Source organism: Desmodus rotundus, chromosome 2 (genome assembly GCF_022682495.2).
Source record: "Desmodus rotundus isolate HL8 chromosome 2, HLdesRot8A.1, whole genome shotgun sequence".
Taxonomy (NCBI): domain Eukaryota; kingdom Metazoa; phylum Chordata; class Mammalia; order Chiroptera; family Phyllostomidae; genus Desmodus; species Desmodus rotundus.
Window position 1 is genome coordinate 103,426,877 of NC_071388.1, and position 144,179 is coordinate 103,571,055.

Consider the following 144,179-nt stretch of genomic DNA (forward strand, 5'->3'; position numbering starts at 1 on the left):
TGTGGAAATGATTCCCTATCTTTAAATCAAACCTCAGAGAGGAGAGGTCACTGGGCAAGGGAAGGCAGGAGGGTTATCTTACTGACAGCCTTTGACATGCACCCTGCCAGCTCTCAGCCTGTGCATCTGTGATCAGCTGGCTGCAATCTGGGAACTGTTTGGTCACACCTAGGCAGGTGGCCGGCCCCTCCTCCTTGGGTAGAGGAAGCAGGAAGAGGTGGATGTGAGAGGCGGTGAGAAGGCCTGCTGGGCAGTGGTGGATGGAGTGCCAGCTAGGATGGGCTCTCTCTGGGGCCTGGCTCTGCCCCTTTTTTTCTGCTGCTGGGAGGCTGGGGTTGCTGGGAGCTTTGCAGGTAAGGGGGCAAGAGAGTCCCATGGGCTTCTCTCCTGGCAGGGCTCTGGGTGTGCGTTTCTATCCTGGCAGCTCTTTGTGAGTAAGGGTAGCTGTCTTGAGCTAATTAATTAACCATTAAGCTATATGTGAAGTATTACTTGTGTTATCTAACAGAAAAAGTTCATCACCTGGCACTAGCAGAGCTGAACACTAAACACCAAGAATTACAGTAGAGAAAGATTGGCTGTTTTACTATAAGTGGTGCTATCTAGTAGAATGGGAAGCTAATGCTCAAAAGTCTGAACTATATAATGTCATGCAGGTCACAGATTATATAGGGCAAATCATGAGATACTGTGGGTTAGGGGCTTCAGGGTCGTGCTGGGAGCTAATTTGTTGGAGGTGAGGTAAGGGTCATAAATCATTTCTCTAGATCTTGAGTACACCTCGATATCTGTTCTGGGTTCATGGGAAAGTAGCCAGGGGGTCTGTCCACCTTACAGCTCAGGAACTGAAACATAACTTAGGTCAAGATGTTATCTTTAGTCTGCCAGAGATCCAGACCTTGTGATCATCAATCAGGTCCAAGCTACTGACTTCTGTTGCTGATTGTGGTTGAAAGGCTAGGTCTTTGAGGGAAGAAAGAGAGAGAGAGAGAGAGAGAGATGATTTCTAGTGCTAGGATTTAAAGGTAAATTAATCAAAGTCATAAGGACCTTCAGTTTCACTATTACTGATAAAGAATATACCAATGGCAGTGTGTCCCCTTAAGCATGTATGACGCTTCAGTCCATACAAATGAGCGATGCCACTGTGAGGTCACTGAGGGCTTGCCTTTCTGCCTGTGGGAGTGTGAGCAAGTGGGGGGCAGGGAGGTGCCAGCTTGTGGTAAACATGACTAAAGCTAAAAAACATGGCTTGACAAGACTGTAACTCCTTCAAGTTTATCCTTTAAAATACAGTTTTTGTGTGAAATATCTGACTGTCACAGACTGTTTAGAGAGGGTGAATTTGAGAAGCAGGACTTTTATGAGAGAACTAACATTGATTTACAATAGGAACTGTGCCCAGCTTGTCACATGCATCATCATTTTTTTAATGGACTATTTTTTAGAGTAGTTTTGTTCACAACAAAATTGAGCACAAAATACAGAGACATACCCCACACTCATCATCCTGTGCCAGAATGGTACCCGTGTTATAATCAATAAACTTCCATTGACAAATAATTATCATGCTGTGTTGCAGGCGGTCAAGGCCTGGCAGGTCCACTCTAGATTTAGGGAGATGGAAGAAAATGCGCAGAGCCACGGGGATGCTTGACATGTCTTTATTCATGGGTGGGCGAGCCACACACGCTGCAAGCTGTGGGTCTCTCTAGTGAGAAGCCTCTGCCTGCTTAAGTACTAGAGACAAACAAAGCCAGCAAAAAGCCAAAAAATTATATAACATAGCATGATTCTGTGCAAGCGAGCCCACTTCATGTTATGGGAACCATTTATCGAACCCAGTCTCAAGGCTATGAGAACACTACTTAACTGGCCCATTCAAGGTTATGGGAAAACTGCTTCCCTTAGTTACCCAGACACCTCAGTGAGGAAGCCAGACTGCCTTCATTTACCCTATACATGCTTTATCTTTTTTCCAGCTTAAGCAATAAAAATTTATTGAGAATTTCTGGGATGGTTATCACCTCCCAGCCTCAAGGGAGGAGCCAACACTGTAGGAAATCACTGAGAAATCATATAGTGTTCCAACAACCCTGGTGAACACAGGGAGGAGGAAATGGGTCAGTCTCCATTCATCTGAGAAGGTCTGGAAGGACAGATGCAGAGGGTACCACACATGGTACTGGGGGAGGGGAGGGGTGTGCTGGACTGCAGGCTGGCTCCTCAAACACCAGGGAAGACACAGATCTGCTTCTTCTCTGGGGGTGGAGTTCTTGGTCCATCAGGCTCATTACCTTGATGAGGCTCTCACTTCCCCAGGTTTTTAAAAAAGATTTTATTTATTTATCTTTAAATATTTTATTTTATTTTATTTTTTAGAGAAAGGGGAAGGGAGGGAGAAAAAGAGGGAGAAAAATATTGATGCGAGAAACATCTATTGGTTGCCTATTGTACATGCCCCAAGCAGGGACCGAAACAGGGAATCAAACCGGCAACTTTTCACCAACAAACTGAGCCACACCAGTCAGGGCTAAGACTTTATTTTCCTAAGATCAATGTTAGGATAGCAAAATTGAGAAGAAGATACAGAGATATCCCATATTACTCCAGTACACTACCTTTTTAATCCTCACAATAGCCCTATGAGAAGGATATGATTCTTACCCTCTCCCTCCCATTAAAAGTGAGGAGACTGAAGTTTACCAGGATTAACTAATACGTGCAGAGCCAGGTTTTGACACCACACATGCCTAACCAGTGCACATACCAACTACCTCTTGCATGCACTCTGACCAAAAGGCTTGTGCTGCACATTTTACATTTAATTTAATTTAATCTTCACAACTTTATGAAAATGCAATCTGGGAGCCAGGAGACTTGGCCAGCATCACACGGGTGGTAAGCTGCAGGGCAAGCAGCAAAGAGAGAACTCAAACTCAGGGTCCAAAGTCCACACGCTTTACTGTCCACTAGTTTGATTTAAGTTACGAAGCAGGAAAGTTGGAGCATTCTAGAGCTATGGAGGTCAGGGTGGACTTTGAGAACACCCCTGTTTTGAGGTCTTCTGTTTGAGAAGGACCCTTTGTGCATAAGAGATGTGGGTAGGGGACTGTGAAAGCCCTGGAATGAAGAGGCTGTGGGTTTGGGAAGAAGGATGACACCACGTGGCTCCTGGAAAAGGACGAAAGGGTGTCAGGGGAGGTCAGTGGTCAGATCCCAAGAACCCAAACCACTGTTTGGGTTTCAGGCTGTGTGGGCTGACCCAGAAAGTCTCTGCTTCCTTCTATTGTGTGGGGACTGAGGAAGCTCAGAGAAATATTGTGATTTTGAAAGTACATTCTTGTAAAAGCATGGTGTGGGTGTATAGTTAGACTGCACTGAACAAGGCATGAGAGCAAATGCTGTGACCTACCTAATAGGCATGTGAGTACAGCTGGAAATTCTCATTGTATTAAAATAAGTTGTGTGCTCTCAAGTGACTCTTTGAGAGGACATGGTGGGGGGCAGATGCTTAATAACCCTTGGCGGGCTTCAGAATATCAGAATTTTCCCATTTTCCTTTTTCCTCTTGGTCCTCATCACCACAGCAAGGCAGGGACTGGGGCTGTCTTTCACAGGTTTGGGGAGGCCTAGTGGCTGCCCTCACTGGTAGGAGGCAGAGTCAGGATATGAACCTTTAAATCATTAGACTCCAAACCTAGTAAGCAACAGACCTGGGACTGGAACCCAGGGTGCTTTCACCATTCAGTGGGAGACACAGGAGGACAAGCTGAGGACCTGGGGCCCTGTCCTGACACCCTTGGTAATGACCACATAGTTCTGGACCTCCTTTAGATCCTTGGGTACTTTTTGCACAGATCTTAGTAAAGACTATCTCAAATTATCAGAATTCTAAAAAAGGGGGCTTATATTTTGATCATCTTCATTCCAAGAGTAGGATTACTAGTAAAACACAGGGTGTCCCCTTAAATTTGAATTTCAGATAATGAAGTTTTTTTTAGTATGTCTCAAATATTGCATGGGAAACAAATACACATACTAAAAAAAATTATTTGCCATTAAAATCATTCCTTGTTTATCTGAAATTTAAATTCAAATTTAACTGAACATCCTGTATTTTTATTTGCTAACTCTGGCAACTCTCCCAGGAGGCTCCTTGGTCCACTTACAGAGAGAGCCCATCCCCTTTGGCAGACAGAAGAGGCACCTTTGTCAGCCTATGAAAGAGCTTGTTGTAGCCTCTCTCAGGGCAATGAGTACCCACCAGCCCTCCACTTACACAACCTGAGAGGACTTGTCAAGTGAACAGACTTGTCAAGTGTACCCTGTGGAGAAATGCTAGGAGAATCTCTCTAAAAAGTGAACTTTTACCTCACCTGATTCCCTGTCACCTGTGAAAACTGCTGGGTACATAATTTCTGGAGTTCTGGGGTTCTGTCTCTGCCATCTCAGGCACATGTTTAGGAGAGGTTTGAGCAGGTACAGGAAACTCGCCCCTTTTCCCTTGCTACAGCCCGGAGGACTCTGCCTGCTCCCCTCCCCTTTGCAGCAGCCACCACCCATACTGCCTCTGGAGGTCCCTCTCTCCTAATCCCCCAGCTACCTCTAAACACAAAACCACAGATGTTTCTTATGGTGGGAGTGTTTTTATTTCAATGGGGAAACATTTACTGGATGAGAAGAATATTGATGGGAAAGTGATAAGCATTCTTTTAGAAAGTTCTGAGAATTGAAGTCCCTGCTCTGTAGTTCTTGGCTCATGTGGATTTCTGCCTGCTTTGCTCCCCCTTGAGGCTAGATCCTGGCCCCACACAGTCCCTCTGAAGCCTTCAGACCAATAATCAACTAGATTCTGGGGTTTGCTTACCTCATGTGGGCCATCAGAGGACGTCAGTTAGGGTGATCTCAGTTCCATGGCTGTAACATGGAACTGGTCTTCCCAATACTATCTCCTTCCTTGTAAATATAGATGACCTGTGGAGTGAAGGCAACTCTCCTTCCCACCCTCTTCCCAGCAGTGCCTAGGGCATAAACATAAGAACTTCTGTGAGGTCAGTCCACTGGAACTCATGGCTCACAAAGTTATCTTACCCAACACAGGTCCCAGCACCCATGAACCTCTAGTGACAATGAACCATACAGAACTGTCTGCTGTGACTCTGGGGGTCAACACAAGCTCAGAGGGAGCTTCCCAGACTACTGGCCTTGCTGAGCCCTCTGTGTCAAGCCACATCCCTTTAGAAACTCAAACCCTGGACACCCAGACCTTTGACAGGATCTTAATACCAGCCGGCACCATCTCAGAATCAGAGACCAAGGAAAACAAAACCATATTTTCTGCAACAGAGATGAAGGCCCTCACAAAAATAATGCCTTCCAAATTCATGGTTGTGATGACTGTTCCCGTGGAGACATCAGCCACAAGTGGCAGCTCCTCAGGAGCTGGAGCGACCACAGTGGAGACTGTTACAGGCAGTGATCTCTCAGTAGCTGTCTTTGATATCCTTTGCACTGATGACAGCTCTGAAGAGGCAAAGAGGATCACAACTGACACCTTGTCATTGTCTCACACATCAGGAGAAGCCAGGGCTCTGGCCTTGGAGAGCAACTCAGTTCCAGTTATCATCAGCTCACAAACCCTGGCACCTGATGTCACTGTTCCACCTAAAGCCTACACCATCACTGACATTGCGGTTACCAATTGCAGCACTATAGAACTAGAAACAACTGCCATCATTGCTGGGACCTCAGACATAGATCATAGCCCCACAGGAGAAAAGGGGACCCTGTCCACCCCTGAGATGTCAGCTTTGCCTGACTTCACTGAAGCAAAATCATACCTCACCAGGATCATGACCTCTTCTGAGACCTTGTCAACAGCCAGCACAACTGAATCAGTCACTCCTGATACCACAGTTGAGACCCCAAACACTGCCAATAGCACCACAGAAGGAGAATCAACAGCAGCCCAGGCCACCGCCTCCAGTGGAACTTTGACAACAGTAAGCATGAACCCCTTGGAAGAAACCTTACCCCTCTCTGTTGAGACAGCAAGCCACACTAAGGTCTCAGGAGCAGTTACAATCTCCACAGAGTCTGGGTCAACAGTGGGCAAAGCGACTTCCTCTGCTGGGTCCTCAGGTATGGTCTACAGCCTTTCAGAAGTAGCCACCACCCAGAAATCCACCCACTCAGAGACTTCTACCACACACAGCACAACCAGTGGGCCTATTCTCATCAGCAGGAGCCCTCTTCCTTCTGTCCTTCTGCCTACAATCAACAGCAGCCAAGAAACTGACATGACCTCAGCCAAGACCACAGACTCAGCAAAGACCTCAAAGACAGCCAGCATAGCTGGAGGGAAGCCCCCAACAGCCACACCTACCACTGCTCAGACAAGGTGGACCGCAGAAGATACTACAGGTAACAGCAGGTTACCTGTATCCAGGTGTGATCTTGGGGATTTGGGGTTTAGAGTCTCCAGGATATCTACATGCTTAAGGTGTTGGGAGGAAGGATCTGGAGGGCCAATTCTGAGCCCTGTCTCTGATGTCTCTCCTCTTCATGACCTTCTAGTGGTTCTTGCTAAAATCAGTAACAAGCAGAGTTAGGGTGGTGTGTGGTAGACCATGAGGCTGAATGTCTGGAGAAATTGTTTGAGATCTTGGCTTTGCCCTTAACCTGAGTGACCTAGGAAAGATTCCGCTCCCTCACTGAGCCTCAGTTTCTCCACCAGTAGCTGGAGGGGGTTGCAAAGGATGAACAATGAGGTCCTCCAGCTCTGCCCTTCTATGAAGTTGACTGTTGAGTAACTAGTGTGCAACAGGCGAGGCCCCAAAGTTTATTTAGAAGACATAACCCTCACGCTCTAGAAGCCTCTGGTTCAGCCAGAGCCACACAGAGGAGTAACACGTGGGCATCTGGCCCAAGCTGCTGCCCTCTGAGCAGCTTGGACCCCATGAAATGGGGCTCACTGGATGCAATTGCTGGGGTTGGCACCATAAATGGTGACAAAATAAACTAGGTGAAGGTTTGGGAGTTCAAAGCTACATCTCTAAGACAACAGATACTACTCAGAGAAGAAGTCTTGTGTCCAAGGCTGCTTGGTCAACTCAGCTCCTGGTCAGCCTGTGGCTTCCACCTCCACTTGCCATCACTCTGTCCTCATGCTTAATCCCTGCAATATCCTCCACTTGCCCTGCCTTTCTAGGAAAGTAAAATAAAAATATTAATTACAATCACCTTGCTGAATTTCTTTTGTATTCCAGGCAGAGGTGATATAAAAGTACTTCACAACCAATGAATGTTTTCTCTGATGCCAGGCAGTGTACTATGGTCTTTGCATGTTATCTCTTCCAATTAAATGCTCAAATCCACCATATGATGAGGAGCTAGGAAAAGAATGGAAAAGAATTAAGAAGTACACATTGGTAGTTACAAAATAATCACAGAGGTATAAAGTTCAGCATAGGGAATATAGTAAATAATGTACTGTGTATGGTGCCAGGTGGGGGCTTGAAATACTGGAGGATCACTTTGTAAATTATAAGATCATCTAACTACTACACTGTACACCTGAAACTAATACAAAATTATATTAAATGTCAAATTCATTTATTTTTAAATAAAATTTAAAAGTAAAATTTAAAATGATAATTAACAAACCCATCAGTTGAAGTGGGTATTACTATCCCATTATGACAGGCGTGGAAAACAGATTTAAAGAAAAAATAGAGCAGTAGGATTCCAAATGAGAGTCTCTTTGGTGCCCAAACTCATAGTCTCCTATTGTATTTTTATTTTAAAAACCTCAATTTACAGTACATTTTTATTTTAAAATGCTTTTTAAATTTTCGTCTTTTTATTTTTTCTTTTTCTTTTTTAAATTTAATCTTTACAGTATTATTTTTTCCATTAGTATTTAGTCCTCTTATAGCTCCCTCCCCCAAGCAATCACCACACTGTTGTCCATGTCCATGAGTCCTTTTGCCTTTTTGTTCAATCTTTCCACCCCCTAACCAACCCACACACACGAAAAGCTGTCATCTATTCTCCATCTATGAGTCTGTCTCTGTTTTGCTTGTTGGACCAGTTTGTTCATTAGATTCTATGAATGAGTGAATTCTTGTGGTATTTGTCTTTCTCTGACTGGCTTGTTTCACTTAGCATAATGTTCTCCAGGTCAATCCTTACCATTGCAAAGGATAAATTTTTCTTCCTTTTTATAGCCAAGTAGAATTACGTTTGTAAACGTCCCATAGTGGTTTTATCCATTCATCTACCAATGGACACATGGGCTGCCTCCATATCTTGGCATTGTAAATAACACTGCAATGAACATACAGGTGCTTATGTTCTTTTGAATTAGTGTTTTGGGTTCCTTCAAGTATATTCCCATAAGTGGGATCTCTGGGTCAAAAGGCAGACCCATTTTTAATTTTTTGAGGTATCTCCACACTGCTTTCCACAATGGCTGCTCCAGTCTGCATTCCTACCAACAGTGAAAAAGAGTTCCTCTTTCTCCACATCCTCACCAGCACTTGTTGTTTTTTGATTTATTAATTGTGGCCATTCTGACAGGTGTTGGATTGTATCTCACTGTGGTTTTAATTTGTATCTCTCTGATGAGTAGTGACATTGAGCATCTTTTCACGTCTATCGGCCATCTATCTGTATGTCCTCTTTGGAGAAGTGTCTATTCAGGTCCTGTGCCCATTTTTTTAATTAGGTTGTTTGGTTTTTTGGTGTTGAGTTTTGTAAGTACTTTATATATTTTGGGTATGAACCCCTTATCAAATGCATCAACGAATATGTTCTCCATTCTGTGAGTTGTCTTTTTATTTTGTTGATGTTTTCCTTTGTTGTGCAAAAGCTTTTTAGTTTGATGTAGTCCCATTTGTTTAGTTTTCTTTTGTTTCCCTTGCCTGGGGAGATATATCTGATAGAACATTTCTATGAGCAATATCCAAAATTTTACTGCCTATGCTTTCTTCTAGGATTTCTATGGTTTCAGGTCTACCATTTGGTCTTTGGTCCATTTTCAAATTTTCTTCTGTGTAGTGTAAGAAGGTGGTCTAGTTTCATTTTTCCACACCTATCTGTCTAATTTGTCCAACACCATTTATTGAATAAACTATCTTTAGCTCATTGTATGTGCTTGCTTCCTCTGTTGAATATTAATTAACTATAAAGTTGTGGGTTTATTTCTGGGTTATTCTGTTCCATTTATCTATGTGTCTGTTTTTATACCAGTACCAGTCCGTTTTGATTACTATGGCCTTGTAGTATATTTTGATGTTTGGTAGTGTAATTCCTCCAACTGTGTTCTTCTTTCTTAGGGTCACTGTTGCTATGCCTTTTGTGGTTCCATATAAATTTTTAAAAGATTTTATTTATTTTTAGAAGGGAAGGGAGGGAAAAAGAGAGGGAGAGAAACATCAATATGTGCTTGCCTCTTAGAACCCAGGCATGTGTCCTGACTGGGAATTGAATCAGTGACCCCTTGCTTTGCAGGCCCACAGTCAATCCACTGAGCCACACCAGCCAGGGCTAATTTTTTTTTTAATATTTGTTCTAGTTTTGTGAAATATGTCATTGGAATCTTGATAGGAATTGTGTTGAATCTATAGATTGTTTTGGGTAGTATAACATCTTAATGGTATTAATTATTCCTATCTGTGAACATGGTATATGTTTCCATTTCTATCTTCAATTTCTTTCTTCAGTGTCTTATAATTTCCCATGTACAGGTCTTTTACCTCCTTGGTTAGGTTTATTCCTAGGTATTTTATTATTTTTGAAGCAATTGCAAATGGGATTGTTTTCTTAATTTCCCTTTCTGTTAGTTCCTTATGACCATATGAAAATACAACTGATTTCTGGTTATTAAGTTTGTATCCTGCTACTTTGCTGAATTCATTTATCAGTTCTAGTAGTTTCTTGATAGAATCTTTGGGCTTCTCTATGTATAATATCATGTCATCTGCAAATAAGACAGTTTCACTTCTTCCTTTCCAGTTTGGATGCCTTTTATTTCTTCTCGTCTGATTGCTGTGGCTAGGATTTCCAGTATTATGTTGAGTGAGAGAGGTGAAAGCAGACATCCCTTTCTTGTTCCCAATCTTAAGGGAAATGCTTGTAGTTTTTGCCTGTTGAGTATGATGCTGGCAGTAGGTTTGTCATATATGGCTTTTATTATATTAAGTATGTTCCCTCTATTACCAGTGTGCTGAGAATTTTGGGTTTTTTTTATCATAAATGGATGCTGGATTTTATTAAATGCTTTTTCTGCATCTATTGATATGATCATGTGGATTTTATCCTTCGTTTTGTTTATGTGGCGAATCACATTTATTGATATGCGAGTGTTGTACCACATTTGCCATATTTTTATCTTCCTACTGTTCTCAACTTGCAGATGGAGATGAAGGCTTCCTCCTCCTGCGACTGAGTGTGGCCTCCCCAGAAGACCTCACTGACCCCAGAGTGGCAAAGAGACTGATGCACCAGGTGAGTAGACACTTTCTGAGTCAGGAGAGTAGAAGAGAGTGAGAGATTCATGGGAACTCCCAGGAAGATCTACAGGACACAGAAGAGCAACTGTTACACTTGGGAGGAGTCTAGTTTCTTACGAAGTATTAAAAGTTAAGCCTAACAATCCCTGCCTGACTTTACTTCTGCCTGTTTTCCCTAAGTTCTGAATTCCCCTTCTTTGCTATGTAAAAAAATTATTTTCCTAACCCCCAATTTCCTCAGGCTTTTAGAAAGTCAGGCCTTCTGGGAGAAGGTCAAACATATTAATGGGCAGATAGGCAGAACTTTTGGTTGCAAGAAGCAGAAAACCAACTCATCATAGTTTTTACAGAAAAGGCAAGGTATTGACTGAGATACTTAGAAGTGACTGTTTCAGCTTCAGTTATGGCTGGATCTGGCAGCTCAAACATGATCACCAGGGTTTTCTCTTTCTCTCTCTCTCTTAGCTCTGCTCTCTTTGTTGTTCAGAGCCTCTCTCCATATGTAAGAAAAGGTGGCTGTAACAACCCTAGATTCACAAGGCACTTTCTCTCCCAAGATCTGTATATCAAACTCAGAAAGTTCTGATCTCATTGATCTACAAGGACCACCATGACTGACAGCCCAACTTGAACCACATGGAAGGGGCAGGACAGTCCCCAAAAGAAATACGGATGCTAGGCAGAAAAAAAGCCCATTGATGTATGCTGTAGATTGGGACCAAGATTGGAATATATTTGTACAAAAAATTGGGAAAATTTTCCTAAAAGCCAGATCAATGAATAAAACTTGTAGTGGTGAAATTCTGGGGTTAGGTTTTTTAGGAATGGTTGAATTTTTGGAAGGTTAAAATGGGTCAGTTCAGTCTAGCTCTTGTGCCCACATCTTGCTACCAGGGGATGGGAATATTTGGGCCCTTGAAGTTCTTGTTAGGGAGAAGGAGACCCATCAGACTCCCATAATAAGTAGTTCCCTGAACATGGTATGGAGAGTTTGAAGCAGGACAGCCAAATAAATGCCCACTGTACGTGAAAATCAAAGTAGCAAGTGTAAATCCTAGGTGGAGGGGAAAGCCAGGGTTGTGTCATATCTGAGCACCCCCCACAAACTGGAAACTATTTCAGGGGTCAGAAAGAAACTAGGGAGATAGGAACAGGTCAGGAGTGGAGGTGCAGGAACCAGGCTATTGTGGTGTTAGGCATCAGTTCTTGGGAGCTGGCTGTTGGTGTAGGGCCCAGGAGTTAGATAAATGAGAAATTTTTGAGCCACATAGATCTGGGTGTAAACCCTAACTGTGTGATACCAGGTAAGTTACTCCACATTACTCTCCTCTCTTATGAAATAAGGCTAATAGTACCTGCTTTAAAAGTTCACTGGAAGGTTTAAATGACATAATGTGCACAACCCCTAGCCCATGTCCAGCCTGTGGGAGGCTCAAGAAATATTGCTGGCTTCCTCATTTGTTCTCTCCCACTGTCCCTTCCTATACTAGGTCTGTGGGGAGCTCATAGGCCAGATGGGCTGGGATGACTCACCTGCTCTTTTTGCCCTCCAGATCCACCATGAACTGCACACCCACATGCCTCCCACCCAAGTCTCCCTGCTGCGTGTCAGGAGGGACTGAAGAACATCAGCTGCAGCCAGGCATGGCTGTGTGCCAAGAGGGGGTGCTGTGCTGCTTATGGCCTGTGACCCAAAACAGAATGAAGCCCATTACTACGGGCTACCAAGATGTACCTGGAAGGTTCCCATGAAAGGTCAGCTGGCTTAACAATTAATCCCAGATGTGGCAGTGGGACCCTGACTCACATATGCCTGAGTTGTGTGGGGAGTGGGGCTTCCTCTCTTCCATATGTCCTTGGACTTACCTTGTGTATAGATTGTCTTTCAGTAAAGAGTGACTTTAGATCACCCATCTGTTATTGACTATGTGCTTCCATCTCACAATAAAATTACACTCAGTGTGAGCCAAATGTTCTATATGGAAATGTTATATATGGAAAGCCAGGGTTGTATCATATCAATTCATTTGACCTGTGTGTTTTTGACATTTTTATGATGCATCCTCACTGCCACCTTCCTCCTTCATGCTGCTCTGGTTCTTGGTTCAGATCTGGATTACAGCACTTACTGAGACTGGCTCTGGAGCCTGTTGAACTGTGAACTACTTCAGAGCAGGAACCATATTTGTTTATCTCAGCATTTCCTGAACCTAGCAGAGTGCCTGGCCTGTAGTAAGATCACAGAGAATGTTTGTTCAATTGACTTGAAGTGCAGTTTCTAGACTTAGGCAGAATTATTTATTTATTTTTAAAATTTTTATTGTTATTCAATTACAGTTGTGTGCCTTTTCTCCCCATCCCTCCACCCCACACCAGCCAAACCCCCCTCCCTCCCCCACCTCCACCCTCCCCCTTGATTTGGTCCATGTGTCCTTTATAGTAGTTCCTGTAATCCCCTCTCCTCACTGTCCCCTCCTCACTCCCCACTGTCCATTGTTAGATTGTTCTTAACTTCAATGTCTCTGGTTATATTTTGTTTCCGTTCTTTTTATTTTTTTATATTTATTATGTTCCAGTTAAAGGTGAGATCATATGGTATTTGTCCCTCACCGCCTGGCTGATTTCACTTAACATAATGCTCTCCAGTTCCATCCATGCTGTTGCAAAGGGTATAAGCTCCTTCTTTCTCTCTGCTGCGTAGAATTCCATTGTGTAAATGTACCATAGTTTCTTGATCCACTCGTTTGCTGATGGGCACTTAGGTTGCTTCCGGTACTTGGCTATTGTAAATTGTGCTGCTATGAACATTGGGGTGCACAGGTTCTTTTGGGTTGGTGTTTCAGGGTTCTTAGGGTATAATCCCAGCAGCGGAATTGCTGGGTCAAAGGGCAGTTCCATTTTTAGTTTTCTGAGGAAATTCCATACTGTTTTCCACAGTGGCCTCACCAGTCTGCATTCCCACCAACAGTGCACTAGGGTTCCCTTTTCTCCGCATCCTCTCCAACATTTGTTTGTGGATTTGTTTATGTTGGCCACTCTGACTGGTGTGAGATGGTACCTCATTGTGGTTTTAATTTGCATCTCCCTGATGGCTAGTGATGCTGAGCATCTTTTCATATGTCTCTGGGCCCTCTGTATGTCTTCCTTGGAGAAGAGTCTGTTCAAGTCCTTTGCCCATTTTTTAATTGGGTTGTTTGTCTTCCTGGAGTGGAGTCATGTGAGTTCTTTATATATTTTGGAGATCAAGCCCTTGTCTGAGGTATCATTGGCAAATATGTTTTCCCATACTGTTGGTTCTCTTTTTATTTTAATGCTGTTTTCTTTAGCCATGCAGACGATTTTTATTTTGATGAGGTCCCATCTGTTTATTCTTTCCTTTATGTCCCTTGCTTTAGGGGATGTGTCTGTGAGGATGTTGCTGCGTGGAATGTCTGAGATTTTCCTGCCAATGTTTTCCTCTAGGATTTTTATGGTGTTACAACTTATATTTAAGTCTTTTATCCATCTTGAGTTCATTTTGTGTATGGCGTAAGTTGGTGATCAAGTTTCATTTTTTTGCACATAGCTGTCCAGATCTCCCAACACCATCTGTTGAAGAGGCTGTATTTGCTCCATTTTATTCTCCTGCCTCCTTTGTCAAATATTAATTGATCGTAAAGGCTTGAGTTTATTTCTGGGCTCTCTGTTCTGTTCCATTGGTCTATGTGCGACTTAGGCAGATTTAAAAGAAAGTCTGTAATGTTCAATTATTCTTCTGCCTATATCTCATAAATCACATTATTATTATTATTTTTAAAATTAAATGTGGCTTTTTTCTATTGTAAAAATAGAACTTGCTTATGATTTAAAACTTTTTAAAAAATTCAAAAGGACCAAGGGAAAAAAAAGAAATGAAAAGAGGAAGGGAAAAGAAAGAAAAAAGTTTCTAAAATCTCGCCTCTTATATATAACTATTGTTAACATATATACTCAACATCTCCACTTGGTCCGATAACTCACATTCAACATTTCCAAAATCACAGTCCTCACCTTTTTCCCTAAACCTGCAGTGCCTGTATCTTCTTCATCTCAGTTAATGTCAATTGCATATTTCACATCCAATTCATCAGGAAATTTTGTTGACTTTACTGTTGTAAAAATATGCCCAGACTCTGACCCCTCCTTACATCTCCAATGCTCTCACCCTGGTCCAAGATGCCATCATCTCTTAACTAGATTACTAATATCCTCCTAACAGGTCTCCCTAATTCTACCTTTGCCTCCTACCGGTCTATTTCCAGTACATCAGCCAGGTCTGTCTTTTTATAATGTAAGGCAGACCATGCCATGCCTTTGCTATGAACCCTTTGATTTCATCCAGAGAAAAAGCTAAGCTCCTTCAAAGGCCTGCAAAGCTGTACACGATCTGCACCCCCTTGCCAGCCTCCTTAACCTGCAGATTGAACTCCAGCCACACTGACTTCCTTGCTGTTCCTTGAATGCATGAGGCCTTGGGAGCATGCTCCTGCCTTGGGACCTTTGCATGCATTGCTCAGTCTGCTTAGAATGCTTTACCTTCTGAAACCCACTCAGCTAACTGCTCCACCTCCTTGACCTCCTCAATGGGTCTACCTGATCACTGTCTTCTGCTTCAATTTTCTTTGTAACACTGGTCACAACATGACATAATACATATTTTATTTATTTGTCTTGTTATTATCTGACTTCCTCAACTAGAACGAAAGAGTTTGCTCACTGCTGTATCCCTAGTGTCTAGGACAGTGCCTGCTACATAAAAGGTGCTCAGTAAATATTTGTTAAATAAATGAAGGAAACAAGACAACTTGAATATTGCTCTGAATAAGGGGAGTATGTGTATTCAATTGACTCTCTTCCTCTTGCAGAATGGGGGAATAATGAGTTTTATAAAGTACGTTGGACAAAATGAATTAAAACATTCATCCCGGCATACTTGTTGAGCACCATTAATAGAAGAAACATTATGGTATGTGCCATGGAGGACTCAAAGATGTCTTAAGCCACAGGAATTAAAGTTAGTAGAGGAGGTTAGAGATGTATAGAAAGAACAATCTGAAAGAACTTATTTATACCATATACGGCAAAACCAAAATATCCTTAATATACGAAGAGTTCTTACAGCCCAGAAATAAACCCAAGTCTTTACAGTCAGTTAATATTTGACAAAGGAGGCAGGAGCATAAAATGGAGCAAAAATAGCCTCTTCAACAGATGGTGTTGGGAGATCTGGACAGCTATGTGCAAAAAAATGAAACTCGATCACCAACTTACACCATACACAAAATGAACTCAAGATGGATAAAAGACTTAAATATAAGTTGTAACACCATAAAAGTCCTAGAGGAAAACATAGGCAGGAAAATCTCAGACATTCCACGCAGCAACATCCTCACAGACACGTCCCCTAAAGCAAGGGACATAAAGGAAAGAATAAACAGATGGGACCTCATCAAAATAAAAATCGTCTGCATGGCTAAAGAAAACAGCATTAAAATAAAAAGAGAACCAACAGTATGGGAAAACATATTTGCCAATGATACCTCAGACAAGGGCTTGATCTCCAAAATATATAAAGAACTCACATGACTCCACTCCAGGAAGACAAACAACCCAATTAAAAAAATGGGCAAAGGACTTGAACAGACTCTTCTCCAAGGAAGACATACAGAGGGCCCAGAGACATATGAAAAGATGCTCAGCATCACTAGCCATCAGGGAGATGCAAATTAAAACCACAATGAGGTACCATCTCACACCAGTCAGAGTGGCCAACATAAACAAATCCACAAACAAATGTTGGAGAGGATGCGGAGAAAAGGGAACCCTAGTGCACTGTTGGTGGGAATGCAGACTGGTGAGGCCACTGTGGAAAACAGTATGGAATTTCCTCAGAAAACTAAAAATGGAACTGCCCTTTGACCCAGCAGTTCCGCTGCTGGGATTATACCCTATGAATCCTGAAACACCAATCCAAAAGAACCTGTGCACCCCAATGTTCATAGCAGCACAATTTACAATAGCCAAGTACCGGAAGCAACCTAAGTGCCCATCAGCAAACGAGTGGATCAAGAAACTATGGTACATTTACACAATGGAATTCTATGCAGCAGAGAGAAAGAAGGAGCTTATACCCTTTGCAACAGCATGGATGGAACTGGAGAGCATTATGTTAAGTGAAATCAGCCAGGCGGTGAGGGACAAATACCATATGATCTCACCTTTAACTGGAACATAATAAATATAAAAAAATAAAAAGAACGGAAACAAAATATAACCAGAGACATTGAAGTTAAGAACAATCTAACAATGGACAGTGGGGAGTGAGGAGGGGACAGTGAGGAGAGGGGATTACAGGAACTACTATAAAGGACACATGGACCAAATCAAGGGGGAGGGTGGAGGTGGGGGAGGGAGGGGGGTTTGGCTGGTGTGGGGTGGAGGGATGGGGAGAAAAGGCACACAACTGTAATTGAATAACAATAAAAATTTTTTAAAAATGAATGTGGTTTTATATGGAGACATGATTACATTTGGGGGCATTTGAGGTTAAAGCTACAGCTTTATACATATGCGAGGGGCTTCACCTGCTGGGAGAAGCCATTCTCTGTCTAAAGCAGATAGTTTGGAGTCTCTGCTCAGATCAAAGACCAAGTTTCTGTGGGAACTTCCTCTAATACCACTATTCACTCATCTACAAGAGTGAGCCTGAGCACCAGGTTTGTAAAGTGTGACCTCCTTTCCTACCTTAGGGCCACACTAGGTTGGACCAGAGATGGACAATTGACATAATTTGGACCAATCAGATTATCTCCTCAGGGATTTGGTGTTTAGGACCAAGAGGCCCAGTTTCTGCATTGAGTTGGAATTGAGGTCCAGGAGACACAGGAGTTGTGGACCAGTTGTTGGAGTTGTTATATGAGAGAGCTGTAAAGTTCTGTCTGAGAAGAGAGAAGGATAAGGTGGAAACTGATCTGGTTGCTGGGAAGCAGACAGAGTGGTGCTGAGGGACTATGGAGTAGAGAAGCGCAGAAGACTACCTGGAATCCAGGAAAGGACAAAGTATGGGAAGTATCACTATGGTCCTTAAGAGGGCCAGGCTTTGGCTTGTGTTAGGGTGAGGGGAAGAAAGTGATGTGGAGGGAGAAGCAAGGATCCAAGTCTGGGCTGGAGGAAGGTGGAGTACTGAGGGCTGAAGCAGGACTGGATATAACACATCTCTGCTCCTCCACCCCTGTGTCTGGCCCTTTGGCCAACAGAGGAAAACAACAAATGGAACCCAAGGCTCTGCAAACAGTAAGTCAGAGAGATTTTATTTAAATAGCCTTTACTTAGAAATAAACTGGAGAGATTTATGTGCAAATGCATTTTGGTTTTTAAGTTGGAGCCATCACCCCATTATTAACTCGTGTGTATGTGTGTGTGTGTGTGTGAGTGTCCTCCTTGTGAGAATTCATTGGTTTATGTAGTAGATCTTTACAGTCTCTTCCAGTTCACCTCTGTGTCTACTGATAAGCTGTACTCGTGTTTGTCATTATTCATTCCCATTATTCACTGTCCTTGAAGAATCCTTAATCATCTTCCGTCATCTTCCTTTTTCCAATCTGTCCAAAGGAAAGGTGCCTGGAAGTATGCGGGTGAGGCCGGGGAGGGTCTTGAGGTATCTTAGAGCACAGCTACCTGCCTTGGGACAATGTTTCAGCTTTCCGAGTCCAGAGGGTAGGAGTACCGGATCCCGGAGCGCCAGAAGTGCAGGACCACAAACACTATGACCCCAAGTAGCAAGAGGGCGCCCAGGGCCCCAAAGAGAATCCCGAAGAAGGCGCCCAGTTTCATGCTCAGGTGCTCACAGTGCTCGCCCCAGGGCATGTAGATGGAGAAGGGCACACAGCTGGGGACAGAGAGAAGGGACACGGTCAGTAGTGGGGAGGCTGGTGCTCAGCCTTGCCATCTTCTCCTGAGGCGGGGCCCGAGGTTTTCAATTCCTGAGGTTGGGCTCCCCTTTATGGAAAGAGGCCAGGTTAGCCCTGAGGTGGGGCTTAAGAGCGGCCACCATGCAAACAAAGCAGATGCGGTGCAAAGAGGGGTCAGCATCCGCCAAGCAGGGGGAGGCGAGGGGCTGACCACAGGTGAGCGTGCACAATCACAAACCACTCTACACCTGGGGAGTGCTGGGCCTTGCCCCCCCCACGCCCCTACGCCCTGGCTCTATCCCCCGCCTCCTTGAGAGGGCAAGCTGGTCTGCAGCTGCAGTGGAGTGAGGGTAGGCAGAGGGCACCGCTGTGACAAGATTGCCCAGGTGGCGCTGCCCTTCTCCTTACCAGGCCTACAGACTTAGCGCATTTTCCTCAGACTGTTGATGGACCAACAGGACCTAAGGCACCAGTCTGAGAGGGTCTCCCATGCCTGGTACTCTTAAGAAGGGGCACAAGATAAAGGGCTCCTTTTTTTTCCACAAGGAAACAGCAGGGTGTCCACCCAAGAAGGAAAATCAGGTGGAAGAGTTTGACTTTGGAACACATATCTTGCTACTTAACTTACTGGGTACCTTGGGCAGGGCCCTCATCTCTGAACTGCAGTTTTCTCATCTTTAAAATAGTCATAATACCTACCTAGTAGCCAATTTGAGTTTCAGAGGTAATATAGCACCTTTATTCTCCACACAGAGTAGGCGCTCACACCTTTTCTTTTCCATTGTCCCCTTTTCTCTTACATCCCTGTTCTCTCAGTTACAAAGGGAACCATCATAATTTTCAGGTACCATGACTTTTCTGGACCCCTTGCAGTGTCTTTGCCCAGCTTGGATTCCCCAGCACTGCCTTTTGCCTCATGTGCCACTCACCTGCAGTGGGGCCCATCTGGCAGGTGCTGGCACTGGCCTCCGTGCTCACAGTAGCCCTCACTGCAGGGGGACATGCAAGTGAAGCCACCCTGAGGGCTGTAGACCAGTTTGTAGCCCTTGTAGCCATTGCATTTTAAGTAACTCCGCAGCGTGCTCACGTTCACTGTTAGGTAGGACACAGACAAATACAGAAAGCAATTGATTAACACCAAATCTATACCTTGTCAACCAAGAATTCCAATTTAGCCATTTATCCTTAGAAATAATTGGAAGAGTGCACAAATACTTATGTTCATGGATGTCCAGAGCAGCATGGTTTAAATAGTAACAATGCTTAACAAGTTTTGTTAAATAAGGAATATTGTTCAACCACTAAGCACCGGTATGGGAAATGCATTGGTTAAGAGCATATGCTTTGAAGTCAGCCAGGCCTGAGTTGAAATTCAACCTCTACTAACTAGTTGTGTGATTTGGGGAAATTTCTTAATTCTTTCAATCTCAGTTTCCTTATCTTAAAAAAAAAAAGTTGATGGGGGGGAGAAGATGGTGGCAAGATAGGTGGGAGCAGAGTCCACTTCCCCTCAACACCAGTGAAACACCTAGCTGATCTGAGGAGCAGAGCGAACAGCCAACGGTATTCCAGCATATATGAAGATCGGAGACCAAAGATAGAGGACACTGAAAGATCTGACGGTAAGAAGAGTGCCTAAGGACAATAAGGTCCCTGGGACCTGCGTGGGGACCAGGGCGGCTGAAGCCCCTGCCCGGGCGCAGGGTCTGCTGCAGGATTCTTGGGAGAGAGCCAGGCTGAGCTGTGTGAGCAGCCAGGTACATGTTGGGACCAGGGGGGCTTGAATAGGAAGAATTTCTCAAAAAGAAAAAAAATAAGAGGCACCCAGCAGCTAATTAGAGAACTCTCCGCAGCAGCCTCGGCCTCTGGCGCCCCTCCCCCCTCAGCCCCTGGACGGTGAACGTGGGAAATGCAACCCTGGCGCTCACCTGAAGCCCAGTTGCCTGCATCCAGATTAGCGGAGTGGGGGCCCACACCTGAAACCTCGGGTGGGTGCGCACTGGGTGGAGAGGCTAGCTGCCCCACCCACAGGCCCAAAGGGGCGGACCCGAGGGACATGGGACTCAGTCCCAAAGCGGCTGCATTGGCCTGCTGTGCACGACTCAGGCGCGCGACTCAGGCCCAAAGGGGCTGGATGGGCCTGCTGTGCTGTGACTCACTCCCAAAGCAGCAGATTGGCTGATCAATGGCCAGGCTGCCTGCCAGGGACCACACCTACAACTCCTACCTAACCCCTGCGCACAGAGCCCTGCAGGGCCTACTGGTTCTCTAGGAGGAAGGCAGAACACCCAGCAGAGGGGAGCTGCAGGGCTAGGGGAGACTGCATTCCCCGGAAAGACTCCACCCAGTAGGGGGCTGAACTACCCCATAGCAGCATGGAGAGCCCCTAGCATCTAAGACAGCAAAGAGCAACAAGGTGGAGTGTGAGTTGCCCCTAATTGGTGCAACTCAAGGACAGCACAACTGGTGAACTAAAGGCCTAGTGGGGAGCAGAAGGACCCTGAGGAACTGAATTGGAGGCTGAACAACAGGGAAGAGTGTGGCTCAGGAAGGGAGAAAAGTGAAACCAATCCTTCCAACCACCCCCTCCCGTCCACAGACAGGAAGACCAGCAGAACTAACCTGACTGGTTTAAAGCCAGCAGAAGACTTTTTTTTTTCTTTCCTCCTTTCCCCCTGAATTCCTTCTTCCTTTCTGTCCTTCTGTCTTTTTTTATTCCTTCTTCCTTCCATCCTTTACCTTTTTTATTCCTTCTTCCTGCCTTCTTTTATTTATTCTTTTGTTTTAATTTTTGTTAAAATTCCTTCTTATCTTGCCTCTGATCTTTCTTTATTCCCTCTTCCTTCCTTCCTTTCCTTTTCTAATCCCTTTTTCTCTCCTTCCCTTCTTTTTTTTTCTCCCCCCCCCCCTTTTTCTCTTTTTCCCACAGGTGAGACAACAAAACCTGGAGTGCTGAAAAGATCAGAGTTAGACCATGTTACACCCATAAACGTCAGCTCAAGACCAGTGAGCACAGGAGATTAAGGAGACAGCACCACTGAATCCCATTGGCATTCTACCATAGAAGTTCATACCATAAACCCAGGGAGTCAGAAGAGATCAATTTAAGAAGCAGAGGCTATCAAGAAGAGTCTCACAAACAATGGGAAGACAAAGAAACAATCCCCAAACGAAAGGAAAGGAGGAAGCCTCAGAAAGAATGCTAACTGAAAAAGAGGCAAGTCAACTATCAGATACTGAGTTCAAAGCAATGGTTATCAGGAAGCTCATTGAGCTCTCTGAGCTCACAGAGAACTACCAGAAACTACAGGGAAACTACAATGAACTCACTGCAAACTATATCAACATGAAAAAGGAAATAGAAACTATCAACAAGGGCCAAGAGGAAATGAAGAATACAATTTCTGAATTGAAGAACACAGTAGAAGGAATGAAAAGCAGACTTGATGAAGCAGAGGATTGGATCAGCGAGCTGGAGGACAAAGTAGGTAAAAACACCCAGAAAGAGCAAGAAAAGGAAAAGAGGCTCAGAAAGAATGAAGAGGGATTAAGGGAAATGCAGGACAACATGAGACGTAACAATATCCGTATAATAGGAATACCAGAAGGAGAAGAAGAAGAGCAAGGGATAGAAAACCTGTTTGAAAAACTAATGATGGAAAATTTCCCTAATCTGATGAGAGAAAAAGTCACCCAAATTCAGGAAACACAGAGAATCCCAAGCAAGAGGAATCCAAAGAGGCCCACTGCAAGACACATCATAATTAAAATGGCAAAATTCCAAGACAAAGAGAGGATCTTAAAGGCAGCAAGGGAGAAACAGGAAGTAACATACAAGGGAGCCCCAATAAGGTTAGCAACTGACTTCTCAATGGAAATGCTCCAAGCCAGAAGAGAATGGCAAAAGATATTCCAAGTAATGAGAAACAGAGGCCTGCAATCAAGACTACTTTACCCAGCAAGGCTCTCAATCAAGATAGAAGGCCAAATAAAGAGTTTCCCAGACAAAAGAAGTCTAAAAGAATACACTTCCACCAAACCCGCTCTGCAAGAGATGCTAAAGGGACTGCTTTAAAAAGGAAGGAAAAGAGAAAGAGAGAGGAACACAGGCAGGAAAAAAAGACAATGAATAACTACCTATCGATAATAACCTTAAACGTAAACGGATTAAATGCTCCAATCAAAAGACATAGAATAGCTGAATGGATAAGAAAACATGACCCACACATATGCTGCCTACAAGAAACCCATCTCAGGACAAAAGACTTACACAGACTGAAAGTGAAGGGCTGGAAACAAATTTTCCAGGCAAATGGACAGGAAAAAAAAGCAGGGATAGCAATACTCATATCAGACAAAATAGACTTCCAAAGAAGGGCCATAAAGAGAGACCCAGAAGGTCACTTCATAATACTCAAAGGAAGAATCCACCAAGAAGACATAAGCATTGTAAATATATATGCACCCAACATAGGAGCACCCAAATACATAAAGAAATACTTGGAGGACTTCAAGAAAGATATTGACAGCAACACAATTATAGTAGGGGACTTTAACACCCACTGTCAAAGATGGACAGATATTCCAAACAAAATATCAACAAAGATATTGTTGCATTGAACAATGCCCTAGATGAAATGGAGTTAATCGATATATATAGAGCCTTTCATCCCAAAGAAGCAAAATACACATTCTTTTCAAGTGTATATGGAACTTTTTCAAAGATAGAGCACATGATAGGACATAAAGCAAGCCTCAACAAGTTCAAGAAAATTGAAATCATAGCAAGCATCTTCTCTGACCACAAGGGACTGAAACTAGAAACCAACCCCAAAGGAAAAAACCCCAAATACTCAAAATCATGGAGACTGAATAGCATGCTATTAAACAATGAATGGGTCAAGAACGAGATTAGGGAAGAAATCAAAAACTTTCTGGAAACAAATGAAAATAAACTCACAATAACTCAAAACCTATGGGACACAGCAAAGGCAGTCCTGAGAGGGAAGTTCATAGCAATACATGCCTACCTTAAAAAGATAGAAACATTTCAAACTCCTATAGACTCTACCAAAAAACTACTCGACCTAATAAATGAATTTGGCAAAACAGCTGGATACAAAGTCAATACTCAGAAATCAAAGGCATTGCTGTATACCAACAACGAAAGTGCAGAAACAGAAATCAGGAAAAAAATCCCATTTGATATAGCAACAAGAAAAATAAAGTACCTAGGAATAAACCTAGCCAAGGAGGTAAAACACCTGTACTCAGAAAACTACACAACACTGAAGAAAGAAATTAAGGAAGACACAAACAAATGGAAGCATGTACCATGCTCATGGATTGGAAGAATTAACATCATCCAAATGGCCATACTACCCAAAGCAATTTATAGATTCAATGCAATCCCTATTAGAGTACCCATGACATATTTCACAGATATAGAACAAACATTTCAGAAATTTATATGGAACAATAAATGACCCCGAATAGCTGCAGCAATTTTGAGAAAGGAGAAGAAAGCAGGAAGAATCACAATACCCGACATCAAACTGTATTACAAGGCCACTGTAATCAAACGGCCTTCTACTGGCATAAAAACAGGCACATAGACCAAAGGAACACAACAGAGAGCCCAGAAATACACCCAAGTCTCTACAGTCAATTAATATTTGACAAAGGAGGCAGGAGAATAAAATGGAGCAAAAATAGCCTCTTCAACAAATGGTGTTGGGAGATCAGGACAGCTATGTGCAAAAAAATGAAACTCGATCACCAACTTACACCATACACAAAAATAAATTCACGGTGGGTAAAAGACTTAAGTATAAGTCATAACACCATAAAAGTCCTAGAGGAAAACATAGGCAGGAAAATCTCAGACATTCCACGCAGCAACATCCTCACAGACACGTCCCCTAAAGCAAGGGACATAAAGGAAAGAATAAACAGATGGGACCTCATCAAAATAAAAATCGTCTGCATGGCTAAAGAAAACAGCATTAAAATAAAAAGAGAACCAACAGTATGGGAAAAGATATTTGCCAATGATACCTCAGACAAGGGCTTGATCTCCAAAATATATAAAGAACTCACATGACTCCACTCCAGGAAGACAAACAACCCAATTAAAAAATGGGCAAAGGACTTGAACAGACTCTTCTCCAAGGAAGACATACAGAGGGCCCAGAGACATATGAAAAGATGCTCAGCATCACTAGCCATCAGGGAGATGCAAATTAAAACCACAATGAGGTACCATCTCACACCAGTCAGAGTGGCCAACATAAACAAATCCACAAACAAATGTTGGAGAGGATGCGGAGAAAAGGGAACCCTAGTGCACTGTTGGTGGGAATGCAGACTGGTGAGGCCACTGTGGAAAACAGTATGGAATTTCCTCAGAAAACTAAAAATGGAACTGCCCTTTGACCCAGCAATTCCGCTGCTGGGATTATACCCTAAGAACCCTGAAACACCAATCCAAAAGAACCTGTGCACCCCAATGTTCATAGCAGCACAATTTACAATAGCCAAGTACCGGAAGCAACCTAAGTGCCCATCAGCAAACGAGTGGATCAAGAAACTATGGTACATTTACACAATGGAATTCTATGCAGCAGAGAGAAAGAAGGAGCTTATACCCTTTGCAACAGCATGGATGGAACTGGAGAGCATTATGTTAAGTGAAATCAGCCAGGTGGTGAGGGACAAATACCATATGATCTCACCTTTAACTGGAACATAATAAATATAAAAAAATAAAAAGAACGGAAACAAAATATAACCAGAGACATTGAAGTTAAGAACAATCTAACAATAGCCAGGGCGGGGGGGGGGGGGGAGAGTGGGAAGAGGGGATTACAGGAACTACTATAAAGGACACATAGACAAAACCAAGGGGGAGGGTGGAGGTGGGGGAGGGAGGTGGGTTCACCTGGTGTGGGGTGGAGGGATGGGGAGAAAAGGCACACAACTGTAATTGAATAACAATAAAAATTAAAAGAAAAAAAAAGATTCACTTAAAAAAAAAAAAAGGACACATGGACAAAATCAAGGGGGAGGGAAAGGGGTTTGGAAGGGGTGGGGTGGAGGGATGGGGAGTAAAGGCACACAACTGTAATTGAATAACAATAAAAAATTAAAATTAAAAAAAAGTTAAAAGCACCTACTTTGCTGTGAAAGTTTAAATCTGATAATATATGAGAGCATTCAGTATAGTGCCTGACACAGTAAGTACTAAATTAATGGTCACAATTAGTATAATGTTCTATTTAAAATATACCATACCACATTAAAATATAATATAAAATAATATTTTAAATGGGAATATGCACACAACATTCAATGTAATATGTTCATAATTGTTTAATAAGGTTATAAAATATTTGGTATAATTTGAACCCTTTACAAATCAAAAAAGATTTGATTTGTGTGAAGGTGCCTATGCATAAAAGAAAAACCAGAAGGATATGTGCAAAATGGATTTGTCTCTGGGGATTGGAAATACAGGTGATTTTTTTTCTCTTCTTTTTGTTAATTTTTATTTCCTAGAGTTTATAAAATAAACATATTGTACTTGTGTCATAAAAACTATTGGGTTTTGTTTGTTTTCTTGAACAAAAGGTGTAGTCTTTTCTGGGGTAGTTGTTCCCTTACCCCCAATGCTACTCCCCTACCACACATACTCATAGTAATTTGGAGGATTTCATATTGTTGCCCCCAGGAGGCATGAGGCTTAGCCTGCATTCTAAAAGAAGCTCTTGCTTGTCCTGACCTGAGCAACACAAGGGCTTCGCTGGATTTGGCATGGTCACTGCCCTGTTTTCTGTCTCAGTCCAAAATAGGTTGGGCTATTCTTTTCCTTCTCTGAAAAGGTTGTTAACTTATTTCATCCCTGTTCAGGGACAGTCAAGGGCTGTCAGAGCTGAAAGGGACCTCAGAAATCCCATCCCATTTTCTAGATGGTAGACCTGAGGCTGGGACTGGGGATGGCTTTTGCAAAGGATCACACACCCTTTCAGGGAGGGGATATGCCTGCCCTTGGGCTGGGTCTCCAGCCTTCAGCTTAATATCCTCCAGCTGGAGGGCAAAGGCAAAAGGATGTCTTTGTTTATGTATATAAAGTACAGTGGTATTATAACAAAATTACTAACAGCTCTGGCTGGTGTGGCTCAGTGGATTGAGCACTGGCCTGTAAACCAAAGGGTTGCTGGTTTGATTCCCAGTCAGGGCACATGTCTGGGTTCCTGGCCAGGTCCTCTGTAGGGGGTGCACGAGAGGCAACCACATGTTGATGTTTCTTTCTTCCTCCCTTTCCTCTCTCTAAAAATAAATAAATAAAATATTTTTTTAAATGCTAAAAAATCACTAATAATTTTATTAAAGGAAAGTAAAGCATTATGGCAGCGGTGGTTAGGAAGGCAGCAGTTGGGGTAATTGCTCCATAAAACTATGCACATGACTATTCATCAAGTAGTATTTTATGCTCTTGCTCTTAAATTAGAGAGCTAGTGGGTAAAATGTTTACAGTTTCTCAAAAACTACAAACAAATAAACTAAATTACCTAGCTTCTTGCAAGTAGAATACTTTTTTTTTAAACCATGGGTTTGTGTAGGCTGAATATCCGTGACAGGCTCCCTCTGTTTACCTCCTCCCTCAACTATCTCTGTGACTGTTCCCAAGTTAGTAACTCACAGGCCATCAAACTGTGCACATCTCTTCTGGAGATGGTGTTGAAGACTACATTGTTCCTGAGCCCCTCACTTCTCTTCCACCTCCTGTGTGGGGCCTGTAGTAAAAATGCCTCCACCACTGCGTCCAGCAGCCGGGTGTTCAGGAAGTCGATGACAGGACCCCGAGGGCGGTACTGGAACTTCGATATGACCCTCCATTGTTGAAGGGATTTTTCTGAGGTCAGTAATACCGGAGGACCACTGTGTGGGAAAGGCAGAGTGAGGAGCTAAGAGGTGAGGGGTAAGATGGAGGATTCAGGCACCCAACAGGAACTATCCCACTTACATTTTTTGCACTTCATTGTTCCTTACAAAGGCCCGCACATCCAGGTTCTCCAGCCTATAGGCCACCTAAGGCAGATGGTTGGGGATAATGGGGGTGGGGGTAAGGCTCAGTTCAGAGAGGAGACCTCTCACACTTTAATATATTTATTCATCCCTGGCTGTTTCCATCTTTGAGCCCCACGGCCCCATCTCATCCATTTCTGCACCCTAATGCCCCAGCCTAGCCTTGTCACTGGCATGGGTTCCTGCTAAATAAAGGTTTGTTGGTAAGTGAAGGCCTTTACAAACCTCCTCCCACCCCAGCCTCCTATTACAAGGGGATAACCTAAAATGAATGGCGTCCACCTTGCCTTTGACCCCTGACTCACCCACTCATTCTCTCCCCACATGTATACTGAACATAGATTATGTTTAGCCAGACCTAAGGGAGGGTCCATATTCAAAGACCCATAGTCTGGTGCAGTAAACAAATGTCCCCAGATTTTATCAGACTGTAGAGTGCTGAGTAGTAGTAGTAGTAGTAGTAATTATTATTCTAATTTGTGAAAACTTGTGTTTTGGGCACCATGCTTAATACTTTACATACATTATCATTTAAACCTTGACACAACCAATCAATACAGGTATGATTATTATTTCTATTTTTTATAGATGAGACATTAAATAATTTGTCTAATTATTATGCCTTGTCTAAAGGGTGGTAGAGCCTGGATTTGAAACCCAGGTATGTACGATTCCAGAGCCTTAGTAACTCAACCACTGTACTACTTTGCCTGTGACTGAGGAATGATCAGGGGATGGGATTCAGGAAGAAGGAGCCCCCAGTTCCCTTCCAGTTCCCTTGGGAAAGTCAGAGAAGGCTTCCTGGAGGTGAAAGTCCTTCTTTTGTTTCTTCCATATAACACCCAAATGCAGCTCTCAAGGGACTCTCAGTTGGAAAGGCTGGGGTGACTCGGCCACCCTAGATTCTGCTCATTTCAAGTTGGCCATTCCAACCCCTCAGAGGTCTCTGTCCTGAGACTTCCTGCCTTCCTCACCCCTGGCCTTTCCTGAGGCAGTAGACCTCTGGTAATTGAATCTAGATGGATGATGAAACTACAGGGTGCACAAGTGATGGCTAAGACCCTGCCCAGAACCTGCCAAGATCCTCCTCCCCACTCAGAGCCATCTGTGATACTGACCGAGGCATTGACCTGTTCTACAGATGCATTTTCTTCTTCACTGAGAAAGATCTGGATGGTTCTTAATGGAAACTCTGGAGATGGGAGAAGCAGATTCATGATCACCTCATAGTTTTACCCACATTTACCAAAAAGACCGTTGGGCCAGTCCAGGGAGACAGTCCTATTCTACAGTGATAAGTCACCAGAGGAATCAGGAGAAGTGGCTGAGTCTGCTGACCCTCACCTGAGAGCTCACTTGACTATGATCAGGGCTTCCCTGACTCTCTTCTCACTGAGCCATAAGGTCATCTTCAGTCTTTTCTCATAAGATCACTCAGGCCCATAGTTCATGCTGGAACAGCCCCCCACCTCCCCTGCTCCCATGGCCCACACAACATATCATCACCCAAATGAAATTTGGAGTTCTCTTCTGTGGGTTTGAGGAACTTTGCCCTGGTTACCCAGAGTAGCCCATCTTCTCCCACGTGAGAAGAGTGGCAGCAAGGATGGTGGGAGCATCTGGTGATACCTGATTTGAGGGTTGGAGTGAAATTGTTCCCAGCCAGGAAGCAGCGGGCATCTGTGAAGGCTGGGGGGCAGGTGCAGGTGGGCTGGCAGCCCAGAGTCTGGGAGATGTAGCAGTGGCCTTGGTTGTAGCAGTAATTCACAGGGCAGGACGTGTTCTGACAGAGTTCATAGTATTGCAGATCTACAGAGAGAGCAGAGGTCAGCATCACCATGCTGGACAGCAGTGGGGAGCCTCCCACCTCCCTGCCTCCCACCACTGACCATGGAAACCTGCTCCCAGGTCAGGCCTGGTTTCCTTCCCCCAAAGCCTGCACAATCTACATTCTGCGTGTGGGCCACTCTGAACCCCGAACTATCCTCTCTTTTCCAAGTTCTATACTGAAAACTTCTATACTGGAAACCCCTATTCCTTTACTAGGCAGGTATCTCCCACTTCTGCTGAGGGAAGAGGGTTGTTTATCAGACCCTGTAAATCAGGAAACAACTCAGAAGGCTTTCCCCACTTCTGTCTCCTTTTCTGCCTTTTTAAGGCTGTGGTTCTATACACTCTGGCCTCTGCTCAGATTTCACTTGGGTTCAATGGAGGCCTCCCTGTGATTTCCCTCATCATGACTCCAATGGCTCAGAGGTCAAGGAACAGATGGTTAGAGGAGGATTCAAAGGAAAAATGAGGCACCCCTTCTGTCAGATGCCTATGACAGTCCCTCCAAGTGTCCTGACTTGGGGGTTGGGTACAGAGACTCCTGGTCTTGCAACTCAAAAGACCCCAAGGAACCTGAGGGCCCAGCTTGCTTCTTGTACCTTGGCTCTGCCAGAAGTCTCCTCTGTTCTCTAGGCCACCTTCAATCTTTTGCCCTAAGTTGTCCCCATCGATGTCTCAGGGCTGCCCAGCCCTGCCTCTCCCAATCTCTTCTCCTCGGCCTCACACTCCCGCATGCCTACCATACCTCCTTACCACACTCACCTATATTGATCATTCTAAATACTTACTAGAAAAGGGAGAGAAATGGTTTGCTCATGGCTGTCCTAGACCCTCCAGTTGTCACCTCTCCTCAGAACCTTTTTCTGCCAGGGCCCTGTTCCCAGCTTACATGCACAGTGACGTCCATCCCCAGTTAGGTTTGAAGGACAAGCCTCGCAGCCCTGCCCAGGGATGCACTTCACATTCGGGAAGCACTGCTCATCACAGAGGTCCTTGGAGCGTTCACAGTAGTGACCAAAATTGTCGTTGTCACACTTGCAACTGGCCACCTGAAATGGGTTGCTGATCAGTGGGTAGCCAGGAGGCTGAACCATTAAGGGCATCTGGGTGTTTAAGTACTGACTCCTCCTGTCTGAAAACCCATGGATCCCAAGTCCTTATCTTATTTCTGCCAGCGTCTACTGAGCACCTTCTTGACCTGGCCCTGGGCTGGCACATCCCTGCCCAAAGGCACACCATCCTTTAGCCTACTCACCTCCCTGGGCCATTCTGTCCCCCAACCCCTCTGTCTGCCTGGCCCTACCCCAGGTTCTCAGCCTCTTCCCTCTCACACCATGTCTCCTTGTCTGAAATCCTTTCTAGCATAAGATGGGGGCTAAATACCTAAATAAATATTCTACTATCCCTTGAAAACTGGATCCCCTGTAAGATGTAGTTTCCTGCTCATTCTTCCCTTGTTGACTCCCAAAGCAGGAAGACAGAGCCTCACTGCTCAGCACAATGAGAACACATGTAACCACAACAACGGCACAGGGAAGGTATGGTTCTGGGAACCTCATCAAACTCCTTAGTCTCTCTTTTCTGACCCCTCTACTCAGATGACTCTGGAAATCTCCCTGAAAAGCAACTCTCCAACACTTTCCCTTTCCGAAACTGGATATTTTGGGATATCTAGAATAATATATTGACTTTAATCTCTTTTTTCCCCGCTTTCTTTTTTTTTTTTCCATTTTCCAGCTCCTTGGTTCTCCCCACCTCTCTTCTCAGCACCATGATGATGAAACCCCAGAGAGAAATGGCTATTTGGGACATGAAGCCACCTTATAAAAGATTCCCTGTGTCCGAGCAAGGCACAGAACTGCAGAGCACTGGCCTGGGTCTGAAGAGGAGCAGGTATGGAGCTTGTGATTGGTGTAGACTCATGCCCAAGGACCACACTTTCCTACCCCACACCTCAGTCCTTGTTCCAGAAACATGGAGCTGGGAACCACTAAGAATGCCTGAGGTAGAAGTTTCCTGCCAGCCTGGCAGAATGGGAGCTGGGAGATAGAAATTTCAGTCGTTCTATTTCTTACACAAATAAGCTTGTGGCCTGAGATTGGTATCTACTCTACTCACCTACCACAGCTCCACCCACCTCCCAACACAGACATACCACAGAGGGACTGATGACATCACTTCAGTTCCCACCTCTTTTCCCCTCAAAAGGGAAACCTCCTTCCCACCCTCCTCCCAGCACTCACCTCCAGGGATGATTTGCCCACCCATCTGGTCTGGTTGTATAAGCACTGTTTCTTTTTCTTGCAAGCACAGACCACAGTCTTTGGCTGGAGTACAGATGATAAGTTGTCCTTGACATTTCTTGCTAGAATCTCCAGAGTGAATGGTTTCAGCAAGCTTGGTGTCCATAGCAATGTTCCATTCTCTGCCCCAGGGAAGATGAGGTTGTTGAGAGAAGAGGAAGCCTCTTCTTCTCTGCCACCTGACCCACCTTGGCATCTAACACCCTGAGAGCTGATGCTAGGTTTCTGCCACCTCTCTCAGACCACCCCTCAAACCTCATCAGGAATTTCCTTGAGCAAGTCTGGTTTCCTGGGGTGATCCTGGACATGCTCCATGATGGACGTAACACCAGACCAACTAACTGATAGTAGGGTGAAACTCCATAAAGGGGAAGGCTATTGCTTCCTGAAGAAACTCCCAAAGGGCAACCTGCCTGCGTCTGCACAGGATGAGACATCCAGGGGCGGGGAGATGGAGGAGGAAGGTCAGGATCTTCCTGACACATCCCCAGGCTACACTGCAGGCCAAACTGGCTTCACCTTCACAGCAGCTCCATCCCTTGCCCTACTGTCTCGCCCATTTTTCTCACTTCCTGGGCCTTTGACTAGCCACCCTTTCAGACACCAGACTGCAGTAAAAACACTGCTACATATCAATAAGGACTCTTCTGATCAAACCTACCTTATATTTTTCAAGAAAATAGGAAAGTCCTCTTAAAACAGCAGGTTAAGAGGAGCTGATAGTAGGAAAAGACAAGAGCAACTTCCAGGCCATCTCTCTCCAGAAGAGTCCAGTGGAGGAGAAAATCTCCTGATGCTATTGTCTAGCCCCTGGGAGGATGCCACATGCAGTAAAATGGTACAGACAAAGCAGTCCTTTCTTATGACCAGAGAAAGAAAATGAGGCAGAGAGGTGCTCAGAATAAGGTAACTAAGGGCTTTGGTTTAGTGAAGAATGGTCACCAGCATAATTACTGCTGGCAGCAGAAGGCAAGCTGCATCCTGTAGGCTTTGACTCTGACCCAGATCATGGCTGCCAGCATGGGGGTCTCCACACTATTGCTGAGAAAGAGAGATGAAGACGTGCCTTGTCCCAGCACAGAAAAGCAGACAAAGAGAGACAAAGTTAGGTGAACATGGTTGACAAACATAAAAGTAGTGACAAACGGTCCAACTGATGGTATTTGTATTTCTTTAAATCTTGTTCCACATTATATCCTTTTAAAACGTAGATATGAAAATGTCTTAAATTAGTATTTGTTGGTTGTTATACTTTATTCTAATAATCTGGTGATTACACAAAAAGATGGTTAAAGGTGATTGCATATTATTAGACTGAGATGAAATCATCTTTGAGTCAGTTGTACATTCCCAGCATCAGTCTAGCTAGCTGGTCATCACTGTGGGGGTAGGTACCTATTTAAATTATAGGAGTCATTCCTAAGAAATGCTGATCCTGGATATTCAAATGAAAAACTGATATGAAGTTGCACAGGGTATAATAATGCAAAATTATCCAAAGTTTGACTCTGACTCATATCTTATGGCCCCAGTCAAGCATCCTTACCAAAAAGTTTGAAGTCATCAGTGTTGTTGTTTCTGAGAGTGAATATGACATCCTTAGAGCTGCTTTGGTAGTGAATCAGCGTGGTGCTTCCCATGTAGGCTTTCAACTCTTGGAAACCATCGATAGAGGGTGGGTACTGATCTGGAACACAAAGAGGGGGCTTGGGCCCTGAGGCAGGACAGTCTCTAGCCTTGAAGGCCTCCTTCCTCTTTCTCTAGTCTTCTTGCCAGTGTGAGGCATTCACAGGACTGTGATTCACCTCCAGAAGCAGGAATTATTCTGTATACCTGCTCTCAAACCTATGCAGAGAAGGTTGGGGTCCTACTGCCTACATGGCCAAATCTTTATTTTCCCTTTATCTTCTCTTCAAACAGGATTCATTTCAAGTTCTTTCCTGATTAGAATGTTATGCTGGACTTGGTATGAACTGAATCCGAAAACAGGGTTGTTTAGACCATCACAGACTTTTACCTTTGGAAGAGGGCTGAAAACCGTGAGGGTGATATCTAAATGGGCATTGCATTTGTCAGGAAATAGGAAGTTAAACCTTTTCAATGGTATCTATTTTTTGGAGCACTGCTATTTCCATTTCATTTTTTGTTTGTTAAGTCAGTCAGTCAGTCACTTAACAAGTATTTATTGAACACCTATTATATGGCTGGCATGTTCTAAATAGTGAGGTCACAGCAATGAACAAATAATAAAAAGATACCTATGAAAATTAGGAAATATGTTTGATAAGTATAAATGCTAAGGAAAAAAAATAAAACAAGAAAAGGAAGTAGGAAGTGTGGATGAATGTGAAATTTTAGAAAGGCTAGCCAAAAAGGGTAACATTTAAATATAGACTTGAAGAGGTAAAAGGCTAGCATGTGGCTGCTTGGGGAAGGGCATTCCAGGCAAAGTGAAGAGCATATGTGGAGTCTTGGAGTTGAGAGTTACCTTGGCGTGTTTGGAGGACACAAAGAAGCCAGTGGGGCTGGAGCAAAGGGAGCAAGGTGGGAGTACTAGGAGAAGATTTCAAGAGGTAAATGGGATAAGCTTTGAAGGTAGTTTTAATGACAGAGTGAGATGGGGAGTCATGGGAGGGTTTGAGCAGATAAATAACATGAGTCAAAAAAAAAAATCTACCAGCCAAGATGGAGGCGTAGGTAGATACACTTTGCCTCCTCGCACAACCAAAAGGAGGACAACAAGAAATTTAAAAACAAAAAACAACCAGAACTGCCAGAAAATTGAACTGTATGGAAGTCCAACAACCAAGAAGTTAAAGAAGAAACATTCATCCAGACTGGTAGGAGGGGCAGAGACAGGCAGCCAGGGCAGAGAGGACATGAGACAAGGTGGCAGCTGGAAGACTGGGAGGGTAAGGTGGAGGTTGGCAGATGGGCAGTCCCACATTTGTGTTTGGATAACCTAGAAGTAACAACTGGGAAGCGAGACAGACCATGCCACCCACGGTTCCAGCGCAGGAAAAGAAAGCCTCAAAACCTCTGGCTGTAAAAATCTGTGGGGATTGCAGCCATGGGACAAACTCCCAGCCTCACAAGAGAATTTGTTGGAGAGACCCACAGGGTCCTATAACATACACAAAATCACCCATCCGGGAATCAGCACCAGAAAGGCCCAATTTGCTTGGGGGTAGAGGAGGAAGTGACTGAAAGCCAGATAAGAGCCCAGCAAGCGGCATTGTTACCTCTTGGCCCCCTCCCCCACATACAGCACTATAACACAGTGAAGTGGGTTGTCCCAGGCTGGTGAATACCTAAGGCTCTGCCCCTTACAACATAACAGGTGTACTGAGCCCAAGAAACATGGCCCAAGTGAAAGAACAGATCAAAACTCCAGACAAACAACTAAGTGAAAAAGAGATAGCCAAACTATCAGATGCAGAGTTCAAAACACTGGTAATCGGGATGCTCACAGGTGGTTGAGTATGGTTGCAAAATAGAGGAAAAAGTGAAGGCTATGCAAAGTGAAATAAAGAAAAACATACAGGGAATTAACAGTGAAGGGAAGGAAACTGGGACTCAAATCAATGATTTGGAGCAGAATGAAGACATAAACATTCAACTGGAACAGAATGAAGAAACAAGAATTCAAAAAATGAGAAGTTTAGTAACCTATGGGGCAACTTTCCATTCCAACATCCAAATCATCGGAGTACCAGAAGGAGAAGAGGAAGAGCAAAAAATGGAGGAGAACTTCCCCAATCTGGCAAAGGAAACAGACTTCCTGGAAGTCCAGAAAGCTCAGAGAGTCCCCCAAAAAGTTGGACCCAAGGATGCACACACCAAGGCACATCCTAAGTCCATTAGCCAAGATGAAACAGAAGGAGAGAATCTTAAAAGCAGCAAGAGGAAAGGAGACAATTACCTATAAACGAGTGCCCATAAGACTATCCGCTGATTTCTTAAAAGAAACCTTGCAGGCAAGAAAGGGCTGGAAAGAAGTATTCCAAGTCATGCAAGACAAGGACTTACATCCATGATTATTCTATCCAGCAAAGCTATCATTTAGAATGGAAGGGCAGATAAAGTGCTTCCCAGATAAGGTCAAGTTAAAGGAGTTCATCATCACCAAGCCTTCATTATATGAAATGTAAAAGGGACTTAAGAAAAAGAAGAAGATCAAAACTATGAATAGTAAAATGACAACAAACTCACAACTATCAACAACTTAGCCTAAACAAAAACAAACTAAGCAAACAACTAGAACAGGAACAGAATCACAGAAATGGAGATCACATGGAAGGTTATCAGCAGGGAGGAGGAGGGAGGAGAATGGGGGAAAAGGTACAGGGAATAAGAAGCATAAATGTTAGGTATAAAATAGACAAGGGGAGGTTAAGAATAGTATAGCAAATGTAGTAGCCAAAGAACTTATATGTACGACCCATGGAAGTGATTAAGGTGGGGGAATGCTGGTGGGAGGGGACATGCAACATGGAGGGGAATAAAGGGGGGAAATGGGACAACTGTAATAGCATAATTAATTAAATATACTTTTTAAAATACCTTGTAAATTAAAAAATTTGTAGCTTAGGGCTCCTCATCTGCCCCCTAACTCTGAAAATGCCTCCTTGGGCCTCACGCCACTTACTGAGGGTGTTGTTCATTTCCTGGTATCTTCTCAAGAGCATCCTAGTATGCAGTCCAGTCCCCATGTTTCCTGTGGCCAGGGTGTCATAGATACATTGTGTATCTCCCTTACACTCGGAGGTCAAGGAATTGTTTTTCAACAGTTGGTAAAGGAAGGCCGGGGTGAAGTTGGAAGGCAGATGGTTGTCCCTCTTGCCAAGGAGGTTTGTTCCATTGATTTCCCCTGTAACACATGAGGTTTGATGGTGGCGGTACCAGGAATGGGGCTCCAGCTATATTTTTGCAGTGTCCCCTTACCCTCACTTTATGTGGCTTGGGGTGGGGGACAGGGGCATGGAAAGGCAGGTTGGCTTCCAGCTTCTGAGTCTGGAAATCCCTGCTCTAGTGACTGAGGGCCACCCATTTCCCTCATCCTCTTTCAGGTAGAGAAACATGGGTGGGAGGGAGTGGAGGGGACAAATCTGGGGTGGCACCAGAGTCCTCACTGTATCCTCTGCACTTTTCCACCCCTCCCTCATGAAGGACAAAGGTCCGGTTCCCACAGGCCGGAGGGAGACAACCTGGCCTTGTCCCATATACCCCAGCACTCTGAATGACAACTTCTCACAGGTCATTCCATAGTGAAAAAGTTCCTCTTCAGTGCTCCCTTGGGGAATAACAGTGCCACTGGGTGTCTTGAAGTCATCACCTGGATAGTCGTTCCAGACCCCTGTGGGACAGAGTAGGAGGTCAGCTCCTCTGGGACTATGGTTCTCGCCATTCCCTGGGGAGCATCCCACAGGTCACACTCAAGGTGTGAGGAGGAGCAGGGGGCCCAGGAAGCCTCTTTCTGTTGCATCCATTCTTAGTTCAGTCCTCCAGGAGGAGGGTAGAGGATGGACCATAACCTCAGTGCCCACTCCTCTCCTTCGGGGAGGGAGGAGGAGAGAAGGAGGAAGAGAATGGAGGCTATGGAGGGAAGGGTGGGAGGGTGTGAGGGGCAGCGAGAAGAAGGGTGGCTGCTGGCCCTACTTTCCTCAGAGCCCTTCCTGGATGTTCCCTCGGCTGTCCCCCAAGTGGAGCTCTAGGAGGACAGGAAGTGAGCCTCAAAGGTTGGTGAGGAGGTCCCAGTCCTTCCCTGCCATTCTGTGCCCACAGGACTCTGTTCCAAGGAGGCTGAGAAAAGGAAACAGCCTCCACAGCCAATGGGAGGGGGCCCACTTGGGACCTGGGGGTCTGAGCTCCTGCCGTGGCTGCTGCCCCAGAGGAAGGGTCCTGCCTGCTTCTTACCCAGGAGGCCCTCCGTATGGTTTCGGTACTCTTCTGGGAGGCTGCAGGAGGCATGGAGGATGTTGGAGAGAGCAATCACTGAGACAATCACTGTCCCATCTAAGCTGGCTGACACCAGGGAGCCATTGCGGTTCATTACAACTCCAGTGGTATTGAAGATTTCCTGGTCTGGAATGTTGGGAGACAGATGAGGAAGAAAACAGCACTGGGTCCCTGCAGGCCCAAAACTTGACAGTAATGAAGGCTGAGAGGAGACTGGAAGCAGCTCCAGGATATCCTGCAGGTGTTTTCTCCAGAGACCCCAAAACCAAACATACAGAACACCCCTCAGGGTTGTACCACCAATTCTACCTGGGCCTGAAGACAGGGGCTACCACAGACAAACTGTCACAGCACTGGAAGAAGGAGAGAAGTGACCTCCTCTGAATGTTTAATGCCCAACTACTGGTGAAGAAGCTGTTCAAGCACAGATGAGGCCACTACCCTCCTCTGCCCCAGTGCTGCTGCCTCCATACCCCATAACTCTGCTTCCAGGCATGGGGCATGCTCTGAACCCTCATGGCTGTCCCCAGCCTACCTTCTCCATCTTCAAAGGTCACAGTCTGATTATTGAGCCACACGTGGATTGTGTCATTGGGCTCAAGGAGCCACTGAATCTGGAAGGAAATCGGAGGAGGACTAAGCTTGACCTGCAGGTGGTCCCAGAGGCTGAGAAAGGAGGCTGCAAAGAACTTAGAACCTGAGCCCTGGACAAAGATGAAGGTGATAAAGAGTGTGACGATGAGGTTTTCCTACCCAGTGTCTATGGAGTGCTTAGCATGGGCCAGGCTCTGAGCTAGGCACATTTCTTAGATCATCTCATTAAAATCTCACAACATAGCAACAAAAGAAAAAAGCAAACAAAATATAGCCAGAGACATTGAAGTTAAGAACAATCTAACAATAGCCAGAGGGGAGTGGGGAGGGGACAGTGGAGAGAGGGGGTTACAGGAACTACTATAAAGGACACATGGACAAAATCAAGGGGGAGAGTGGAGGCGGGGAGGGAGGTGGGTTCAGCTGGGGTGGGGTGGAGGGATGGGGATAAAATGCAGACAACTGTAATTGAATAACAATAAAAAAATTTTTAAATCTCACAACAGCCCCGTGGGGTAGGTAATATTATTATCCCCATATTTCTATAAGAAAACTAAGGTACTTGGAGTTAAATTATCTCTTTAATCACATAGCTGGTGCAGGCTGGACCCTAATCTTGTGTCACCAGGGTTGACATTCAAACTATACACTGGTAGGAGGCATCCTCCCTACTTCCTGCCCCCTTCCCTTCTTCCTTCTCTTTCTCCTCCTGGGCCTTGATTTCCAGCTGAAGGTCCCTTAGGGCTCTCTAGGGGGTGGTGGACAGGGGCAGGGATGTGTGTCTAACACCGTCGGCCTCACTCACCGTGATGGGAGCCAGGCTGCTGGTGTTGTATTGAGCAGCAAAGGCAATGAAGTTGGTAGCCTGGGCCGAGTTGGTCTGGGCAGTGCGGCCCTGCAGCAGGAAGGAGGAGTTTCCATCCCTGGCCCGGACTAGCAAGAAGTCCCCCAGCCCATTGAAGGTATAATTGGCACCATCCAAGGTGGTGATGTGGGGGTCCCCAAACATCCAGGCTAGAAAAGGAGATACCACATTGGCATGGCAGACAAGGGAAAGGTCTGAGGTTCCCTACTGCCCCTAAGCAGGGCCTTTGCTCAGGAAGCCTAGGGAGGTTTTCAGCATGGCTTATAGAATCCTCCCTGGAAGCCCTCATGCACTTTTGTGACCCAACCCTACCTATGTCTGCTCATTAAATCCCACCCCCCCCCATTCTCACCCCTTCCCCGATACCATGTACAAAGTCCCTCTGTTTGCCATCCACCAAACACCAGAACCATCTTCACCTTCCCTTGTGGTCACAGCTCTGACCCAGAACTAGACCCAAGTCTAGTTCTGCCCTGGTTCAGGCCCCAAGAGGCTACCCTTCCCCAGACATTGGCTCCAGGGTGGGCCCCAGCAGCCTCACCGGGCCTTGGGGGCTGGTACCAAGCACAGCTGATGTGGGGCTGCCTTTGGTGGTACAGGGCACAGAAGGAAGAATGGTCAGTCCTGCGGCAGCACCAGTCCTGCAGCTCCAGTTCTTGCTCTGTGGAGAAGAGCAGCATGTTGAGAAGTGTGGGGGTGAGGTGGGGGTGGGATGGGATGGGACATGGAGGACCTGCAGAACCTAGATGGGAGGTTCATGGGGCAAGATGAGATGGGTGGCAAGGGGATGGTTTGGGAATCAGGAATACCTCTGTACGGACCCCACCCTGCTCAATGACCTTAGGCCATCGACCAGTGACTGTTTCCCTTGTAGGCTTGTTGTAGCCGAACCCCCAGGTGGGCCAGCACAGGGTCGGAGATAAAAGAGCTTTCTTTCTTGAAGGGTGGGGTGCTGAGTTCAATGTGCTGGGGTGAGAGGGCATGGCTGATGGTCTGGGACGGTGGAGGCTGCTTTGATTTCAGGGAGGAGGGAGAGGACACCTATTACCTGCACCACCACACCTGTGCCCTCTAGCTCCTTTGAAGAGTTGGTCTCTGAGGGAATGATTACCATGTCTTTCCCTAGACAGCCTGCTGATATGGGTCCAGAGGAACAGGGTCAGACTAGACCCCTCTCCTTCCCTAGAAAGATGCCTCCACTCTGAGCTGGGGCTATGGAGTCAAGCGGAGATAGGGCAGGAAGAACTCAATCATGAACCCCTAAGATATCAGCTGGAAGGGATGTTGGGAGCTGCCTACGGTTACAAGATCAGGAAATTGAGGGCCAGCGAGGGGAAGGAACTGGGAGGGAATGGGGACAAAAGGCATCATTCTGTGGGTCCCGTTGCTTGGTGTGAATATCAGGGCTGGTCTCTGACAGAGAAGAGCAGAGAGCTCCAAAGGAAGGGCTCAGATTTCTGTGGACACACATACCAAGCTGCCAAAGACTCTGCACTCTCCAACCTTGGAGAAGCTCTCCCCATGGCCCGTAGCTGCAACACACGCCCCCACGCCAGGAGGAGAAGCTGCACAGCTGCCTGCTGCCGAGGCTCCACCATCCTGCAACAAGTCCAGACATACTCAGGCCCAGGATGCCTGTGGTAAGGACAGGATTGGGGTGGGGGTGTGTTTCAGGGGAGGGACAGATTAGGTGTGACCAGAGGGATGGTGGGTAGGCTTGTAGGAGACAATGGAGATGCCCCAAGAGACTGGAAGGAGGTGTTACCTATGTGGATGGGCTGGAATCGCAAGTCCCACAGTCCCTGCTGCCAGGAGCAAGGGCAGGAAATGTGGTCCCAGCCCAAGCTGGGCAACTGAGGCTGTCTCTTCAACTGCTGCAGGCATCTGAGACGGTAGTTGGGTCTTTCTTTACTGTGTAGCTTATAGACTTGTAACCCCTTGAGGCCTGAGGAACAAAGGAAGAAGGGGTTATCCCAGGGTTTTGGATCATAGGTTCTGCTTTAGCTTTAGGGAAAATCAAAACTCAGAAATGTGCCCTCCATATGCCACTTTTCCCCTCTGGATAGCTCTTCCATGGAGGGGACCCAACTCAGATTGGCAGCAATTCCTCACCAAAGACTCCATTTGATGTGACCTCCAAAAGTCCTCAAAGCTTGGATCTTTGGGCAAAACCCAGAGACAAGGATTGGGCAAGGAGGCCTCATGTGTACCCAACTCAGAGCCAAATCCTGGCCTGAGCTTCAGTTCATCCCATTCTCTACTCTTTTGTCTGTCACTGTAAGCTCCAGCACCTTCCAATGCCTCCAAACCAGTTCCTCCACATGCACCCTATATGTCAGCGAATGGTGCCAGCAGCCACTAGCCATCTGCTCAGACACTTGGCTTTCACCCTTGACCTCCGGTTCCCCCAGCCCAGACATGTCAGTGGCCAAAGCAGTCAGGGAAGAGGCCAATGCTCAGAGGCCAGCTGGGTAGCCACAGAGAAGTTGGCGTGTGACACTGGGACTTGCTCCAACACCACAAGGCTGAGGAAGCATCCTCTGTGCCCAGAAACCATCCTTAGGAAGGGGAAGTAAGTGGGAGAAGAAACCCTGATAGGGAGTTTGAACTTAAATAGACCTTCAGTTAATTGTAAATTACATACTGCCCACCCCAGCTGCCATGAGTGAGAAGTGGGGCTCCAGAATCCAAAAAGATATGATAGGCCATGAGATCTTTACCCTGTTCTTACACAAAAGAAGTAATTGTCAAGATAACTACAATTTGTTAAGGTTTTGAAAAGAATAATCATTGTTTATGATTATCTGTTCGTGTATCTTCTTCACAACAACCTGGTATCAGGGAAAACATCAGATACTCTCCCCTAAAACACACACACACACACACACACACACACTGTCTCTCTATTGTAGTGCACCCCCTAGGTCACAAGCCAATGCATCTTGATAGAAGGGCCCTAATCCAACTGGACAGCATTCTCCACAAGATGGCACCCATGATTTGACTTAGCTTCTGTTTACCAAAAGTTCTTGCCACAGAACAAATAGAACTGGATTTATGCTTCACAATTTACATGGCTGATTTCTAATGCTAAAATGTTCTTTGTTCTTTCTCATTTTGCAAATGATACTTTCTTTCCCTTTGGGGCCCCCATGGGCTTCTTCCTGACACTAAAGTACTAGCCTTCTTATCAGACTGAGAGCTCTTTGAGAGCAAAATAGTCAGTCTTTTCCCTCTTGTTTCATATTCCTGGTTCTCACACAGTGTCCAGCACGTAGCAGGTGCTCAATTAAATAATGACTAAATGAATGTCAGACCTCTCTCTTTGTAGATTCCCTTAAGGGATCTCATGTGGATTCATATTCCATTTCTGGGACAGGACACTTGGAGTATTGTCCCAACTACCCATTCACATTCCTATACCCTGCCATATCCCTGTCCTCACTTCCAGAATCTGGACCCCCACTGAGAGACCTCCTGGGTTTGGCTCATCCCAGGAAGGAGACAAAGTCCCAACAGAGATACCAGCCGCTCCCTGGGCAGTGCCAAGTCCTTATTACATCTGTGGGAGGTTGGTTTCTGCTGGGGACACCCCTCAGAATGATGGACATGCCAGGGAGCTGCCCCTCTAGGTCTGTCATGGTCCACAAAGCAGAGGACAGTAGAGGATTTAAGTCCAGCTCATGTGTGATTAGGTGGCACTTTTTACCTGAGTTGGAATTCAGAAATTGGTCCGGACGATACTTCTCCCACGCTGGCCGGAATGTCAGTGGGCTGTTTTTATAATGCCCATCACCACTGCAGGCAAAGGAAAGAATTGTAGGTCTCTGTCACACACAGTTGGCAAGTTACTCATTCAGCCAGTCAGTCAGTCACTCACTCACTCAGTCCAACTAGTCATTAGTTATTGGCTGGTCAGGCAATTATTCAATGAGTTGGTCAGTCAGCCAGGCAGAATCACTGATTCCCACAGGTAAGCAGGAAAGGGGAAGATGGGGGTGGGGAGACTAATCCATTCCGCATCTGATTGATAACACTGGAAAATGATCATGAGGCAGGGGTGTGAAAACAGAGTTCAGGCCTCCTTCAGGTTTGTTTCCCTTCAACTGGGGATTGGTGGGGACACTATGTTGGGATGGTTAGGTTAAGAGCCAGTCTCTGAAGTTAGGCAGTCATGAGTTCAATTCTTGATTCCAGCCCTTAGTAGCTTGGTAACCATGGGCAAGTTGCTTAACCTCTTTGATTCTTAGTTTTCACATCTGTATAAAAGAGATTACAGTAGCATCTACCTCACAGTATTGCAAAGATAAAATGTAACACATGTAAATCCCTCAGAACTGAGGACCTGATGCAATAGGTGCACTACCCACCCCCAGGTTCAAATCTCTCTGCTCCAGGAAGGAGAAAACCCAGGCACAGAGGTGCATGTCTCAGAGCAGTGACTCCTGATCTTTACTCTTCTCTGACACAGATGAGTGACTCACACAGGCATGACACCTTGGGGGAGGGGTCAGGCACACTCAGAATGTTGTGAAATTCCTAGGTAGTTGGATAATTCCATTCCTTTCTCCTTCACAGCCCATTAAAAGTCAAGTAAAAGCCATGCAATTATAGGGGCAATGCCTAACACCCTCTAAGAGAAAATCATTTGCAGCAATTACCAGTAACAAATTACATGAGATGTTCAACTGATTATACACACCAGCACTGGAAAATACCATGGCTGAGAACTGTTGTGTCAGAGACTAAGCCACCTTCACACGTAGGAACAGGTGTCCTCCTCTCTAGCTCTCTCACTCTGCTCTACAACTTTCCCAGTGACCCTGCACAAGCTATTGATGGCCCTGGGGGAGGAGTCAATTCTCATCAGAGGCACCAGAAACCACGAAGGCAGATTTCGGCCTCAGACGTGGAGTTCAAATTCCTGCTTTGTCACTTCCCAGCTCTGTGACTTTGGGCAATTACTAATCTATTTGTACCTCAGTTTCCTTATCTGTAGAATAGGTAATAAATAGTATCTCTTCCATGGAGTTGTGATAATTAAATGAAATAATGCATATTAATTACTTAGTACAATAAATATTGGCTAATAGTATTATGATATTTGAGAAGTCAAGAGAGGTCAGCTAACATCAGCAGAAATCCGAGAAATCAAAGCTCTGGGAATTATTACATTGCATAGGTTCTGGGGAAGGAAAGACAATGGCAGTGAACAGAGATCTTTTCATGTCAAACAGCAAGAAATAGGATCTTTTAATGGGAAGTGGCACCAGGGTGAGTCAGAAGCATCAACAATGAGGAATCAGCCTGGTCCTGGGGTATGGGAATGTGTCTGCAGCAAAAACACCACTCTGCACCATTTCCTATTATTTGCTTAGTGCTGACAGTCCCTCCCTCCCCATCCTACCTGGAGAAGCCCATGAGGACCCAATTGTCTGGGTGCTGGGTCACATCCCACTGCATCCCACCACTTTGGTAGAGAAACAGGGTGAAGGATCTGCTTCCATCTGTGGAGAGGATGGCCTGGTAGGTGCTGGTCTGGGGGTTGGTTGGAGACAAACAAGGAGATGCCTGTGAGAGAGCTGGAGTCCTTACATCCCACACCCTTGTCTCCATAGACACATCACATTTTCCTGGCCTACCTAGAGGAAAGACACGGGTTTAACATGCTGACAAGTTTGGGAGAGTGTAGGACACCTTTCACCCTTGGTGTCAAAGCACCTAGCATGGTAGATTTGCCTTCTTTGTGACTTCTTTCCAGGGAGGGGCCATAAAAGGCTCTGGGTTAGAAATCAGTTGGAAGACAATTTGTATAAGACAGAATCAGGAACCTGAGAGATTAGCTAAGATACCAGAGAGCTGCGAGAGGCCTATGTAGCTTCCTCAGGGACATTTAAGGACATTGTGTAAGTGTCTCCTCAACCTGAATGGTGGGGAGAACCACAGCAGGCAAGACTGGAGGTTCTCTGAAGGCAAATGCCAAGCACTGTGCTTGTATGAAGTAGGTAATCAATGAACTTGTTGAACCAGTGAAGAGACAAGTGACTTTAGACCAGACACAAGGAAGAACTTCTGACTGTAAGAGCTGTGCATCCCCAGAGGGAAGACTAGGGAGATTATGTGGTGTGCCTGGGTGCTGGGTCCCCATTTCCGTTGGAGGCTTATGGTTGAGAGCCCAGCATTTGAAGTCAGAAAAACCTTGGTTCTGGGCCTGGCTTTGTTATTTGCTAGCTGGGTGGCCTTGAACAAGTTGCTTAACCTCTCTAACTATCATCTTTCTCATCTCTAAAATATGGATAATATTAGCAGATTGAGCCATATAAAATTGCCAATAGCCAGCCATTTTGACTTACAAAAATTCCATTTCCTAAATCTCAGCTTCCTAATACCTGGTGATCTGGGCTGCTGAGTTCATAAAAGTAAAGTGTTGGGGCAGCCTGGTGCATGGTAAGTGCTCAGCATCAAGGTGGGGGGTGGGCAGGAGTGCTATAATCAGCAGTCTGTCCTTGAGTCAGAGAGGGTTTTAGAAGACTGGCCCCTGTCTGACTTCCAGATGGTTCATAGGGAGCTGTCCATCGGTCCACTCACCCCATAGGTCCACTGGGCAGGATAGGCAGGGGCATTGACCCATGTGACTTTTAGGGTCCACTTGGCTTTGTAGTTCCAGATGTTTGTGAACTTTTCAATCCAAGATTCCACCTGCTGGACTACAAGTGGTTTGTAGTCATCATAGAGCGTCTCATATTCCTAGGAAAGGCAGGCAGATAAGGACAAGGAAATGAGGGTCACAGCTCAACATTCCCAAAGGACCCCACTTTCTACATGGTGATGCTGATCACTTTAGTCTACCCACATATGACATCCTTCCCTCCTCCAGACCTACATTTTCAGGTAGCTCCTTGGACCTTACGATCAATTCATATGGGGCAGCAGGGAAGCCTGGGGAGAGTCAAGGCCCAGGAACCCAAGTCTTATGGACCTGAACTCATGCATCTCTTAGCACAAACTGGCTCTGACAGTGTTAACCACCTGTGCCTATTTGAACCTCCCCAGGTCCAACTGAAGGCTCCTTGAGGACAGGCATGCATTTCTCTATCTTTGGACCTTCTCCAGTGCTTTGTCTAAGGCAGGGGCACAGCCTACATTCATCTGCAGGAGCTTTTGTTACCTGCTCCCACTGATTGGAATCATTAACCAGATCCAGGAGCTCATGCAGGGGCCCTGCTTGACTCAGGCTTGGTAGGTAAGATCCCTACAACCTTATTCTAAACTAAAACTCTTGATTGCCAACCCCTATCCCTGTCACCTGCAGACCTTCTCACAGTTGTGTCAGGGTATTCCTGAGTTTGTATAATAGTCCTAATCTGCTTCCTCCCCACCCTCATATTTTAGCATCAATCCCTGCCCAAACTGAGCCCAGCTCTGACAGCAGGAACTCGTGCATCACCTTCCACACAGCCCTTTGTCTCTCCTTGCTGGCTTCTGGGTGATCCTGAATGCCATACTTTGAAAGGCCCACCTGGTAAAATATGGTTCCCTGATGGCTGGAGAAATCAGCATCATCCCAGAATGGAGCCACAATGGCCAGCTGGTCCTTGTCTGTGAAGCCTCTAAGGGGAGGGTTGGGGTGGGAGAAAATCTGGTACTCTGATTCTGGGAAAATGATCTGGCCATTATCTGTGAACTGAGCACAAAAGTTCTTCCAGTTAGCATTCAGGGAGGGAGGCAGAGCAGCCTCAGGACAGCTCCTCAGAAGTACGACCCCCAAGGGCCTCTCTGGGTAGCACTTCAGATGTGCCAACAACCTCTGGAAAGTCATGTCATCCATATCCCTGACTGCTGGGAGAGCCCCTTTTCCTAATTCTCCCACAAATATGCTTCACCCTCAGGACATTCCTCCTCAAGTCCTTCCTAAGGTGCTAGGTTTTGTCTGACTTCAACAGCAGCCCCATCTATAGACCAGCCTGTCACAGAGCAGACTCCTCTAGATAAATCCCCTCGGTCCCATCCTGAAGGGGCTACATCAAATGGGGCCACATCATATGGAGCTAAATGGACTGAAACCCTCACTCCATCACTTTCTTAGAATTACAGACAATGTAAGAAGCATCAAACAGTTGTTTCCCAAATGGAGCTTTCTGTTCATAAAAAGGGCCCTGCAGAAATGGTAGAGAGCTTACTGGGCCCCAGGATCTCTTTACTATGGTAAAGACACTTTTGCTCATGTGGATAGGTGAGCCTTGCCTAGCTCCCTGTCTGCCTTGGCTGATGCTATGACATTAAAAACTGTGAATGCAAACTGAGCCAGAGGCAGAGATACAGTAGGGGCCTAACAAGTGTTGCTTTCATTCTCCCTTCCTTTCCATCAGGATCACGATCACAGTCACAGGGCCATTTTGGAGCTCTGGAGAGTGAACCAGAGCCTAGGGAACACAGATCTCAAGTTCTGCCCTTTGGGCTACAGCCAGGGACTCACGTAGAGGAAATCTCGGAGAGAGGAGCCAAAAGGGAAGCCAATCTGGGGCTTGAAGAGCGGCGAGGTGAAGTCTACTTTCCTCCTGACAAACTCCTGGTCTCTAACACGTGGCCCAAAGGGGAAGAGGGAAACGCCTGGACCAGAACAAAGAAGAGCAGGAAGTTCTCATAGGCTCCCACTTTATTTGGGCTGACAGGGATCCCCAGAGAGTTTCCCCAGCTGCTCCTCTACCCTGCCTTCTGTTCCCCTAACTAGGAGCCATCAAATTGTCCTCTCTCCACTTTTCCACTTGTGTTCAACCCATCTCCTCATTTTACCCTTTAAACTGGTATTGTCATTCTTCCCCAACTTGGAGAAAATCAAGTCCTGCTGTCAGAATAACAACAAATTATTCTGCATCTGTTATGGTACTCATAGTTGTTTTAAAGGGGGAAAGACAAAACTCCTCCAATGCAGTGAAGTTAAGTACTTGAAAGATCACTTCATAGAATGACACATTTCCTGAGATGGTATTTCTCTAGATAAACTTGAAGACACCTTAGAATTTATCCTGGGACTCCCTAGAGGTCCTTGGGCAGTTTGAGAAACACTGTCCTAAACATTTCTCAAATGGTCTCCTTACCATATTCACCTGCTGTTGCTTGGAATTCACGGTAATCTCTACACTGCTCTCCTGGCTTGCGAAACCATCCTCCACCCCAGCCACCTTAGCACCATTTGTAAATGCAGATCTAGCCACGTCCTCTCTGGTTCCCATTATCCACAAGACTCCCTTACATCACAGTCTCACTTCTCAACACTCTTTTCCTTACTTCCAGCAACTCCCCATCCTTTGGGGATCTTCTCCCCATGCTAAACTGAAACTGTTTTTCACAGCTATACCTTTATTCCAGCTGTTCAGGCCCTCCTGCTGGCTTGGAGCGTTTCCTCTCACCCAGCTCCTATTAATTTTTTCTAGGAAGACTCCTCTTCACCTTGAACTCACTCCAACATCCCTTAGGGGCTTTTCATTGTGTGTGCCTAATACTCTGGGCTTATTCCTCTAATTGCACCTACTAAGGCAGCAGATGTGTCTCTTGCTGGGCAGCACCTTGATCATTTCTCTATCTTCACCTCCTACTCCAGGGCCATGTACAAAACCAGCCCTCAGCACCCAACTTTGATGCTGTCTCATTGTTCCCTGTGAGGCCCTTCTGACGTGAAATAGCAGAATCTATGAGCAAGTAGGCTGAGACTGAGCATTCAGTTACATCATCCTATAAAGAAGACATGGGGAGAAGCTTGACTTCCCATGGCCCAGAAGGGGCAGTAGAGATATCCACAGAACTTACAAGGGCCCTCATTGGTAGCTCCAATCCCACTGCCACAACTACAAGCTCCACATCTAGCTCAATCCTCTCCATATCAGGGTGGAAAAGCCCCAGGTCTATGGCATCACTTACCTTTCTCGGGATTGATAGGGACTGGGGTAGCTGTTGAGCGTGTGCTTGTGGATGTGCTGGGAGTTGAGGTTATAAGGGTCTGGGAAGTTGTTGAGGGTAGTGATGTTGCTGTGCTTCTCTCACTGTCTGTCCTCAGTGAGGTTGTGATTGCTCCTGGCATGCAAGGAGAAAAGCATGGAGTGGGTCTTACAGTCACAGAGTAGCAGAGTCAAAAAGAGTCATAGACTTAAAGAGCTGGAAGAGACAACTAGAAACCCTTTTGTCTGTCTTCTGATCATACCCAAACCACTCCCTGCAGGTAAGCAGTTGTCTAGTGGGGCAGAGGGAATGGTGACCTTGTCACCCACCACACCCCCATTCACTTCATCCTCTTGTGGACCTCACCTCAGTCCTAACCTGGTATTGTTAACTCACCATCCTCTCTCAAGCACTCCTCTAGGCCAGATTGAACAAATGGGGCCAGACTGAGTAAGAGGCCAAGACACTGGGGTCCCCTCCTACCTGATGTCTCAGTCTTCACAGTGGAGCTTGAGGGTACTGTGGATGGTGAGAAAGTGTTGATACTAGACAGAAGTGTGGGATGACCTGCGTATATGGTGGTGGAGTTCCAGGTGACTGCAGGGCCAAGGGCTGCTTGAGAGAATAAAGAATTACTGGTTGAAGTATAGAAACTCGGTATGGTCTGGGCTTTGCTCACATTACCAGAAGAAGTAAAGTCAGAGAAGGCACAGCCTGTTAATGGCTGTAGTGTAGGCAATGTACTCTTAGAATACTTAGATGCTAAAAAAGTATCAGGGGTGGTCTTGATTAAAGGGTAAGTTGTACGTAGAAATGACAAAGTCAGTGTGTATCCAGCTATGCTGTTGTGATTACTTGTAGAACTCATATATGTTGGCCTTGTAGTAGAGTTGGTAGTGGAGGCTACCATCTGAACAGTTGCAGGATGCTCAGGGGTGGGTGTGCTTGACTTGCTCACTGAGGATGTTGGGACTTGCATGGTATTCATCAAGGAGTTACTGCCAGAATCTACAATGGGAATGACCACTGTGGTCATGTTGTCATGGATAAGTGAGCTTGAGGTTGTTGTCAGAACTTCTCCACTTGTGGACAAAGTAGTGAAAGGAGAACGAGAGGCTGCATCACTCAGGGTGGTAGAACTGACTGTCGTTTGCCCTTTAGTTGCCCCAGATGACAAAGTTAGCATTGCTGTTTGGGTCCTGTGGCTGCCTCTGACTGGGTTTGAGATTATTGTTGTGCTGGTCCTTGAAGGTGACAGAGTATGGGTAACAGTTTGTGGAGATGTGTGCACATTTGGTGTGAATGGAAATGTGACTGTTGAGAAGGTGTTAGTCACCTGGTGGATGGAACTGACAGTTTCAGATTCTCTAGTGGTTCCTGTACTTTGAGTCTGAGCTATCTTGGAAATAGCTGATGTTCCCTGAGGAGAGATGCTGGAAGAAGTTAGGGTTGTTGTCTTGTTGGTCTCCCTGTTGTTGAGACCTCAGAGATGATGGTTGAAATGGTGTTGGGGACAATAGTGGGCATGATTCCCATGGGTGGAGTAGTCTCATTACTTGTTGCAGTGGACAACAATTCAGTTGTGGACTGAGTTGTGTAGCTTTCCATGGAGGAAGTTGGAGAGAAACTCTTAATCTTATCTGAGATGGATGTCTCTGGGGAAGCACTTCCTGAAGTTGTTTGGCTACTTGCAGTGGAGGAGGAAGCTGTAGTAGCTATGCCCACCAAGGTGCTTTCCATTACCACAGAGGCCATTGTGCTGGTGAGCGGTTCCCTAGTTGTCACTGTGTCTTGAACCTGGCGGGTCTGGAAAATGGCTGATGTTGTGTCAGGTGAGGTGCTGGTAACAGGTAATGGTGATGGTCCTCCTGGGCCTGTCAGTGTCAACACTACAGAGGTGGACTGAGGAATGGTGCTTGTTATAGGAAATGATATGTCTCCTGAGGTTCTGAGGGTGGTGTCAGGGCTGGTTGGTGCTGCCCACAGTTCTGTGGTATTAGTAGTGACCTGAGTTGTGTGACTTTCCCTGAAGGGTGCTGGGGTGAATGTTGTCACTTCACCTGAATTGGATGTTTCCTGAGGAACATTTTCTGAGAATGAATATCCAGTTGGTTTGAATGAAGAAACTGCAAATGTGACCATCTTGATTCTGTTTGTCATGAGAGAGACTTAACTTGTGGTTTGTGATTCTTGTGTGGTCTGTGTGCCTTGAGTGTGATCTATCTGGGGAATAATTGATGATTCTTGAGGAGAGGTGGTGGTAGAGAGTGGTGTTAACTGCCTCGTCGGGCCTACTGTTACAGATTGGTGAGATATGTGTGCACTTGGTATGGATGAAGGAGATGCAGACTTGACTGTTTGGGTGGTTTGAGTCACACTGGAACTTGTGCTTGTGACATGAGTATCTCCAGTTGTCCCTGTGCCTTGTGACCAGTGAGTCTGGGAAAGTGCTATGGTTGTTTCCTGAGGAGATATGCTCAGATAGGGGTATGTGGTTAGCTCTCCCCATTAGCCTATTGTAGAGACTTTAGAAGTAACCCAGGAAATTGTGCTAGCTGTAGAAGTAGATATGTTTTCTGTCACCAATATAGTGGCAGCTATTGGTGTTGACAACAGTTCTTTCTGTGACTGAGTGACATAGCTATCAATGAAGCATGAAGAAGTGACAGTTGTTGTTTCACTGGGAGTGAATGTTTCACGAGAAATATCTGTAAAGTATGAGTTGCTTTTAGATGGCCATCCCATTGTCTTTGTGTCTTTGTTCTGGTGGGTGTGGAAAACCGTAGATAATTTTGGAGTTGAAGAACTGGTAGAGAGTGACACTGATGGTATATCTGACTCCCATGTTGTAGAAACTTTAGAAGTGAGTGGAAGAAAACCTCTAGAAACAGATAGTGATGTCTCCCTGGTGTTATCTACCATGGCATATTTTGAGGTTGGTGCTGTCAGCATTTCAGATGTTGACAGAGCTGTGTTGCTAACACTAAAGGAAGATGAGAGAGCTGTTTCACCAGAAGAGGAGGTTGCCAGAGAAATACTCCCAGACAGAATATGTTCACTTGGTAAAAAGAAAGGTATTGATGTTATCACTACTGTGATTTCACAGAATTCAGGTTCTACAGTGGTTTCCATGACCTCAGTCTGGTAGTTCTGAGAAGATGCAGGTGTGTCCTGAGTAGATGTACTGAAGGAGGAAGGTTTGGGTTGTCCCTCTAGTCCAGTTGTCACAGATACTGCTAAGGTGACTGTACTAATACTTTTACTTGCAGGTAGTGGTGTGTCCATTTTGTTTCTTACAATGGTATAAGTTGAAATTGCTGCTGTTGAAATATCTGATGATGTCAGAGATGAAATGCTGACACTAGAAACAAATAAAGTGCTTTTGTGATGAGTAGTGGATCTCTCCTGAGAAATGCATTCTGTAAAAGTGTGTTCACTTATGGAAGAAAAAGGAGTGCTAACTGCTGAGATCACTGGTTGGAGATTCCCTGTTGATCTCCATGCTCTGGATCTGATGGTCATGAAAAGATGCTGATGTGCACAGAGTAGAGGTGCTGAAAGAGGATGCTGTTGCTAGTTCATTTATATCAGATTTTGCTGAGACTGCTGAGGTGACCGGAGTGGAAGTTGTAGTTACAGACAGTGGCATGTCCTCTGTTTTCCCCATAATGGTGTGTGCTGAGGTTGGTGCTCCCACCATTAGACAAGTTGTCAGTGGTGTGTGGCTAACATGAGATTGGGATGAAGTAGTTGCCTCACCAGAATTGAATGACTCCTGAGTAACAACTAGAGTAACAATGTTTCCACTAGATGAGTAAGAAAGAGCTGAAGTGCTGATATCTCTGATGATAGTTTGTGATTCCTTGGTGGCCTCACTGCTGTCTTCTGGTGGTTCTGTAAAGATGCTCATGTGTCCTGAGTAGAAGTGCTGAAAGATGGTACTGTTGTGTTTCTATCTACTTCAGTTGTCTCTTAGACTGCTGATGTGACTGGACTAGATGTCGTAGTTAAGACAGTGATATATCCTCTCATTTCCCAAAAGACAAGTATGCTGAGCTTGGACTTTCATCATTTCGGAAGATATGAAATGTGTGTGGCTGGCACTGGAATGGGATGAAGTGATTGTCTCATCTGAATAGGATGTCTCCTGAGTAACATGTGAAGTAACAATTTTTCTACTTGGTGAGGACAAAGGAGCTAATATGCCCACTACTGTGACAATGCTGCTTTGTGCTACTTTGTAGCCACAGTGCTCTCAGTGTGATGGTTTTGTGAGATGCTGCTATGTGCTGAGTAGAAATGCTGGAAGAGGGTGCTGTTGGTCATTCATTTCCTTCATGTTCGCTGACTCTGCAGAGGTGACTGAAATACAAGTTGTAGATACAGACAGTGACATGTCTTCTGTTTTTCCAACAGTGGAGTATGCTTAGGTTGGGGCTGTCATTTATCATGTTCTAAGATTCATGGGGCTCTCATTACAATGGGAGGGAAATGTGATCTTACCTGAATAGGATGTCTCATCAGTAACATGTGAGGTAACATTGTTTCCAATTCCTGATGCTGAAGGAGCTGTTCTGCTCACTCCTGTGACCATGTTGATTTCTGCTTTCTTGGAGATCTTAGTGAGGTAGTTCTGTGAAGAAGCTGATGTATCCTGAGGAGAAGTACTGAAAGAGGATGCTGCTGTGTGTCCATCTCCTTCAGTTGTCTCTGAGACAGTTGAGATGACTAGAGTGGAAGTTGTAGTTACAGACAGTGACATATCCTCTATTTTCCCAACAGTAGAGTATGTTGAGGGTGGGGCTGTCATCATTCCTGATGTTGTCAGATATGTGTGGCCGATGCTAGAATGTGATGAAGTGGTTGCCTCTCCTGAATACGATGTCTCATGAGTACCACGTGAAGTAACAATGATTCCACTCAGTGAGGATGAAGGAGCTAATGTGCTCACTCCTGTGACGATGCTGGTTTGTGCTTCCTTGTTGGGCTCAGTGCTCTCAGTGAGGTGGTTCTGTGAAGAAGCTAATGTATCCTGGTTAGAGGTGCTGAAAGCAGATACTGTTGTGTTTCCATTTCCTTCAGATGTCTCTGAGGTTGCTGCGATGACTGGAGTGGAAGCTGTAGTTACAGACTGTGACATGGCCTCTGTTTCCCCAACAGCAGTGTACGTTGAGGGTGGGGCTGTCATCCTATCTGATGTTGTCAGATATGTGTGGCTGACACCAGAGTAGGGTGAAGTGGTGGACTCTCCTAACTGTGCTGTCTCCTGAGTACCACGTGAAGTAACAATGTTTCCACTCAGTGAAGATGAAGGAGCTGATGTGCTCAGTCCTGTGACAATGCTGGTTTGTGGTTCTTTGTTGGGTTTCATGCTCTCAGTAAGGCGGTTCTGTGAGGATGTTGCTGTGTGCTGAGCAGAAATGCTGGAAGAGGGTGCTGTTGCTGGTTTGGTTAATTCAGAGTTCACTGAGTGTGCTGATGTGACTGGAGTGAAAGTTGTAGCTACAGACAGTGACATGTCCTCTGTTTTTCCAAGAATGGAGAGTGTTGAGGTTGGGGCTGTCGTCAGTTCTGACAATGTCAGAACTGTGCCTCTGACAGTAGAATGGGATGAAGTGGTAGCTTCACCTGAATGGGATGTCTCCTGAGTAACATGTGAAGTAACAATGTTTCCTCTTGGTGAGGATGAAGGAGCTGATGTGCTCACTCCTGTGAAGATGCTGGTTTCTGTTTCCTTGTTGGGCTCAGTGCTCTCAGTGAGGTGGTTCCGTGAAGAAGCTGATGTATCCTGGTTAGAGGTGCTGAAAGCAGATACTGTTGTGTTTCCATTTCCTTCAGATGTCTCTGAGGTTGCTGCGATGACTGGAGTGGAAGCTGTAGTTACAGACTGTGACATGACCTCTGTTTCCCCAACAGCAGTGTACGTTGAGGGTGGGGTTGTCATCATTCCTGATGTTGTCAGATATGTGTGGCCAACGCTAGAATGGGATGAAGAGGTTGTCTCACCTGAATACGATGTCTCATGAGTGACAACTGTAGTAACAATGTTTCCACTCAGTGAGGATGAAGGAGCTGATGTGCTCACTCCTGTGACGATGCTGGTTTGTGCTTCCTTGGTGGGCTCAGTGCTCTCAATGTGGTTGTTCTGTGAAGATGCTGCTGTGTGCTGAGTAGAAATGCTGGAAGAGGGTGTTGTTCCTTGTTCATTTACCACAGTGTTCTCCGAGTCTGCTGAGGTGACTGGAGGAAAAGTTGTAGTTACAGACAGTGACATGTCCTCTCTTTCTCCAGCACTAGAGTATGTTGAGGGTGGGGCCGTCATCTTTTCTGATGTTGTCAGATGTGTGTCTCTGACAGTAGGATGGCGTAAAGTGGTGGTCTCACCTGAATGGGATGTCTCCTGAGTCACGCGTGCAGTAACAATGTTTCCTCTTGGTGAGGATGTAGGGGCTGTTGTTCTCACTCCTGTGACCATAGTGGTTTCTGGTTCCTTGGAAGTCTCAGTGCTCTCAGTGAGGTGGTTCTGTGAAGAAGCTGATGTATCCTGAGTAGAGGTACGGAAAGAAGATACTGTTGTGCTTTCATCTCCTTCAGTTGTCTCTGAGGTTGCTGAGGTGACTGGAGTGGAAGCTGTAGTTGATGTTGTCAGATATGTGTGGCCGATGCTAGAATGTGATGAAGTGGTTGCCTCTCCTGAATACGATGTCTCATGAGTACCACGTGAAGTAACAATGATTCCACTCAGTGAGGATGAAGGAGCTGATGTGCTCACTCCTGTGAAGATGCTGGTTTCTGGTTCCTTGTTGGGCTCAGTGCTCTCAGTGAGGTGGTTCCGTGAAGAAGCTGATGTATCCTGGTTAGAGGTGCTGAAAGCAGATACTGTTGTGTTTCCATTTCCTTCAGATGTCTCTGAGGTTGCTGCGATGACTGGAGTGGAAGCTGTAGTTACAGACTGTGACATGGCCTCTGTTTCCCCAACAGCAGTGTACGTTGAGGGTGGGGTTGTCATCATTCCTGATGTTGTCAGATATGTGTGGCCGACGCTAGAATGGGATGAAGAGGTTGTCTCACCTGAATACGATGTCTCATGAGTGACAACTGTAGTAACAATGTTTCCACTCAGTGAGGATGAAGGAGCTGATGTGCTCACTCCTGTGACGATGCTGGTTTGTGCTTCCTTGGTGGGCTCAGTGCTCTCAATGTGGTTGTTCTGTGAAGATGCTGCTGTGTGCTGAGTAGAAATGCTGGAAGAGGGTGTTGTTCCTTGTTCATTTACCACAGTGTTCTCCGAGTCTGCTGAGGTGACTGGAGGAAAAGTTGTAGTTACAGACAGTGACATGTCCTCTCTTTCTCCAGCACTAGAGTATGTTGAGGGTGGGGCCGTCATCTTTTCTGATGATGTCAGATGTGTGTCTCTGACAGTAGGATGGCGTGAAGTGGTGGTCTCACCTGAATGGGATGTCTCCTGAGTCACGTGTGCAGTAACAATGTTTCCTCTTGGTGAGGATGTAGGGGCTGTTGTTCTCACTCCTGTGACCATGGTGGTTTGTGCTTCCTTGGAAGTCTCAGTGCTCTCAGTGAGGTGGTTCTGTGAAGAAGCTGATGTATCCTGAGTAGAGGTACGGAAAGAAGATACTGTTGTGCTTTCATCTCCTTCAGCTGTCTCTGAGGTTGCTGAGGTGACTGGAGTGGAAGCTGTAGTTACAGACTGTGACATGGCCTCTGTTTCCCCAACAGCAGTGTACGTTGAGGGTGGGGTTGTCATCATTCCTGATGTTGTCAGATATGTGTGGCCGACGCTAGAATGGGATGAAGAGGTTGTCTCACCTGAATACGATGTCTCATGAGTGACAACTGTAGTAACAATGTTTCCACTCAGTGAGGATGAAGGAGCTGATGTGCTCACTCCTGTGACGATGCTGGTTTGTGCTTCCTTGGTGGGCTCAGTGCTCTCAATGTGGTTGTTCTGTGAAGATGCTGCTGTGTGCTGAGTAGAAATGCTGGAAGAGGGTGTTGTTCCTTGTTCATTTACCACAGTGTTCTCCGAGTCTGCTGAGGTGACTGGAGGAAAAGTTGTAGTTACAGACAGTGACATGTCCTCTCTTTCTCCAGCACTAGAGTATGTTGAGGGTGGGGCCGTCATCTTTTCTGATGATGTCAGATGTGTGTCTCTGACAGTAGGATGGCGTGAAGTGGTGGTCTCACCTGAATGGGATGTCTCCTGAGTCACGTGTGCAGTAACAATGTTTCCTCTTGGTGAGGATGTAGGGGCTGTTGTTCTCACTCCTGTGACCATGGTGGTTTGTGCTTCCTTGGAAGTCTCAGTGCTCTCAGTGAGGTGGTTCTGTGAAGAAGCTGATGTATCCTGAGTAGAGGTACGGAAAGAAGATACTGTTGTGCTTTCATCTCCTTCAGCTGTCTCTGAGGTTGCTGAGGTGACTGGAGTGGAAGCTGTAGTTACAGACTGTGACATGGCCTCTGTTTCCCCAACAGCAGTGTACGTTGAGGGTGGGGTTGTCATCATTCCTGATGTTGTCAGATATGTGTGGCCGACGCTAGAATGGGATGAAGAGGTTGTCTCACCTGAATACGATGTCTCATGAGTGACAACTGTAGTAACAATGTTTCCACTCAGTGAGGATGAAGGAGCTGATGTGCTCACTCCTGTGACGATGCTGGTTTGTGCTTCCTTGGTGGGCTCAGTGCTCTCAATGTGGTTGTTCTGTGAAGATGCTGCTGTGTGCTGAGTAGAAATGCTGGAAGAGGGTGTTGTTCCTTGTTCATTTACCACAGTGTTCTCCGAGTCTGCTGAGGTGACTGGAGGAAAAGTTGTAGTTACAGACAGTGACATGTCCTCTCTTTCTCCAGCACTAGAGTATGTTGAGGGTGGGGCCGTCATCTTTTCTGATGATGTCAGATGTGTGTCTCTGACAGTAGGATGGCGTGAAGTGGTGGTCTCACCTGAATGGGATGTCTCCTGAGTCACGTGTGCAGTAACAATGTTTCCTCTTGGTGAGGATGTAGGGGCTGTTGTTCTCACTCCTGTGACCATGGTGGTTTGTGCTTCCTTGGAAGTCTCAGTGCTCTCAGTGAGGTGGTTCTGTGAAGAAGCTGATGTATCCTGAGTAGAGGTACGGAAAGAAGATACTGTTGTGCTTTCATCTCCTTCAGCTGTCTCTGAGGTTGCTGAGGTGACTGGAGTGGAAGCTGTAGTTACAGACTGTGACATGGCCTCTGTTTCCCCAACAGCAGTGTACGTTGAGGGTGGGGCTGTCATCCTATCTGATGTTGTCAGATATGTGTGGCTGACACCAGAGTAGGGTGAAGTGGTGGACTCTCCTAACTGTGCTGTCTCCTGAGTACCACGTGAAGTAACAATGTTTCCACTCAGTGAAGATGAAGGAGCTGATGTGCTCAGTCCTGTGGCAATGCTGGTTTGTGGTTCTTTGTTGGGTTCCATGCTCTCAGTAAGGCGGTTCTGTGAGGATGCTGCTCTCTGCTGAGTAGAAATGCTGGAAGAAGGTGCAGTTTCTTGCTCACTTGCAGCAGCATTCCCTGAGTCTGCTGAGGTGACTGGAGTTGAAATTGTAGTAACAGAATGTGTCAGGTCATCTTGTTTTTTTGTGTTGTTGTCTGTTGAGGGTGTTACATTTAATGAATATGTTGTCCTGGGAGATGTGTGGCTGACACTAAAAGGAGATGTACCTTGAGGAAAAGTCCTTGTTGTAGTTTCAGGAAGTGATGTTGATTTGTCATTGCCTTTATTTTAAGAGATAAAGACACATGAGATGTTACTTTTTTGTATCTGGGTAGTTTATAAGTTGATTATTTTGCACACAACAATCCGTGTCTGTACAGGTCATTCTGTATTGTGGTGCTCCACATTGTTTGGCTGTAAGGATTTATCTATTTAACCATAGCTAATATTTCTACCAACACTGTTGGCACCTAGTCATAAGTAATTTTGCAGTGAATATGTTTGTGGTAACTTTTTGTCTCTATTACCAATTACTTTAGAGGGATAATAATGAAAACATTTTTAGTGTACCTCCTAGATTTTCCATATAAGCCATAATAGCCAAGAACATATGCTTCAGTCTCAGAATGGTGTTTACATTATAATGCACGTGAATTTCATGCGATCTAGAAAATTAAAAAATTGTGACTTCCGGCCAAGAAGGAGACTTAGGTAGACACACTGTTCCTCCTTGCACAACCAAAAGAAGAACAACAATTTAAAAACAAAAAACAATCAGAACTGACAGAAAACCAAACTGTATGGAAGTCAGACAACCAGGAGTTAAAGAAGAAACATCCTTCCAGACTGGTAGGAGGGATGGAGACAGGCAGCAGGGTGGAGAGGGCTCAAGGCAAGACAGCTGCTGGAGGACCAGGGCGGGCAAGGCAGTGGCTTGCAGACTAGGCAGTCCCACATTCATGTGCAGATAAACTAGGAGGAACAACTGGGGAGCGAGACAAACCACACAACCCAGAGTTCCAGTAAGGGAAAATAAAGCCTCAAACCTCTGATTCCAAACACCCATGGGGGTTGAGGCGGTGGGAGAAACTCCCAGCCTCACAGGAGAGTTCATTGGAGAGACCAACGGGGTCCTAGAATGTACACAAGCCCACTCACCTGGGATTCATCACCAGAAGGGCCCAATTTCATTGTGGGTAGCGGGGGAAGTGACTAAAAACCGGCAGAGAGTGGAACAAGCACCATTGTTCCCTCTCAAACCCCTCCCCCACATATAGCGTCACAGCGTAGCAATGAGTATTGCACCCTGGTGAATACCTAAGGGTCGGCCCATCCCTTACTACATAACAGGTGCGTCCAGAGGGGGAAAAAAATGGCCCAAATGAAAGAACACTTCAAAGTTCCAGAAAAAATACAACTAAGTGACAAAGCGATAGCCAACCTATCAGATGCACAGTTTAAAACACTGGTTATCAGGATGCTCCAGGAACTCACTGGGCACTTAAACAGCATAAAAAACACCCAGGCAGCAATGAAGGTTGCATTATGTGAAATAAAGAAAACTCTACAGGGAACCAACAGTGAAGGGAAGGAAACTGGGACTCAAATCAACGGTTTGGAGAAGAAGGAAGAAATAAACATTCAACCAAAACAGAATGAAAAAACAAGAATTCAAAACAATGGGGAGAGGCTTAGGAACCTCTGGGACAACTTTAAACATTCCAATATCCGAAACATAGGGGTCCCAGAAGGAGAAGAGAAAGAACAAGAAATTGGGAACTTAGTTGAAAAAACAATGAAAGAGAACTTCCCCAATTTGGCAAAGGAACTAGACTTTCAGGAAGTCCAGGAAGCTCCAGGGAGGAGGAACACACCAAGGCACATCATAATTACATTAGCCAAGATTAAAGATAAGGAAAGAATCTTAAAAGCCACAAAAGAAAAGGAGACAGTTACCTACAAAGGAGTTACCACTAGACTATCAGCTGATTTCTAAAAAAAAAAATCTTGCAGGCAAGAAGGGGCTGGAAAGAAGTATTTGAAGTCATGAAAAGCAAGGAACTACATCCAAGATTACTCTATCCAGCAAAGCTATCGTTTATAATAGAAGGGAAGATAAAGTTTTTCCCGGATAAAGTGAAGTTCAAGGAATTCATCATCACCAAGCCCTCATTATATGAAATGTTAAAGGGACTTATCTAAGAAAAAGAAGATCAAAACTATCAACAGTAAAATGACAACAAATTCACAACTATCAATAACTGAACCTAAAAAACAAAAACAAACACAAAGTAAGCAAACAACCAGAACAGAAACAGAATCACAAAAATGGAGATCACATGGAGGGTTATCAGTGCGGAAGAGGAGGGGGTAAAAGGTACAGAGAATAAGTAGCATAAATGGTAGGTAGAAAATAGACAGGGGAAGGGTAAGAATAGTGTAGGAAATGTAGAAGCCAAAGAACTTATATGTACAACCCATGGACATGAACTAAAGGGGGGGAATGTGGGTGGGAGGGGGTGTGCAGGGCAGAGGGGAATAAAGAGGGGGAGAATGGGACAACTGTAATAACATAATCAATGAAATATATAAAAAAAAAGAAAATTAAAAAATTTTGCATATCCTCTGCACACATTTATTTAATACTATAATGGGGACAAGTAGCCTTCTCTCTCTCTCTCTCTCAATCTCTCTCTCTTTCTCCCTCGCTCCTGTTTTCCATAGAGCTTTTTGTTCTTGTCTTTATTCCAGTTTCTATTTCTGCCAGCTTTTTTTTTTTCTGTTTGTCTTGTAATATCATTCCCCAAAATCTTCCAGTTTTTACTTCCAGTGATAATCTTGTGACCTTTTTTCCTTAATTTCTCTCTACTATTCCACTTGAAAGCCCTGAAACTTTCTAGCCTATTAGGACCTTCTCTGAACAGAAAGAGAGGGGGAAAGTTGTGAACCGTATATTTGAATGCCTGACATACCAAAATACATGCACTGTTAACAGTATATGTGAACAACTTGTACTATCATATGAACTTTGATTTCAATTTAAAGCATTTTGGGGTATACACAATAATACAAGATAATTTACAAGGACTCAGTTTAAAGAGAATCAGTTTTCTCTGGAATAATGTGAGGATTCTTTGAGGGGCATATACCTTGAAATAGAAATACCTTTCTATTTCATTTTACTTCCCTTGAGGACTTTTGCTGTGGCAGTCCCTCTACCTACAATCCAGAACTTTCCTTCCTTATATCATTTTTTCCTTTTATTGAGAGTAAATTCTGTTTACTTTTCAGAATCATGTAAGGGACTGATGTCAGGACAATCTGCTTTTTACAAACCTCAGCAAGCTTACAATTTCTCAGGGAACCACCACCTTGCAATTCCCAGCAAAGCCATGAATAGGTGAGGTGCAGAGCCCACAGAGCCAGGGGCCCAAGCTACTTCTAGAATCCCACAAAACTGTTTTTATGTTCATTTCTTTCACAATCGGAAGGAAAAAAAATAGTGTAATAATAATGAACATGTAATAATGAATCCAGCCTTGATTGCATTAGTCTTTAGTCCAACACAATCATAAAACATAATTTTAAAAGGTTGGTTTTTTTTTTACCATAGAAAGGGGCCTAGAAAAGCAAAAGTGCCTAGGTTCCATGGAAGTCATTGTGTGGCCCTCTTGCCAGATGGCCTAAACAAAAATTTAGACACATTAATAAAGATACAGATATACAAACATCAAATCATTACATTGTACATTTGCAACTAATGTAACATTATATGTCAATTATAACTCAATTTAAAAAAGGCTTAATAGTATACGCTGATGACAATCTAATTTTGTTTTATATTTCACATTAGTTTGTGTACCTTGCTTTGATTTTCCCCAAAACTGTATTTAGCTTCAAAAAAAGTTTACTTAAAACCACAGAGCCAATTTTTTGGCTCACCCCTTATGTGGATGCTAAAGTTTTCCCCATACAGTTATTGAAATATAACAATGAATCCGGCTTTAATAAATTTATAATATGTGGTTCTTTACTAAAAACTTTTTTCCACTTGTCAAGAGATGTTCTCTCAAGAATTATGAACATCAATCCCTGGCTGGTGTAGCTCAGTAAATCGAGTGCGGGTCTGTGAACAAAGGGGTCACCAGTTCGATTCCTGGTTGGGGTACATGCTGGGTTATGGGCCAGGACTCCAGTGGGGGCGCGTGATAGGCAACCACACACTAATGTTTCTCTCCCTCCCTTTCCCTTTCTCCAGATATAAATAAAATCTTTAAAAAAATTTTTTTAAAAAAAGAATTATGAACATCAAGGCTAAGACACCACTCCTTATTTTGAAGAGAGCTTTTTTTCTGAAAGGTTTCAAAATACTAAAATGGAAGAAGGAAATTTTTCATGATTAGTCAAATTCAAATATTCAGAGCATTAATAAGGTTAATATTTAGTAAAAAGTGCTTCTCTGGTGTTTGAGGGTTCTGTGCATACATTTAGGACTCAAAAGTAAATCTGTCAACTACATACTCTAATTTTTTTTATATCCTATAATGTGACCCTGGCCAGGTAGCTAGTTGGTTGGAGCATCATCCTGTACACCAAAAAATTGGGTTCAATCCCCAGTCTGGGGTATGTGTGGGAGGCAACTGATGGATGTTTCTCTCTCACATAGATGCCTGTCTGTCTGTCTCTCTGTCTTTCTCTCTCTCTCTCTCTCCCCCACTCTACTTTCTCTCTCTATAAAAATATCAGTGAAAACATATGTTTGGGAGAGGATTAAAAATAACAATGATAATAATAAAAAAATAAAAACCTGCTCTGGATACAAAGTTTAGACATGCCTGGAGGAAAGCTTAAAGGAAAAATTCTGCAATAAAGACTAAGAGGTGGAGAATTCAAAAAGATTTATGCACCCTTGTGTTGGTTGCAGCATTTTTTACAGTAGCCAATATATGGAAGCAACCTAAGTGTCCATTGATAGATGACTGGACAAAGAAATGGTATGTATATATAATGGACTATTACTCAGCCATAAAAAGAATGAAATCTTACTATTTGTGACAATATGGGTAGACCTAGAAAGTATTATGCTAAGTGAAATAAATCAGAGAAAGACAAATACCATATGATTTCAATTATATGTGGAATCTAAGAAACAAAATAAATGAACAAACAAACAGAAACAGACTCATAGATACAGACAACAAACTGATAGTCTCCAGGAGGGAGGGGGTTGGGAGGGTGGATCAAAAAGGTGAAGGAATTAAAAAGTACAAACTGACAGTTACAAAATAGTCACAGGGATGTAAAGTACAGAATAGGGAATATAGTCAATAATATTGTAATAAGTATGTATGGTGTCAGGTGGGTACTAGAATTATCTGGGGAATCACTTCCTAAGTTATATAAATAGCTAACCATTATGCTGTACCTGAACTTAATATAATATTGAATGTCAACTGTAATTGAAAAACAATTTTTTAAGTACTAGGCCTTGGCTATGTAGGTCAATTGGTTAGAGCAGGGGTCCCCAATTCCTGGGCCGCAGACCTGTACCAGTCCATGGCCTGCTAGGAATGGGGCCACACAGCATGAGGTGAGTAGCAAGCAATCGAGTTAAGCTTTGCTCACATTACCGCCTGTCTCCCCTGTCTCTGACCCTCTGCATTCTATGAAGGGAAAAATTGTTTTCCAAGAAACCAATCTCTGGTGCCAAAAAGTTGGGGTTATAGTGTCATCCTGATACAACAAGATTGTGAATTCAGTCCTAGGTCAGGACACATAAAAGAATCAACCAACGAATTCATAAGTGGGTGGAATAACAAATCAATATTTTCTCTCTCTCTCTCATTAAAAATCAATAAATTAACCAAAAAAGACTAAGGGGTAGAAGTGCAGGATTTTCAGAGAATGAGGCACCTGATCAGGGTTGCTTCAAATTAAAAAAAAAATAAATCCAGGAATATAACAACTCATGGCTGTCTTTCCTGTGAGGAAGAAGTCAAGGTTAGATTACAAAGGTGATCAGACCATTTAAAACTCGGTGGTGGGAGGAAGTGTTAAACTCTTTCAACCTGAATCAGAGCATTTTTTAAAAAGCAAATTAAGTTTCTACTCCCCCTTTTCTTTCTGTTTCTAACATTTGTCCCAATCTAACAGAAACCTAAGTAGGTGCACAAACTCTAACCCTGGTCACATTGTAACATGATGTTAATTTAATTGATCATCTTTTTCCAATTTATTTTCTAGGCAGAATACTTAAATACCAATGTGTTTTGTTTAAAATGTTTGAGTGCACTCAAACTAGCTACAGACAAAGCCTGAGCCACCTCTAATTTATTAAAAATAAGTGACTCACTTCCAAACTCAATTAATAGTTACTAACTACAGGTGACACTCTTCAGCTGGTGTGCACAAATGCATGGTTTGAGCTTCAGAGTATGTTAGGAGAAACTTGCTCCCTACTTAACCCAAAATGACTTTGTTTCAACTTTAAAAGGGAACTTCCTTTTACAAAAAAATTATTTTATTGTTGTTCAATTACAGTTGTCTGCATTTTCCCCCCACCACTGTCCCCCATGCCAGCCTCCCTTGCTTCCACCTTCCCCCTTGGTTTGTGTCCATGTGTCCTTTACAGTAGTTCCTGAAAGGAACTTCCTTTATTTGGAATAATGAGTAGCTTTGTTTAAGGGATAGCAAATTCTGGGTTGGCCCTCTACTCAATAAAGTTTCAAAACAGTTTCTCCAGATAAAGTTTAGAGTGGAAAACATTCACTATGCAATTATTATTAACCTTACTTCATTTTCTTCAGAATATAAATGGGAGCAATGATCTATCATCTGTCTTTCAGTTACCAGACAAAAGCTACTGACATGCCAAATATACTAAACTATTATACATTCTTGGCAAGTAGCATCTTTTCAGATCCTACATCATCTCTGTAAAAATCACTATCAGTAGCAAAAGTTTCTTGAGAGCACAGCCCAATTTTTTTGACTTTTGGTTGTTTATAAAAGTAATACAGCTCTATTTTCCAGCAATATGGAAGAAGAGATAAGCCTTTAACTACAAAACCTGCAAATGCCAGATAATGTACAACAAATGTTTTCTAAATGCAGAGCTGAGATCAGAAGGAAGAAAGAGAAACACACAGACCTGAAGGATTTGAAAACTAAAATAGTAAATTAGAGCTCTCAGGATTTGCAGATTTCTGAGATTTAGTGTTTAGGGTTTTAAGGACTACATGGGGAAAGAAGACACTGACCTTAAATCAGGACTCTATGAATTGAATATTTTCTGCATAAAGCTGGAACCCTCAGTGACAAGGTAAGCTAGAAACATCAGGAAGAAATAAGAAAAAGATAGATGAATGAAGGACCTAATTAAGAAAAGAACTGAAGTTAATAACATAAAAACAATTGAAAATAAAATTATTAAAGTCAAAAGTTGGTTCTTTGAAGATAAAATAGACAACCTCTGGCAAAGTTAATTAAGAAAAAGAGAGAAGAAAAGAAAGGAAGGGAGGGAGGGAGGAAGGAAGGAAGGAAGGAAGGAGATAAAGATTAGAGCAGAGATAAGTGAAATAGAGATGAGAAAATCAATGAAACCAAAAATTAGTTCTTTGAAAGACCAGTAAAGTTGACAAAATTTTAGCTAGATGGAATAAGAAAAGAGAGAAGACTAAAATCAAAAATGAAAATGGAGACATCCTACAAATTCTGCTGAATTATAAAGGATTATAAGAGAGGACTATGAATAATTATACATTAAAATATTGGGTAACCTAGCTGAAATAGTCAATGTTTATCTCAGAAACACAAAACCTATCAATACTAAATCAAGAATAAATAGAAGGACTTCTGGCTCTGGCTGGTGTAGCTCAGTGGATTGAGTGAGGACTTCTAGTTGATATGGCAGCATTGGTAAACACAGCTCACCTCCTTGCACAACAGCAATCATTCAGAGCTGTCAGAAATGGAGCTGAATGGAAGTCCTAACAACTATGGAATTAAAGAGGAAAACACATAGAGGGGTAGGAGGGGTGAAGATGAGAAACAGGCTGGTTCCACACCCACATGTTGTGGTTAAAAATCAGGAGGGTATCTCAGGAGTGAAGGGTCCCAGTCTCACATCAAACACCTCAGCCCAAGGATCCACTGCCAGGAAGATAAGCCTCCATAACTTCTGGCTGTAAAAACAAACAGGGAATGAGTCTGTGGAAGACAGAAACTTCTGCAGTCCCAAGCAGTTCCTCTTAAAGGGCCCATGCACAGACTTACTCGAACTCATTCCCTCTGAGACCCAGCCTGGAGGCAATAGACTGAAAGGCATTGGAGAAATATAAGGAGGAACTGAATTGTCTGGCATCAGGGCAAGAGCTCAAGGGTAGCTTTCTCTCAGACAGAAGTGCTGGCAGAGGCCATTGTTTCTGTTTTGAACCCTCCCCCCACAGCCAGAGCTGGCAGGCAGCACCATTTCTGAGACTCCAGCCACCCGTGGATCACTTTGTAGCTTTAGGTCGTGTGGCCCCAGAAAGAACACAGGTGGTGGCTGACCTTGAACATACCAACATCAATCAAGGCTCAACTATAACAGGTGACACAGTGGGAGCACCTTGAACACCCAGCTTGGGTGAGAGTTGAGGCTGTGACACTGGATTCTATAGGACCCCTACTACATTAGGCCACTCTAACAAGCTTGGGAGACATAGCTACTCTACCTAATATATACGAACAAACACAGGGAGGCTGCCAAAATGAGGAGACAAAGAAACATCACAAAAATGAAAGAAGAAAACAAAACTCCAGAAAGAACTAAACAAGAGGGAGACAAGCAATCTATCAGATGCAGAGTTCAAAAACACTGGCTATAAGGATGCTCAGTGAACTTAATGAGAACCTCAACAGCATAAAAAATATCCAGTCAGAAATGAAGGATACACTAATTGAAACAAAGAACAATTTACAGAGAATCAACAGGAGAGTGGATAAAACCAAGAATGAGTAAGGAACCAAAAAAAAACCCCCCAAAAAACCCACCAATAAGAACAGCAAAAGGAAAAAGAAATCCAGAAAAACGAGGATAGTGCAAAGAACTTCTGAGATAACTTCTGGCTGTAAAAACTAGTGCAGGTTGGGGTGGCAGAATAAACTGCCAGTCTCTCAAGAGAGTCCATTGAAAGGACCCACATGGCCCTGGAACGTACACAAATTCACCCACTCTCGGATTCAGCACCAGAGCAGCAGCTAGAAGGGCACCAGCCCCTTACAGGAAGTGGGGGAAGTGACTGGAAACAGGGTGAGAGCCAAGCAAGAGACTTTGTTCCCTCTCTGACTCCTCCCCCACATACAGTACCACAAAGCAGTGAAACAGGTTGACCTACCCTGGCAAATACCTGAGGCTCCACCCCTTACAACTTAACAGGTGCACCAAGATGGAGTCAAAGCAGCTCTGCCCAATACACAGAAGCAAATACAGGGAGGCTGCCAAACTGAGGAGACAAAGAAATATGGCCCAAATGAGAGAGCATACCAAAACTCCAGAAAAAGAACTAAGTGAAATGAAGATAGCCAACCTATCCTAAACAGAGTTCAAAATACTGGTGATAAAGATGCTTAGAGATCTCACTGAGTAGGGCAAATGCATAAGGGAATAAATGAAGGCTACACTAAGTGAAATAAAGAAAAATCCACAGGGAACCAACAGTGAAGGGGAGGAAACCAGGGTTCGAATCAATTATTTGGGACATAAGGAAGAAATAAACAGTCAACCAGAACAGAATGAAGAAACAAGAATTTTTTAAAAAGAGGAGAGAATAAGAAGATGTCTGGGACATCTCCAAACATGCCAACATCTGAATCATAAGGATGGCAGAAGGAGAAGAAGAAGAGAAAGAAGTTGCAAATCTATTTGAAAAAATAATGATAGAAAATTTCCCTAATTTGGGGAAGGAAATAGACATGCAAGTCCAGGAAGCAGAGAGTCCCAAACAAGTTGGACCCAAAGAGGGCAACACCAAGACACATCATAATTAAAATGCTAAAGGTTAAAAATAAAGAGAGAACTTTAAAATCAGCAGGAGAAAAGGAGAGAGTTATCTACAAAGGAGTTCCCATAAGACTGTCAGCTGATTTCTCAAAAGAAACATTGCAGGCAAGAAGGGGCTGGAAAGAAATGTTTGAAGTCATGAAAGACAAGGACCTACATCCAAGATTACTGTATCCAGCAAAGCTATCACTTATAATAGAAGGGCAGATAAAGTGCTTCGCAGATTAGGTCAAGTTAAAGGAGTTCATCATCACTAAGCCCTTATATGAAATGTTAAAGGGACTTATCTAATAAATTGAAGAAAATAAAAAACTATGAACAGTAAAGGGACAACAAATTCACAACTATCAACAACAGAACCTAAAAAAAAAAAAAAGGAAAAACAATGAAAGCAAAAACTAAGCAAACAACTAGAACAGGAACAGAATCAGAGAAATGGATACCACATGGAGGGTTTTCAGGGGGGAGGGGAAGGGGAGGAATGGGGGGGGAATGTACAGGCAATAAGAAGCATAATTGGAAGCCATAAAATAGACAGGGAGAGGTTAAGAATGGTATAGGAAACAGAGAATTCAAAGAACTTATATATACAAACCATGGACATGAACTAAGTGGGGGGAATGCTGGAGGGTTGGGGGTGCAGGGTGGAGGAGGAATAAACGGGGAAAAATTGGGAAAACTGTAATTGCATAATCAATAAAATATACTTTAAAAAAAAGAAAGAAAATCAGTTAGTTACCTACAAGGTAGCTCCCATATTACAGTCAGTATTTTTTTTTTTTGACTTCTCAAAAGAAATTTTGCAGGTCAGAAGGGATTGGCAAGAAATATTCAGAGTGATGAAAAGTTCACCTACGGGAGAACCAAGGTGGCAGCGTAGGTACACACACTGCGCCTCCTCGCACAACCAGAACTGACAGAAAATCAAACAAGGAAGTCTGACACCAAGTAGATAAAAAAGAAACATACATCCAGACCGGTAGGAGGGGCGGAGACGGGCACCGGGCGAAGAGGACTTGAGTGGCCGTGGCGGGACCGAGACTGGCGGAGTGTGGGACGAAAGTGGCAGGCAGTCTGACCACTAGCAGACCCTGCAGCCCCACATTTGCGCACAGATAAACTGAGAGGGCCGGACTCAGAGTGGCGGAGAACGGGCAGGCAGAGCGGCGGGTAGCACCCCTCGGCCCCACACTCGCACACAGATAAACCAGACAAACAGCAGGGAGCAAAGCAGACTACGCAACCCAGGGCTCCAGCGCAGGGAAATAAAGCCTCAAGCCTCTGATTGAAAACGCCCATGGGGGTTGGGGCAGCAGCAGGAGAGACTCCCAGCCTCACAGGAGAGGTAGTTGGAGAGACCCACAGGGGCCTAGGGCGTTCACAAGCCCACCCACTTGGGAACCAGCACCAGAGGGGCCCAGTTTGATTGTGGGTAGCAGAGTGAAAGATTGAGGTCCGGTGGAGAGTGGAACAGGCACCATTGCTCCCTCTCGGCCCCTCCCCCACGTACAGCGTCACAGCGCAGCCACCACCATTACCCCGCCCCCGGGTGAACACCTAAGGCTCCGCCCCTTTAAGTAACAGATGCGCCAAGACCAAAAAAAAAAAAAAAAAAAAAAAGGCCCAAATGAAAGAACAGATCAAAGCTCCAGAAAAAATACAACTAAGCGAGGAAGAGATAGCCAACCTATCAGAGGCACAGTTCAAAACACTGGTTATCAAGACGCTCACAGAATTGGTTGAATTTGTTCGAAAACAAGATGAAAAAATGAAGCCTATGCTAAGAGAAACAAAGGAAAATATACAGGGAACCAATAGTGATGGGAAGGAAACTGGGACTCAAATCAACGGTGTGGACTAGAAGGAAGAAAGAAACATCCAATCAGAAAAGAATGAAGAAACAAGAATTCGGAAAAATGAGGAGAGGCTTAGGAACCCCCAGGACATCTTGAAACATTCCAACATCCGAATTATAGGGGTGCCAGAAGGAGAAGAGGAAGAACAAAAAATTGAAAACTTATTTGAACAAATAATGAAGGAGAACTTCCCCAGTCTGGCGAAGGAAATAGACTTCCAGGAAGTCCAGGAAGCTCAGAGAGTCCCAAAGAAGCTGGACCCAAGGAGGAACACACCAAGGCACATCGTAATTACATTCCCCAAGATTACAGAGAAGGAGAGAATCTTACAAGCTTCAAGAGAAAAGGACACAGTTACCTACAAAGGAGTTCCCATAAGACTGTCAGCTGATTTCTCAAAAGAGACCTTACAGGCAAGACAGGCTGGCAAGAAGTATTCCAAGTCATGAAAGGCAAGGACCTACATCCAAGATTACTGTATCCAGCAAAGCTTTCATTTAGAACGGAAAGGCAGATAAAGTGCTTCTCAGATAAGGTCAAGTTAAAGGACTTCATCATCACCAAGCCCTTATTATATGAAATGTTAAAGGGAGTTACCTAAGAAAAAGAAGATAAAAAATATGAACAGTAAAAATGACAGCAAACTCACAGTTATTAACGACCACACCTAAAACAAAAACAAGAGCAAACTAAGCAAACAACTAGAACAGGAACAGAACCACAGAAATGGAGATCACAAGGAGGGTTATCAACAGGGGAGTGGGAGGGGGAGAGACGGGGGAAAGGTACAGAGAATAAGTAGCATAAATGGAAGGTAGAAAATAGGGGGAGGGTAAGAATAGTATAGGAAACGTAGAAGCCAAAGGACTTGTATGTATGACCCATGGACATGAACTATAGGGGGGGAATGTGGGAGGGAGGGAGTGGGCAGGATGGAGTGGAGTGAAGAGGGGTAAATGGGACAACTCTAATAGCATAATCAATAAATATATATTTAAAAACATATAGTTTTTTTAGTTACAGAATTTATAACTTTATATCCTGTTTTTATTTTTATTTTTCAAGCATTAATTATGTATATATATTTTAAGATTTTATTTATTTATTTTTAGAGAGGAGAAGGGAGGGAGAAAGAAAGGGAGAGAAACATCAAAGTGTGGTTGCCCATCATTCGCTCCCTACTGGGGACCTGGCCTGCAACCCAGGCATGTGCCCTGACTGGGAATTGAACCAGCGACACTTTAGTTTACAGGCTGGCAGTCAATCCACCAGCCAGGGCTTATATCCTGTTTTTAAACTTTACCTGGTATCATGAGCATTTCTTCATGTTTTTATTTTTTGTACACATAGCCTGAAGATAGACAAATATTTTTGTCTTGGATGGTAGTTTTTTTTATCTTCCCTCTTTTGGAAACATGGAGGAGGTAGCTCAGGGATATTGGGCAGTTAAGCCCAACAGCAAGATCTTAGGTGTTGCATATCAACATCCTTTGCTGACCTCTGGAGGACCCCTTTCCAACAAAGGCATTCCCTCAACCAGAATCCTTTCTTTGTTACTGTTCCCATTTCCCTATAAATAGCAGCAGCACAGGGGTAGGTCCCTCCAAGAGCACTTCCTGAATGTGTCCAGCTATACACACCTATCTGTGACTTAATGAGAGTTCAGAAATTAACAAGCATATTGCTTCTTTGGTTGTCATATTTTCCTTAAGAAAATTTACTTCATGTTTGTTCCATCATGGTGTTACTACGTGTATGTGATAGTGTGTGTGTCCATGCCCCTTATGGAACACTGGACATTGCCTTTATACATTAAATAATATTCCATCATAAGGATAGCCCATAATTAACCGTTTTCAGTGTGTTGCTATTATATGTAAAGTTTTGATGACTATCTTTGTGTATAATATTTGGTTTTGTTTTCATTATTTCAGTTAACTTCCTTAACATAAATTTCTCTAGGAGAAATTATTGGTTAATGCTGTTATAAAATGTTAATGTCATTAATGCATACTTTGCAGAAAAGTCATGTCAATTTAGTCTCATTAGTAATATATAAGAGGGTACCTGTTTCCTAATACCCTCTCCCTTTGAAAAAATCTTTGGTAATACCAATTTTAAATTTCATCAAACAGGGGTGTGCCTGTCTTTTGAATCTTTAGTTAAAGAACTCACTAGTCATGGGCTGAGTTGATTAGAGTCTCCTGTAGCAAATAGCAAGGTGAGCACCTTCATGTCGATGACAGTTTTATAGTGTAAGGAGGGGAGTAGGTGTGGTCTTACCGAGACTCTAAATCTCTTGGGCTTGTTGCTAGAAGGAAGAGATTAGCACTGGTTACATCAAAACTGCAGTGTTGTATTTGTCTTTCACCACCATTTAAAGAATAAATCTTAAGCCACTCCTTCAACGGATTATTCATCTATTTAGGAGAACAGTTTTCAGGTAACCCAATCTATTAAACTTGAGTAGGTTATTCTTAGGCTAGTAATCCTGGTGGGCTGGGGGCAGGGATAGGTTGCTACAGAAAAGTTCTTTTTGTCAAGAAAGTGATTCTTAAAAGTTAGGGTGCATCTGAATCTCTGGGAGAGCTTGTAAAAATGTATTCTGGAGCCCATGACCAGAGTCCAAGGCCCTATACATGAGGTGGAATCCAGGAATCTGCATTTTAACACACACCTAAGGTGATTCTGATACAGGTGGTTTATGAACTACATTTTAAGAAATACTACCCTACAACAACAACAACAAAAATTTAAAGAAAAGAAATATTATCCTTAAAATAAAATGACGGTATCTGCTCCTAACATTTATTGTACGCTAAAACCACCTTACTGAGGTTGTAAGGCACAGCAATGTGGTGATTAAGCTTTATTCTAAAGAACATTCCCAGACTTATTCTTGCTGCTCAAGCTTTGCTGGAATGAACTGACCTAGTCTTTTACCAGAATGCAAGCCAGGCTCCTCAGATCCTATCAGTGTGTTGGACATCCAAAGCCTGTTTTTCTCACCCTGGCCAAATATAATAACATTTGCAGAGCAGAGAGCTAGGGTTTTGACTATGAAGAATCTGTATCTGAGAGAAATAGGTTTTTCCTCTCCTCTCCTCTCCTTTCCTGATCTGTCCTCTCCTCTCCTCTCCCTCCTTTCTCGATGATACTTTATCTTCTACTTCACTGAAAAGACCAAAACCATTTTATTTGATCTCCTTAAATGTCCCAGAACCCTCTCCACTAGGAAATTTCTCTGCACACACACACACACACACACACACACACAGCCCTGTCTGCTCCCCTCCTCCCTCCTTGGATGGCTTAATCCATTGCATTTCTCTGACCAAGAGCCTCTTTCTGCATTGCTCCTTCTCTTTGGCTGACAATCACATTTACGTCTCTCTTGAGCTAAAGTAAAAGTCTTTCATGTGTCTTATTTTCTCCTTATCCCCCTCTTTTGTTTCACCCATGAGCATCACTTCTTTTTCATCATCTACTTCTCAAAACGTGCTCTCCACCTGAATCACCTCACTAAAAGCATTTTCCTCAAAAGTTATCAAAAAACTCCTTTCTAGTCACCAAAAACAACTTCTTCTCAGTTCCCATTAGTTTCTGTAAAATTTGGTGCCATCCATTTATTCATTCATTCAACAAATATTCATTGAACATCTACCTCAATGTTCCTTCTTGAACAGTGTCCCTTGGTATTTGCACAGACTTGTCCTCCTTGAAGCTGGACAATTCTTCTCCATGCAACATTCTCCCTGTTCCTTCTGTTCTTTTCTGTTACTGTTCTCTTGTCAGATCCCCAATGAAGTCAGTCTTCTAGGTGTCATCTCCAGCCCTTTTCCTCTCTTTCCACGCTTTTTTTCTGGCTAAATTTAACCTATTTTCACACCTTACAAATCTATAATACTACCCTGACTTCGCACCCATTTTTCACACTCACCTTTCCAGGGGTTTCCTGGCTGGTCTGTCAAATGCAACATGCCTAAATTGAACTTTTCCTTGCACTGTTTCTTCTATCCTCCTTCCTTATGTTAATTGTAACATCAGTCCCCCAGATATTGGGGCCAGAACCCCCTGAGTCACCTTTGATTCCTTCTTCTTCCTTGTCCCCAACATCATAGTTTGGCACCAACTATTATTCCTCCAAATTATGTCTCCCATCATGGTCTCTTGCTCACTTTGCTGTGTTACTCCCATTACTCTAACTATTGCCACAGCCTCTTAACTGCTCCTCCTGACACCTCCATTCCCCAACTTGACTCTTAGCTTTCATCACATCATTGCTGGATTGATCTTCAGCTATGGGGACCAGGAAAAAGAGCTTCTTATATCATTTTCTTAGCAGAGATTGCCTTTGAAAAGGCCTGTATTGCCTGCCCTGGAAGCAGCTGCTTGGATCCTGGGGGCAAGGATCTAGTTGTCTTATCAGAGCCACAGAGAATGATGATTGGAATTGTTCCTGTAGTCCTCTCACAACTGTGATAAGAAAACCAAGGTCCTGAAGCATGTGTCCTTGAAGGGAGGACATTTGGAACTGGCTAACCTTCCTTTGGTTGTGGCTGAGAAGTGTTCAAGGGTCATCAATAGCCCTGACTGGCATGGATCAGTTGTGAAGTGTCCTGCAAAGTGAACCCGCAAAGTGAACCCACAAAGTGAAAGGTCATCAGTTTGATTCTGGTTAGGGCACAACCCTGGATTGCGGGTTAGATGTTTTTCCTCCCTCTCTTTCTTCCTTCCTTCCCCTCTCTCTAAAAATAAATGAAATCTTTTTTTTTTTTAAGAGTCTTGTTAGTGGGTCTGTTTGCACTGTAGAATGATTTCTGTAATGAGGAACGCCCACTACCAGGGCATTTCCACCCCACAGGCAGTTTCTGCAGAAGATGTTGTCTTCACTTTGAGTCCTTGAGTATCAATTGACTGGGGATTTATGACTTGTACAGTTGTGTTGATACCATAGATTTGTATAGTTCTTTATAGTTTCTCTTAGTTAATAGTACCCCCACTTAATAGAAGAGGAAAACTGAGATTTGGAGAGGCTAAGTGACTTGTCCAACATTACATAACTTATAAGTGACAGGGCTGGGGCTCACAGGTAAGAGTAAAGACTTGGAAGGTATGATCTGTGGCTCAGCAGTGGGACTGTCATCAAGTGCACGGCCTCGCCACAGTTGAGCTCTTCTAAACCTTCCTCCGAAGAGCTGATGTAAGAAGTGGAGAAATGATGACTGACCCGCCCTGATTTCTTGGCCTGCCACATGTGCAATGATCTGACCCTGGGATGAGTCTGGCACATTTTCAGGGGCCAGTGATATGATTCCAGGATATTTCTGCCAGTTTTCCTATTGTCTCCTTATCGGTGATGATGTCAGAGTGAGTTGTGATGGCTCTTGACCCCGGGGGTGACAAGACTATTGTCAGAAGACATGAGTGTGGTATCACCTAAAATGGGTCACTTTAAAGAAGTTCTCTGTGGGACAGCGAGGGCACTGGAGCCGGCACTGAGGCGTGGTGTTCCTCACTCTGAGTCCTGGAGCCCTCATGGACTTCTCTGCTACCTCTGAAGGTGGTTTTCCCCCCTTGAACTGTGTCTGCTGGGAGATGTCTAGCACTTGTCCTAGTCCTCTCAGGGCTGCAGGGGTGACAAGGTGTCGATAGGCATTTCTCCTTTGTGGCCCACAAGGATGATGAGGTGATGGGTGTGCTGTTGAGGTAAAGGAGTGGTGGCACAAATGGTGATGATGGTGGGAAATAACATTCCCACAGAGTGATGAAGCCACTCCCTGAGGAGAAAACAAAGCCTGTGTCTTGCATGCCTGTGTTGTGGGCAGAGGCTTATTTTCAGTGCCTGGTCTGTTTGTCTTGAGTTATTCCTGGAACTGGAGATGAGAAACCCATTAGCCATTTCACCCACAAAGTTTCACTTTTCTGCTGTTATTTCCTGATTCGTGAGGCTATTCACCAGGCTGTTCCTAGGGCAGTATAGAGCCAAGGAAAGCCCAGAACTTCAAGGATAGCTTTGTAGAGAAAACTGACTCCCAGATGGGCAGCAGGTGCCCTGAAAGGTACGAGGAAGTTGGAGAAGGGAGGCAGAACCACCAGCCTGCTGCCCCATGTAGGGAGCCCAGGGCCACTCGTGTGTGTGTCTCAGCTTTAGAATCAGCACAACATCCCTCCCCCCATTGTGTCTGGTTGCAGCCTCATCCCCTCTCACAGAGGAGGAAGCAGACTGTGGAAACTGTTACACACAAATAGACATTTCCCAGGATCAAGGATGAAGATTCTGTGTCCAAATATTGAAATTTCCAAGAAGTTCCAAGGCTGCGGGTGATTTCAGGCTTCTGCTGCTTTGTGGTCAGGGTTTGAGAGCTGCAGGCACCCAGAGCTGCCCCTCAGGGCTGGTATGAGCTGGTGGATATGATGGTTGTTGAAGTTGCTGCTGTAGGGACTGGGACAGGTGACAGTGGTTTGTGTTCCTGCTATTATCTTAGTGGAGACAGAAACTGACCAGTGTTGGGATTGCAGGGCATTTTTCCTCCATTGTTCTTAGAAACCAAGGTGAGAAGAGAAGCTACCTCAAAATGCCCTATTCCCAGCACCTGGAACAGTGGCTGGCACACAGGAATTACTTCATAGACCTCTGTTGAATCAATGAAGTCACATGTCCCCATCTCTTTGGTTCCTTTAGCTGAGGTTGGAGCAAAGTTGAGGCTGTACCTGTTTTTCCTTTGCCTGTCACAGTGGTCCCAAGCCAGGAGGAGACCAGCCTGATGGTTATGGCCTGGGAGGTGTGACCAGGACGGTGGCAGAAGGCAGCCAAACTCCTGTGGGCAACCCTAGGCTAGGAGGGTGTGCCTCTCTTGGATGGAGCCAGGGAGAGGTGAGCTCCAAAACCAAGACGGTGGAGGCTAGAGACTGAACTTCTGAGGAGGGAAAGGTGTGGGGGAAGAGAAAAATGGGGCTGTGCTGGTGAGCATATGGTCAAAGAGGGGTTTTGACATTTGTTGGCTTGGTTCTGGAGCTTCTGGGGTTATTGCCAGGAGTGATCTTGGTGCTTGTCACACCAGATGCTGAGAGAAATTAAGTCAAATGACCCATGGCGATATCCAGAGTGAAGAAATGCCTGTTGATAGTCATTGTTTGAAGTGTGACTTTAGTGGTATAGCTGGAAAGGAGAGATAAGATTCTTGCCTTGGAGCCAACTGTAAAGGGTGGATTCTAAATTATTTTCCTCAGTGTTAACTGACTTAACAACAGTGTTATTGAGGTCAGCTCAAAGGAGCGGCTCCATTTACCAATAAAAAAAGGAGCGGGATACTTGAGAAAGCTGTAATGATGTCAGTGACTTTTCTGATATCCCAGTTGCCTCAGAACACAGGTCAGTTGGTCTTTGACTTGGGGGAGGAGGGAATGAAGCAGGAAAGCTGCATTGTAGTAACTATTGTGGTTTGGTGATTCCTGGCACACACGGTACTTTCTGATACCACCTAACAAGCAAGGTCCTTTCTGAGTCTGAGATAGACAAGTACCAGCAAAATCTGACAAGGCCATGGAGTGGTTAAGAGCATGGGTTCTAGAGTTAAACCAACCAACATTCACCATGCAACCAGGGCCATATACTTGACCTCTCTGAGGCTTGCGGTCCTTACCTATAAAAATGGGATGATAGTAGATAATGGTAATATCAATGGAGTAATGTATATAAAGTGCTTAGCTCAGTACCTAAGCTCAATAAATGGCACTCTATGCTGCTATTATCTTGGTCTCCATAAATTTCTGGGGTCCTGGCAGAGGCAGCTACCCTTGAGACTGTGTCCTTATTAAGGGAGAACTTCCATTTACTATTGTTTTTATACTTGTTCATTCCCTTCCCAGATCTCCACTGCTACCAGGAGGCCAAATCACAGCATCTTCTGCCTGAACCCCTGCAGCCATCTCCTACCTGGTCTTCCATTTCACTCTTGCCCTCTTCCAATCCGTTTTCCTCCACAGTGTCCAGAGCAATTATTCCAAGATTCTAATCCAATCATGCTACGCTTTTACCTAAAACCCATCACTCTCTGTCCACTTTAGTTCCTTAAATTCACAACCCATTCCGTAGCTATAAGGTCTTCATGATCTAGCACCTGCCTACCTCTTTCAAGTCCTCCAAAGGGTCAAACTCTTTCTTGACTCAGGGTGCTTTCCCCCTACCTAGCTCATGCTGCCCTACCCCACCCCTCCATCTGGCTTACTACTTAGCCTTCAGGACTCAGTTCATACGTATAGTACTTCCTCAGAGAGGCCTTCCTAGACTTACTAATCTAAACAAGGTCTCCTTATTTTACTGTCATTGTAATTTTTATTCAATACTTATAACATGACATTTGTAGGTGGGAATTTTTCTGTAAATATTTTATGTCTCTCTGGATGCTAGATCTTATATCCAAGAGGCTGGGCCTTGTCTGTTCCATTCCTCGCTGTGTACACACACAGTGCTGCCCTAGAACAATGTCAGGTACACGTTAGGCACTGTTTCAATAGTAGTTTAATTAACAGATGTATGAAAATGACAATAAACTCACAACTATCAATAACTGAACCTAAACAAAAACAAACCAAACAATTAGAACAGGAACAGAATCACAGAAATGGAGATCACATGGAGGGTTATCAGTGGGGAGGGGAAGGGGGAAGAATGAGGGAAAAAGTACAGGGAATAAAAAGCATACTGGGTAGGTACAAAATAGACAGGTGGAGGATAAGAATAGTATAGGAAAGGGGGAAGCCAAAGAACTTATATGTACAACCCGTGGATGTGAACTAAGGAGGGAAAATACTGGTGAGGGGGCAGGGTGGAGGGGGATAAAAGGAGAAAAAAAGAATGGGACAACTATAATAGTATAATCAATAAAATATACTTAAAAACCAAATGTATGGATGAGTGAATGCATGAATGAGTGAACAAATGAATATATCAGCAGGAGTTGTAAATTCTTCTGTTCTTCCTCCATTGATGGGCTGAGCTGATTTGAAGATTTGTTTGTACAGGGTTGTGAGCTGCAGTGCAAACCCTGTAAACAAGGATTCAGGACACTGGATTCTAGTCCCAGTTGCCCCTTTTATGAGCTGTGTGACCTTAAACAAGATTTGGAGGTCTGAACCATGACTTATTCATCTTTGTGTCCAGAATACGTGGCACAAGTAGAAGGTCAGCAAATGAATAACTCCAAACTCTTTCCTATTCTGAATTCCCCCAAACTTACCAACAGGACTTTTAGAACTCAAACGGCAACTCTGGTTGGGAGTATCTATATAGAGAGTAGATGTCCTATAGACCTTAAAAATGTCCATGTGGAGTAGTGAGCCACCCTCAGCACAAGCCAGTGCCCTCCATGTGAGCAAGACCATGGCTGTAGAGGTCACACACACACACAGATGCCCAGTTCGTGGGACCTGTTTAGAGTCTCAAGGAAAAAGTAGAGTATTTGAACCTCTATAAAGTGCCAATAAATTGAGTTTACTTCAAATCAACTCCTCAGCACCATGCTGGGGAATGGGGATACAATGATGACTAAGTGTCTGCTTGCCATGAATTCAGCTTAGTAGGAAGGAAGATGAACATTAGAGACAAAAGGTGGGAACTAGGAGGGGAGACGGCCTATAATGTCTTCAGCCCTGGTCTTTAGAGAAGTGGCTCTGAGAGCTACACTATATGCCTATCTGAAGCATAGCAGTTCCACAAAACCAGAGAACAGACACAGTAGCAAACCCAGTTCTTTGAGCACATAAAAGGCAAACTGCTTCTTGGCCTCTCCTGGCAATGAAGACATAAATCACTCACACATAAAACACAGCCAATACGCTTCCTCCGGAGCTGAGCCCAGAAACCAAGGGCGTGGAGGAGATTGCCAGGCAAGAAACCATGCAGTGGTGGTGTCAGCCAGAGCAGGGCCCCTGACTGATGGAACACGTGGTGTTCATTCAGTTCATAAAATGAGCCACCTTCTGAATAAACCAAGCTGGCCCCTGCAAACCCACAGGAAGGACAGGGTTCATTTTTAGAGATCCAAGGATCCTTGGATGAATGGAAATGCCTCTGAGCCGACACAGGTGCCCATTCCATTCCTGGCTTCATCACTCTCCATGCCCCAATCTCCCAGATCTAAAATGGATCAGTTCCTCTCTCAAACTAGGTTTCGTGACTCTTCCACTTTATACTTTGTTTTATCCTCTCTACAGCCTCTTCCATTTGACTCATCTTGCCCATGGAAACAGTTAATTAAAGGGAACTTTCTCAATACCCTGGGCTGGTAAGTGGTGACCCTGACATGGGGTCTTCTGATTTGAAGTTTCTGCTCTTTACTGTACATTTTGCTGAACGATAGGCCTAAATTTGCTCAGTTTTCTTGTCAGTGTCTCTTGTTCAGAAACTCTCTCCTTTTGGGTGTCCCCAAGCACAGTGAGGGTTTGGGGGTGGGGTGCAGATGGCCTGTGGAGGGTTTTGGTGGCCTTGGTGGCAAGTTGGGTGGGCCTCTCTCAGACCAACAGACAGATTGGGGGTTCTCTGGAAGAGGAAGAGCAGGAGACCCTTCCCTCTGGGGCCCCCTATGACCATGGATCTCCCCTGTCCTACACTTGTTACAGTCCCATATAACCTCCCCGTGGCCCCATAGCGTGATGGCTCCTTGGTTACTGGGCCACTGATAGTATTAGAGACTGAGGATTATTTTGAGCCAGTTTTATCAGTGTAGGGTATGGAATCATGGTTGCCAGGCTTTCCTCTGAGTCATTCTTGCTGAGAGCCACCAGTAGCCACCAAGTTCCTGTTGGCTCCCTGTCCAGCCCACCTATATTCACCCTATTTTTCTCCTTTCACATTCAAGAGTCAGGGCTTTTCCTTAAGGACACCCTTACCACTGTGGCACCTTTGTGGAGACCCTGGGGTTTCTCCTTTTTGCCTGGGCAAGGGTGTTGGCAAGTAAGTGTGGAAACAGAGCTTAGACCCAAATATAGACAGATCACCCACTAGTTCCCTCAGGGATCCAAGGCAATGGTACCAACCATTTTCCACCCTCCCAGAATCTCCTAGTAGAAGATGTGGGTGGCTAACTGGTCAGTCCGTGGGGACTACTTTTCCCTCCAATGTCCTCTTGGTGCTCAATCAGATGCTTGGGGTGCCACCTCCCACCTCACAGCTCCTCCTTTCCAGGCCCTTCTCCATTTTGTCCCCTTCAACAAAGCACAGGGCTCAGCACTGCAGGGCATAACTTCTCCAGGGTTATCACAGGGACTTTCTTCTGCTTTCATAGTCCTTCTACCCCTCACACCTTATTGCTCCCCGCCTCGCTTTCCTGTCCAATCCCACTCCAGTTTTTTCCCCTTTGGGCTCCTCTCCACAGACTTCCTGGCTTCTCCTGAGCTTGACGACTCTAACACAAGACCAAGTGTGGAGCTGGTACCAGTTCTTGTGTTGACTTTAAATCACAGAAAATCACCACCCCACTTCTTATGTAGGGAAACTGAGGCCTAGAGAGAGATACAATAGGACCTGGTCACAGGAACCAGATCAGTTAGTGGCAAAGTCAAGACTGGTCCCCAGGGCCCCTAACTCTAAGCCACCTTCTTCCCATTGCCCATAGTCATGACTCCCATGGACACGCCTTCTTCCACATCCATTTATTTTACCCCTAGGACAGGACTCTTAGTGGCTAGGCTCTGAAGGTTCCTTCTGGCTGCTGTTTTCTGTATGCTGAGTGGGGGAGAGGATTGGTGAGGAATGGGTGGGGACGTCTGCTTTTAAATATTTCAAAGAAGGCAGAATATTCCCCTTCACCAGCATCGTGTCTCTTACTATCTGTAAGAGAGCCTGTTCCTTCTGGCCTGCTCCCCAAAAAATGATTCCTTGGGTGAAAGCCTCTCCAGGCTTCTTGAGCAAAGGAAGGAGCTGTGATTATATCTTTGGTTTGATCTCCTGACCCCTCACAACCCCCTGAGCGCCAGATCCTCAGAAGACTGAGACATCCAGAAATACAGAATGAAACCTGGTCCTAGAGACAGAGGGGCAGCTCAGGAGGTGGTGAGGAGAGGCCTGTGGGGGACCCAGGGAGAACTTCTGCAACAGGCCTTGCTTCCACACTAGCTCCATACACAGAGGGGAAGTCAGGGTGTCGGGGAAGCCCAGGCCAACACCAGGGCTAAGAGCCCTGCCCTAAAGACATTAGCCCAAGAAGAAGTTAGAGTCAAGAAGCTGACTGCCCTCATCTCAGCGGCCCTCTAGTCCCCACCTTGTTTCTCCCAGGCAGGCTGGCTCTTCCTTTCAGTTCTGCCTGTCTCCTCTGATTTTTTTCCTTTCTGTGTGTCTATGTTGTTTTGATTCATCTGTTTCTCATTCATCTTTTCCTCTGTCTCTACATCTTTATATAATTTTTTTCTCCTGGTTCTGTTACTTAGCTTTCCTGTTTTTCTCTGTATCTGTTTCTCTCTTCAACCCTTTCTTCATCTTTCTATAGCTCTGCCTGTCTTTCTCTCTCCTCAAAAGAAGTGCTACCTCCCCCAGTGGGTTTCCCCAAACCAGGGTACTCCTGCCCCCGAGACATCTCTCTGCATAGATCAGTCTCTATCTGTTCTTTCTCTCTCTAGCATTCTTCCCCCCTCTCTCTCTCATCTTGTCCCCTCTCTGTCCATCCATTCACACCTCTGTCTCTCTTGCTCTCTCTCATTCCACCCCTTGTTTTTGACAGGCTCCCACTTCCCTGATGGTCTCCCTTCCCCTAGAATGCTGCTCCAAGGGCATCACTTACCTGGGACCATTGGCCAAAGGAGGCAGGAACATAAGCAGCTCAGGAACACTGAGGGGTCCCTGCTCCAGTGCACTCCCCTCATGGCTTCAGAAAAGCCCTTCAGGTTCACCTGGGACTGAGCACAGAGCAGTGGCGTGAGATGAAGAGATGAACCTGTCCCCACCAGCTGCTGGCCTGAAACAGGTATATTTCCCTGAGGGGCCAGAGTACCATGGGAAGAGGACAAAAGAAGGTGGGGCCCCATGCCAATCATCCTTGCCCTGTCTTTTCTTTCTTCAATCTCCACCCACTTCCCCCACCAGGAAAAAAACCTGTGTACTCATTGCTCTGCTCCTGGCCAGCCTGAGCCAAGTAGGAGGAGGGAGGGGAGGGGACATGGGGAAATAGAAACCAGGGAACTTTAAGAATGAGTGGCCCACCCTCTGGCCTGGGATCCTGGGCCCTCTCCTGCTCCCCTAAGGGCTGCCCCTGTCCTGCTGGAGCTTTGGACTGTTATAGTGGGAGGCAGCTAGGTTGTTCCAGAAGAAGGGCAGGGGAGAATGTGGAAGGACGGGGCTGTATGAATTGGAAAAGGAGTGAAATTTGAGGAGTCCCTAAGAAACATGGGGAGCAGGGGCATAAATGTGGGATGAAAGGTGGGAATCAGAAATACCCTGTATGTGACTTTGGGGAAGGAGTGTCAGGCTTAGGATATTTGTTCAGTGCCAGGCACGTGGTAGACCCTGGCCAGATGGTGGGTTTCTTGCGGGAGCACAGAGCCAGCCAGGGTCTGGAGAGCCATGGAAACCTGGGAAAATAGCTCGAAGGGTCTGGAATGGGTAGAACCTGGGTAGAAGTAATCATGACCGCAGGAGGAAATGAGGGTATAATGGAGATGTTGGGTCTCAGGTCACTTCATTTTGACTTTTTGGGATTCACAGGCACCAAAAACGAATAGGAACTCCTGGAAGGATATTGCCAAACAGAGTTCCAAGGTAAGAGAAGGCAGTTGGTGTAGCTCTGCAAAGGAAAACAATGGAGACCTTCCCCCACCATTTGGCACAGTGAGAATCCCTGATTCTGGCTCCTGAAGACTTGATTCTGAGTGTGGGGTCCATGGAGTGACTAGTCCCAGAGCAGGGAGCTCAGGCTCTCAGACACCATGCAGTCCATGATGAAGAGTTGACATTTCCACATTCCTTGGCAGTAGAAACTTGGCCCAAGGAGAAATACTGTATTTTGGGACCATAAGACGCACCTAGGTTTTAGAGGAGGAGAACAGGAAAAACAATTTTGAAGCACAAAATGTGGTCAAATATTTAATAACACAAATAACATAATATTTCACCAATGTAAATGTAAACAGAACTCAACAGCAGCATTAACAACCATTATTACTGACTTTAAGCTTTAAGTACAGAAACTCCTCTAATCAGCAGGGAACCCCAAGAACTCCTCGTCACTACTGTCCACATTTATGAAGCTCGCTTCCTCAGAATCACTAGTATCACTGCCTCCACTCTCCGTTCACAGAGGATGTCATCTTCAGAGCTGTCTAAGGCATTGCTGACACTGTTATGGGGAGATCTGCTGCTGGCGGGCCACAGGTTGTGCAACACTCTTGTGTGGGGACAGCAGTGTTGCACAACCTGTGTGGCTCTGCAGCTGTTGCCAAATTACAGCTCCCATCATCCCAACCTGTCCAAGCATGATGGGAGTTGTAGTTTTGCAGCAGCTGCAGGGCCACATTGACAGGTGACCCTGCAGTGGAATTTGCCTATGTTAATGTTAATGGGGGACACACCAGTCAGGCGATGGATGCATGTACGGGCGCCGCAGGCTTTCTTCTCCTAACGTGCCTGCACCGCCTGTACCCTCCTCCCTAGCACTATGGTATGCTGCAGCAGGGACTCCGCTCCTGCCTCCCTTGCTTCGGACAGCTGGGACACCCCCTCCTCCCAGTCCAGAGGCCGCAGCTTCACTTCACTCCTGCTGCAGCAGGCTTCCTGCAGTGGCGACCCTGCTCCTGCCTCCTGTGACCCCACTCCACCACCAGCCCCCACCCCCAGCGAGCCAGGTAAGCTGCATTTGGACTAGAAGACGCACCCTCATTTTCCTTCCAAATTTGGGGGGGAAAGGTGCATCTTATAGTCTGAAATATGGTAGATGCCCAACACTGTGGTGCCATCTTAGAGGACCATGAGGACCCCCACCCTGTTGGCTACTTGATTTCTGAAGTTCAAAGTCCAATTATAGCTGAAGCCCAAAGGCTGGACCTTCCAGTTATAATGCAGATACTACAGAGCAGGAGCATGGTGCCCCCATCAGTCCTACCACCTCTGCATGGAGAGTTGATATCATTCTTTCCTGGGAGCAAGAAACTCACAGAAGTATAGAGAGATTTGAGGCCTAGAGCACCCAGACAGGAAAGGAGGAGGATATCACTGAAGAGAATTTTCATAGACACCAAGGCCCAACTTGGTCTTCTTAATTATTTTTTTTATCAGTCCTTGTTCATGAATTCTCCCTATTAACTTGCTGTGCATTTTGTTTCCTGTGTGTTTTGTTTGGTGACACTCTCTAGACTTCAGTTTCACATCTACAGAAGACGGGTAAAAAGCACTCTAGATTAGACCAAAGTAAGAGTGGGACATCTTGTTGACCTAACACAGATAACCTCTCACTTTTCAATACAAGGAAGGCTAGAGGTGCAGAGCACTCTCCAGAGGCCATTGTGCTGGCCAAGACACCAACCCAGGATACCTGGCCTCTGTTATCCAAGGCAAGTCACAGCCTCTTTGAGCCTTGTTTTCCTTATTTATAAAATAGGGGTAATATGTCAAAGAAAAGCCAGAGCTGCACAGTAGTTGAAATGGTAAAAGCTACTCAGGACTATTTTTTATTCAGGACTATTGCAGTAGGAGAAAAGGGACTTAGGTATACAACTGGGCTCAATTCCCAACTATAGCATGGGCAAGTGGGAATTCATAGCAAAGGAGCAGGGAGGGGGGGTCAGTGAATAAAAAACTACTAAGAGAATACATCAGGGGAGAGGGGGATTCTGGATAAGCCAACCTAACAGGATTTTTTGCTGATGGCAGGCCAGAGTGATCAGGCATCACCTTGGGAATGGTGGAGCGTGAAGAACCTGATCAGACATTGTGGATGACCAGATATTGAGGAGGGAACACTCTTGCTAAACTGACAGCACGGTTCTTTCTAAAACTGGATTTTACAAAGAAGTACACAGATGGGCCTAGAAGAAAGTTCAGGAGCTTGACTAAAGTTTGACCAAACAGAGAATTTGTGCCAAATAATACCTGCCCAAAAGGTTGTGAGAAGAGAAAGAGTCCGTAAACGTTAAAGTGCTTCACAAATGTTAAGACACCTGTAGAGGGCACTTGGCTCCTCAGTTCACCGTTTCATTCTGACAGGTTGTAACAAGTGAGGAAAGATAGATAGAGAGCAGGATGACAGTGAAGGGGGTGGGGAGGGGTTAGGGAGTGGAAGGACTGAGCAAAACGGGAAAAGGACTCATGGACATGGACAACAGTGTGGTGATTGCAGGGTAGGAAGAGGGTGTAAGGGGACTAAGTGGTAATGGAAAAATACAATAAAAAATGAAACTAAAAACTACAAATATATGTAAAATTCTGGAAGAAAAAAAAAAAGAAACAAATGAGGGAAGCCAGGGAGGAGGAGGAAGAGTCTGGAAAAGAATGTCCAGACCTATCTATACCAAAGTCTTTCCTGTGTTCCCTTTGGGTTTTATGACATTGGCACATGCAAATCTAATTCATCTTCTCCTTGCCTACCTCCATTTCCCTTCTCAGTTTCCCTTGGAGTCCAACTTCATCTTAACTGGCAAATTTTCCAGATTTGAGATGCTTTTAGGCCTCTGTGATACACACCTCTCTTTTTATCTATTTTTCCTTCTTTCTCCCCTCCCAAGGCATCTGTTAGGGACAGAGAGAGGTGAGTAGGAGGGGAGGAAACAAGTAAATTCTCTGAGTTCTGTCTGGGGGAAGACCTCCTAGAAACACAGATGACTGGGTTTACCCAGGGGCAACGATCTGAAATCAAGTTTAAGTTGGCATTCCATGGTGGGGAGTGTGAGGGGGGGGCAAGATAACTCAGTCTGGACTTGAGGTATAAGTAAATTGCAGCAAGTATAAGATTGTGACTTTTTCACATGGAAGACACAGGTTTTGTTTGAACAAACATAGCTTAGGTTCTGGACAGCAAAGTCAAGATTTTAAAGGGAGCCCTGGCTGGCTTGGCTCAGTGGACTGAGCGCCAGCCTGCAAACCAAAAGGTCTCTTTATTTAGTTTTATTTATTAAGCATTGAATAAAAGGACTTGTAACTAGAGTATCAGGTCCTGTGTATGCCCCCATTACCCTGTGAGGTGCATATCATTCTCCCCATCTCACACGTGAGAAAACTGAGGTTCAGGGAGATGAACATTTACTCTCATCATCACTGAGTCATGGTCCAGGTTGGGTGATCAGGTAAAACTGGAAGATGGTAATTTCCTTGATCACGTTTGCCCAGGCTACAATGTAAGTCGGAAAGCTGGAATTCAAGACTAGGTATGTCTGGCTCCAAAGCAAAATAAGGAAATTAACATGTACTGAGTACTCACTCTGTCCTTAACTGTGTTGTTTTCTGAAGGCAGACTTGGAGATGCACCTTTAAAAAAGGATTCAGTTCCAGCTGTAAGAAGAGTGGTTAGTTGACAGCCTCTAGCTGTTAGCTCCTTCAGGGTGGCTTCAGCTGTCAAGCCAACATCAAGCTCTTCTTGGGGTGACCCTTGGGCCAATGACCAAGCAAGGCAATGGTGCAAGGTCCTGGCTATTTCCCCCTCACAGGATTTCTCTAACAGGCAGTCTTCACTCCAGAGCACCCCGTAATGCTGGCAGGGATCGTGTGACTCTGTCAGCTCTTTTGGCTCCCCTTGCCCACTCCTGCCTCCTTTCTTTTCCTATTATAAGTATTACTCCCCAATAAGCCTTTCATTTCACTCCATCTCAGTGTGGTCTTCCAGAAGTATCTACCTGAAAATCTCACTTAAAGGAGATTTTTAGGTAGGAAAAGAGGATGCCCATTTCACAGATACGGAAACTGACCCTCTGCGCTGGGATCCAAACCTAGATCTGCACACCTCCAAGTTCTCTTTCCACTGCACCATACTCTACTGTTTGGCAACAGGGTGTGTGGGCCTGGTGGGTCTGGCACCCTGCCACACACAGTCCCTGTCCATGATAAGTACGTGACCTGCTTGATAAGATTCTCATACTGCAAACAATGCAGACCAATGGAATTGACCCCAGGGCAGTAACTAGACCTGCATCAGGAGTGTGTTGTGTGTTGCTTTCAGTGCTACTGCAGAGGAGGGCGCTGAGGTGGTGAAGGGGAAACCTCATTCCTGAGGCCTTGGCTCCCAGGCCATGGTGAAAGCAGGAGCCCTGGCATTTAGGCCACATAAGAGCCCCCATCATTCTCCCAGGATTGGGTTTCTCAGCCTCTTTCTAAAAGTGCTGAGCATTTTCACACCAATTAGCTCATTTCCCTTCTCACTTTACCTCTGACACAGATGGGGATATAATGCCTACCCAAGCAATGCCTTCTGGGCACAAGATCCTCATGAAAAAGGGGCCATACTGAGTGCACAGGTGGGGGTAAAGAGGAAGCACTGACTTGTGACCCAGGAATCTAAATGTATCCATTCACTCAACTTTAAAGAGAGGAAAACTAAGGCCAGGAGCGTAGCAACAGTGCTAAGTCAAAAACCCAAAATCCAGGTGCCCAGATTTGCTGTGTTCTATGGCTAGGCTTCCCTCTTTAAATTCTAAAATTAAAAAAAAGAATCTTAACATAATTTTAGAGCTGCAAGAGGCATTTGCAATCATGTAGTCCACACTCCTCATTCTACCAAGGAAGGGAGAGAGAGTGTTTGAGTTCACTCAGGTGGTAAGTGGCAGGTGCGGGACTTGAACCCATGTCTCCAGTGCTTTTTCTGCTTTGCTGCTCTGCCTCCCATGTTTGTTAAGTTATCTTTGCATACTACTAGCACCCCATCAGAACCACTGACCCAGACTTCTGGTCAAGATGGAGGCATAGGTAGATACACTTTGCCTCCATGCACAACCAAAAGAAGGACAACAACAAATTTAAAAACAAAAACAACCAGAACTGCCAGAAAATCGAATTGTATGGAAGTCCAACAACCAAGAATTAAAGAAGAAACATTCATCCAGACCAGTAGGAGGAGCGGGGACGGGCAGCCAGGGTGGAGAGGACTCACGGCAAGGTGGCAGCTGGCGGACCAGGTAGTCCCACATTTATGTGCAGGTAAACAAGGAGGAACAACTGGAGAGCGAGAAAGACCACGCAACCCAGGGCTCCAGTGCAGGAAAAGAAAGCCTCAAAACCTCTGACTGAAAAATCTGTGGGGGTTGAGGAGGCAGGAGAAATTCCCAGCCTCACAGGAGAGTCCATGGAAGAGACCCACAGGGCCCTAGAACGTACACAAAACCACCTGCTCAGGAATCAACACCAGACAGGCCCAATTTGCTTACGGGTAGTGGCAGAAGTGACTGAAAGCCAGAAGAGAGCTGAGCAAACAGCATTGTTCTCTCTCAGACCCCTCCCCCACATACAGAGCCACAACACAACGACATGGGTTACCCTGCCCTGGCCAATACCTAAGGCTCCACCCCTTACTATGTAACAGGTTCTCGAAGACAAAAAAAATATGGCCCAAGTGAAAGAACAGATCAAAGCTCCAGAAAAAATACAACTAAGTGATGAAGAGATAGCCAACCTATCTGATGCAGAGTTCAAAACACTGGCAATCTGGATGCTCACAGAAGTGGTTGAGTATAGTCGCAAAATAGAGGAAAAGGTGAAAGCTGTGAAAAGTGAAGTAAAGGAAAATGTACAGGGAACCAACAGTAAAGGGAAGGAAACTGGGACTCAAATCAATGGTTTGGAGAAGAAGGAAGAAATAAACATTCAACCATAACAGAATGAAGAAACAAGAATTCAAAACAATGAGGAGAGGCTTAGGAACCTCTGGGACAACTTTAAACATTCCAACATCTGAATCATAAGGGTGCCAGAAGGAGAAAGAAAGAGCAAGAAATTGGAAACTTATTTGAAAAAATAATGAAGGAGAGCTTCCCCAATTTGTCAAAGGAAAGAGACTTCCAGGAAGTCCAGAAACCTCAGAGAGTCCCAAAGAATTTGGACCCAGGGAAGCACACACCAAGGCACATCATAATTACATTCCCCAAGATTAAGCAGAAGGAGAGAATCTTAAAAGCAACAACAGAAAAGGAGACAGTTACCTACAAAGGAGTTCCTGATTTCTCAAAAGAAACCTTACAGGCAAGAAGGGGCTAGAAAGTAGTATTTGAAGTCATAAAAGGCAAGGACCTACATCCAAGATTACTCTATCCAGCAAAGTTATCATTTAGAATGGAAGGGCAGATAAAGTGCTTCCCGGATAAAGTCAAGTTAAAGGAGTTCATGATCACCAAGGCCTCATTATATGAAATGTTAAAGGGACTTATCTAAGAAAAAGAAGATAAAAAATATGAACAGTAAAATGACAACAATCTCACAACTATCAACAACTGGACCTAAAAAAACAAAAAGAAAAATGAACTAAGCAAACAATTGGAACAGGAACAGATTCACAGAAACAGGGTCAAATGGAGGGTTGTCAGGAGGGAGGTGGAGCGGGGAAAATGGAGGAAAAGGTACAGGGAATAAGAAGCATAAAAAGTAGGTATAAAATAGGGGAGGTCAGGAATAGTATAGGCAATGGAGAAGCCAAAGAACTTATATGTACGACCCATGTACATGAACTAAGATGGGGGAATGCTGGTGGGAGGGGGGTACAGGGCGGAGGGGAATAAAAGGGAGAAAAAATGGGACAACTGTAATAGCATAATCAATAAAATATATTTTTTTAAAAAAGAACCACTGCCCCTAGTCTAAAACTCTGTGGGTCATGACAACCTTTACTGAGTATTGGGGACAGAACGATGATATACTATCCTCTTGGACATGGAGGCCACCCCAGCAGAGATCTCCAACGCAGGGTTCTGACAGAGAGCCCAGCCCATGCCTAACATAGTCTTTCAAAATAAAGTTTACTAGTTGTTGTTATTTTTCCCATTATAAAAGTAATAAATGCTTATTTTAGCAGGTATGGAAAATACTTATGAGTAGAGAGAAGAAAAAAACATCCTCAATGTTTCTTCACCCAAGAAAAACCCCTCATGATACACTGTAAGATTTCTAGTCTGTTCCCCATGAATAGCTTATACACATGGTTTTAATCTATCATATCAGAGATAAAATTTGAATTCCTACTTTATCACATAACTTTGAGCCTAAACATTTCCTCCTGTTATTACAAATATATTCACATATTTTTAAAGACTGCATAATATTCCACTGAGTAGACTGCCACTATAAATCATTTAAGTACATTAGACCCTTGACACTTGGGTTATTTATAGTTGTGCCTATTATAAGTAACTCAAAAATGAGAATCTTTGTGCCTGAAGCTCCTTGTGTATTTAGGCTTATTTCCTTAAGCTGGAATCAGGGCCTGGTGTTTTGTTAGGTTTTTCTGACCTTTGTTCTCCTACAGCAGGAAGTCAATGAGCATGAATTAGCTAAATCTACAGGATGTGGGTGTATTCTTGGACACTTGGGGTCCACTTAAAATCTCTAATGCTGACAGTCTAATGGTAGAGGTAAAACCAACATTAAAATGAGGTAATTACTCAGGTAAGCTGAAAATAATGGGTAGATTAAGGACTCTGAAGGTGGGTTGGGAAACAGGTGGAGCCCCTCAAGGAAGCCTTCCTGGGTAGGCTCCCAGCCATGATCCATGACCAACTGCCAGGCCTTCCACTTGAATGCCTCAGTCCTGATACATAGCCCAGGTGAATATCCTAGAGAAGTGATCCAGAAGGAATTTGAAAGAGATAAAGGGTTGAGGGGAGGCATTTAGCCAGAGGATTAGAGCAGAAGAGAATGTAAATGGTCCTGGAGCAAAGCTTAGCTGGCTCCCTAGGAGGAGGAACCAGCTGATTCTGGAGGGGAAGGCCAAGGGGAGCAGAGCCAGGCATTCCAGCAAGACCCAACACCCTGTGTATGGTGGCAGCACCAGAACTCAGATGGAGGGTCAGCCTGGTGCTTCAAGAGCCAATTTATTCCATGAACCTGTGTGGCTGGCACAGGAAATGCTGAGATGAGCAAGACACAGCCCCTACCCTCATAGGGTAACAATCTAGAGGGATCTAGACATGTGGAAAAGAGCATTTAATGACAGGCCCTCAACCTGTGGTTCTGCAGTCTGGGTGTGTGTTGGGCAATGGAGGAAGCTCATTGAGGGCAAGCCAAGAGGATCTCTGAATTAGTTTCCTAGGGCTGTTATAACAAAGTACCACCAACTCACTGGCTTAAAACAGTAGAAAATTTTCTCTCTGTCACAGTTCTAGGAGGCCAAAGCCCTAAATCTGGTGTTGTTAGGAACATGTGCCCTCTGAAGGCTCCAGGGAGGAATCCTTCCCTGCCCCTTCAACAGCTGTTGGTTGCAGGCATCCTTGGCTGGCAGCTGCATCACTCCAGCCTCTGCCTCTGTCATCACATGGTCACCTTCTCCCTGTGTGTCTGTGTCTGCTTTCTCTTCTTTTAAGGACACAGGTCACTGGAGTTGTACCCATGGCAATCCAGTAACTGATACATGTGCAAAACCTCTATTTTTAATACACATTCTGAAGTTTGGGTGACATAAATTTGGGGGGGATACAACTCAGTACAATGTCTCTGAAAAAAGTTTAAGAAAGGTAAGTTATGAATCATCACAGTAACAGTGACCTCGGCAGGGAGACCCAGCAGGTGAGCTCACTTCATCCTTGGGCTCCCACATACACTCAGCTGGAGCCCTGGAGAGAGGAGGTGCAGATGAGAGGAGGAGGCAAGAGGATGTTGATGAATAAGCCTGTGTCCCAAAAGGATGCAATCACTGCCAAGATGAAGTTTTCACTGAAATGAAAGTTCAGTTTCTGGGTCTTGTGGCTGCTTTAGCCATGAGGTCCCAGGTCCAGAAAAAACTGCCCAGGACTTGGCCCCAGGTCCAGGAGATGAGCCTGGGGAAGAATCACCACCTGTTGTCCTTCAGGAAGGAGGGTGTGAGAGGGCAGCTGTTGAGTCCTGGAAGACAGAGTGAGTGTTCCAGCGAAACAGCAAGGGCTTTGGAGTGACCATGGGCAAGCTACTTCCTAGCTGAACCTCAGTCTCCCCATCTGCGAAATGGAAATAATAATCATACTTCCTATTAGCTTAGCACACAGAAAGTTCTCAACAATGTTAGTTTACCCTCTCCCCCACCCCCTGGGTTAGATGGACATGGAAAGAGAGCCAAAGAATTATTTGGAATGAGAGTCTGGGTTTTCTGGGTGGAGGTGATCGCTCCTGGAAGTGAGGGGGTTAGAGTATGACTCCTGCTAAGTGAAGAGCTCTGGAAGGGAGATGAGGGGCCGGGGCAAGCTATTGGGCTCAGGAGGCTAGTATCCCCACCAGAGTCCTGTAAATAGGGGGATAGTCACTTGGCTAGATCAGGTATTAATCATATGCCGATAAGCTCATTTTATGCAATAATTATGCAGGTTGGTAAGTTCTTCAAGGACTATGGTTTAGAGGCTGGGGGATAGGAGGCTGTTTGAGAACATGAGGTTTGGAGAATCAAAAGCAATAGTATTGAATTAATCTACTAAAAAGCATAATATGAAGGGAAGGACGAGGTGGTACCAGAAGGACATTTTTTGATTTGAGGACTTTTTGTATTCTAACACTAGACGATCTTACAGAGTAGTGAAAGCCAGCAGGCCCTAGATGCAGCCTGGCTGTATACTGGGAGTCCAAACATAGATTTCAATATCTTATTACAATAATTACTATATTATACAATAATGAATATATTGTTATATGTAAAATAATAGCATAAATTACACATAATTATTTTATTAGCCTAATTTAAATGTGAGGTTGGTTGGTAAAAATGTTTGAAAAGGGTTCATGACTGTTACTGCCTGGGAGCCTCCGAACATCTAACTCCCTTTAATGCACCTGGGTGGCCAGACCCCTGCTGCTCTGAGACAATGAGGACACTGTCCTTGGTTAGTTTGCCCCTCTGCCAAGACACAGGCCCATGCGTGCAAGGGCCTGGCTTTTGGAGGACCCTGGCTATGGGAAGACCGATCCCACCCCACCCCCCCATGCCATCAGAGTAAAGACCACTATACTTTGCCTAAAGTCTTAAAAACGTGAAACCCAAATTCCTGTTCTTTGATTACTCTCCTTGCCTCCTCACCAGCCATGGGCAGAATGAGAGGCAAAATTAAAATTCACTTGTGTTTTTATCTGTATCTGTGAGTCTGTATTTCTGTATAAATGACTAATGCATTTTAAAAAAACAATGACTTCTACCCTTCTCAGAACCTAACTTATATATGACATTTCATCAGGTGAATACAGAGGGTGAGAAGGCAAGGGAGAAAATGGGGAGGCCAGAAGGGGGTGCCGAGCAAATCTACAGGTTCATTCCGGCATCCAGGCCAGTCCTTAAACTACTGAATGACAGGAAAATGCTGCTGTGGGCAGAGCCCTTGGGACACGGGAAGAGTCATTTTGACTGAGGTGAAAGCGGGAGTCCAGCCCCTGTGAGTGAAGCCCAGGTGTGAAGGTGGAGGGAGTGTTAACAACAATAAATGAGGCCATGAAACCAGAGCCCCTTCATCAGGGTGCTAGTGGTTTAATGCTGCCAACCTTCATGGTACCATGATAAATGTGATTAAATACTGGTAAGCTGACTCACCCAAATTCCCTTAAATGTGGGTGAGATCCTTTGGGTACCTGGCTGGCATGAAGAATGCCTGCCTGGAGTGGAAGAGCCTCAGAAAGGAGGGAAATTTCAGAGAAGAGCCCAATAGGTCTTCTTTGTAAGAAGTAACTGTACTGGCAGGTGGGAGGGGGTGGGGGGGGTGATGCGGACTCCTGCCCACAGGGTCCATGTGTTGTGACTGCGACCAACAAATTCACAAGGACTACAGAAGTCCTGTGGAGAAAAAGGTACGGCATGAATACTCTCTAAGTGAGAGAGAGGGCCTGACCCCTGCCTGGACAGGCTTTTGTTGCTTTTCTGGGTACATTACATACAGGATAGTCCTCATTTACTATGTACAGGTTTGCTGTAGGTGATTACCTTTTACAGATAACAAAGGAGAGGATGTTGCCAATTACATCAAAGAAGAAGGATATTTGCAAATGCAAAGGGAAAAGTGGTTGAGCTGGTTACCCTCCATACTTGGGAGGTTTAGCTCAGATTTTAGAAAGTTACTTTAAAGACATGCAGTAAGCATTTGCTGCCTCAATTCAGGGTGAGGGAGTTTTAGCAAAAGCAAGCCTCATAGCAGCCTAGGTACAATGCAGGCCTGATTTCCCACAGGAAAACCTATCTGTGGGTGTGGGTCCTGTGTGCCAACTCTCTCCCCCTGGATTTTCGGAGTCCGGGGCTGGGGGCTGGGCTACATTCCCCATACCACTCCAAACGGTTCCCTATGCGGCGGGAGGGGTGGCACTTTGAACAGAGGGTGGTTGTGTTTCGGGGCTTCCTGGGAGTGGATGTCCCATTTTCCTCCTGGAATGGAGGACTTGAGTTCATGGAGAGAAGTGAGAGAGAGAAGAAGGTGGGCAGGAACCAGTTATTTCAGGGGAAAGGAGCTTTCTGAGGGAACAGCCATGGCCAGTCACCCCCAACTCCCTCTTCCCTAGGTAGCACCTCAGATGTTAAACTCAGAGGTCAAGCAAATTGTCCAGGATTATGGAGCTAACAGTGGGCTTGAGCCAGAATTAGAATGCAGGTCTGTCTTTCACCACAGCTTTTTCACTTTTGTTACTTAAATTTCCCCAATGCTGAAAGAACCTTTAATTTTTTCACAGAGTGAAAGAGGGTTCACTAGTGGAGAGGTGAGGGCTTATGAAAGGACCAATCCGAGGTGAGGAATGGCTGTGCCTGGCCCAAGAAACAGGGCTTCAAAGGGTCCTTCCTCCACGGAATCTTCCTGAAGAGCCCCTCAGGAATGGGGGTGCAGGCACCAAGGGGAGGGAGCTCAGGCCACATGGACAGAGTGGGATGCCAGCCTTTGGGAAGACTGTGTCCAGGAAAGAATGCGTGGCCAGAGCCACCAGCATTGCTGCAGTTCTGAATTATACAGAAGGATAATCCAGGATGTAGAATATCCATAGTTGTCCCCACCACCCCCATAAGCCTTCTGTTAACTAACTACATGGTTGTAATGTATGAGCTGGTAATTGGCAAAGAAAATAAAAGATGGAAAAATGAGATAAGCCTCACTAACCTGAAGAAACTCTTGAGTATCTGCTTCTGGAGTGTGCATCATGGGAAGGGAAGAGTCAGGGCGGGGGTTGGTGGGCAGTGAGGAGGAGGGAAGAATAACATGCAAAATCCAAACATTATCATTTTTAGTTTTTGAATGTATTTGGCAATATTTCAAAAGAAGTTTAACACTATGTGTAAAAACAAAAAGCATGTAAACTTGAAAGGCAATCTTAAATTACTCAAGAAAAATATTTGCGACATAATTGAAAGATATAATACCCTTAATTATATAAAAAGCCCTTACAAACTAATAATAAAACTTTCAAATAAAATAGAAATGGGAGCAAAGGGCATGAATAAACAAAGCAATACCCTGAAGATGTTTTCAGTCCCACTAGTATTTAAAGAAATGCAAATCAAAACAAGGTACCATTTTTTTAAAAAATCACATATGTCAAGATTTGAAATAAATGGTAATACCCAGGACTGATGAGCATGCGGAGAAACACATATTTATAATTGTCCTTGGGATTAAAAATTGGTACATTTCTGGAAAGCAATTTGTTAATATATAATAAAAGTCTCAAGATTTTACCTCCATGCTTCGAAATTCACTTCTAGGAATTTATCCAAAAAAAATCACAGGCCAGGTGTACAAAGACATGTTTGTGGCGAAAACTGGAAACTACCTGATGGACAACTACTGGAAGTTGGTTAAGTTCTTATGATGCAATTGTACAATAGCATATAATGAGGTCATTTAAAATGATCTTGTGGAAGAATATATTGCAATCAGGAAAAAGTTAATAAAACACTGAAGTAAAATGTTTTATAAAATGATTTATGCAATGTGATCCCCAAAATTTTTAAGATTGCTTGTTGGTTCTTCCAAAAATAAATATTATTTCATTCTAAAAGGAAAAACATTTTGTGAGTTTTTTTAAATAACGATTCATCTTCCTAAATGAGTTTTTCTCTAGAGAAAAGGAGTTTGAGTTCCTTGAGAAGACAGCTATGGAAGCCCAGGCCTGATGGGGCTTCCAGGCCAACAGGTGCAATGTTTTCCCAAGGCTGGTGCTGAGTGCCTCACTTGGGGCCTCCCGACAATGGTGTGGGTCAGTTGTGTGTGTGCATGCCCAGGACTGCAACATGAAATGTATTTTTATGTAGGTTGTAGTTTTAAAAAGCAAAGTTTGAGACGTGCTGGTCTATAGCAGCCTCACCAAGCACTCCCTGGCCCTGGCTGAGCCCTTCTAATGACAGGGAACTCACTATATTTAGTGCTGGTTTTTGACAGTGCAAACTGCTAGACATATTTTTTTTATGTTTAACAAACTCCGACTTACCCTGCTGGTCACTCCAACTCCATCCTCCCTGGGCAGCACATCAGATGTTTGAAGGCAGCCCCCCGGGTAATCCCCAAGTCAAGACCCTCTTTCTACTCAGATCTGTAACCACCCTCCACTCTCAAGTTCCCAGACCCTTGCCTTCTACTGCTTCTTCTGAAGTCATCTTCTCTCACACACACACACACACCCAGGACTGAGGCCACCATGCCAGGTCATGTCACTCATTAATTCATCCATAGATTCATGCAATGATTATTGAGTGCCCACTCTGTGTCTGGCTCTGTGCTGGGTTCAGGGAAGACAATCAGGAATAAAAAAGACCTAACCACCTGCCTTGAGGAGACCCTGGTCTGGTAGGGTAGGGTAAGTGGATTCGAGTCATCTCTGCCATTACTAAGCTAAGTCGCCCATGAAGGCTGGTGGAATCATATCCACTCAGGCTTCGTGTATAGCCTGCAGCCATCCCTTGTGCTTGGGGAAAGAGAAGCCAACTTTGTGACCTGCACTTTGCTAGCCACATGCCCTCCAACTCCTCTGGGCCTTGACTAGCTCCTGGACAGCCCTGCCCCTCCAGCAGGCAGCCCCTGGCCACACAGATCTCTACCCTTCACCCCCCACCCCTGGAGGCTGGTAACCAGTGCCAGCACATGCACAGGTAAGAAAATGGAGCAAACTGCCCTGGCTGGTGTGGCTCAGTGGATTGAGCGCCGGCCTGTGAACCAGGGAGTCACAGGCTCAATTCCCAGTCAGGGCACAAGACTGGATTGCAGGCCAGGTCCCCTGTTGGGGGGCACACGAGAGGGAACCACACATTGATGATTCTCTCCCTCTATTTCTCCTTCCTTTCCCTTCTCTCTAAAAATACATAAATTAAATTTAAAAAATAAAAAGAAAATTGAGTTTCTCATTACAGAAAATGTATTTGCTACTAACAATAAACCTCTATGCTGGCTCTTTTATGATGGTTATCGCGTTTGACTTGCTGTTTTGTTTTGTTTTTTAAAGCCGCCATGAGTTAAGCATCCACTGGGTTTGGCATTTTGATATATTATCTCTAATCATTCACTGGAACGTTTTGAAGTAGGTGTTATCATCCTGTTTTACAGGTGAGAAAAATAAACACAGGGATTGTTTTATTGTATAAATAATGTTTATTGAATACCTATCTGTGCCAGGTATGGGGCTAGGACATCAGTGGGGAGCAAGACTGCCAGTCTCTGACCTCATCAGTCTGGTCAGGCAAGCAAATAATTACAGTTGTGATAAATGCTGTGAAGGAAAAGCAGGGAGTGTTCCAGAGAAAAACAGCAAGGCATTTACTTTGGTCGGGTGGAGGGGGAAGGCTGAAGGATGGCTAATCTGGGCCAAAGGAGGAACACTAGTTAGCCAGGTGGAGGTGGGATGAGACAGCTGTGAGTAGAGGACTGGCATGTGGTAAGGCCCTGAGGTGGACAGAAACTTTGCCTAGTCAAGGATCTGAAGAAAGCCAGAGGGACTGGGGCTGATGGGAGGGATGAGTAAAATGAGGCTAGAGAGCTGGGTAAGAGTTGGATCCTTCAGGTTTTCAACACCACCTATGGGCATCAGAATCTCTGGGGAAGCTGACATCAGTGTGGGCTCCAGAGTCCTCCCTCCACCAAGCCTCAGCCAGAGAACCTGCACTTTTACTTGTTTCCCCAAGTGATGCTGAGGCAGGTGGCTGGAGGAGGACATTTTCAGGAATACAGACATAGATCTTACCATTTCAAGGATCTGGGACTTTTCCTAAGAGGACGGAAAGCTATTGAGACCTAGACTGTGCAGCAGGTTGGCACACGTTTGAATCCAGCTCTGTCTGATTTCCAAACCACAGGGACACTGTCTCTTCTAAAAGGAAGGTGGTGCCAGATGGATGCAAAGATGACTGGAGGAAGGACCATGCAGACAAGGGAAGACAGGTGTCTGTGAAGACAGGTTTCAAGTGGCTCAGAGGTGGGTGGGGCCAGGCAGCCACAGAGCCACTGGCCTTCTCAGAGCCAAAGGACAGAGGTGCAAGTGGGACCTCACACACCTTCTCCCATCCCCTTGTGGGGCCTCACACATCTGTGCCACAGGGCTTTGCATCTGAATCCCATTTGGGCTTTACAATACCTCTGGGAAGAAGAAGAGTTACTGGTATTATTCTCCCTTTTTCCGGATGAATACACCAAGGCTCAGCTAAGTGAAGCCATTTACTCAATGGCTTGTGTTAAGTCAGAGAATAAAAAAAGTGGGAGGGAGCCAGGCTGGACTTGTCAATGGGCAGGCAGGGTGGTCCTTGCACCCACCAGAAGTTGTGAGACAGCAGCAACCCTTCTTTTCATGGACCTGTGGAAGCAGGAGGCAAGACAAAGTGACCTCTGGACTTTGATCCCCAGGGCTCTCTGGGAGGGCACTGCTTTGCTTTAGGGAGGTCATGGAGTTCCCAGAGCCTGAACACTCTCACCGCTGTGTGACCTTCGGCAGCTACTGTCCACTCTGCGCCTTGATTTCCTCCTCTGTGGAATGAGGTTGGACTAGTCGGTTGCTATAGTCCGGAAGTTGTTCCAGCTCTGACAGTGTTGTGCTCAGTTCCGTCTGGGTGGGTCCCCGGTTCCAGAGAGTGCTGGCACAATGAGTGTTTGGGGCCAGAACAACAGTGACCCACCCAGGTGCCAAGAGGAACAAGGAAGTAAGAAAATGTTTCAAATAAGATTCAATCTGGGTTGCTCTGAGAACTGGGTGGGGAATGGGGTGAGGGGAGGGGGTGCTGTCACAGCCCCTATGTACTGGGCAGAGAGGAGGTGGCTGTGAACTCTGACCCCAGACCTGGAGGAGGCAATGGAGTCAGCTGCCATGGTATCCTGGCAGAGGTGTGTCGGGGGATCACCTAGGGTGGGAGTCTCACCACTCTCCACAGACCCACAAGGAGCTCCCCCTCCTCTCACAACCAGAGTAGGTCAGCAGAGCTTTCTTGCCATCACCAAGAACCCCAGTCAGGCCCTCACCATCCGTGGGCCCTTTCTCCCCAGGTGTGAGAACTCCCCAGAAGGGGCCTCCCCCTGGGGTGGCCTCTGTGCTCTGTCGTCCTGCAGAATCCACCACGGTGGCACAGACCCTCAGCTGTCTCTCTGTCTCCCCGGCTAGGGCACATGTCTCCTTCTGGCTGGTTCCCCTGGTTCAGCCTAAAACTTCTCTGTAGCCAAGCCCACAACAGCCTGGTTCCTCTGCCTTCCTATTTCCCACACTTTCCTGTGCCCCCTGCCCTCAGGCACTGGGCCCTTACCACACAGGCCCATGTCTGACCTTGTACCTCCTTGACTCATGCCTCCTCTTCCTTGTACTTCCTGTTTTCTCACTTCTCTCCTTCCTCGCACGCTTCAGGCCTTTTGTCCATTGCTAAGATGGCTGACCCATGACGACCCCTTTGGCCCTCAGAAAATTTAACATTTATGAAAGATCCACAGCAGGGATAAGTGAAAAAGATGAAGGGATTAAGAAGTACTAATTGGTAATTACACAATAGTCACGGGGATGTAAAGTACAGCATAGGGAATATAGTCCATAATATTGTAATAACTATGCATGGTGTCAGGTGAGTACTGGAATTATAGGGGGGAACACTTTATAAAGTATATAACTGCCTAATTGCTATACTGTACATCTGAAACTAATATAAAATAATATCAGATGTCAACTATAATTAAGAAATAAAGATTTGTAAAATAAAAGTACAATTTCCTAAAGCCCATCATTCTAGAGTTGGAAGGTGCTCTGTGGGGAATAACAAGGAGCCTAATGGTCACTGTGGCTGGGCCTGTCCTTTCAGCCCAGCAGTCAAGAGACCAGTCTTGTCAATACCCCAGACTCTGAGGAAGTGACTCCTGTTAAGCAAACCCATGAGTTCAACTGATATATAAATCAGAATGCAGTTTGTTAACTGCAAATGTAAGATAGAATTCTCAAACTGGCTGAATGCATGATGCCTATTGATTTATTCTTCCCTGTTCCGGTCTACTACTCTTTAGTGGGGGCTGTCCCTTTGCAAAGATTAGATGATAGGGTGTCCCCTTCACAACTTCTAGGTATCTGAAGACTCAAATTAGGTAGTTTGGTGAGCCTGGAGTCAGAATCAGGGGAGAGGAGAGTGAAAGGCCACATTTCCCAAAGCAGAGCACTCTTGCATGAACGGGGAAAGGATTCTTAAAACCAATTAAACTTGGAGAAGGCTGCATACTTCACCTCCTCCTGAAAATTCACAACGTGTGTTGGCCTATTCAAGCCTCTGAAGTGAGCACAGCTTTAGCAGAAATTTTCCAAATTTATTTGACCTCAAAACCATTTCCCTCCTACTACCTAACACTCTTGGATGGCTAACACCAGGGATGGTTTCTGGGAAGTGGGCAGCTGTGTCCCTATACCCAGGGTCTCTGCCCACACACTTCAGCCTCCTAGCCTCTGCTGGCAAAAAAGCTTTTACTATTCACCTGAGGATATGTTTATTGATTTGAGAGAGGGACAGAAAGAGAAACATTAAGTAGTTGCCTCCCTTATGCACCCTGACCGAGGATTGAACCCACACGTGATATATGTGCCCTGACTGGGAATCAAACCAGCAACCTTTTGGTGTATAGGTTGAAAACCCATCCAACTGAGCCACCTGGCTAACACTGCTGGCAAATTCTTTATCAGAGTTATTTGCGTTGCACAGGCATTGACAGACTTTCTACACCCTCATGTCAGCTCTGGAAGCCTTTTTGTGTTTAATATGACTTTCATCAGCAGCAGAGGAGGAAAGTGCTGTTTAGAAGAACAGGATAAAGGAATTTGAGAAAAACAAATCTATAAACTGTGGGTGCACTACCTAATACAGGAGCAGATGTCCTCGAGGGATTCAGAAATGTAGGCGTGAACCTGGGCTGAGTTGGGCGATGAGATCTGGGGGAGACCAGAATTGCTCTGACTTACACAGCAAACAGAATCTGAGAGTCGGAGGTGACCTTGCAGGGGTAAGGAGAAGCCTTGGAAAAGGAGAGGAAGCCAGATTTAACAAATAAAAATATGGAATGTCCAGTAAAATTTGAGTTTCACATGAACAATAGATAATTTTTAATATGACATATCCCACACAATATTTGAGACATACCTATACTAAAGAGTATTTGTTGTTTATGTGAAATTCTAACTTAACTGAACTTTCTGTACTCTATCTGGCAACCCTGTGCAGCAGCAAGAGGGGAGGGCTGGGTGGCTGGAGTAAGGGGAGTGGGGGGAGAGGTAGGCCAAGCAGGAGACAGAAAGACTGCCTGCTGCTCTGTGACGGGCAGCTGTTGGTTGTGCAGTGGGGCCAATGACTTGGAGACTACAGTCAGAGCTGTGCTCAGATGGGTGCAAAAGTCCTGGGGGTGGGCCATGGTGGCAGGGATCAAGGAGGAAAGGCCATGTCTCACATTTGGGTTGACACAGGGACAGGGAAAAAAAGCAGAACAGCCTTGTGCAGGGTGGAGTTCAAGACACCAAGAGACAGGATAGTAAAGGGGGTTTTGGTGGGGAAGGGGTGGCACAGAGCATCGCCGTTCCCAGTCATCACCAGAGGATTCTCAGTGTTAGTGGGAACCCTCGACTTGATTAAGGAGGTAGAATGGGACCTAATCCAACCTTCTCCCAAGGAAAGAAAGTGTGACTCTAGTTGACATTTGAGTCACGTATATTTTTGTACGTAACACACATGTATGTGTCTGTGTGATCTTACCTCTTACATGTTAGTTACTAGACTAACTCTTGGAATCCTAGTGTTATCTTAGTGTTGCCTTTAAAATGGACCTCGGAGACGGATTATTTCCATATCTTCATCGTAGATGGAAGAAACTACGGCCCAGAGGAGTGAAATGGCTTGTCCAAAGTCACACAGCTGAGCCAGAATCAGAAGCCCCTGCAGTAACCACAGCTCTTTTTGTTCTAGGTCTCTCTCTGCAGTCAGAGAGTTAACATCTCTGTGTCTTGGTTTCCTCATCTTATAAAATGGAGACAGTCATAGTATCCCACAGGATTGTTGTGAGGGTTAACTAAATTAATAGGGATTAAAAGTGTCTACCACTGCTACAAGTTCAATGAAGCTTAACTGTTTTTATTGCCATCTGCTGACACCACTGTTATTCTAGTTCACTGAAAAGCTGATGCCACGACAAGGTCAGGCACAAAAAAAGATAGGAGGAAATGCCTCAGAAGGAAAAGAGGAGTATATTAATTATCGATTACTGTATAACAAATTACTCTAAAACTTAGTGGCTTAAAACAACAAACATTTATTATTTCACCCAGTTGCTGAGGATCAAGATCTGGAGAGGCTTAGCTAGGTGACCCTGACTCAGGGTCTCTTAGAGGGTTGCAATGAGCTGTCCCCAGGGACTGCAATTGGCTAAAGGCTCCCAAGCTCACCCATGTGGCTGCTGGCTGGAGGTTTCAGCTCTTCGCCATGTGGGCTAGAGCATGGCCCACACCCATACTGCCTTGGGGGGGAGAGAGAGAGAGAGAGGGAGAAACTACAGTATTTTTTATAACCCAATCTCAGAAGTGATAAACTATCACTTGTGCCATATTCTACTGGTCATGCAGACCAACCCTGGTAGAGGAGGCTACATAAGAACATAAATGCAAGAGATGGGGTCATTAAGAGCCATCTTGGAAACTGGCTACCACAAGGAAGGAGCCCGCAAGGGTGAGCAGAACCTTCAGACCTCGATGACCTCTGGGAGGGAAAGGGGGAAGGAAGGAGGACTGGATAGGAAGAGTCCCAGACTGCAGCCCAGTCTAAGGTTTCCAGCAGGCCAATAAGATGTCCTCAAGCCAGTGTCATGCATTGGAGGAGTCCTATATTTTGTTGGAATGTGCCTGCATTATACCCTTGCTATGCTCAGGCATTGGCTGGGAGCAGCCCAGGGGAAGCATGGCATCTGGGCAAAGGTGGTAGTGGATGCAGAGGGGCTGTAGGTAGGGTGTCAGTCAATTATGCTCCCTTCAGTGGGAGAGCTGAGCAGTGTATTTTGGCTGTCACAACACCAAAGTGTCTCTCCACTCTCCATTGTTCATAAATTTAATCAAAGAAGCTGTTCTTCAAAAGATAGCATATGTGGTCCAGGGTATTGTGGGCCCAGGGAGACGTGAGGCCAAGGGCCAAGTCAATCACAAACAAGTAATTATTTTCAGTTGAGAAATATTTTTTAAGTTTCAGCTCTACCAGAGCCTGGGAAGCCACCCTCTATCCTGGTATTCCCACCGTGAGCCGGCTTGACAGGGAGGTGCATATCCAGGAAGGCTTCCTGCAGGATGTGATGATTTAGCTGTCTTTCAAGACTATAGCAATTAACTAGGCAATGGGAGAAGCATATGCAAACACCCAGGAGTTTCCATTCTCCCCCACCTTTGGGTGGGAGAGATGTGGGCCTCCAGGTGGACCAGGCCAACACTGGGTGGATTCATCACTAGCCATCAGTTGGTTGGCTAAAGTTCTAGGCAAGTTTCTGAGCCTAACCCTGGCCCCCACCCTGGCCGCCTGCTCTGTTCCCATTGGGAGAGCAACAGAGAGACTCTGGCTAATCAATCAAATCATTAGGTGTGAGCAGGCATTGAAGAATAGTAGGACTGGAATAGGTGGAGAAGGAACCCAGGTGTGGAAGAAAAGGTGGCTGGCACAGGGAGGGCCAGACCACAACTCTTCCCTCCCCTCCAGGAGCTGCTGCGTGTTCACTTCCTTCCTGGAGGGAGTTAGTGGGGAGGTAGAGGTAGGAGGCACAACTGTGCTCACCATCAAAACAGTGTCCAAAATACTTGCAACTGGGAGGTGTCTTCTCAATTGCTCTCCCTCCCTCTCTCTCCCTCTGTCCCTTTCACTTTCTCCCTTCCTCTCTTCCTTTATTCCTTTTATTTAAAAAAATAAATGCAATATACAAATGTTATAGAAACCCTAGCATTAGAAGATGGAAAATCACGTATAGCCCATCTTCTTCATAAATAACCCTAATAATTTTTTGCTTCCAATTTCTCATCCACATATATACACACCATATTTTTCAGACTATAAGATGCACCAGACCATAAGACACACCTAGGTTTTAGAGGATGAGAATAGGAAAAAAATTTTTGAAGCACAAAATGTGGTCAAATATTTAATAACACAAATAACATAATATTTCACCAATGTAAATGTAAACAGAACTCAACAGCAGCATTAACAACCATTATTACTGACTTTAAGCTTTAAGTACAGAAACTCCTCTAATCAGCAGGGAACCCCAAGAACTCCTCGTCACCACTGTCCACATTTGTGAAGCTCAGCTCCTCAGAACCACTAGTATCACTGTCTTCACTCTGTTCATAGAGGATGTCATCTTCAGAGCTGTCTAAGGCATTGCTGACACTGTTATGGGGAAATCTGCTGCTGGCGGGCCACAGGTTGTGCAACACTCTTGTGTGGGGACAGCAGTGTTGCACAACCTGTGTGGCTCTGCAGCTGTTGCCAAATTACAGCTCCCAACCTGTCCAAGCATGATGGGAGTTGTAGTTTTGCAGCAGCTGCAGGGCCACATTGACAGGTGACCCTGCAGTGGAATTTACCTATGCTAATGTTAATGGGGGACACACCAGTCACGTGATGGAGGCACGTTCGGGTGCCGCAGGCTTTCTTCTCCTAACATGCCTGCACTGCCTGTACCCTCCTCCCCAGAACTATAGTATGCCGCAGCGGGGACTCCACTCTTACCTCCCTTGCTTCACACCACCTCCTCCCAGCCCGGAGCCTGCAGGTTTGCCCCACTCCTGCTGCAGGAGGCTTCCTGCAGTGGCGACTCTGCTCCTGCCTCCTGTGACCCCACTCCACCACCAGCCCCCACCCCCAGCGAGCCAGGTAAGCTACATTTGGACTAGAAGACGCACCCCCATTTTCCTCCCAAATTGGGGGGGGGTGCGTCTTAGAGTCCGAAAAGTATGGTATTTTTTAACATGACTGGAACAACACTGTAAATATAATTTTGCCATTAGTTGTTTTATTTTACTTTATTAAGTATCTTCAATATCACTATATGTCTATAATTTGAATGGAAAGTTTCATCAAGTAGTTATACCATAATTTAATTAACTATTCTCTTATTATTGAATATTTAGATATTTTGTTGGTTGGTTGGTTTAACTATTATAAATGATGCTATGATAAATATGCCAATAGCTTTTCCTTCCAGTTATCATTTACTTAAGATAGATTCCCAGAGGTGGTATTACTGAGTTAAAGTGTATAAATTCTTTATTGACTCTTACTACATACTACCAAATTGTTCTTCAAAAATGTATCTAGCAATATATTAGTACCTGTATTAGTCAGGTTCTCAAGAGAAACAGACGAGAGAGAAAAAGAGAGAGATTGATTTGAAGCAATTGGCTCACAATTGTGGAGGCTTGGTGAGTCCAAAATCTGACTGAGGAGGCTGGCAGGCTGGAGACTCAGAGAAGAGTTGCAGTTCAAGTTCAGAGGAAGTCTTCTAGAAAACCAGGAAGAGTCAGCATTCAGATTAAGTCAAAAGGCAGTCTGCTGGAGAATTCCCTCTTGCTCAAGGTCAGAATTTTGTTCTACTTATACCTTCAAGTGATTGGATGAGGCCTACCACATTATGAAGAGGAATCTAATTTATGTAAAGTCAGTGTAAGTCTTATCCAAAAAACACTTTCATAGAAACATCCAGAATAATGTTTGAACAAATATCTGAGCACTGTGGCCCAACCAAGTTAATGCATAAAATTAACCAGCACAGCACTACTTTATACAAATCTTTGCAAACACTAGGAAGTATTTGAAAAATCATTTTTATAGTTTCAGAGTTTAAAATTATACTATTATTGAGGCTTAAGATGGCGGCGAGATAGGTGGGAGTGGAGTCCACTTCCCCCTGCACAGGGGTGAAACACCTAGCCCATCTACTGAGGAACAAAGTGAACAGCCAACAGTACCCCAGCGTTTATGAAGATAGGAGACAAAAAAGTATAACGGACACTGAAAAAACAGATGGTAAGGAGATTGCTTCAGGACAAAAAGGTCCCTGGGACCAGCAAGGGGACCAGGGCGACTGCAGCCCCAGGCCCGCACCTGCTGGGCCTGCCGCAAGGCTTCTGGGAGAGAACTGGGTTAACATCCCCTGCCAAATAAGGCTTGAGCAGCATGGAGAGAGAACTGGTTGCTTGAAGTCACAGGGAGGGGAATAAGGACGAAGTGGTTAAACATAAGGAGACTGTGACCTCCAGCTGGGGAGAGTTGAAAGTTGGGCCATGTGTGGCCCTGACCAGGACAGTCCCCCATCTAGCTGGAGAAGTGGGCTGTGCGAGAGGACAGGCCCTTCCTTGAATGGAGCGGCAGGATTGAGCAGGAGGATTTTCTCAAAAAGAAAAAGACCCTGGGGGGCAGTTTGGGGAATTCTCCTGCAGCAGCAGCTCCAGTCTCCTCTCTACCAGGCCGCCCAGCTCTCCCGCAGGGGTGTGGGGGGCATCAGCCCACATCCAAAGCACAGGGAGAGTGCAACTCAGAGGGACCTGAGACCACAGGCACCAAGGAGAATGCAAATCAAGGAAGGCTCCGCATGCACCCATAGCCAGGAGGAGGGTGAGTGCCTAAACCTGTGGGCGCAGGCCACTGGAGAGCTGGGCTGGAGGCTGCCACAGTGCTGGTCTGGAAAGGAGAAGAGCTGGGCTAGGCCCCCTGAGTTGGCTGCAGCCAAAAAGACCAGCAAAACTGGCTTGGCCAGTTTGAAGCCAGCAGGCTTGTTTTTTTTTCTTTTTCAAAGTAATTCTTTATTATTATTTTGTAATTATTTTTTCTTCCTTTTAAAACCTTCTTCATCTCTTAATTGCTTTCCTGTTCTACTCCTTCTTTCTCTCCCTTCATACCTCTTCTTCCTTCCATTTTTTTTAAATCCCCACCAGTGAGACAATAAAACCTGGAACTGTGAAAAGACCAGAGTTGGACCCAAAGGGGGGGACATCCCAACAGCTGAGACAGTGAAACAAATTTCACTTTGCTACTCCAGAGAACTTGCAAGTTATTGTATATTTGTATTATTCATTTTTTCATTATTCTTACATCACTCATTTTATTGGCATTTTTGTATTTATCTTCTATATGTTTAGTCTTCTTTGCTTGACTGATTAATTTGCATTGTGTGACTGGTTTCCCCTTGTTCTCTCTTTCATAGTGTATTGTTAATTAACTGTCTTTCGCTTCACTTGTGTTCCATTAGCACACTACTCTAGGACCTATACTCCCTATTCTAGTTATCCAGATCACATAGATTCTGTCATATGATTGTTGCTCCATTACTATTGTGAATAATAGCTGTTCCATACATTTGTAAATACTACACAGAACCCCTCCCTAATCTCAGCCCAATTCACTGTTTCCTGAACTTTATTACTGGTGTGGTTAACTCTATTCTCTCACACATTACACATATTTTCTACCCTTTACTCTCACTTTACCTCATAATCTGACCTCCCACAAGCTCACACCTTTCTAGATCCAACTCACAAGCCTCCCTTCCCCCCCAAAACAAGAGTCTTATCTTCTTTCCACCCTTTCTAAAAAGTGGCTAGGTGGGTGAATTATCACTGTTAACACTATATATATCGAAAGGATCTCCTATCTCTTCTCTAAGGGCTGGTGCTTTAAATATGATATAATACACTCCAGCTGTCTTAAACCATTTCGCCTTCCCCCTACAACCTATCACAAAAAAGAGTAGGTAGAAGCTGTGAACACCAGGATACCTCCTGGAAGAGGAAACCCACCAACAACGGAACCACCAACAGCTAAGAACAGAAGAAGGTGAAGGAGGGAGTGGAAGTCACACTAACTCAACCCAGGACCTATCTGGAAATACAACTAAATAGTAAAGAAATTACTGAGAACAAACAACTGAACAAGAACAAGACAAAAGCCCCCAAACCTTGTACACACGGAAGAACCAGCTCCACCACAACCTGCCCACACCTGCACAACAGAAAACAAGAGGTGGGGGGACAGACTGACCCTCAGATAACCACCTGGCAGGAAGGACCCAGCAAAGAAAGACCCAAAACAACCAAAAACCAAAGACATACACAGAGCCAATATAAACCACAGCCCAAGATCAGTAAGATCCAGAGATCAAGGAGACTGTACCACTGAATCTCACAGGTATTCTACCACAGAAGTTTACACCATAAATACATGGGGTCAGAAAAATCAACTTTAGAAGCAGAGGCTAACAGGAAGAGTCTCACAAACAATGGGAAGACAAAGAAACAATCCCCAAATGAAAGGAAAAGAAGGAAGTCTCAGAAACAATGCTCAATGAAAAAGAGGCAAGTCAACTATCAGATGTTGAATTCAAAGAATTGGTTATGAGGAAGCTTAATGAGCTCACACAGAATTACCAAAAACTACAAGGAAACTACAATGAACTCACTGCAAACTATATCAACATGAAAAAGGAAATAAAACTATCAACAAGGGCCAAGAGGAAATGAAGAATACAATTTCTGAACTGAAGAACACAATAGAAGGAATCAAAAGCAGGCTCGATGAAGCAGAGGATCGGATCAGTGAGCTGGAGGACAAGGTAGAAAAAAACACCCAGAAAGAGCAAGAAAAGGGAAAGAAGCTCAGAAAGAATGAAGAAGGGTTAAGGGAAATGCAGGACAACATGAAACGTAATAATTCTGTATAATAGGGATACCAGAAGGAGAAGAGGAAGAGCAAAGGATAGAAAACCTGTTTGAAAAAGTAATGATGGAAAATTTCCCTAATTTAATGAGAGAAAAGGTCACACAATCCAGGAAAAACAGAAAGTCCCAATCAAGAGGAACCCAAACCCAAAGAGGCTCACTGCAAGACACATCATAATTAAAATGGCAAAATTCCAAGACAAAGAGAGAATCTTAAAGGCAGCAAGTGAGAAACAGGAAGTAACATACAAGGGAGCCCCAATAAGGTTAGCAGCTGACTTCTCAATGGAAATGCTCCAAGCCAGAGGAGAATGGCAAAAAATATTCCAAGTAATGAGAACCAGAGGCCTGCAATCAAGGCTACTTTATCCAGCAAGGCTATCAATCAAGATAGAAGGTCAAATAAAGAGTTTCCCAGACAAAAGAACTCTAAAAGAATATACCTCCACCAAACCAGCTCTGCAAGAGATGCTAAAGGGACTGCTTTAAGGAAAGGAAGGGAAAGAGAGACAGAGGAACACAGGTACAAAAAGAGGGCAATGAATAAGTACCTATCAATAATAACCTTAAATGTAAATGGATTAAATGCTCCAATCAAAAGACATAGAATAGCTGAATGGATAAGAAAACATGACCCACACATATGCTGCCTACAAGAGACCCATCTCAGGAAAAAGACTTACACAGACTGAAAGTGAAGGGCTGGAAACAAATTTTCCAAGCAAACGGACAGGAAAAAAAAGCCAGGGTAGCAATACTCATATCAGACAAAATAGACTTCCAAAGAAGGGCCATAAAGAGAGACCCAGAAGGTCACTTCATAATACTCAAAGGAAGAATCCACCAAGAAGACATAGACATTGTAAATATACATGCACCCAACGTAGGAGCACTCAAATACATAAAGAAAATCTTGGGGGACTTCAAGAAACATATTGACAGCAACACAATCATAGTATGGGGATTTTAACACTCCACTGTCAAAGATGGACAGATCTTCTGAACAAAATACCAACAAACTTATTGTGGCATTGAACAATGCCCTAGATGAAATGGACTTAAGTGATATATAGAGAGCCTTTCATCCCAAAGAAGCAAAATACACATTCTTTTCAAATGCACATGGAACTTTTTCAAAGATAGACAACATGATAGGACACAAAACAAGCCTCAACAAGTTCAAGAAAATTGAAATCATATCAAGCATTTTCTCTGAGCACCAGGGACTGAAACTAGAAGCCAACCTCAAGGAAAAAAACCCGAAACACTCAAAATCATGGAGATTGCATAGCATACTATTAAACAATGAATGGGTGAAGAATGAGATTAGGGAAGAAATCAAAAAGTTTCTGGAAACAAATGAAAATGCACTCACAACAATCCAAAACCTATGGGACACAGCAAAAGCAGTCCTGAGAGGGAAGTTCATAGCGATACAGGCCTACCTAAAAAGAATAGAAACATTTCAACCTAACCTAACCCTACACCTGCAAGAACTTGAGGAACAACCCAGAGCAAGTGGAAGGAAGGAAATAACCAAGATCAGAGCAGAATTAAATGACATAGAGATTAAAAGCACAATTTTAAGGATCAATGAATCCAGGAGCTGGTTCTTTGAAAAAATAAACAAAATTGACAAGCCCTTAAGCAGGCTCATCAAGAAAAAAAGAGAGAGGATCCAAATAAACACAATCAGAAATGAAAGAGGAGAGACTACAACTGATACCACTGAAATACAAAGGACTATAAGAAATTAATATGAAGAACTATATGCCAAAAAATGTGAAAATCTAGATGAAATGGACAAATTTCTAGAAAAACATAACCTCCCAAAACTCATTGAAGAAGAAGCAGGAAGCCTGAACAGACTAATAACACCTGATGAAAGTGAAATAATAATCAAAAAGCTTCCTACACACAAAAGCCCTGGACCAGATGGTTTCACAGGAGAATTCTACAGAGCATTTAAGGGAGAGCTAACCCCCATGCTCCACAGATTATTTCAAAAAGTTCAAGACGATGGAAGACTCCCAAACTTGTTTTATGAAGCCAACATCATCCTAATCCCAAAACCAGATAAAGACATACCAAAGAAAGAAAACTTCAGGCCAATATTGCTGATGAACATAGATGCTAAAATCCTCAAAAAATATTGGCAAACCATATCCAGCAATCCATTAAAAAGATCATACACCGTGATCAAGTGGGATTCATCCCAGGGATGCAAGGATGGTACAATATTCACAAATCAATAAACATAATACACCACGTAAACAAAAGCAAAGACAAAAACCACATGATCATATCAATAGATATGGAAAAAGCAGTTGATAAGGTACAGCACCCATTTATTATAAAAACACTCTGCAAAATGGGAATAGAGGGAGCATTCCTGAACATAATAAAGGCCATATATGAGAGACCTACAGCCAGCATCATAGTGAATGGACAAAAACTTAGAGCCTTCCTAAGATCAGGAACAAGACAAGGATGCCCTCTCTCACCACTCCTATTCAACATAGTATTGGAAGTCCTAGCCACAGCAATCAGACAAGAAAAGGAAATAAAAGGCACCCAAATTGGAAAGGAGGAAACAAAACTGTCATTGTTTGCAGATGACATGATAGCGTACATGGAAAATCCTATGGACTCCACCAAAAAACTATTTGACCTAATAAATTAATTTGGCAAAACAGCTGGATACAAAGTCAATACTCAGAAATCAAAGGCATTCCTGTATAGCAACAACGGAAGTGCAGAAACAGAAATCAGGGGAAAAAAATCCCGTTTGATACATCAACAAGAAAAATAAAGTACCTAGGAATAAACCTAACCAAGGAGGTAAAAGACCTGTACTCAGAAAACTACACAACACTGAAGAAAGAAATTAAGGAAGACACAAACAAATGGAAGCATGTACCATGCTCATGGATTGGAAGAATTAACATCATCCAAATGGCCATACTACCCAAAGCAATTTATAGATTCAATGCAATCCCTATAGAGTACCCATGACGTATTTCACAGATATAGAACAAACATTTCAGAAATTTATATGGAACAATAAACGACCCTGAATAGCTGCAGCAATTTTGAGAAAGAAGAACAAAGCAGGAGGGATCACAATACCTGATATCAAACTGTATTACAAGGCCACTGTAATCAAAACAGCCTGGAACTGGCATAATAACAGGCACATAGACCAATGGAACAGAGCAGAGAGCCCAGCAATACACCCAAGTCTCTACAGTCAATTAATATTTGACAAAGGAGTATGCGGAGAAAAGGGAACCCTAGTACATTGTTGGTGGGAATGCAGACTGGTGCGGCCACTGTGGAAAACAGTATGGAATTTCCTCAGAAAACTAAACATGGAACTGCCTTTTGACCCAGCAATTCCACTGCTGGGATTATACCCTAAGAATTCTGAATCACCAATCCAAAAGAACCTGTGCACCCCAATGTTCATAGCAGCACAGTTTACAATAAGTACTGGAAGGAACCTACGTGCTCATCAGCAAATAAGTGGATCCAAAAACGATGGTACATTTACACAATGGAATTCTATGCAGCAGAGAGAAAGAAGGAGCTTATACCCTTTGCAACAGCATGGATGGAACTGGAGAGCAATATGCTAAGTGAAATAAGCCAGGCAGTGAGGGGCAAATACCATATGATTTCACCTTTAACTGGAACCTAATCAACAGAAGAAAAAAGCAAACAAAATACAACCAGAGACATTGAAGTTAAGAGCAATCTAACAATAACCAGAGGAGAGTGGGGAGAGTGGTTTTCAGGAACTACTATAAAGGACACATGGACAAAACCCAGGGGGAGGGTGGAAGCAGGGGAGGGAGGTGGGTTTGCCTGGGGGTTGGGGGGAGGTAGAGAGGTGGGAAGAAAATGCAGACAACTGTAATTGAACAACAATAAAATAATTTAAAAATTGAAAAAATAAATAAATAAAATAAAAATTATACCATTATTTTAATTTGCATTTTTACCACTTCTGAGAATTAAACAGTTATTTCTTGTTATATACATATGTGTCCCCAGAGAATCCAACCAGTGAGTGACTGTGGGTGTTGACACTGGGAAAAGCCGGATTCCTATTCCTGAAGAACCTACTGTAATTTCATGCTCTGTGACAAAAAGTGTAAGTCTTTAGTGGGTTGGGTCTGCCTTGGTAGCTTTTTTTGTCATACAGTGTGTACACTAAGCGGACCTCATTTCCTAACATGAAAATACACAAATCTGCACCACAGACTAATAATTAACACAAAGAGTGATCTAACTTTTGTCCCCATGGGCACAGGCCTAAAGTAGCCAGCAGAGGCTCCCAAGGTAGAACGAAGAAGGACAGGGGCAGCTTGGGCTGAGATTCCATCTGTGTGGTTCTATATATTCACTGAGAACTTCACTGGAGGCCTCTTTTACTGAGTCAAATGCCACAAATACCTACTGGACTATTCCATTTGATGTCTCAGACACTCCAACTTCAGGTCTCCCCCAAAACTCATCATTGAATAATGAAACTGCTCTTTTATTTCAATGAAAATTTGTATTAAGATAAAATTCACATAACATAAAATTTATCATTTTAAAATGTATAATTCAGTGGTGTGACCATCACCATTTGTTCCAGAACAGTTTTATCACCCCCCAAACATCATCATACCCATTAAGTATTCCATATAAATGGAACCATGCAATATGTGGTCTTTTGTATCTGACATTTTTCATATAGCATAAATTTTCAAGTTCATTCATGTCATAGCATGTATCAGTACTTCATTCCTTTTTACGGTCAAATAGTATTCCTTGTATAGGTAGACTACTGTTTGTTTATCCTAAACCTGCTCTAGCATCTGTCTCTGTATCTACTGAGTAGCATCCTTCATCTAGTGTTCCAAACCAAGTCTTGGGATGTCTTTCTTGATGCTTTTCTACCATTCACCCTCAAAATCCACTCAGACAAGATAAAAGTCTTGTCAGTTCTAGTCTCCTCTAAATCTTTCCTCCCCATCCTTTTTCTATTCTCTAACATCATGGACCCTCCTCTAGTTCAGGACACATTCCTCTCTCACCCAGATGACTGCCCAACCCCTTCCTCCAGCCCTGTTCCTTCCATCCATTCTCTACTTTGTGGTGGCAGTGATCTACCTTATTTTCAATCTCTATCCTGCTTTCCCTCCAATGTCTGCCCAGTGCCCTCAGGATAAAGTCCAAATTTCTCATCATGGTTTATAAACCCCTCCAGGACATGTGCCCTGACTGGCTCTCAGCCTTGTCATGCATTCCACACTTAAGCCTACTGAACGCTCTGTCCTGGACCAGCCAGGCTGTCCCCATGACAAGTAGGGACTCATCCACCAAGACTTATGGGGACAGTTCATTTTTTATTTTCTTATGAATTATTGGGGGTGATATTGGTTCACAAAATCATACAGGTTTCAAGTGTAAACTCAAAAAAGCATTATCTTCCCACTGCATTGTGTGCCCATTTCACCCCATTTGCCCACTTCCTCCTACCTACCCCCCCTTCCCTCTGGCTGTCACCACACTATTGTCTGTGTCTGTGTGTCATATGTGTGATTTTTTTTTTGCTTAATCCCTTTACCTTCTTTCATTCATCACCCCCAACACCCTCCTCTTTGACAGCCGACAGTCTGTTCCACATATCAATGTCTCTGTTTCTATTTTATTCCTCAGTTTATTTTGTCCATTAGATTCCACGTATAAGTGAGATCATACAGTATTTGTTTTTCTCTGATCTGCTTATCTCACTTAGCATAACAATCTCCAGGTCCATCCATGCTGTAGCAAAAGGCAAGATTTCTTTTCTCTTTTTCTTTTTTATAGCTGAGTGGTATGCCATTGTGTAAATGTGCCACTTTTTTATCCACTCATCTACTCAGGGACACTTGGGCTGCTTCCAGATCTTAGCTATTGTAAATAATACTGCAATGAACATAGGGGTACATATACTCTTTTGAATTAACATTTCGTGTTTCTTCAAATAGATTTCCAGAAGTGGGATCACTGGGTCAAAAGGCAGTTCCATTTTTAATTTTTTAAGGAACTGCCATGCTGTTTTCCACAGTGGCTGCACCAGTCTGCATTCCCACCAACAGTGCACTAGGGTTCCCTTTCTCCACACCCTCACCAGCACTTGGTGTTTGTTGATGTATTGACAGCAGTCATTCTGACAGGCATGGCTTTAATTTGTATCTCTCTGATGATTAGTGACATTGAGAGTTTTTTCATGTTTATTGGCCATCTATATGTCCTCTTTGGAGAAGTGTCTATTCAGGTCCTTTGCCCAATTTTTAATTGGGTTGTCTTCTTGGTGTTCAGTAGTATAAGTTCTTTATATATTTTGAAAATTAACCCCTCATCAGATGTATCATTGGCAAATATGTTCTCCCATTCAGTGGGTTCCCTTTTCATTTTGTTAATGGTTTCTTTTGCTGTGCAAAAGTTTTTTGGTTTGTTATAATCCCATTTGTTTATTTTTTCCTGTTTCTCTTGCCTGAAGAGATACATTGGCAAAAATATTGCTACAAGAAGTGTCTGAAATTTTACTATCTATGTTGTCTTCCAGAGTTTTTATGATTTTGCACCCTACATCTAAGTCTTTAATCCGTTTCAAGTTTTTCTTCTGTATGGTGTAAGAAGATGGTCTAGTTTCATTTTTTACATACGTCTGTCCAATCTTCCCAACACCACTTATTGAATAGACTGTCTTTACCCCACTGTATATTCTTGCCTCCTTTGTCAAATATTGACAATAAAGACATTGGGCCCTTTTGCGCTCGTCCAGCTGAGGGCCTGTGGCCGCGGAGCTTTTTAATCTCCCCGCCAGCACGGAGATTCGCCACTCAGCCCCACAGAGAACAAGCTAACTGAAAGGATGTGGAAGGTGCCAGTTCTGCTGTTGGTTTTGGGAAGAACGCTGCTCTGGATTCCAGCAGATGGAGCCGTCACTGTCCCGCCAGAGGATGACACTACGACCCTAAGTATGGAAAGTGGCATGATGAACCCAGGTGTGGAAGATGACAGTGACTCCAGGTGCCAGTAAAGAGCCCTATGAGTCTGCTGGCTTGACAGCTCAGGTGCCCACAAACACAAAGAGCACAGACTTTCTCACAGAGGACCTGCCGACTCCAGGAAGCAGGGTCCCTGGCCAAGAAGGAAGCCAGAGCACCACAACCTTGCCTGTGGCCACTAGCCACTCTGTGGAAGACACACAGACAACAGTGGAGAAAGATGGCTTGGCGACAGGGACCCTGGTTGGAATCATAGCTGGGGGCTTACTAGTCATTGGATTCATTGGCGGACTCATCATTGTGGTTGTGCGAAAAATGTTGGGAAGGTACTTGCCCTAAAGAGCTGAAGAATTGTGCCCTTCTGCCAAAACATTTAAAAAAGAGTTTCCGACACCCCCTGTCCCCAAGCAGGTGGGAGAAGGTGACCCATGGAAATGCCTGGCGGCCCCACCCAAAATCCATGGTGACTCCTCCACTTGCAAAAGCAACTGAAGGAACGATAACTCCCAAGACTCGCTCCTTTACACATTTGTCTTTTGAGAAACTTTTTTAAAATACAAATTTTGGAAAAGGTGATTTTTTAACAAATGCGTAGAAAATGGAGCACAACTATGTAAACTGATTTGTAACTAAGAGAGACAACATAACTCCGCCAACGTTAGAAACTGTAATCATGTCTTTGTTCCGACCATTCTCTGTTATTGTTAAAATGCAAAGGAATCTGGAAATATTTACACCAATGGAGTCCTTGGGTCTAGTGCTGTGTCAGCAAGTGGCATAAGCCTTTTGCAATTTCCGGTTGAAATGTACACATTCCAATCTAGTTTGGTCTACTTTAAAAGCCTGATTTGGTGTGAATAATCAAGTAGAAAAGTCTACACTTGGGTAATATGTAAATTCTCACCACAAGGCCACAGGGCTGTCTGTAGGCATGCTTTACCCTCGCTTCCAGCGATGATTTGATGGCTCCAGAGTTTTGCTCCTACTTGACACACTGCTTCCCTTGGATGTTGGGGAGCCACGGGGGTGGCCTTCTCTCATCCCATGATGCAAGTCCTTCAGATTGGCTGCTTTGTTCTGGAAAGTGGAAACCTCAGCCCTGATGATGGCCCAGGAGGCTGCTAGAGGCTCCCGTCTTCCAGAAACCAAGAACCCTGGGTGGTCCCCAGACAGACAGAAACCCTCTGTGTGCCATGGGACATAGAACCTACCAGTTTTCTAGCATTTCCTTTCTGCCTTGAGGGGAAGCAAAAATAACCTTGTAAAATATTAATTTTGTAAAAAGCAGCTGGATTGAAAAACAGAAGATACTTGCAGTCTTCATGATAGCCCACGTGTTTCTTTGGGTTCGCAAGTGAAAAGATCCAAATTAAGGAGCCCAGGCTGCTGTTTGGTGTTAGAACCATCCAGCTCGGTACATTTCCTCCCAGAGGTCAGCTGAATGCTTCGCCCTAAACAAAAGGTCCTTATACCGAGCAGATGTTCTGTGAATGTGGTCACACAGTTATGACGTCCTGGAAACTTGTACAAGTTCGTAAAACAGGAAAAAGTACATTGTCAGTTGGAAAGCACAGCCCGTTCCCCCTCCCCTCCCTTTTTTTGCATTGACAGGTGGATGTTATTTTAAACACTGTTCCCTACTGTTGCCCAAGTCCAGCTGTCCCCCAGCCCACATTCCATATCTAAGCAGTACCTGAGTGAGAGAAGGGGGTGTAGACGAGCTTTAGGAGCTTACTGTCCCTCCATTTCGTCACTCAGATTCCCGAACAGGAGTTGGGGATCGTGTGTGTCCATATCATCTCTCCTTTCCTTTCTTCTCTCACCGTGAACAGTAACGGTCCACCCCAAGTCGTACACTGGACCCACTGCCTGCTGGGACAGGGCTGTGGGTTTCTTTGTCACATCTGTGTTGATGCTCAATGCAGTATGGACATGTCTGAAAACAAAACAGATGATTGCGTATCAAAAAAAAAAGACATTGGTTTATTTCTGTGTTCTTGATTCTGTTCCATCGATCTGTATGCCTGCTCTTGTGTCAATACCATGCTGTTGTGATACTTTGACCTTATAGTATAGTTTGATATCAGGCTGTGTGAAACCTCTAACTTTATTCTTCTTCCTCAAGATTGCTGTGGCTCTTCAGTGTCTTTTGTGGTTCCATATAGATTTTTGGAATATTTGTTCTAGATCTGTGAGATATGCCATTGGTATTTTAATAAGAATTGCATTATGTCTGTAGGTCACTTTGGGTAGTATGAACATTTTGATGATGTTAATTTTTCGTATTCATAAATACAGCATATGCTTCCACTTATTCGTATGTTCCTCAGTTTCTTTCTTTAGTATCTTATAATTTTCTGAGTCCAGGTTTTTTACCTCCTTGGTTAAACTTGTTCCTAGGTACCTTATTTTTTGTTCTAATAATAAATGAAATTATTTTTTAATTTCTCTTTCTGATAGTTCATTATTGGTATATAAAAATGCCACCACTTTCTGATTATTAATTTTGTATCCTACTACTTTGCCAAATTCATTTATTAGATCTAGTAATTTTTTGATGGAATCTTTAGGGTTTTCTACATACAATATGCCATCTATGAAGAATGACAGTTTTACTTCTTCCTTTCCAATTTGGATGTCTTTTATTTCTTCTTCTTATCTGGTTGCTGTGGCTAAGACTTCCAGTACTATGTTGAATAAGAGAGGTGAAAGCAGACATCCTTGTCTTATTCCTGAGTTTTTTTAAATATATTTATTGATTATGCTATTACAGTTGTCCCATTTCCCCCCTTCACTCCATTCCATCCTGCCCACCCCCTCCCTCCCACATTCCCCCCCCTATAGTTCATGTCCATGGGTCATACTTATAAGTTCTTTCGCTTCTACATTTCCTATACTATTCTTACCCTCCCCCTGTCTATTTTCCACCTATCATCTATGCTACTTATTCTCTGTACCTTTCCCCCCTTCTCCCCCTCCCACTCCCCTATTGACAACCCTCCATGTGATCTCCATCTCTATGGTTCTGTTCCTGTTCTAGTTGTTTGCTTAGTTTGCTTTTGTTTTGTTTTAGGTGTGGTTGTTACTAACTGTGAGCTTGCTGTCATTTTTACTGTTCATATTTTTGATCTTCTTTTTCTTAGATAAGTCCCTTTAACATTTCATATAATAAGGGCTTGGTGATGATGAAGTCCTTTAACTTGACCTTATCTGAGAAGCACTTTAGCTGCCCTTCCATTCTAAATGATAGCTTTGCTGGATACAATGATCTTGGTTGTAGGTCCTTGCCTTTCATGACTTGGAATACTTCTCTCCAGCCCCTTCTTGCCTGTAAGGTCTCTTTTGAGAAATCAGCTGACAGTCTTATGTCAACTCCTTTGTAGGTAACTGTGTCCTTTTATCTTGCTGCTTCTAAGATTCTCTTCTGTTTAATCTTAGGGAATGTAATTATGATGTGCCTTGGTGTGTTCCTCCTTGGGTCCAGCTTCTTTGGGACTCTGAGCTTCCTGGACTTCCTAGAAGTCTATTTCTTTTGCCAGATTAGGGAAGTTCTCCTTCATTATTTGTTCAAATAAGTTTTCAATTTTTTGTTCTTCCTCTTCTCCTTCTGGCACCCCTATAATTTGGATGTTGGAACATTTCAAGATGTCCTGAAGGTTCCTAAGCCTCTCCTCATTTTACCAAATTCTTGTTTCTTCATTCTTTTCTGGTTGGATGTTTCTTTCTTCCTTCTGGTCCACACCGTTGGTTTGAGTCCCATTTCCTTCCCATCACTATTGGTTCCCTGTACATTTTCCTTTGTTTCTCTTAGCATAGCCTTCATTTTTTCATCTAATTTGCAACCAAATTCAACCAATTCTGTGAGCATCCTGATTACCAGTGTTTTGAACTGTGCATCCGATAGGTTGGCTATCTCTTCGTTGCTTAGTTGTATTATTTCTGGAGCTTTGATCTGTTCTCTCATTTGGGCTTTTTTTTTTTTTTTTTTTTTTTTGCCTTGGTGCGCCTGTTACGTAAAGGGGTGGAGCCTTAGGTGTTCACCAGGGCAGGGTAACACTGGTGCAGGCACTGTGACACTGTATGTGGGGGAGGGGCCGAGAGGGAGCAATGGCGCCTGATCTACTCTCTGCTGGATTTCAGTCACTCCCTCTGCTACCCACAATCAAATTGGGCCCCTCTGGTGCTGATTCCCAAGTGGGTGGGCTTGTGCATGCTCTAGGCCCCTGTGGGGTCTCTCCAACGAACTCTCCTGTGAGGCTGGGAGTTTCTCCTGCTGCTGCCTCAACCCCCACAGGTGTTTTCAATCAGAGGTTTGAGGCTTTATTTCCCCACACTGGAGCCCTGGGTTGCGTGGTCTGTTTCGCTCCCCCGCAGTTCCTCCCAGTTCATCTATCCGCGAATGTGGGGCCACGGGGTCTGCTGTCTCACTGCCTGCCCTGCTCCACAATCCACCTCCTCACCTGGTCCGCCAGCTGCTGCCTTGCTGCGAGTCCTCTCCGCCCCTCGCTGCCCATCTCCACCCCCGCTACCGGTCTGGATGAATGTTTCTTCTTTATCTCCTTGGTTTTCGGACTTCCATGCAGTTTGATTTTCTGCCAGTTCTGGTTGGTTTTTGTTTTTAAATTGTTGTTGTCCTTCTTTTGGTTGTGCGAGGAGGCGCAGTGTGTCTACCTATGCTTCCATCATGGCCGGAAGCTCTTATTCCTGATCTTAAAGGACATGCTTTTAGTTTTTCCCATTGAGTGTGATGTTGCCTGTGGGTTTGTCATAAATTGCCTTTATTATGTTGAGGTGTGATCCCTCTATGCCAGCTTTGCTAAGAGTTTTTTATCATGAATGGGTGCTGGATTTTATCAAATGCTTTTTCTGCATCTATTAATGTGATCATGTGATTTTTATCCTTCATTTTGTTTGTGTCATGTATCACATGTATTGATTTGAGAATATTGTACCAACCTTGCATCTCCAGAATAAATCCCTCTTGATCATGATGTATGATATTTTTAATGTATTGCTGGATCTGGTTTACTAGTATTTTGTTGAGGATTTTAGCATCTGTGTTCATCAGGGATATTGGCCTCTAATTTTCTTTCTCTGTAGTGTTTTTATCTGGTTTTGGAATTAGCATAATGCTGGCCTTGTAAAAAGAGATGGGAAGTCTTCCCTTGTCTTGAATTTTTTGGAATAATTTGAGAAGGTTAGGTGTTAGTTCTTTTTTGAATGTTTGGTGAAATTCACCTGTGAAGTCATCTAGTCCAGGACTTTTGATTGCTGAGAGTTTTTTGATACTGCTTCAATTTCATTAGTTGTAATTGGTCTATTCAGGTTTTCTGATTCTTCCTGATTCAGTTGCGGAAGAGTGTATGTTTCTAGGAATTTATCCATTTCACCCAAGTTATCCAATTTGTTGGCACATAGTTGTTCATAGTATTTTCTTACAAGACTTTGTGTTTCTGTGGTGTCAGTGGCTACTTCTCCTTTTTCACTTTTTTTTTTATTTTTAGTTTTTATTTTCAGAGAGAGGGGAAGGGGGGGAAAAAGAGAGGGAGAGAAATATCAATCAATATGTTGCCTCTATCCCACCCCCAACCAGGAACCAGGCTTGTAATCCAGGCATGTGCCCTGACCTGGAATCAAGCCAGTGACCTTTTTGTTCACAGGATAATGCCCAGCTCACTGATCCACACCAGTCAGGGCTCCTCCTTCACTTCTGATTTCGTTTATTTGGGTCCTCTCTTTTTTTTTCTTGATGAGGCTGGTAAAACATTTGTCAATCTTGGTTATTTTTTTCAAAGAACCAATTCTTGGTTTCATTGACCTTTTGTACTGTCTTCTCAGTCCCTATGTCATTTATTTCCAATCTACTTTTTATTAATAATTTCCTTCCTTCTACTTACTCTGGGCTTTGTTTATTGTTCTTTTTTCTAGTTCTTTTAGGTGTAGGATTAGATTGTTTATTTGAGGTTTTTCTTGCTTCTTGAAGTAGGCCTGTACTGCTATGAATTTCCCTCTCAGGACTGCTTTCACTGTATCCCTTAGATTTTTTTGTTGTTGTGTGCTCATTTTCATCTGTCTCCTGGTAACTTTTGATTTCTTCCTTGATCTCATTGTTAACCCATTCATTGCTTAATAAGATGTTATTTAGCCTCCATGTGTTTGAATGTTTTTCAGTTTTTTATTCTAATTGATTTCTAGTTTCATACTAGTATGGTCAGAGAAGATGCTTGATATGATTTCAATCTTCTTGAATTTATTAAGACTTATTTTGTGTCCTAACATGTAGTCTATCTTAGAGAATGTTCCATGTGCACTTAATGTATATTCAGCCCTGACCAGTGTGACTTGATTGATTGGGCATCGTCCCACAAACCACAAGATCACTGGTTCGAGTCCCAGTCAGGGCACATACCTGGGTTGCAGGTTCAGTCCCCATTCTGGGCATGAACAAGAGGCAACCAATCAGTGTTTCCTACATTGATGTTTCTCTCCCTCTCTTTCTTCCTCCCTCCCCCTCTCTTTAAAAATAAATAAATAAGGGACTTCTGGCCAAGATGGAGGCATAGGTAGACACACATTGCCTCCTTGCACAACCATAAGAAGAATCAAAACTAATCTCAAAGCAAAATATAACCAGAACTGCCAGAAAAGCAAACTGTATGGAAGTCTGACAACCAAGGATTTAAAAAGAAATATTCATCCAGATGGGTAGGAGGGGTAGAGCCAAGGAGATGGAGAGGAGAGGATGCAGTGAGGTAGCAGCAGAGAAGCAGCAGCAGTGGCAGTCAGTGGAACAAGCAGTACCACATTCACCTGTAGTAGATAAGAACTGGGAGGGACACCTGGGGAGTGAGCTGTCCCAGGCCCAGGCAAGACCATACATCCCAGGGTTCTAGCAATATAAAGCCTCATAACTTCTGGCTGTAAAAACTAGTGCAGGTTGGGGTGGCAGAATAAACTGCCAGTCTCTCAAGAGAGTCCATTGAAAGGACCCACATGGCCCTGGAACGTACACAAATTCACCCACTCTCGGATTCAGCACCAGAGCAGCAGCTAGAAGGGCACCAGCCCCTTACAGGAAGTGGGGGAAGTGACTGGAAACAGGGTGAGAGCCAAGCAAGAGACTTTGTTCCCTCTCTGACTCCTCCCCCACATACAGTACCACAAAGCAGTGAAACAGGTTGACCTACCCTGGCAAATACCTGAGGCTCCACCCCTTACAACTTAACAGGTGCACCAAGATGGAGTCAAAGCAGCTCTGCCCAATACACAGAAGCAAATACAGGGAGGCTGCCAAACTGAGGAGACAAAGAAATATGGCCCAAATGAGAGAGCATACCAAAACTCCAGAAAAAGAACTAAGTGAAATGAAGATAGCCAACCTATCCTAAACAGAGTTCAAAATACTGGTGATAAAGATGCTTAGAGATCTCACTGAGTAGGGCAAATGCATAAGGGAATAAATGAAGGCTACACTAAGTGAAATAAAGAAAAATCCACAGGGAACCAACAGTGAAGGGGAGGAAACCAGGGTTCGAATCAATTATTTGGGACATAAGGAAGAAATAAACAGTCAACCAGAACAGAATGAAGAAACAAGAATTTTTTAAAAAGAGGAGAGAATAAGAAGATGTCTGGGACATCTCCAAACATGCCAACATCTGAATCATAAGGATGGCAGAAGGAGAAGAAGAAGAGAAAGAAGTTGCAAATCTATTTGAAAAAATAATGATAGAAAATTTCCCTAATTTGGGGAAGGAAATAGACATGCAAGTCCAGGAAGCAGAGAGTCCCAAACAAGTTGGACCCAAAGAGGGCAACACCAAGACACATCATAATTAAAATGCTAAAGGTTAAAAATAAAGAGAGAACTTTAAAATCAGCAGGAGAAAAGGAGAGAGTTATCTACAAAGGAGTTCCCATAAGACTGTCAGCTGATTTCTCAAAAGAAACATTGCAGGCAAGAAGGGGCTGGAAAGAAATGTTTGAAGTCATGAAAGACAAGGACCTACATCCAAGATTACTGTATCCAGCAAAGCTATCACTTATAATAGAAGGGCAGATAAAATGCTTCGCAGATTAGGTCAAGTTAAAGGAGTTCATCATCACTAAGCCCTTATCATATGAAATGTTAAAGGGATTTTTTTTAAGAAAAAGAAAAAGATCAAAACTATGAACAGTAAAACGACAACAAATTCACAACTATCAATAACTGAACCTAAAAAACAAAAACAAATACAAACTAAGCAAACAACCAGAACAGGAACAGAATCACAGAAATGGAGATCACATGGAGAGTTACAGCAGGGAGGAGGAAGGGGGAGAATGGGAGAGAATGGGGGGAAAGGTACAGGAATTAAGAAGCATAATTGGTAGGTACAAAATAGACAAGGTGATGTTAAGAATAGTACGGGAAATGGAGGCTCCACACAGCTTATATGTACAACCCATGGACATGGACTAAAGGGGGTGGATTGCTGGAGGGAAGGGGGATACTGGGCAGAGGGGGCAAAGGGGAAAAAGATTGGGACAACTGTAAAAGCATAATGAATAAAATATACTTTAAAAAAAGAATCAACCAATGGTCTTGGCTTGTGTGGCTCAGGGGGGTAAAATAGATATATATTTTTTAAACATAAAATATATACATATTTTAAAACATATATATGTTTTTAAAAAGAAGAATGAATATTCTGCTGCTTTGGGATGAAATGTTCTATAAATATCAATTAAATCCATCCAATCCTGTGTGTCATTTAAGGTCACTGTTTCCTTGTTGATTTTTTTTTTTTTTTGTCTAGAAAATTTATCTCTTGATATCAGTGGGGTGTTAAAATACCCTACTATGACTGTATTGCTGTCAGTCTCTCCCTTAGTGTCCACCAAATTTTCTTCATATATTTAGGTACTCCTGTATTGGGTGCATATATGTTTACAAGGGTTATATCCTCTTGTTGGATTGATCACTTTACAGACATTTTTTGTCTCTTGTTATACCGTTTGTTTTGAAGTCTATTTTGTCTGATATTATTACTATCCCATGGGTTGGTTTTATTCCACTTGTATGGGATATTTTTTTCCATCCCTTCACTTTCAGTTTGTAGTATATTTTGTTCTGAGGTTGGTCTTCTGTAGACAGAATATGGGTCATGTTTTCTATCCATTCAGCTACCCTATGTCTTTTGATTGGAGCAGTTAATCTGTTTACATTTAAAGTCATTATTGAGACTTCCAGCCAAGATGGAGTTGTAGGTAGATACATTTTGCCTCCTTGCACAATGAAAAGAAGGACAACAACAAATTTAAAAACAAGAAACAACCAGAACTGACAGAAAATCAAACTGTATGTAAGTCTCACAACTAAGGAGTTAAAGAAGAAACATTCAACAAGACTGGTTGGAGGGGCAGAGATGGGCAGCAGGGGTGGAGAGGACACATAACAAGGTGACAGCTGGCAGAGTGGGCTGTCCCATATTTGCATGTGGATAAACCAGGAAGAACAACTGGGGAGCAAGAAAGACCATGCAACCCAGGGTTTTAGTGCGGGGAAATAAAGCCTCAAAACCTCTGACTGAAAAAAGCTGTGGGGGTTGAAGAGGCAGGAGAAACTCCCAGCCTCACAGGAGAGTTCGTTGGAGAGACCCACAGGGTCCTAGAATATACACAAGCCCACCCACCTGGGATTCATCACCAGAAGGGCCCACTTTGCTTGTGGGTAGCAGCAGAAGTGACTAAAAGCTGGCAGAAAGCTGAACAAGTGGCATTGTTCCCTCTCAGACCTCTCCCCCACAGATAGCACTGCAACACAACGACATGGGTTGCCCCACCCTGGCAAATACCTAAGGCTCTGCCCCTTGCTACATAACAGGCATGCTGAGACAGGAAAAAAAAAGGGGGGGCCAAATGAAAGAACATATCAAAGCTCCAGAAAAAATACAACTAAACGATGAAGAGATAGACAACCTATCAGATGCACAGTTCAAAACAGTGGTAATCGGGATGCTCACAGAATTGGTTGAGTATGGGAGCAAAATAGAGGGAAAAATGAGGCTATGAAAAGTGAAATAAAAGAAAATGTACAGGCAACCAACAGTGATGGGAAGGAAATGGGGACTCAAATCAGTGGTTTGGAGAAGAAGGAAGAAATAAGCATTCAACCAGAACATAATGAAGAAAAAAGAATTCAAAACAATGAGGAGAGGCTTAGGAATCTCTGGGATAACTTTAAACATTCCAACATCCGAATTATAAGGGTGCCAGAAGGAGAAAAGAAAGAATAAGAAATGGAAAACTTACTTGAAAACATAATAAAGGAGAATTTCCCCAATCTATCAAAGGAAATAGACTTCCAGGAAGCCCAGGAAGCTCAAAGAATCCCAAACAAGTTGGACCCAAGGAAACACATACCAAAGCACATCATAATTAAATTACCCAAGATTAAAGAGAAGGAAAGAATCTTAAAAGCTGCAAGAGAAAAGGCGACAGTTACCTACAAAGGAGTTCCCAGTAGACTATTAGCTGACTTCTCAAAAGAAACCTTGCAGGCAAGAAGGGCCTAGAAAGAAGTATTCCAAGTCATGAAAGGCAAGGACCTACATCCAAGATTACTGTATCCAGCAAGCTATCATTTAGAATGGAAAGGCAGATAAAGTGCTTCCCAGATAAAGTCAAGTTAAAGGAGTTCATCATCACCAAGCCCTTATTATGTGAAATGTTAAAGGGAATTATCTAAGAAAAAGAAGATGATCAAAAATATCAGTAAAATGGCAACAAACTCACAATCATCAACAACCGAACCTAAAAACAAAAGCAAACTAAGCAAACCACTAGAACAGGAACAGAATCACAGAAATGAGATCACATGGGAGGTTATCAGCAGGGAAGGGGAGGGGAGAGAGGGGTAAAGTACAGGGAATAAGAAGCATAAATGTTAGGTATAAAATAAACAAGGGAGGTTGGAAATAGTATAGGAAATGTAGAAGCCAAAGAACTTATAAAGATGACCCATGGACATGAACTAAAGTCGGGGAATGCAAGTGGGAGGGGGTGTGCAGGGCAGAGGGAAATAAAGTGGGGAAGTGGGACAACTGTAATAGCATAATCAATAAAATATATTTTTAAAATATAATAAAAAAGAAAGTCATTATTGATAGGTTCTTATTTATTGCCATTTTGTTCTTTATACCTATGTCCTTCTCTCTTTCTTCTTCTTCCCCTTTTCCTCCTTCTTCTTCTGGCAGGCCCTTTAATATATCTTGCAACATTGGTTTCGTGGTAACAAATTCCTTTAATTTTTTTTGTCTGAGAAGCTCTTTATTGTCCTTCAATTTTAAATGATAGTGTTGCTGGATAGAGGAATCTTGGTTGTCATTTCTTTGTTTTCATCACTTCGAAATTTCATGCCATCCCTTCCAGCCTGAAGTGGTTCTGTTGAGAAATTAGCTGACAGTCTTGTGGGAGCTTCCTTGTAAGTAAGTAAATGTCTCTCTCACTGTTTTTAAGATTCTCTGTCTTTAACCTTTGCTATTTTAATTATGATGTGCCTTGTTGTGGGCTTTTTTGGGTTCATCTTCATTAAGACTGTCTATGCTTCCTGGACTTAACTGTCTTTTTCCTTCACCAGGTTAAAGATTTCAGTCATTATTTCTTCAAACATGTGGTCAATCCCTTGCTCTCTCTCTTCTTCTATACCCCTGAGATGAGGGGTATATGCATATGTTGTTAAGCATACATTGTTATGCTTAAAGCTGTCCCAGAGGTCCCTTGTACTTTTCTCATTTTTAAAAATTCTCTTTTCTTTTTGATGCTCTGTTTGGGTGCATACTGTTTTCTAGTCCCCTAAGTAACTGATTTGATCCTCTGCTGTATGTAACCTGCTGTTGATTCCTTCTGGTGTATTCTTCATTTCAGATATTGTATTCTTAATTTCTAACCATTTATTTTTATGATTTCTATGTCCTTTTTAATGCTTCCTATCTCTTTAAGTTCTCACTGAGATCATCCATTCTTTCCCTATGGTCCTTGAGCATCCTTATAACCATTGTTTTAAACTCTACATCTGGTATCTCGGTTGCTTCCATTTCATTTAATTCTTTTTCTGGGGATTTCTCTTGTTCTTTCATTTGAGGCATATTTCTTTGTCTCCCCATTTTTATTTCTGTGTGTTAAGTAGATATGTTTATGACTCCCAAACTTGTTATGATGGTTTAATGATGCAGGTGTTTTGTTGGGCTCAGTGGCATAATCTTCTGGATCACCTGAGTTCAGGGTTCCAGGAATGTTTCTTGTGGGTTATGTTCATCCTCCTGTTGTAGTTGAGTCTTGAGTGCTATTGGCCCTTTCATAGGTGGACTTAACCCTTCAGGCTGGATGACTATGAGCATAAACCTTTATCATCATGTAAGAGTCACTCTTTAGGGGCTGTCCCCTAAGGTAGAGTTGTTCCTAGAGGGACTGGTGCCTGCTGGAATGCTCCTTAGGGTGTGCTGCATGTGTGGCTAGTTGGGTCTAGCTCTGGTATGGTCTGAAGCCCATCACTGGTTGTGTTGGTTCTGGGTCCACTTGGGTAGGGTTCAGGTACAAGTCAATGCCAGACATTGTGTGTAACTGGCCTTGGGCTACCTGTGTGGAGCTACCACACTATTCAATGTTTGTGTCTGTGTCTACTGGGCCTGGGTGTACATGGGCCAACCTGTGTACAAGAGTTGGCTTCCTCCAGCCTAGAGCTGGGGACAGATCTATAAAAGGTCCACCTCTACCCATCAACTACTCTGCCTCCCCCTGAGGTTGCCTGGTCTTCCTTCAGAGTCTTTTGGTAAAGACTGTAGAGTGAGCCCAGGCTGACTGCAATGCACAGTCCCTTCCACAGGTCACAACCTTGGTAGGGGCAGAGTGACCACAGTCAGGAGGACAGGGCTTGAGGTTCCTCTTCTTGAGAGGTGTGTGGTCAGGCACTTACTGAGGGCAAAGTGGCTACTACTCCAGAGCCAACCCACTCAGTCGCCAACTCCAGCTCCCCCAGGAGGAGCACACAGGTTAAGGTTGGGTGTAGTCATCCATCCCCTCTGCAGGAGCAAGCGCAGCAGGGCAGAGCCACTGAGGCTCAGGAGGACTAATCAAAATAGTCTTCTGGGGGTAGTGCTGGCTGAGCCCAGAGGAGGGGGCCAAGCACTTCGTCCCAGTCCCAGACAATAGTATCTGTGGGAGACACACTCCAAGTATCCCAGGTCTAGGCAGTACACTCTTCCCTCTGTGGGCCTGAGCTCAGCAAGGCGGGGGCAGGGGTGGGGGGTGGCGCACGGGCACTGGGACTTGAGGGGGAAGATCCAAACAGTCTTGTTGGGGATGTTATTAAGCCTACAGGATGGGAAGTAGGTACTTCTTCCCCTTCCCAGGATACCTCAGGCTAAGATCACAGAGGAGACAGGAGTGGCCCCCCACAATGTTGTCACATAACCCAGCCTCCACACATTTGATTCCCAGACAAAAGCCTACCCAGGTGACACACCCAAAAGTGAAACACCCAAGTCTCAGCTCTGCACAGCACTCCGATCTTCCTGCACGACTGAACTCAGCAGAGCAGAGCCACAGAGTGGCAGGTCTGGTCAACTGATTCAACAGGAAAGGGGTACCAGGTGAGCACTCGAGGTGGGGAAGAATGGCCCCCTTTCTAAAGCTATACAGTTCAATCACTGTCTGAGTCTCTGCCAAGAGCTTCTCCAGAAAAAGAACACCCCAAAAGTCCCTGCTAGGTGCAGCCAACTGACCTCTGCAAAGGACCCAAGCACAGCAAAGTCTAATAGTTGGAGGACCGAGCAGGGCACTCCCTAGGATGGTGCGGTAACAATAGGAGTGCTCGACCCTGGGAAGGTGGCCTCTGGTTCTCTAGCAGTCTCTCTTCTCTCCTGGAAAGACTGAATCTCCACTGATTTTCACCACCAGATGCTATGCAGGCTCCTCTTCTGTCTCTGTTGCTCTGGGTTGGGAATCCCTGTGTGGAGTATTGCAGCTGAGATATCCCTCCGGCTTCTCAGCTGCTACCACACCTGAGTTCAGGGGCTGTCCCTTTCTGTGTCTTTGCCCTTCTTAGCAGTCTCTATGTGGCTTCTTCTGTAAATTTTTGGTTATAATATTTCAGTTCAGCTAGCCATCAGTTGGTTATTCAAGTTCATTGCTCTATAATTTAGCTGCAAATCTAGTTTGGCACCAGGAGCAGGTGAATGTAGCTTCCACCTACTCTACAGCCACCTTGGAATCCCCTGACATTCTTCTCCATCTCTTGCCCACCTTCCAAAGTGGACTAGACCCCACACAAGCCTCCCATGGCAGAACACTAAGGCACACTCTCATACAAACCTCTCTCTCAGGTGGTCACGGGGCTGACCCCTTCTTGATCAAATCTCCACTCAATGTCACAGTGTCATCTCCAGAGAGCCCTTCCTTGATAATGCAAGGCCACTGCCCACCCCAGTCACTCTATCATATTTCATTTGCAGCACTTATAAGTACCTAAAATCTTACTAATTTGTTCGCTTGTTTATTATCCATTTCCTTGCACTAAAATATAAACTTCTTGAGAGCAGGAATCTTGCCTGTCTTATTTACCTCAGAACCTCCACATCAGAACAGGCCTGGCACACAGAAAGGACTCAGTAACTATACATTCAATGACTAATATGTGTTTAATGTGAAAATAGTATTTTTTTAATCACATAATGATTTTTTAAGTCACAAATCTGAAGACTCCTTGTTGAAGTTAAAACCCCCTTATCAATGCAATGTCCACCTCTCCTTGACTTCATCCTCCTTTAGAAAAGGTCATTCCCTGATGTGCATGGCCCCGGGCCTTCCTGGTTCTCTTCTCTGGCTCTCTGACTGGTCCTTTGTCTACTTGTTTCCTCTTTCCTCTTCCTCTTTCTTCCCCTCCCAATTGTGAACTCACTCTAACACCTGAGTCTTAGTTCTTTCCTTCAGCATACAATGCATCCCCTTGACAGCTTCTGGGCCACTGTGTGGACAGCTCACCTGTCACACATCTGACCCTACGTCTTCCCACCACCGGCAACCCACAAACTCCCACTTGGAATTCCCTTTGTGCCTTTCCACTGTGTGATGGAAGACTCCCAGCTCCCAGCAATGAACTCTTTATATTTACTGGACATCTCACTTGGGATTAGCTGCACTGCAAGTGCTCAGGGACCACAGGTGGCTAGTGACTGCCATCCTGGACCTTGCAGGCACCCCCCTTGAATGTGATGTGAATAGCAAGCATATGTCAAGAAATGACTGCACAGCAGATCCTGCGTCCTCAGTCATCTTTCCCCCTTGAATGCTCCATGGGACACTGGTGACTGACCATGGGCCACAGGATTGCTGGAGGTCCCTCCCCAGAGTGCACACTCTAGACCTCTCCCTTGGCCCTACTTAGACATCTCCAAAGAACTGCCATTCTACATTTTTGCCCAGAAGCTGTGTCTCTCCTAAGAAGCAAAATAGCTCTTCTAGGTGAATTTGTTCAAAATCAAACAATAAATCAGTCAATCAACAAATGTTCATTGAGTATACACTATGTGCCAGTTGCTTGCCAGGCTGTGGAGACATGATCCAAGCCTTGTTCCTGCTCTCATGGAGCTCCCAGTCTGTTGGGAAATCTCTCCCCATCCCTCCTCATCCACTCCCTCCACCTGCCCCTCTTCTTTCCCTTGACCCCCCTCCTTCCTCTCTCCTGGCACCCATGGACAATGACGAGTGGCTGCCAGGCTTTCCAACCATATCCTTTTGGGCTTGATTTCCACAGTAGAGTTCAGCATGGCCTCTGCTCTTCCAGGGGAGATTTTTGTGCATTAGTCCCTTGGCTCAGAGAGAAAGGGATGGCAGAGATAAAGAGGCCACCAGGGAGAGAACCAAGATGGCGGTGTAGGTGGACACACTGCGCCTCCTCGCACAACCAGAACTGACAGAAAATCGAACAGCAAGGAAGTCCGACTCCAAGGAAATAAAAAATAAACATTCATCCAGACCGGTAGGAGGGGCAGAGACGGGCAGCTGGGGCGGGACCAAGACTGGCGGAGTGTGGGACGAAAGTGGCAGGCAGTCTGACCACTAGCAGACCCTGTGGCCCCACATTCGCGCACAGATAAACTGAGAGGGCCGGACTCAGAGTGATGGAGAACGGGGCAGGCAGAGCGGTGGGTAGCACCCCACGGCCCCACATTCGTGCACAGATAAACCAGACAAACGGCGGGGAGCAAAGCAGACCACGCAACCCAGGGCTCCAGTGCGGGGAAATAAAGCCTCAAACCTCTGATTGAAAACACCTGTGGGGGTTGAGGCAGCAGCAGGAGAAACTCCCAGCCTCACAGGAGAGGTCGTTGGAGAGACCCACAGGGGCCTAGGGCGTGCACAAGCCCACCCACTTGGGAACCAGCACCAGAGGGGCCCAGTTTGATTGTGGGTAGCAGAGTGAAAGATTGAGGTCCGGTGGAGAGTGGAACAGGCGCCATTGCTCCCTCTCGGGCCCCCCCCCCCACGTACAGCATCACAGCGCAGCGACCACCGTTACCCCGCCCTGGGGAACACCTAAGGCTCCGCCCCTTTAAGTAACAGATGCGTCAAGACCAAAAAAAAAAAAAAAGGCCCAAATGAAAGAACAGATCAAAGCTCCAGAAAAAATACAACTAAGAGAGGAAGAGACAGCCAATCTATCGGATGCACAGTTCAAAACACTGGCTATCAAGATGCTCACAGAATTGGTTGAATTTGTTTGAAAACAAGATGAAAAAATGGAGGCTATGCTAAGAGAAACAAAGGAAAATGTACAGGGAACCAATAGTGATGGGAAGGAAATGGGACTCAAATCAACGGTGTGGACCAGAAGGAAGAAAGAAACATCCAACCAGAAAAGAATGAAGAAACAAGAATTTGGTAAAATGAGGAGAGGCTTAGGAACCTCCAGGACATCTTGAAACGTTCCAACATCCGAATTATAGGGGTGTCAGAAGGAGAAGAGGAAAAACAAAAAATTGAAAACTTATTTGAACAAATAATGAAGGAGAACTTCCCCAGTCTGGCGAAGGAAATAGACTTCCAGGAAGTCCAGGAAGCTCAGAGAGTCCCAAAGAAGCTGGACCCAAGGAGGAACACACCAAGGCACATCATAATTACATTCCCTAAGATTAAACAGAAGAGAATCTTAGAAGCAGCAAGATAAAAGGACACAGTTACCTACAAAGGAGTTCCCATAAGACTGTCAGCTGATTTCTCAAAAGAGACCTTACAGGCAAGAAGGGGCTGGAGAGAAGTATTCCAAGTCATGAAAGGCAAGGACCTACATCCAAGATTACTGTATCCAGCAAAGCTATCATTTAGAATGAAAGGGCAGATAAAGTGCTTCTCAGATAAGGTCAAGTTAAAGGACTTCATCATCACCAAGGCATTATTATATGAAATGTTAAAGGGACTTATCTAAGAAAAAGAAGATCAAAAATATGAACAGTAAAAATGACAGCAAGCTCACAGTTAGTAACAACCACACCTAAAACAAAAACAAAAGCAAACTAGGCAAACAACTAGAACAGGAACAGAACCATAGAGATGGAGATCACATGGAGGGTTGTCAATAGGGGAGTGGGAGGGGGAGAAGGGGGGAAAGGTACAGAGAATAAGTAGCATAGATGATAGGTGGAAAATAGACAGGGGGAGTGTAAGAATAATGTAGGAAATGTAGAAGCCAAAGAACTTATAAGTATGACCCATGGACATGAACTATAGGGGGGGAATGTGGGAGGGAGGGGGTAGGCAGGATGGAGTGGAGTGAGGGGGGCGGGAAATGGGACAACTGTAATAGCATAATCAATAAATATATTTTTTTTAAAAAAAGAGGCCACCAGGGCGACAGGGAAGAAGTTCTGGCCTGCATAGAAGGACACAGCTTGGGGTTTCACAGATTCTGGGCTGCTCTGAAATGACCAAGGCCAAGCCTGCCTGAGAGAATGGAAAGCACAGACTGTGACGAGTCCATCTGAAGCTGTTACTGGGTGTAGGGTTCCAGCAGTGACTGGCCCAAGCTGCCCACATGCCCAGAGGAGAGAAGCACTGGTTGCCCTGGATGTCCAGTCCTGCACTGGCTCTTCCCTCTCCTTCAAGTGTGACAACACATCGACATACTTCCTCCTTGGCCCCAGTCCTACTCCCTGGGACCATGCAACAGCCTCCTCCCTAATCACCCCAACTCCAGGAGCCCCTCTGTCGTGCCCCACTCTTGCTGAACAGTATGACACTTTGCCTTGGCCTCTGGGATTGCCTGCAAACATACCTTCCCAGGTGTTTCTCCTACTAATCTGTGAACAATGTAAGAGACCACCACATTCACCCCACCTCACACTCTTTCTGGGATGGGTTCTTTAGGAAAATGGAGGGGGAAAATAGAGGTGATCTTAGCAAAATAGTGCACCAAAGTTGTGAAGCCATCACTGTTGACAAAAGAAAGGTTTCCTGGTTTGGTGGATGTGCCTTTCTGAGGCTCCACATGGAGGGCCATCTTTCTTCAACCTCTTCCCCTGCTAAAGTTTCCTCATCAGCTCCAGGAGTTGTAAGAGTTGACAGAGCCAAGACCCTGGGCTGACAGATGGGTCTACAAAGCCCAATGTGTGGGGGGTGGCGAGGGTTGGGGTCAGTGCAGAAAATCCCCTGTGCTCCCAGCTCCCAAACTATGATTGTGCCCACTCCTGAGAGACACAGGTTCCAGGACTCCTGACGGTTTTGCCAAACCTTCTGTAGACTATTCAGGGGTCTTAGGACTCTCCACTCAACCTTCCCTCCTTCTCTCCCTGACTCAGGTTCAGACTTGTATGGTAGTGAAAGCTCTCCCAGGGTCTCTGGATCCCTCCCATTTTCTCTCACACAGTCACTTCCCCAAATAAAACCCTGGACGTTGTTCCCAAATTGGTGACTGCTTCTTGGAGGATTTGGACTAACAGAATTGGGCTCTGCAAATCTCCACACACCCTCAGCCGCAACCAATCCCAACTCACTGAACAAGTTGAGCAGAATTCTGCCAGGGGGGCCATAGGAGTGTAGGGAGAGTGCCCCTGAGCTCTCCTACCACCAGGTCCAGGGAGGCAGGGGAGACATGTGGGGAATGTGCTCCCCTGTCCTCCCATCTCCACCCCTACCTCCATGTCTTTGTCGGCTCCCGCTTACACCTGCCAAACTTAGCTGCCCTTCTAACCCTCACTCAAGGCCAAATTAATTCAAGGTGAAGCAACATGGCATCTGAACTAGATATCTTTGCTCCATGTGGGGCCCAGGTCGGGGGGAGGCGTGGGAGAGGCCTGCAGAGACTGACTGGTGCCTCCTGGATCTGGATCTGCTGGTCTCTCTGGGGGTCTGTTTGTGATATATGGGGGTGAACACCTACTTGGGATGCTACCAGAGGAAGAGGGCCATCTGCCCACTAAGCTCTGAGGTTACAGGCCATTAAGATGGGCGTTCCCAGGGAAGCCCGGTGACTCTCAACCTCAAGTTTCTACAGTTGCCCTCTGTCCACAAAGAAGATGGGCCCTCAAACTGTATTCTTTTCTGTGTAAACAAACCTGGCCACACCCTGGTGACCAGGAAACTTTTAATAAGCTACAAACACCTGCAAAGAAACCCACAGGGGTAATCATGGGCTTTGGTGACAGGCAGAATCGGGTTCAAATCTTTCTTGCTCCCCTAATTACTAGCTATGTGAACTTGGACACATTATTTAACTTCTCTGAACTCGATTTTTTCAGCTAAGGAGAGGGAATCACAACCCAGAACTCCTAAGCTTGTTGGAGGATTAGATAAATAACTTGCAAAATTCCACACTCGGCGTTTTCTCTAGGGGACAGTGGTTTTCAACAAGGATAGTAATGACCCCTAGTGGAAAGTTTGGGAAATCCTGGGGTTATTTTTGGTGGTCACTGGGGTGAAAGGCAGGGACCAGAGATCTACAGTGCAAGGGGCAACAAGGTACAATGAGGACAAGTCCTCTACTCTACATGGCAAAGTAGGGGTTTTGTTTTTTCACAATTTTAAGACACATTGAGTTTTCCAGGAACACAACTACTGGGTAGACTGAGGGAATTTCTTGATGTTGTGTTGCGCGCTCTTACCAAGAGTTGTTTACTGATTTGGAAAATCTTACCACTGACATTACTGCCACTTAGTGGCCGGGAGATAACTGTGCGTCAATCCACATTCGCAGCGTCACATCTGACCCTTGTGGTATCTCTCAGTGAGGCACTTCTAAAGCTGTCTTTGCACACACATCCTCTGGGGTCCTTACTGAGGTAGAGATTCGAATCCCAGCAGGTCTGAGGTGTGACCTGAGATATGCCTTTCTCACCAGCCTCCAGGAGAGCTAGGTGCTGCCAGGTCCTAGTGCAGTCACACCTGAGCAGTGACACGTGGAGAACGTGTTTTGTTATAAACTACACTTCTTCTAGCCATCCCTTCACATGGATAGATCGAGTTCCCCTGGAAACAGACTCCCCTGGGAGGGAGATTTCTGTGCAGGTGGGGAACTAGGGTGTGCTCTTGAAAGCACAGTGAGGGCTGGGAAATGCAGCATGGGGCAGAGGAGGAAGTTGGGCTGCAATTATGGTCATTTTCTGCCCGTCCTTTCATTCATTCATTCATTCAATTCTTACTGAGTGCCTGAACCCACACTGGGCCTCTTTTCCTCTGCGGCTGCCCCTCCACCATGTCACCCTGCACCCAGGCCCTCGCTGACTCATTTCTGGAAGAGATGTGCAGAGACTGGAGCCCAGCTGCGGAGAAGAGAGGTGGGTCCTGAATGGGGAGACCCCGGTGGCCTTCCACGGCAACTTTGTCCTCCTCTGGTTGTGCTGGCCCCTTCCTGGGGCATTTTCACCTCTGCCCAGAGTCTGGGTCCTCAAGGCTCAGCCCGGCCCCAGGGCCCCAAAGAAAGCCAGGCAAGGGCCCAGGTAAGGGAACAGAGTGGTCATTTTCTGTGCAAATGGATACGCACACACTTTTCTGTGTTTTTCTGACTTTCCATCCAGGCTCTTCCACCGACCACTTAAGGAGTCAGAATCCATTAACCCAAAATAACTTTCTGATACACTAAAAACCACAGTTATTGCAAAGGTCTATTTCTAAAATGTTTGATTTCTTCTGAGTATAAAATACCCACACACACATACGTGATTTAGAAAATTGAAAATCTCATAAAGATAAAAGAAATGAAGATTACCCACACTTTCACCACCCGCGGTCAGGCACTGCTAACTTCAGGGTACATGACATCTGGGCTCCCTGAAGACCCAGCTGAAGTGCTGTCAGCAGCCATTACCCTCATGGCCGTGCTTTTATTAAGACCTTAGCATGTGTTCAAGGAAGACACGTTCCAGCATGTTGCTGTCCACCAGTTAGGGCTCCACCGCAGTTGTGAGTTGCCTCTTCCAGCACCTTCTTCTGCATCCCTAGCCTCTAGCTTCTCCCAGCTTCAAAAGGAGAATCTGCCATTTGAGCCAAGTGCTTTACATTCTTTACCTCATCAAATCCTTACAACCACCTTGAAATATGTGTTTTATCATGCTAATTTTATGGATAAGGAAACTCAGACTCAAACAGTCTACATAGTTTCTAGAAGTGGCAAGAAGAGAACACAGTTCTCTGGGTTTCACAGCTCATGCCCTTTCCACAGCGGTGTGCAGCCTGCCAGAGCCCTTAGGGATTTTCCAGACTGGAGAAGAAGAGGGTGAGGGGAAGATTCAGGAAATGTCTACCGGTCCATGTGGAGGTTTAATTGGGCTAGTGCCTGTCCTGTCTGGAGAACAAGGCTGAGCATATGGCCAGCCATGTGGCTAAGCATTCCCCAGTGGTGGGGTGACTCTATTATATTGTAAGGCAAGGGTGTCAAACTCATTTTCACCAGGGAGCCACATCAGCCTCACGGTTGCCTTCAAAGGGCCAAATGTAATTTTAGGACTGTATAAATGTAACTACTGCTTCACTAGGGGCAAGGAGCTCGGTGCTGCTGCTGGGTAGAAACAAGGTGGAGGGCCAGATTCGGCCCACGGGCCTTGTGTTTGCCACCTGCGTTGTACAGTATGTACTAGGACACTTCCCCCCCCCAATATTTTATTTATTTCTAGGGAGGGAGAAAGAGAGGGAGAGAAACATCAATATGTGGTTGTCTCTCGAGCACCCCCTACTGGGGACCTGGCCCGCAACCCAGGCATGTACCCTGACTGGGAATCAAATCAGTAACCCTTTGGTTCACGGGCCAGCACTCAGTCCACTGAGCTACACCAGCCAGGGCTGTACTGGGACACTTCTGAGAGTGCAAAGGGATGCTGGTGGCAATAGCCAGGAGCAATGGGCATAACTGGGAATGTGCCAGAGAAATGGGAGGGAAGGGATGGTCACCCCACTCACTGGAGGCAGAGGGTGGTGGAAGGACTCTCCTAGGGGATTGTCTGGAGTGGCCATAATGCACAGGCTCATCCCACAGGTGAGCTCTGGTCACTAGGAGAAGTTCCAAAAAATCATGTGGTTTCTTCAGTGTCCTCTGACTCTCTTAGTGGCTGGGCTCCCAGGATCCAGTTTGGAAGTCATACTGGGTGCTTAGGCAGCAGGCAGCTACTGTGGGTGCTGGAGTCACCCAGATATGAATTTGTATTCCAGAGCCATCTTGTTTCTTGACTTTGGGAAACTCACTTAACCTTTCTGACTCTCAGTTTCCTTGTCTATAAAATGGGACCAATAAAATCTAATCTGTGTGTTATTATATGAGGTAAGGTCTGTGAATGTGCTGACTGCTTAGTAGGTGCTCGATAAAATTAGCGTTGGCCTCTGAGGTGGGGTTTGTGGGTAAGTGGGACTGGAGTCATCAGGGCAATGTTAACTAAGTGGCAAGGCCAAGTTTTCTAGACAGGGGTAAATTCTCCATTGGCCTATGGCCTTCTCCTACATGAATACCTCAGGAGCACTAACCTGGGAGGCAGATCCCTGTTCTAGTCTGAGGCTTGCTATTGGAGACTCTGAGAAGTAAATGGTGGCAGGTGTGTGGAGAAGAAAACCAGAGCCTGAAGTATCATTAAACCAGCAGTGAATTATTCTTTTTTTCCCTCTCTGGCATCTCCTAGCCTGAACTCAAAAACAGCTAAAGCCTAGAATTGTGGTCTGAGTGCAGACAGAAAGAGCTCCAAAATAAGCTCTCTATTTCCAGTCAAAGGAGCAAAAAAGGGGCTTCCTAGGGGTTAACGTGAGTGGAAGAAATCTACATTTTTTGTTGTAGTCTTGTCCATTCTCTTCCACCCCCATTCCCTGGGCAAACCTACAGCAGCAGTGGCAGCAACAGCTGGACAGGCACCCAAAGCTCCACGGGCCCAGATCTTCTCTCTGCTCAGAGGATCTGTGGTCCCAAAAGTATGAGGGAAATCCCATTGCTTGTTTCCTTCTCTCTCCATTCTCTCTCTGCTTGGTCAGAGGCTGCTGTAGTCATGGGAAGTGTGTGGTAAGCAAGGCAATTAAGCTCCCTTGGGAAGGGACTGGTGGTTTTCTGTCTCAGGACAGCTGTGCACACAGCAGAAGGCACAGAAGGTCCAGCAAATTGAGGACTCACCTCCAACTAGTGCTGTAGGAGAGCGGCAAAATAGGTTATAAGATCTTACAGCCAGAGGCCCTGACACATTGAGCTCTTACAGTTGCTCAGTCCAAAACTGATGCCCCTGAGAGATTACGAGATGAGAATGAGGCTGCATGTGCTTAGCAGATCTGGGATTGAAACCAGGACTCTGCCTGTAACCTTGGGCCCTTTCAACACGGAAGACAAGAGAAACGAGGCAGAGAGAGGAGTGCAGATGGCAGCTCTGGAAGGAATTAAAGCACCAGCCCTCTCCTCCCAGGGACAAAAACCAGAGTGTGAGAGGCAGGTAGCAAGGACCTTCTTCCAACATGCTCCTTCTCCTTTGTGGTCTGTGAAACTCAGGCCCAGGAGGGGAAAGGACTTACTTTAGAGTCATGAAACCAATGATGGAAATATCTGCTTTCCTGAACTTTCTTTATTCATGAAGAATTAAGTACTATAAGATTTTTAGAAGTTTTATTAAGGATTTCTCTTTTTTTAACCAAAATGTGCACAGTTCAAAAAAAAAAGTTTCTTATGTCTAGATGTCCTCAATAAAGATTTTGCTAAAATAGCATGATGGGTACTTGGTAATTTTTTTTAAAGGAATGCTCCAAATTAAATGCTAAGCACTGAGAGGAGCTGATTAATAGTAATAGATTTAGCACAATTAGCTTTGGTAATAAGAATTAGAGAAGAAAAGTGGGAGCTGCTTCTATAGCCACCCAAAGGGGGATGATTAAGAATATTTTGGTATGTGTACTTAATGGACCATGTTTATGAATCTATAATGAAGTAAATATAGTATTAATTAATTAATTAAACAAAACAGAAACACCAAGATGTTAAACAGTGGTTGCATTCAGGTAGCAGGCTACAGATGAGCTGAAGATCATATTTTTCTGTGTTCCAGAAATTCTATAATGAGAATGTTCTTTTGGCAAAAAATAAAAGTGTTTTATTTTGGGTGGGGGGAAGCCACTCTTTTATTTTGGTGGGAGGACAATAGCTGGAACAATAACTTGTCTCACTAAGCAAACTCCATGGCTGGTAACCCATTTCTATTTTGCTCATGGCTATATCTCTACCCCTTAGTTCACTGCCAGGTGTACAATGAAAATGCCAGAAATATTTGTTGATGAATAAATGAATGTATTGATGAATGGATGAATGACATATTTAGAAATATTTAATACCTGAAATTTAAAAACACCTAGTAGAGAAATAAGGAGTTGAAAATCAGAATTATTCTAGCCATGGCCAGGTGGCCCAGTTGGTTGGATTGTTGTCCCGTACGCCAAAAGATTGCTGATTCAGTTTCCAATCAGGGCACATACCTAGGTTGCAGTTTTGATCCTCGGTCATGCTATGTACAGGAGGCAACAGACTGATTTTTCTCTCTCTCTAAAATCAATAAACATATCCTTAGGTGAGGATTTGTTTAAAAGAATTATTTCAAACAGGAACTATGTAACTGAGACAAAGAAAAATAATTGCACATTAGAGGAAACTGTTAGCCTTCTCACCTGTGGACCAGGCTGTGGTTAAACGGTGTGTAACTATCAGACATGACACAGTGCTCATAACCCCAGGGCTATCAACAGCCAAAACACTTGTCCAAGTCATAGACCTGATGTTGATTTTCTGCACCTCTGCCATCCTTCTCCAACCAGCTTTCGCTTACGTCCATGCCGTGATGAACCTGAGGTTCTTAGGGGAAACAAGTAAATGAGAGACATGGGCTGGCAGGCCAAGAAGAACCCTGAGGGTCTTTGCTCCAGGCTGTGTGCTTCCAGAGGCCAGCCCCTGATGGAGAAGCTCGCTGCCCTGAGAGGCCTCTCTGGTTCTGGCAGGGGAGGGAGGGACTGGGGAGGCAGTGATTTATCATCATAGACAGTGTGTCTTACATGAATAAACTTTCTGTATTCTGAGTACCCAACAGTAGCTGCTCAGTCACAACACAGCCACTTAGGGTGGGAGGAAAGGAGGGGCAACAGGAAGAAAGAAGGAAGGGGAATGAAACCAAAATGCTGACCAGGAAAATGACAAAAGCAAAAAAGGAAATCAATCGACACTTTCCTAGAGAACTTTAAAGAGTTAAGGTCTGCTCTCTAGAACTTAAAACCTAATCACCAAGAGAAAACCATCCCCTGAAGCCACCTTCACAGTTTTTACTTTGGGCCTCTCTCCTGCCTCCCTGAACCCTGCCCCCCCAACACACACACACATACACACACATACACCTTTGTTCCTTCTAATTTTCCCCTTCTTTGCCTGGCAACTGCTCATTCTTCAAGATCCATGTATTTCTTTGATTGGGTGGCCAGGGATCCTTGTCTCTGTCCGCCCAGTCAGAGCTCTTGGCTAGGTGTCATGTAAGGATCTGTGTGTGTGGCCATCTCCCCTCATCACTGTAAGCCCATGAGAGCCAATAACTGGCACAACTAGAAAGGGACCACTGAGAAATGACCCGCGGACTGCTGGCCATGGGCACACAGAAAAGGCAGCCCAGGCTAGAGGGAGTGGGAAGACCGTGGGGAGGCAGCATTTCACAAGGGTGGAGATCATCAGCAAGACTGCCTGTCAGCAGTCTCCTGGTGTACAGCCAGGCTAGTGGGGGTGATAAGAGCCACGTGCAAGGTGATTCTCTTCCAAGAACAGACTGTTGATACCCTGAAAAAAGGAACAGCCTGATAGAAAGTGCTGGTGTGCACAGAGGGAGAGCTGGGCCCACATCCCTTGCTTGGAGAGAAGAGAAAGGCAGAAAGCAGGATTCCCAAAGCCAGAGAACCAGATGGTGGGAGATGAGGCTCCAGGTCATGGGGTCTAGCAAGACGGCAGTTAGAATG

General features: G+C 44.6%; 3 protein-coding genes, 1 long non-coding RNA gene and 1 pseudogene across 7 annotated transcripts; 3 read left to right on the forward strand and 2 right to left on the reverse strand.

Moving 5' to 3' along the window:
- Positions 1–216: 216 nt before the first annotated feature.
- Positions 217–12,428, forward strand: MUC20 (mucin 20, cell surface associated). Its single transcript, XM_024578161.3, has 4 exons — positions 217–353; positions 5,104–6,426; positions 10,421–10,512; positions 12,071–12,428. Exons 1-4 carry the CDS (start codon positions 278–280, stop codon positions 12,137–12,139), a joined length of 1,560 nt encoding a protein of 519 aa, XP_024433929.1. The 5' UTR covers positions 217–277; the 3' UTR covers positions 12,140–12,428.
- A 5,399-nt stretch (positions 12,429–17,827) lies between these two features.
- Positions 17,828–83,367, reverse strand: MUC4 (mucin 4, cell surface associated). 4 transcript variants are annotated; one of them, XM_045185844.3, is made up of 26 exons: positions 83,174–83,367; positions 53,522–58,777; positions 49,502–49,630; positions 49,001–49,153; positions 47,559–47,692; positions 46,602–46,766; positions 45,671–45,829; positions 44,490–44,620; positions 42,792–42,880; positions 40,848–41,027; positions 40,556–40,681; positions 39,624–39,743; positions 39,023–39,231; positions 38,159–38,237; positions 37,582–37,749; positions 36,920–37,021; positions 36,314–36,535; positions 33,212–33,352; positions 31,606–31,787; positions 30,252–30,411; positions 29,162–29,341; positions 28,651–28,724; positions 27,471–27,535; positions 27,147–27,385; positions 19,375–19,537; positions 17,828–18,423 (listed from the first exon to the last, which is right to left on the reverse strand). In XM_045185844.3, exons 1-26 carry the CDS (start codon positions 83,253–83,255, stop codon positions 18,231–18,233), a joined length of 8,901 nt encoding a protein of 2,966 aa, XP_045041779.2. In that variant the 5' UTR covers positions 83,256–83,367; the 3' UTR covers positions 17,828–18,230. The 4 variants fall into 4 exon arrangements, with proteins under 4 accessions (XP_045041779.2, XP_045041778.2, XP_045041781.2 ...); XM_045185843.2 differs by having other exon boundaries at positions 49,502–49,633; XM_045185846.3 differs by lacking the exon at positions 49,502–49,630.
- LOC123478444 (mucin-4-like) lies at positions 49,638–52,467 on the reverse strand (the record flags this gene model as incomplete). The annotated part of the gene is given in 2 exon segments (XM_045185848.3): positions 49,638–50,464; positions 50,467–52,467. Coding segments are annotated over 2 exon segments (1,539 nt in total), but the record flags the coding sequence as incomplete, so codon positions are not given.
- A 251-nt stretch (positions 83,368–83,618) lies between the features above and the next one.
- On the forward strand, positions 83,619–85,939 carry LOC139440552 (uncharacterized). Its single transcript, XR_011650795.1, has 4 exons — positions 83,619–83,808; positions 84,094–84,147; positions 85,039–85,229; positions 85,850–85,939. It is a non-coding gene; the product is annotated as an uncharacterized lncRNA (long non-coding RNA).
- A 31,625-nt stretch (positions 85,940–117,564) lies between these two features.
- On the forward strand, positions 117,565–118,052 carry LOC112320399 (podoplanin pseudogene; annotated as a pseudogene).
- Positions 118,053–144,179: the final 26,127 nt, after the last annotated feature.

Bases quoted from the DNA above. Each gene is read 5' to 3' on its own strand.
- MUC20 (XM_024578161.3), top strand. From the start codon at position 278: ATGGGCTCTCTCTGGGGCCTGGCTCTGCCCCTTTTTTTCTGCTGCTGG. The intron at 354-5,103 runs GTAAGGGGGCAA...TACCCAACACAG, and splicing joins GGTTGCTGGGAGCTTTGCAG to GTCCCAGCACCCATGAACCT. The intron at 10,513-12,070 runs GTGAGTAGACAC...TTTGCCCTCCAG, and splicing joins CAAAGAGACTGATGCACCAG to ATCCACCATGAACTGCACAC.
- MUC4 (XM_045185843.2), bottom strand. From the start codon at position 83,255: ATGAGGGGAGTGCACTGGAGCAGGGACCCCTCAGTGTTCCTGAGCTGC. The intron at 46,767-47,558 runs GTGAGTCCCTGG...TTTTGTGCTCAG, and splicing joins CTCTCCGAGATTTCCTCTAC to TTCACAGATAATGGCCAGAT. The intron at 27,386-27,470 runs GTAAGTGGGATA...TTTCCCACACAG, and splicing joins AACAATGAAGTGCAAAAAAT to TGGTCCTCCGGTATTACTGA.